At 43.2% G+C, this 144179-nt stretch overlaps 3 protein-coding genes across 3 annotated transcripts; 2 read left to right on the plus strand and 1 right to left on the minus strand.

Annotated features, from left to right (window-relative positions):
* The first annotated feature begins 11559 nt into the window (after positions 1-11559).
* ATG10 (autophagy related 10) lies at positions 11560-71384 on the plus strand. Its single transcript, XM_059492359.1, has 8 exons — positions 11560-11594; positions 13564-13689; positions 17854-17973; positions 48990-49116; positions 55504-55601; positions 69171-69268; positions 69535-69651; positions 70013-71384. Exons 2-8 carry the CDS (start codon positions 13576-13578, stop codon positions 70023-70025), a joined length of 687 nt encoding a protein of 228 aa, XP_059348342.1. The 5' UTR covers positions 11560-11594; positions 13564-13575; the 3' UTR covers positions 70026-71384.
* A 3432-nt stretch (positions 71385-74816) lies between these two features.
* On the minus strand, positions 74817-76571 carry RPS23 (ribosomal protein S23). Its single transcript, XM_059491768.1, has 4 exons — positions 76502-76571; positions 76099-76258; positions 75223-75343; positions 74817-75014 (listed from the first exon to the last, which is right to left on the minus strand). The coding sequence occupies exons 1-4, from the start codon at positions 76503-76505 to the stop codon at positions 74868-74870; spliced, it is 432 nt and encodes a 143-aa protein (XP_059347751.1). The 5' UTR covers positions 76506-76571; the 3' UTR covers positions 74817-74867.
* Positions 76572-90522: 13951 nt separating this feature from the next.
* Positions 90523-109313, plus strand: LOC132086378 (V-type proton ATPase subunit S1-like protein). The gene is made up of 7 exons (XM_059491987.1): positions 90523-90620; positions 97323-97363; positions 98184-98245; positions 100806-101008; positions 104956-105006; positions 105931-106174; positions 109011-109313. The coding sequence occupies exons 1-7, from the start codon at positions 90523-90525 to the stop codon at positions 109311-109313; spliced, it is 1002 nt and encodes a 333-aa protein (XP_059347970.1).
* Positions 109314-144179: the final 34866 nt, after the last annotated feature.

A 144179-nucleotide genomic window follows, 5' to 3' on the forward strand; every position in this document is an offset into this window, starting at 1 on the left:
TCACGCTGACAGAAGATTTAACCTGGCACCGAAGTGCTGAGTAAACAAGCAAACAAACAAAAAAAGAGAGCGCAGAGTGGCCAAGAATGAGGCGTTTCTTCACACTGCCAAGCTTTTCCAGCTCATCCATCCCGTTAGGCAGCAGGGCAGGATTGGAGCAAAGCACATGCAGGACAGAAAAGTCCTGGTTTTGGGGTTGCTTTTGAACATGGGTTTCTCAGAGTGAAATCTGTCTGAGCCAGAACACTCCAGTGTTTCCATTATTTCTTTTTAAAGCTCAAACAATGTCTGAAATACTGGGTAAGGTCTGGCCAGCTGTAAGTGCTGATGCTGTAGACTTGTATTTAAGAGACTGCACACAAACAGCACGGGACAAAAGGACCCACACTTGGAGGATGGATCCATGCTCCAGAGGCAAGGCCAAGTGCCAGCAGAGTTATGAAGTTTATGTTAAGCATTGCAGTGTAACCACATGCCCTGGAATGAATTACTGAGCTTCTTAAATGGTCATGCTAATGTTTTTGCTTATGAGCTCTTACCTGTAGAGGTATGGTCTCATAATTACGGTAATTACAAGGCTTATGAGTCTCATCACTCAAATCACCTTGCTCCCTCAAGACATTCTCAAAATTGCTATCTGTCTGATTCCCACACACCGAAAAGGTAATTTTGGAGTAAAGTTTCCACAATGAAAAAACAGCTCGAATAGTCAGAGGAAAGAAATATTCAGCTCTGTTATTCAAATCCCTTCTCACCTGGAGTTTTCCTTCCTAAGCTTACCAAGCCTCTTGTGAGCAGGGAGGCAGCCAGGGGCTCGTGAGGAGCACAGTTGGTGTGGGGTGCTGCAGAGTGAGAACTTATTAACTGAGAGTTTATTAACTGGTGCCTGAGTTAATGCCCAGCAAGAGATGGGAAGGAAGAAACATTTCTCTGTAGTGCCACTGCTGCTGTTTCCAGCGGCACCAGCCAGAACGCTGAGAGCTGCACTGAGGGCTGCACTGGCAGCGTGCTCAGGATTAAGGTTGCTGAATATTTCTGGGCTTTGGTTTTTCCTTTACAGTTGTAGAATCATGGAATCACAGGTTGGTTTGGGTTAGAGGGACCTTAAGCCCATCCGGTGCCACCCCTGCCATGACAGGGACACCTCCCAGTGTCCAGCCTGGCCTTGGGCACTGCCAGGGATGCAGGGCCAGCCCCAGCTGCTCTGGGCACCCTGTGCCAGGGCCTGCCCACCCTCACAGAACAATTCCTAATTCCCAATTGTTCCCAATATTGGGAACAATTCCTTCCCAATATCCTATCTAACCCTGCCCTCTGGCAGTGGGAAGCCATTCCCCGTGTCCTGTCCTTCCAGGTCCTCACCCAAATTCCTTCTTCAACTCCCTTTTAGGTGCTGATATTAATTTACTGTGCCACTGGTTAGTGGTTCCCACTTGGATGCTGAGTGATTTCCTGTAACTTTTTGGATGCAGCCATCCAGCCAGGTCCTTATCCATCCAAGAGTCCCTCCTTCAAACCTGTCTCTCCAATTCAGTGCCAAAGCCTGAGTCTACACAGAGCTAAGTAGTTCTGCTATGAAGGCAGAAATTATTTAGAATGCAAAAGAAATCTTGTATCCTACAGGGAATAGCTGTATGCTTAATTTTGAAAGTTCAGAATTGCCTTATGGCTAAATATGTGCATGTGTGAAATCTGGAATTTGTGGAGATGGTGCCTGTTAGCCCCCAAATATATAAGAGAAAAACAGGAGAAAATGTGAAAAAGGAATGTTTAGAAATGCACTCTCTTCCACAGTACAGCAAAGAGTTATATATAAAAAAGATATTTTCTTTTGCAAGAATATTGACTACATTTTGTACATAGATGAAATTATTAAAGATATATGAATTCTGCTTTAAGACCCTAATTAATGCCTCTATGGAAGTAAGATGGAGGGGCATCCAGTGAAGAGAGAGAATGCTATAAATAGAAACCCCAACAAGAGGGCTGCTGCTGGAATGTTCATGATACTGTGGAATCCAAACAAGCAGACAGAGTTCAATAAATGAAATGTAGGGTAACAGGAGTCCCACTCTCTGAGTGTTGTACCTCGTTTGTGTCTGACTTTACATCACGTACAGAACAGTTAGAGTTGATGTGATTTGTAGCAACGTGAGATTTATAAATGCCTCCCCTTTAGCCTTTTCTGGATTCAGCTGGAAGGGCTCCCCATCATGTCCTCTGAAAAGGAATACTGGTTGCTGAAGTAACACTGGCTCCTCAGAAGGAACCAAGGGAATTGAGGGCAATGTGGTCACTTTGGACCTTTCATCTCTAATAAATGCAAACCCGGTAAATCTTCAGGTGCTTTTTGATGACACGGTTCTTAAGAAAAGACTCACAATTATAACAAACTTACATTATCCCTGGTAAGCCTTTATCTGATAATATAACCAGTAATAACAAAACAGTATGGACCTAAATCTAGACTTGTTAATGTTGTATTTACTGGTATGGTGAATATGGTTACAGGCTTGAGCCCTTAAAACACCATTTTACAGCTTCCTATTCCCCACCACACTGCCATATCTCCTTCAGACACCAACATTGTGGCACCTCGGAACACGGTTTAGTGGTGAACATGTGGGGCTAGCCTAAAGGTTGTACTTGTTGGTCTTAGAGGCTTGCCCAAACTCAAAGGTTAGGAAAAAAAAATGAAGGAAATGAACATTTCTTGCTAGAAATACCCTCCCTAAGCTCAATTAAAAATGTTTCTTTTCACTTACTTAATATCATGTCTCAAAATCCTTCAGTTACAGTGGTCTGATTATCTCATCATACTGCCTTCCCTTCCCTTTTACTCTGAACAATACTGTACATTTTCATAGTAATTATACTTTGATTTTCTATACACCTGTGCTCTCACTTGAGCATCTGAAAGGGCCTTAAGTACTATTAAATTGATCTTCAAAACACCTCTTCCATTATCCTCCTCATCCTCATTCCTCGGGTAGGTGGAAATAGCAGCAAGGAGCCAGTGACCTGCGAAAGGCAGTGGAGAGAGCAGGGGCAGAGATGGAAGAAGGTGAGAGCCGAAAATGGGTGACACCAGCCTCACCATTATCCCCCAGCAATTTCCCAGCTGATAAAACAGGATAGAGAAGCTGCTCCTCGGCTTCTGGAAACCCACAACGAGCTGTCATCTCCCAAGGTGCTTTTAGCCACCTCAGTGTGTAAACATTTTCCTGGAAAAGGCAAGATAATTTACCAGACAGACAACATTTGTAGGTGTTGTTGCAAACATACACGGATACGTTATTTTTACATGAACGAAATACGCCTATCCCTAAAGCCACGCGGTTTGACTGGGCAGGTGAGGGGACAGGAAAAGTTACCAAGAGTTGGGATAAAAGGGATTAGCTAGAAAATGACCTGGATTTGGGTAGACTGTCAGGAGGGAAGACAAAAGAACCATGGCTGGGAAAGCGATGCTGCTGCTGGGTGGGTCTCCTTTGAAATTGGTGCTCGGGGGCACATTCCACTAGTCTTACACGCAGAGCAGAGCAACCACCTCTATGGCCTCTAAAAATCACGTACAAATGTACACATCGTACACGAGGGACCCACCGTTTAATTTTACATCTTATTTTGGCTTGGTTTCTCGAATTTAGCTGTTTCTGCGGAAATTCCCGCGGAGAGGAATCTGTCTCTTTAGCGTGTTTTAGTCTGAATCTTACAGGACTTACCCGGGTTTGTCATTCCTCAGGTGCGGCAGCCCCAGCTCTAGCCCGGATAATGCAGAGTGATTGTTGGGCTGGATGAATTCTGACTGAAAGCCTCCCTGACTTCTGCAGAGCCTTCAGGTGAGTTTGGCCCGTGGATCCCATTGTTATGGTAAGGAGCTGTCAGTGCCGCGCACGGATCAGGGGAGCTGGCGCTGATGAGCTGCTGAAGCTGAAGCGCGCTATTTCACAGTGTTATTAAATAAATCATTCAAATTTCGGTGACAGACTGCTCTCAGGCTCTTCTCTTCCTGACTTCCCTTGACTCCTGCTGTATTATTTACCCGGTGAAAGTGCTGCACAATGGCTGGGACTGGGGATTGGAAGTGGTTTGGATAACCTCTACCCCCTGCCCTGCCTGGAATCCTCCCGTGCCGTATAACTCTGTTGTAGGTAAATACTTGAGTGAACCCTTGTTCCAGGGTAAATTTGGTCAAGTGGGGCCAGTGCTTTTGGGAATCATGGACTAAAAGTAAAAAATTCTGAGGTAAGTATTGGTGGGGAGGGACAAGAGTATTGAAACTGCAAGAACCTGGTGTCGGAATTCTACTGACATGGTTTGGAGGGTTGGAGCCCAACAAATCCCATTTCTGCACACACTTCTGCAGTGGAAATTGTCAGCAGTTTCAGGGTCAGGAAAGTGTTCCAGCAACACTCAAAGGATCATCTTGCTCGAGATATGCAGTGATTATGCAGCATTCTGCAGGTTTCAAACTTCACCTGAAAAAATGCGCAGATGTTATGGGGAAAAGAACCACCAAACCCAAACAAAACTAGACTTGACGATACCTCTAATTTAACTGCTGTTAAGACTTTTGGAGGTTCTGGTAAATTCCTGGACTCTGTAATTCAAGAAAAGGAAAAAAAATCCTTGGCCTTGTCCAAATAATGATAAACAAAAGCTTGAATGTTATAAATAAACTTATTTAATAGAGTATTTGGTGAAATCTAGCATAGAGGTAATATTTTAGAAGTTAGCATAAATATTTAGATATTTATGCTAACCTCTTCATTTTAGGCAGCAGGTCTTTTCTGTGATGTAAAGAAAATTCTTATCATTAACAAATGGGAGAAAGAGGTATTAAAAATGTATAGTTAGAGGGCATGATCTTCTGTTGGTGAGGACATTAAAGCAGGGATTTTCTCCAGTGCCACAACTGTTATATTAGGAACGCTACAGAGCAGTAAAACGATAAGAATTCCTCGGGGAGGGGAGGCCTGAAGGAGAACTGCATAATCCCTTGTTTCAGGTTACTTTGTTTCTGCACCCGTTTAACTCATATTTTTACAAGTGGCTTTGAAATGTTCACAGAGAGACCATCACCACACTATGCACTTGTGCTTAAGAGATATTTAATAACATTTTTTCCCCAAGTAAACTTCTAAGAAAGCTCCAATCTGCTGTTCATAAACTCACACTGGTGTTACCAGCATGCTCTCTGACAACACAAAGCAATTTAATTTCATTACTGTAGGTCCATATCCATAGCACATTGGATGTTTTCTAAGGTACACAAGCCCAGAGCCACATCATAACCCCTTCACAGCTCCCAAAGAACCACCTCAACCCATAATAATCCCCCCTGTAGCTCCCCAAATCGTCCCAAATCTATATCTGCCCTATAGCCCCCGGGACCCCCAGAGGTGCCCCAAATTCATGATATGCCCTCATAGCCCCACAAGCTCCTCCTGAGCTCCCCAGATCCATGATAACTCCCCAGAACCTCCTCCCAACTCCCCCAGAGCCCCCCAATCCATTTTACCTCCCCAGTAACCCTCTTGTCCCTCTAGAACCCCCACAGCCCCCTATGGCACCCCCAGACCTCTCTAGAGCCCCTCCAAATCTATAACACCCCAGAGCCCCACAACTCCTCTGCACTCCCAAAATCCCCTATAGAACTACCAGAGCCCCCATAACTCCCTGATAGCTCCCCCAGACCCTGCCAGACCACCACAAATCCACGATAAACCCCATTACCCCCTTTGGCCTCCCCAAACCTCCCCCAACACCCCCATAATCCCTCTATATCCCTCTACAGTGCCCCAAATCCATAACATCCCAGAGCACCCCCAGTCCCCGTGTGCCCCCAGACCCCCATAAACCCATGAAATCCCCCTACAGCTACCCCAAAACCACCACAGCTCCCCAGACCTCCCCCAACCCGTGATAATCCTCCCAGCAGCTCTCTTAACATCCCAGACCTTCGTTATACCCATGATATTCCCCTTTAGCCCCCTCAGACACCCCCAAACCTCCCCCCAGGCCCCTTGTACCCCTCCCCAGACCCCCAAACCCACAGATACCGCCCCCACAGTTTTCACCCAGCTGCCATCAGGAGGTATTTCCACAGCGCTGGCTGTGACTCCAGTGTGCCAAAAGCACGCTGCAGTTGTGCTGCTCCACTGCTAGGTAAGGAGCTGGCATTTCCTCCTGGGATCTGAGCAGTCAGAGCAGGATTTCACGGTCTCTAATAAGAGAAATTAGCTGTTACTAAAATAACAGGGAGTGATAACACTCCGTGGGTAACAATCTTACTGGGAAGGGCCTCAGTTGGACTCTGAGATTAAGCTCTGGGGCTTGTCACTTTGCTGTCAGAGGCAAGGGGAAAAACAGGGAAGAAAGGGAAATGAAACTAAATCTAACTCTTGGAACGGTGCCTGTGGTGATCCTCAGAAATCCTGGGGTCAAACGTACAGATCCCATACATCCCTGGCGTGCAGGGTGTTGTGTGCATGCTGTGCTGTGACATCAACGACAAGTGTTAAATCCAACCTGCTGGGACACAACCTGTACTGCATGTACTATACATAAATTCTGTAACAAAAATATACAGAAATACTTTTAAACTTGTGTTACTTCTTGCTTGGCTTCTGGATAACTTCTGTTGTTGAACTACTTTATTTTACAAAAAAAAAAAAAAAAAAAAAAAAAAAAAAAAAAAAAAGAAAAACCCTTTCACCTCTGTAGAATTTCCCTCTCAATCTTCAATTGGATCAGCCTCCTTAGGTAAAAGAATTCTTTAGACCTGTACCAGAAAAGTAATTTGCTCTGGAGCTTATCAATACGTTTAATTTATATTTAATTAAATAAACTATTTCATTAAATGGTGCTATACGTTTAAAATTTATGTTATTTGTATAAAAGTAATCCTAGTTGTGATCTACCTACAAAAATATTTCACACACTGCACTTTGAACTTCTCTCTGACTTTTTAGCTAACTTGACACTGGTATTGTAGTTTGCTGGTTTAATAAAACAAAAGAGAAACATTAACTTGCTTATTTATTAGAATTATATGTATTTACTACAGTTCCAAGTATATCCTCTTACTGTAATTTCTTATAATAATGACCTTTGCTCCAATGCCCATGGATATTTTAATGCTGTTTTGATCAAGAACTTGTGAGCTAATTAGAAAAATATCTTTCTGCATCAAGCAGTCCTTCTCATTAGCTGCAACACCCCCCAAATTAAATTTCCCTGCTCATGAGCAACACTTTTAAGACCTTCAAGTGTTGCTACCTTTTGTATGAATGGTTGTCAGTATTTCCTAGATAGCCTGTCTCAAGCTGAGTTTGATATATATTGGGCTAATAAGAGACAAAAAAATAAAGAAAACATGAAGTGACTCGAAAATACAATACAAATGAAAAATAATCTGAACTCTGAAAGATTTATTCAACTTTTATGTAAAATGAAAAAGGTAGGAAAAATTGCTAAAAACAGAAGGTGGCAACAACTGGTGCATTGTGACTGTACTTCCTTCAGTGCTGATTGGAAACATTTGCCACTGGAGTGGAATGAAAACCTTCATGAAAAATGAATGCTGTTTGTGTACCTCTCAGTTTATTTCCTTTTGAACTTTCAGCGCAGTCACAGGGCCCAAGAGCTCAAACAGTCGAAGGCACAGAATACAAGTTGACAAAATTCATCTCCATTCAGCAGCCCAGTAGTTACCACAGTCTTCACCAGGTCACTTAATTCCTCCTTTTCTGCCAGCAAAAGGAAAAATAACACTACTTGTGTACCTCACAAAAGAAGAGTGGTATTACAGCGATTACTGAAAAATAGAGTTTGTTAACAGTTTTGAAAAAGTAACTGTCCACTTACCAAGTTCTAGCAGGAGACAGGATTTTGACTACTAAGTCGCCTGAAAAAACATAGCAGAAAAATTCAGAATACCTTAAGTCTTATTACATATTAGTACAGAAAATGAAGAAACTTGGTGTTATAGCATGGGTGAAATGGTTTGAGCGTGCTGTCCAAGACATTCTCAGAAGCATTTTGCTTTGGCTACCCCATTATTTCTGATTTTTCCCACCTGGCAATAATCCTTTGTTACAAAACTTTGCAAACACGGGTACTGCCAGGCACTGGCAATAACAAATTGTTATCTCTTTTTGTCCTAGCAACATCACTCAGCATCAGAAATTAGGAGTAATCAAAGAACAAAGTGTAAGAAGGAGCATTAGAATTACTGTGAGGAATTACTTTGTCAGGAGATGGAGCACACTGAGGAAGATTCATGGAATGAAATGTTCATGGTGTTAATTCTGCCAGACTGGGAGCTGTAATGTCACCTTCTCTCCTTTGGAGAGTGGAGTGCTGCATGAACTGCTCGACTGATCAAGGAGTTTGGGCTGGAGCTGCATTTCCTGGCACAAAAGAGCAGGATGAAGAGATGAAAAAGACCTTTCAGAGGTCATTCAGTCTGGCTGATAAAGGATTATTCTCCACAATCTTTATTTAGTTCAGTTCTAAAATTCCCAATCAACTAGGTCCCTACAACCACTATAATTTACTCTGAAAATTTTTTTCATTTTGATATTTGATAAAAATTTGGTATTTGTATCAATGATTTTGCTCATTCATCATCATAATCATCAATGATGATATATGAAAAATACATATATTCTAAATGCATAATAATATATTTCGAAGAAAATTAAATGGTCTAATGACCTTTCAATGCATGTAAAGCAGTGACACAAGGAACAGGGCCGTTAATGCTCTTGCCTGGCAGAGATGAGATGGAAACCTGAGGCACTTTTCAGGCAAAAGGAGGAAGAGAGAGGAGAGACCCCCCCCACTTTGGGACTTGTTGTCCAGTAATTTTGGAGCCGCAGCAGATGCATTTCCCTTGATAAAGAGGCACACACTGAAATCCACTGCAGTGCCCTGGCAACGGGACTGGAGATGACCAAGCTGATACCAGGTGCTGCAAGAACAGAATTTCGCTCTGCTCAGCTTTATTGTGTCAACCATGGCAACTCCTTTGCCAACTTCGGTGCAAAATCAGGACCCTCTCAGCCACTTTTCATATGAGCCATGTCTCAAACCCAACGACTCTTCCCTAAGATAATCCAGAGAGACAGTAACAAAGCTAAAATTAGAAATCAGGAGCTGTAGCTTCCAAGGAAATGCACATTACGTGATGTTTTTTCATTACCACATGCATTTACTGTTAGCAAAAATGGCCTAGAGAGAACACTCTACAGTGAAAAATCCTCCCCTAAAACTCAGGGGTGGGTGACAACATGATGGTTTACTCAACAGATTAAAAAAAAATAAAAACATTTAAAAGAAACAGTAAAGAATCATATAAACAATTCTGATGATTAAATAAGGGCTATAGCATCATAGCCTATAATGGCATCACCCGAACTATGGAGCTGATTTTAAAAATTATGTATGCAGTGAAAATACCGTTCCATGAGGGTACCATAATCTGTTCAAATAATACAATTAATGCAACTAATACACATTATACAAATAATGATTCTCCAGAATAATGAAGTAAAACTTCATTTATATAACCACCTAACGTTGAAAACTGCAAGCTTAAATGGAACATTTCATTGATCACAAGTGGTGAAAATAATCTTTGCACATGAACTCTGGTATTTATTTGAAGGACTTGGCTGCTAATAGGAATTTTAAGAACAAAGAGAGACGCTTTAGTTCAGGAATATGTGAAAAGAAAAGGAAGAAAAAGGAAAAAGGAAAGGAAAAAGGAAAGGAAAAAGGAAAGGAAAAAGGAAAAAGGAAAAGGAAAAGAAAAAGAAAGAGAGAGAAAAAGAAAGAAAAAGAAAAAAGGAAAAGGAAAAGGAAAAGGAAAGGGAAAAGGAAAAGGAAAAAGGAAAAAGCAAAAAGGAAAAGAAAGAAAAAGAAAAAGAAAAATAAAAATAAAAAGAAAAAGAAAAATAAAAAGAAAAAGAAAAAGAAAAAGAAAAAAAGAAAAAGAAAAAACAAAAAAGAAAAGGAAAAAAAAAGACAAAAGCTTTGGCCCTCCTGAGCTCTCCACACCCAGCAAATTACAAGGAAATTTGTAAGTGCACAGTTGGGAAAATGTCACACCACAACCCACCATTTGCATACAGAAGCTTTCCCTAGTAGTGTGGTCTCCAGACTGGCGGGGTAGCTGTGGTTTACTATACACACAGCAATCCTAGAACTGTTAAAACAGCAGGTAAAACAAATATTTTATGTCTATACTCTTGTAGTGCATTCTGTGCACACTACCTTGGACTGCCTAGCTGTGCCAGGCAAGACTTTACCACTGGAAAATATGTTTTAATAGACTCTTTAATTTAAAAATAATTCCAACAGCATTTGCATAGCAGAACGGCTTCAATGCTCCTCCCAAATCCTCAGACCTACAGGCAATTACAGAAACAGCACAGCTGGGAAATGGAAGGAACCCTGGAATACATGCTGGCACCTCCTGGAAATAGCATAGGAATGGCCTAGGAAGTGCTCAGGTGACCCCCCTGCCATGTTAACTCCACACCACCTCCTCCTCAAGGAGTAACATTATATATTTATACAGTGGGGACAAGAAGGTGACTAGGCCTGCTATAGCTGAGATCTTGGTGTTAAAACAACCTGGGCTGGCTGCACGGAGGGCTGGCTGGGCACCCGCACCGCTAACCGGGCTGCAGTCCCCAGCCTCCCTCACGGCCTCCACCCCCCTCAGGCGCCTCCGCCCCGTCCCTCCCTCATGGCTCCCAGCCCCTCATCCCTCAATTCCCGCTGCCCATCCAGCCCTTCATCCCCTCCAGCCCTGCTGCCCCTTGTCTCCGCCACCCTCACCCTACTTGTCCCCTTCTACCCTGCAGCCCCTTCAGCCTTCACCCCCTAGAGCCCCCCATTCCCTCACCCATCTCTTTTCCTTCACTCCTCTCATTCCTTTTATCCCCTCGTATCCCTTTCGTTCTCGGCGTCCCGCCAGTCCATAGTCCCTATCATCCCCCTTGCTCCTTCATTCCCTCATCGCTACCATTCCCCCATTCCCTCATCCTTCACATTCCCTCACTCCTTTATCCCCTCATTCCTTTATCCCCCTCACTCCTTCATTCCCTCATCCCCCCATTCCCTCATCTCTCTCATTCCCTCATCCCTCACATTCTGTCATTCCTTCATTCCACTCCCTCACTCCTTCCTTCCCTTATCACCTCATTCCTTCATCCCTCTCATTCCCTCACTCCTTCCTTCCCTCCTCCCTCTCATTCCCCCATTTCCTCATCCCCCCATTCCCTCATGCCTTCATCCCATTCCCTCACTCCTTTATGCCCCTCAGTCCTTTATTCCTTCACTCACTCATTCCTTCATTCCCTCATCCCCCTCATCCCTTCTCTCTCGCATTCCCGCCCCCACCGACCCGCACGCACGCGCACTCGGCCCCCGCCACCCCCCCGGAGCGGCGGGGCCGCGCATGCGCGGCGGGGGCGGGGCCGGCGCTCGCCGGGAGCGGCGGGAGGAGGAGGAGGAGGAGGAGGAGGAGGAGAAGGAGGAAAAAGAGGAGGAAAAGGAAAAAGGAGGAGGAGCGCACGGTACGTGAGGGGCGGCGAGCGGGGCTGGTCCCTCCCGCTCTCCCCGGCCCTGTCCGCCCGGGGCCGGGAAGACCGTGGAAAGGAGGAAAAGGAAAAAAATCTGTGCGGGTCTCGCCTGGCCTCCAAGCAGCCGGCCTGGCCCGTGTCCGAGCGGGACGGGCCCGTGCGGGTGGCTCGGGGCTCCTTCACGGAGTGTGGAGAAGGGAGCACGGCCAGGGATGCCATCAACGCCCCCCGACATCCGCAGGGGCTGCCAGAGCACGGGCCGGGCTCTGCTCGGTGCTGCCAGTGCCAGCAGCAGCAGCAGCGGCCATCGAAGAAAGGGCAGCGAGGGGCAGGGCAGCGGGAGGGAGAACTTGTGTGCGTGGAGGGACGGCAGAGCCCTGGAACAGCTGCCCAGGGAGGGCCTGGAGTGTCCCTGTGTGGAGCCATCCCAGCCCCAGCCGGGCACCTTCCTGTGCCCCTGCCTGGCCAGGGCTGGGCTGGGAGCTCCAGAGGGACATTCCAGCCTCAGGGATGTGGGATTCGGTGATTCTTCACAGCTGGGATTTTCCAGAAGCACGCATTTTCAACCCTGTGAGGGAGCTGTGTGCTCTGTACGTTTTTCAATGAGGGCGGTTTGCATCCCTTCATCAGGGCTGGGGCACTTGGGGAATTGCAGAAGCACCTGCACAGAGCCTTGGGTTAACTGCTGCTGAGACTAATGTGTTTCAAGTGCTAATAAATAACTTTTGTCGTGGGCAGGCAGGATGATGATGTGGCTCAGGTTCAGATACTGAAAAATAATGAGCATTGTGTGACATGCTGTGTCACTTGTATTCCTTGTTAAGGAGAGGTGTGATCTGGTTGTAGTAGTTACAGGTTTTTGTTGTGACAGCCACTGACGGGACAAGGGGAATGGCTTTAAAATTGGAAAAAAATATGTTTGGAGTAAACAATGGGAAGAAATCCTTCCCTGTGAGGGTGGGCAGGCCCTGGCACAGGGTGCCCAGAGCAGCTGTGGCTGCCCCTGGATCCCTGGCAGTGCCCAAGGCCAGGCTGGACACTGGGGCTGGGAGCAGCTGGGACATTGAAAGGTGTCCCTGCCCATGGAACAAGATGATTTTATGGTTCTTTCCATCCAAACCATTCTGTGATTCAATGGTTTGTGGTGCTGCCTGATGTCCACGAACTCATTAAACCAACTCTGTTTGAGACACATCCTCATTGAAATGGGCAAGGGGGGGGCGGGCAAAAATGACCAAAGAGAAAAATTTCATCTTCAAAACCCTGTGAGGAAACCCTTTGAGGGACAGGGAAGGTTTTGAAGCCACATTTTTGGGCTGCACTGCACTGCTAAGGAAATAGATGTTAAAAAGTGCAGCTCTGGGCTGCCCAGTACAGGGAAGACACCACAATACTGGAACCAGTCCAGCAAAGAGCCCCAGAGATGATCAAGGGTGTTTGGTGAGGCAAGGCTGGGACGAATGAGCCTGGAGAAGAGAAGGGGTCAGTGGGATCTTCTGAATGCCCATAAATACGTGGTGAGAGGGAATAAAGAAGATGGAGCCAGACCTTCTTCAGTCGAGGCAACACAAGAGGCAGCAAGCACAAACTGATAGGTAAATGCTTCGAGGTAAATAGAAGACAAAAATATTCCCTGCTGTGGTAATTGAGCAGTGAAACAGGTTCCCCAGAGAGGCTGTGGCTTCTGCATCCTTGGAGATAACCAAAACCCAGATGGAAACAAACCTGAGCAACCTGCTGCAGCTGACACTGCTGAGACCAGGGGGAATGGACCAAAGGTCTCTTCCAGCCTCAGCTGTTCTGATCCATGATTCCCTGATGGAATTGAAGAAAAGTCTTTGACTTATTTAAAACAATAGTTTTTTTTTTTTTTTTCCCTATGCCTTATTTTGCTATTCAGCTGCTGTAAATTAGTGAAATTTCTTGGTGATCTGCCAGCACTGACCTTTGGTTTGCTCTGCAGGTATCCTGTGGCATGGCAGGTGAGGAAGACTTCTTTTTGGAGGAGAAGAGATTCAGGCAGTTCTGTGAAGAGTTTGTTAAGCATTCACAACAGATAGGAGATGGCTGGGAGTGGAGAACTAGCAAGGTAAAGCAATCAGAGTGTTGGCTTCTAGAGACTCTTGGTGGGCTTTTTGAGCCACCACAACCTGAAACATCCTTTAACTGCACGGGTGTGTTGAGGTGAGGGCTTGGGCCAGTGCAGGTATTGAACAGGGCTGTGGATCTCTGAATCCTGCCCCTTTTTCAGCTCTGGGCAGAACCAGACAATGAATGTGGTGTCGCTGTGAAATTAAGTCCCTCCTACTCTGGGCAACTGTGTGTGGTTTTATATCCAAGGTTCATTTTAACCCTTCAGGCTGAAATAGCATGTGGTCTTTGTTCTAGATCCTTGGCTTAGTGCTTTCATTACAATACCTGTCAGTTGCATACAGCAACCAGAAATACCTGCCAGTATTAATGATCAATTCTCATTATTTGCTGCTTCTCCATAACTTTCAAACCTCTGCAATAATAACTACATATTGTTTCTAGGTCATTAATCAGAATTTTAAATAGCACAGGGCTAAGACTAATCCCAAAGGACCCCATTAGAATCACTTCTTTTATGATGATTTACCCATTTTTTAAGTTACACTTTGAGATCTGTGAATTAATAAATTTTCATCCTATAGCATGTGTAAGATCAGTGTGGAATTGTTTTAATTATTTTAAATTTCCACTTGTGGAATCCACAGATATCTTAGGAAATTCTGAGCATGCATTGTTCCAACTTGTATATTTATCAACCAGACACGTCTTCTGAAATTACACTGACAAATTCTGTTTTCTTTAAGAAGAATGCTTTTGCTATACATATTTTTTCATTTACTGAGTTCTGTATGACTTTTGTTATTTTACTCAGGCTAATGTCAAACTAATATGTGTATAGGTACACAAATTATCCAGTATATGTATTATAGCATATAAATATATATTTATACAGTATATAAAAATTTATTGTTACAGTATATGAAGATGCATTGATACATGCTTGCTTTCTCCAACATGTAGGTTTTCATGTTCTATTATTTGTGTATTCTATCTTTCTGTTGTAGAAAATCTGCTACTCTAGGTTTTGTTTTGTTTTGTTTTTTTAGAGTTTAATGGCTTCAGTGTTTTCCCATGTTTTCAAGAAATTTTTTGGAGAAAAGTCATGCTTTTTCCAATGTATGCCATCATTTTTACATGTGTAGTTGTACATTAATATTTGTAACCCTTCCATCACAGACAATCAGAATTTCAGTAAGAGGGAGAAGAGGGAGGACCTTGGACTTAGATTTGTTCTATTGAGGAGTTTTTATAAGAGTGCAAATATTAGCCAAGTGTTACAATGCACCCTTTCTTACAGAAAACCATTTGAAACTTTAGATTTCAGTTCAAGGCTATATTTGTGAGGATTTATTCAACAAAGAAAGATGCTCTGAGCCTCTACTGGGAATTTAATACATGGGTCAAAGTCTGAACTTTCTGTGAAATAAGAAGCTTTGCTGGAAATAGCAGAATGAGATAGATTTTTGTTCTCATATAAAAAAAAATTCTAAGAGGGTTGTTTTCTTTTTTTCATGGGCCAAGTTGGTGACTCTGTGATTTCAGTGTGTGATAAAAACCTGGCCATGGAGACCATCCATTTACAGTGTGGAGTCTGAGAAGAAAGTTTTTCCTCAACAAGATGTCTCATTGTCTTTTTTGCCCCTTTTTTTTTTTAACCAGTATATGTGTTGTGGGAAGTTTGGGGCACTCTTAATTTTGCTGATGTAATGCACTTGGATCCCATTCCTCATTCCTGACTCACGTGAATAGACCCATTGATAGCAGTGAGACCACACAAGTGAGCCAGGCTGCTAGAGCTGTGTTCCCGTGTTTTCTGTGGAGATTAAATTTAGATGATGAAATACTCATTGTTCTCGTGGAGCTGGCTCTTGGTGCAAAAGCTCACATGGCCCAGGCAGAACCCTGTATTTATAGCTGTAAGTGAAATGTTCCAAATGATGTTATTTTTATAATGTGTTTTCTTGGTTTGGTTTTTTTTTTCCCACTGGAAGAAAGCTGTAAAAAAGCCAAGAGCACCTCTCCTGCAGGAGCTGGTGGAGCTGAGCTTGGGTGCTGCTGTTAAGGATGAATGGTTAAATCTTGCTGTGGAAGTCGAGATTTAGCTGAGGAAAACAAGGCCCTATTTGCTCTCTGCTTTGTGTTTGTTTCATATTTGGTGAGGTTAATCCAGGTAATGATACCAAAAGCTGCATTAGTTCCCTTTGGCTTTTGGTACAGCTGCAGGAGGAAGGGACTCCCTTAGCACATTAGTGGGATCAGGGTTCTGGCTGCAGTCGTAATTTATAGGGGTATAGAAGAGTGCAGAACACCACTGAGTGCAGCAGGAGGGATGCTGCCACAGAGACTGCTGGCTCCAGGTCTCCATCCATCCATCCATCCATCCATCCATCCATCCATCCATCCATCCATCCATCCATCCATCCATCCATCCGTCCATCATCCATCCAGTTTTCTCGTGGCACTCACAGAGTGCAAGGGCTGTGAAGTTTGGCTGCACTCTCCTGGGGGGAAGAAGCGGTTCAGGGAGGAGGAGGAGGCTCAGTGCAGCCCTGCTCTGGCACAGCTCACTGTGCCGTGGGGCATTTCCCCTCCGTGGGTGGCTGCAGCCCTTCCTCTGCTGCTCTTGGTGGGACAAATACCTGTGCAGGGATCTGTCCTCCTGCTGGCACTGGTGGGAAGCTCCACGAGCAGCCGCTTGAGAGGAGCGAGGAGATGCTTGAGAGGGAGTTGAGAGTGAGAGGAGTGGATTTTCCATCACCAGTTTAGGCTTAGCTTTTCTTTCACCATTCTCTGCACACTGGGTTCCTCCCTGCACAGGCTGCACTTGGCTCTGCAGCCAAGGCTTGCAGGAACTTTTGGTGGGTTTGTGCTCTTAATGAGATTTGTTGAGAAAATAAGGCATAAAGTAGAAGAAGTGAGCAATGTAATTGGCTATACTGTTATTCATGCTTAAAAATCAATGGGAAAAGTACACGTAGAGTGCATTACCCTTTTTTTAATGTGTGAAACTTGATCAGAACAAAGTAAACAAGTAGCTCATAATAGGTTTTGGAGGTATGTTTAATCTACAGTGTCTTTGGAAAGAGAGAACTAGTGTGTCAGTATAAAACCTGTGGTGGTTTAAAGGTAAAAATAAATGGCATAAACTGTGTCAGCAATGACAAATTAACCAAAGAGTTAAATCATAGTTAAATTTGCAGTCTTGTCTTAAAATTTAGTGCTATGTTAATTAATTTTGTAGTGAGACTGTTTTGAATAGAATCCTTTTCCATCAGATGTTGTGCATATGCTGTTTGTCTAAAATAAAATGTAATGAAACAGCTAATAAACTCCCAATTTATTTGTTTCCTTTGAGGAGTAAATCCTCAACGTGCAACTACTGTTCTTTGTGTTCTGTACTTGCTTTCTTCCTTTCAGAGTGTACCTATTATTAAGCGTTTTCTCTCCTCTTGTTCCTAATTAGGAAAAATAAAATGTGCAGGTAGACAGGCCAGTAATGCAGGAAAACTCCTAAACCTTTCTTCTGCCACTCTGGGATTGTTCAAGGGCACTTAACAATTGTGGGCTGTGTGGCCTGGAAAGCAAAATGATAAAATGGGAACTGGGAGAAGGCACAGCTTCATCTGTTTTCTCTTACATTTCACCTCAGAGGTGATCAAGAGAGGAAACAAGTTGTGACTCTGCATACATAAATTCTGAAGTGGTTTTGTTTTCTTTTGCTTTCAGAACTTTGTAAAGTTAGAGGGGGAAACAGAGCAAAACCAAACCAGCCTCGCAAGAGTTGGGACGTTAATCCTGGCATGAATGCATTGAAATAGGTCAAAATCGTTAATAGCTCCTCATCTCTTCATCACCTTGGTGCACTGCCTTCCCGTTCCTTGGCACTTATCCTGGTCCCCAGGGTGCAGTTGTCTTATTCCATTAATAGCTGTATTAAACTTTGTTTTTGCTGTTGAGGTCTTTGACTTCCTTCAACACCAAGAGCTGGTGTAAACCATCCGTGAGAAGGTGCTGAGGAGCACTGCAGTCATCAGTGCCTATAAAAAGACTTGGAGCCTGTGCCTAAATACCATGCTCTGTTTATTTTCTGGAACAGTGAAGGCATTTACCATTTTGGTTACAGAAAATGTCTTTTTTCTTTCTCTTTTTCTGAACGCAGGACCTTGGTGATGGTTATCTTAGTAAGACACATTTCCAAGTAAGAAACAGACACATCCCACCAGACCTCAAGGAGAAAAACAATGATAACAATGAACAAATATTATTTGCACATGTAGAAGTAAGTACACATTTTTGAATTTATGTGTTTATAAAATAAGTAATAAAAATAAAAACCACTATGCTAGTAAGTCCTTCCAGCAAGACTTCAGATCTGAAGTAACCAGTGGCTTTTAATTAGTTGTCATACAGTTATAGAAAAACTAATTAATACACCTCATTGAGTATTGGTGATGAAAATTGGGAAGAAATGAAAAAGATTCCAGCATCCTTTGTGTAGGTGTTCTCCTCATAGGATAGTATTTCTTGGCATTTTTATTCAATAACATTAAAGAAACTTTTTTTTGTGTGTGTGTGTTTGGAAAAAGGTTAATCATCAACATTTATTTATCTTAGAGGTAAATGTTAGTTAAAAGAATAAAGGAAACTTTGAGGTTAATACTCGCTTGAAGTGATATTTATTGAATAAGACTTTTATACTCAATGGTTACTTTTCTGCTGTGGAACTGTAGAAAAGTAGTCATTGAGTATAAAAAGTAGCCTCAGACTTAAAGACTGAGCAATTTCTTAGAACTGGTGGGGGGCAATGAGGTGTTCCTGAAGGAGAATAAGTGTCTTTCTTCCAGAAAATGAAAACTCTGGTTGCACTGATCTGAATTATTATTTGCTTGCTTGAGTTTTCATTAGAGCGCCAAATTATTGACTAATCAGGATATAAATGACAGGGATTCCCTCCCTTTTTGTGTTGTTACCATAAAAAAGAAAATAAATCTTGGATTATAATAGACTGAAAGCAATGTATTGTGTATGCTATAAGCTGTTGAATAGGTGGATGTGGTAAACTTTGCAGTTACCTTTTTCTGCAGTTCCTTTCCTTTTTTCATCAGCACTCTGATTGCATTTTTTTTCCCCACTGAGACTCTGGTACATTTAAGACTTTTCTGGTTTGAAATGAGTATTCTTTTGGCCTGGTTTCTGAAGGAAATGGCACTTAAAACAATTGTGCTATTAGACTGTGATACAGTAATTTCTACTGATTTTTGAGCTCACTCACAGATTTCAGCTGCATTTTAAAGAGGGATAGATATCCAAGTCGTTTAACGAATAGCTGAGGCATTTTTCAAGCTTTTCTTTAAATTGTATTCTCGTTTTTGTAGAAAGAAGGTGGGTATCAGTGCTTCAGGGGTTGTTATTTAATTGTCATTAACAACAGTGTTTGTATACTTCAGTCCTGACTTGTAACAACAGATTACTGTTTATATTGAAAATTGCTTTTGATTATTGTGACCTTTTTTTTTCCCCTTAAATAATGAAGCAAGTCTTCGTTATAGAGTGCATTGTAAAAGAACACCTGTAAAAAGCTATTGAGTCCTTTTCTGGTGTCAGTTACAGAAAATATCATAAAGCAAAAGAGACTTCAGAGTCTCTAACACACTGACATGTTAAATACACTGAAATATTATAACAAATAATACACTGAAATAAGATTCCAGGCCAAGTTTTGTGATTTATCAAGATGCTGAAGTGAGCAGTCCTAGAGATATTTGGAAAGATTTCTTTGTTTTGAGCCACAGTAATGTGCCTGTTGGAAGGACCCTCTTGGAGAAGGAGCCTTTGTACCTGTCGTGTAGGAGCAGTAAAGATGAAGCGTGAAACAAGAGGAAGGTCTCAGAAAATTATGGAGGTTATAAGACCATAAGAAAAATAATTTACTTTCTTCTCCAAAATATTCAATGCCTAATAGATATGATGTAAAATTTACATTCTACATTGAGCTGAAGGGTTACCAGACTGTTAAGGTTATTTAATCTATCAAATAGGAAAATGAAATTTGCTTTGGATATGTACAGTAAAGCTGTGTGTTTAACACTAAGAAATATGAAAATGGTGACTGTAGAGAGGTTACATTTACTTAGGCACAGTAGTTCCTGTGTAAGATGCATGTTCTTTTTCACAGATATTGAGTGCTAGAGACCAATTCCACTCTTAATAACAATCTGTTATTTAAATAGGTGTTAGGTTTTGGTTTTTTTTTTTTTTTTTTTTTTTAGTTTTAATATATGTTGTACCCAGGTTTTGGTTTTTTTTTTAGTTTTAATATATGTTGTACCCATAAATCACATGGTGTAATGGAATTACTGCAATCTGTTTGAGTAAGTTATTGAAATACATTCTGATGAAAAGCAAAAGTTGTCATCTTGGTGGAGAATGGAAAGGTTTCTTCTGCCTCTATGCATTCAATATTTACTCTTTTTTTTTAATTAAAAAAATTTATTTTTATATATTTGGAGCTTTAAAAAGCTCTAAATAGGAAATTAAATTTATTTTGTAAAGAAAATCAGCCATTCACTAATAGTTGCATATTTCACAATTTTCACTTCCACAGTTACTGTTATGATTTCTCTATATTGTGTCTCTGTTATTTGTATCTTATTGGAATATTTCCATCTGACTAATCTGATCTCCTCCAAGGTGTGGTAGATACGATGCATGGGCATATAATAATATAATTAACCAGGAACAGTAAGAAAGGAAAAATAAGGAAATTAAGATCTGAGTAATCAACATTCATTGTTAGGAACAATCAGTGTTGACACAAATAAAAAAAGAATGTGCTGTGGAATATGCAAGGGCATAAGAGGCCAGAAGATTTTCCTCCCCTCATCCTGGAAATCCAGTTCAAAGGTTAGAAATAGAACATCTGTTTTGGCTGACAAGGTGAAATTTTGGAGGAAAATCAGAAGACAGGTTTTTGAAGTGAAGTTATGGGAAAGTTATTCATAGTGAGGATTTAACTCCTGTGTAAGGGATTGAACCCAAGACACATCAGGAAGGAGGTGATGTAGAATAAATCATAAATATATCCTGTTGTAGTGGGGTACATTTAGCTGTTAAAACTGCAGGGGGGCAAAATTATCATTGAAACCTAATGATACGATAAAGAAAATACACAAATAGCCTGAAGGAACTTCATTCAAATAGAAAATCAATTATCAGTTATCACAGTTTCAAAAATGTTCTAATCTTATGGGATCTACTGGAAACCTGACCATTTTACTTGGAGTTTGTGTCACTTCATTGATTAGCATGGAGGGTTAATGTTTCCAGCCTTCCATCTCATTGATTGGTGTCTAAATATCAGGAGCCTTCCTGGTGAAGGAGTGATGAATAACTTTGTATTCTGGTCTTTTCCACAGAGCGGTCTGTATTATGTGCTGGTTCCTTTTGTACAAGTTGTGTTTTCATCTGAAAACCAAGAATAAAATTCTATGTGGGTTTCTTTCTGCTTATTTTAGATATCTGCAATATAGAGCTTGTCACTTAAATCTTTGTTTCAGCCTGAGGAGGTAAAAAAGCATTTTTGGGTATAAATCAGTTGACCTAATTTAGGTGTCTCCTCTAAGAGAGGATGAGTCTAAAAGTGAGTGTTTTTCCTCGGGGGTGATCAAGGTTAAGCTACACGGCTGTAGATGCCTGCAAGTTGTCATGTGAGCCCCCTACAACAAAAGGTGGCTCTGGGCTCCTCACAGCACTGGGAATTTGTGCTGGTGACTTCACTGGAGCTGAGATTTCACTCTGATGGTGGAGCTCATACTTAGCTGAGGGTTGTGTTTTGTGAAGTAGCAACTTAAAGACAGTTTAAGGAAGTTTGTCTTTTTGTACTTGGCAGTGTCTCAGTTGTCAAGCTGTTTATCTTAATGAGGTGCCTGGGGATCCTGTGTTAGGCAGACCCTATTTTTCCATTTTTCCTTCCTCCTGGAAAAGGATTCACACTGCTCTTCTGGAATGCCATCCTGTGTTTTTTGTGGTTTTAGTTTAATCGAGATGTTTATTTCAACATTCTGATTGGTAAACAGAAACTACTAATGGCATTGTGACTGATAATAAACTTCAGGCCAAGTTGGTGAAGGATGCTCTTCAGACCAGTGAGATGAGATTCAGTTCCTTGGATATGAGCTGAAGAGTCATAAACCTTTTAGAGTCTCTTCCAAAAGAATAAAAATAGCCTGAGATGCAAAGCAGGGGACAGATAGGAACACATGGGCGCCATTTGAAAATTTTTAAGTTGCCATTTTGTTCTGGTTAAATTTTTATTGAATCAGTCGTTGCCTTCTGAGCTGTTCTGACTTTATGCCAGCTGAGTGTCATCTGTACTTTTCCACAGACAGCATAAATCTTGTGTAACCACCATAAAGTGTTCTGGCTAATTCAACAACAATCTTCAGTATGTATTCTTTCTTGATCCAAATCAAATCTGTCCTCCCAGGACATCTGTCAGGGTCTTTATCAGTGAACATGGGACTGTGTCTTCTTTTCTAGCAAGGACAGAACAGTGACATGCATTATTTTATGAATTGTTGATAAGGTGAAAAATACTGTACAAGATTCAAAGTGAAGGTAGTTCTCCTGCCTCAAAGAGCTTATACTCTAAACGAGTGAAATGGGAAAATCTGGATTCACTTTATGCGTTCCCTTTGTTTGTTATTCAAATAGCCCAAGGGAAGCAATAACTTGGAGTAATAATTCTCAGTGTGTGGTTTGTCTCAGCTCCTCTGGGTAGTGCAGAAGAAGTGAGTCAGCATGGAACCATTCCTGGAGCTGGAGCCACCGCCACTTTATAAAGGAGTGGGCAGGTTGGGAGTGCTGAAGGTCTGTTCATACCTGATACTGCCTTTGGAAAACGAGCACTGAGCCCCAGCAAAAACTGATGAAGTTGTGCATTTGCTGCATTTTGGGCTCCACCTTTACTGGCAGCTGTTCTTGAGTGTTGGTGAGGTTCTGCCTGATGGGGGATGTGGAAATGAGTCTGACATCTTTCTTAAAGGTCCTGATTCCATGATTTGCTGTTCAGCTGTGCTTTTAAAATTGTAGAAAATAGAAAACTACAATTTTTAGCAATTATTGGTAACTTTTTCTCTAAACAAACCCAGTATTTTTACAATTAGGAACAGGTCCTTTTTGTTTTTTCTGTGCAAAAATAAATAAGATTAACACAGTGTAAACATTTGCATAACCACAGTATTTGTTGGATGGTTAAGTGAAAACCCAGCAAACAGTGCTTAAGGAGAAAAATGTAAATACATTTAATAGAATCCAGCATTCACTGCAGGAAATAATGGAAGTACCTTAGTAAAGAGGAAGAAAATCAAGTATTGCACACCCAAACCATCAGTTTGTAGTAAATGTGTCGGGCTCAAGAGCAATGAAGTTTCTTGTGTATCAGCACTGTTTTCAAATGTCACAGAAATGAAACCCAAATGGAGACCTGTAAGAAATAAGTCAAGAAACCACTTATGCAGAAGAGTTCTAAAGTGTGTTACAAAAACACACTGAAGATCCTCGTGATTTTGCTTAAAAATCTATTAATCTGAAAGTGGAATTAGCCTTTATTAAACCACAGGAAAATGTTCCAGTGTGGATTTTATTAACTGTTGTCTGTATGGAAAGGCTTGGCAAAATAAAGGCATTGTTTAGAAATATCAGGGCTTTGATGGAGGCATTGCACCCCTTCCTTGAGCTGGAGAGCCTTCAGAAAAAGCAGAATTCCTCAGACAGAAGCCACCTGAGTCCCAGTCCTGCTTTGGGGCTCCTTCTGTGCTGGGATGCCTGAGTCTTCATGGAGGAAGTTTAAATGCTCCTGTGAAGTTCTGGAGGCACGGGAGGTTTTTGTCTCCCACACACAGACCTTTGTGCATCATTTTCTGCATGTCACGTTGGAATCCTGGCAAATCTCGTTAGCAGTAGTTACATTTAGTTTCCAACAGCTTTGATGACATGCTGTTGGCTTGACTGTCGTTGAGGGTGGTGGGACCCTGATCTGAATTCTCTATCTTGCACATTCTCTGATTGCTGTTCTGTTTTACCCACTAATAACTTTCCACAAATCTTAGGAAATGTATCAAAAGCAAGTATATAAGCTAATTATGATGCTTTTTGGAGAGCTGAAGGAGGACTTTGTATGACCCCCAAAAGTGATTCATTTGCTGTTTAGATGTTAGCATGGAGTGATTTCAGCTTTTTATCTGCCATCTTGGTATTCAGAGCTGTCACTTAATATTAGAAAAAAAATGCTACATCAGACACAGGAAAAGATGCTCTAATTAAGGTTTGGTAACTGAATGTGACAGTTGAGTTGGAGTCAGCCTGGTTGAAGGCATGATGTCATTCCAGCACAATGTCTTTCTTCTGCAGCAAATAAAGCTTCATTTCCTGTGGAACACGCTCTGAGGCTGTGGGGAGCGAAGGGGATTTTCCCAGAATCTGAACTTTGAGAGAGTAGCTATGCCAGAGACAGAACTATTTATCAGCTCACCCTTTTGTCCTGGTGATCCTGTGTTTTAGATATCAAGAAGGGGTATTGTTGTTTTGTTTCCATTTGGTGCATTTTCTCATGATGTGTGGAAAGGTGTTTTGAAAAACCTTTACAGTGCTTTTAGATCAAAATCAGATTAAGGTATTTACACTTTTTAAATTCTTCAAGTTAAAAGTTAATGAAATAGTTCTGGTTTGATTTGATGTCATAAATGTACATTTTGCTGGGGTTTCTTTGTACAGTAATTTATTATTATGAGGTTGTAAAAAATAGTTTTTAAAATTTGTGCCAGAGCAGACTTGAACTGTGGTTGTCTTCACACAGTAAATTAGGTTAATTTACCTTAGAACTGTGTGTAATTTCATATACAGCAGCAGTATCAGAGATATGTAGGCCACACAGTCACTCACCTATGTGGACTGTGTGCCTCCCCTCTCAACTTGCTGGATTAATATGATTTTTTACAAATCTTGGTGACTCTTCCATCAAATGTTTTGATGCTTGGCATGCCTTGATAGCTGGGCAAAACATCAAGAGATCCCAGCTTCTGCAGTTTTATCAGTGGAAAGGCTTGTGAGAAATTAAAATCTGTTTTTCTGTTTCCAATTTAAAAAATATTACTGCTGTGGTCTTAATAGGAGAGACAGTTTTGAAAAAAAGACTTTTTTCCTTTCTTGTACTGTTCACCTCCTCTCTCTCCCTCCTTTTTTCTCTGCAAAAAATGTTCAAAATGCCGTGAATGGGGGAGATACTGAACTGATGGCCATACCAACAGTGCTTAAGTTGGCACATTTGGCCACAGTTTGGCTTCCTTTTATTTAATATATCGAGCTAATACATGTTGTAACACAGTACCACTGTCACCGTTCCTAAGCAGTGCTGTGTGCCTAGGGATAACAGGAATGAAGGCTTTGGTGGGGATCTAAATTCCCCAACTTTTATGCAGTTTTGATATCAAGACACTTTAGGATGCAGTGGAACATGATTCATATTGGTCATAGTTGCTCACAGTTTTTTTAATCACTGAAATACACACATTGCAGAAGGATTTTGCTCCAAGCACATGCATTGGGTTGTGATGTTTAATATCACAGAAAGATTAATGTTAACATTCTTGCATTCCTGAAAGGAAATCTCCAGTACGTTTGTAACAACCTGACCATGCCAGGTGTGGGTAAATTTTGTAGATAAATACGCATTTTCAAATACTTAACGACATTAATTCACGAAGGGGAGGCACGGCACTGTAGTGTTTGTCAATACTGTTTTACCACAATAGAAACAAAATCACAATCTGGTCAATTGTTAGTATTTTACTTTTAATGGTGAACCTCAAAACACTTCATGTTTCCAGTCATGCATATATGCCTGCTTTTGTTTCTCTTAAATTAAAATGTACTGGTTCAATGTTATGCTCTAATTTTCTGGGGATGATGATGCTCGTCTGTATTGGAACAATGTTTTTATTTTGGCCAAGTGCCTGTGTTTTTAGCAGTGTCATATGATTATCTTTCAGTGTGTTTGGATTGCTTGCCTGCAGCACACAGGTCGTGTTGGCTCAGAGTGAACATTGCAGATTTAGGGCCTCAGAGTGGCTTCCTGAGAACCAGGCTAAATGGCCAAACTTCCATATGTTGCTGCTTTGTGGAAAATTCATGGTTTTGTCCTTTTAGCTGTGAGGTCCAACTGTGAGTTTTGTTTCCTTCCCAACACCATCTCACTCTCATTGTCTCTCAACTCTCGAGATACATGAAAAAATGCTTTTCTCCCCTTTGTTACAAAGAATGGTTGCAGTTTTCTGCTCTTGAAAAAGATGCAGTCTCATATTTTCTTTTCCCCCCTGCACGATAAGATTTCTTTACTATACATCTTTTGGTTAGCTTTATTAATTAAGAAGCAGCCACTGCGGGTTTGTGTTAATACTTTAAATAAAGCAATTCAGCTTTTTTCTTGAGGTCAGAATGTGGTGTTTCTTGAGAACATTATGGACTTACATTGTGTAATCAGTGTGTGATTTTGAGGTCGGGTCCTTTCTAGATATAACTAAAGAGCATTGACATTAACTGAAACTTAGGAACTTGTGCAGGAAAATGTGTTCTAGAGTTACAAATTACTTTTCATGAATCATAAAAATATCTTTATTTTTCCCCATATAGACCAACACACAGAGAGAAGACACTTCTTTTTTACCTTGTAGGAGTCAAGACTTAATATATATACTTTAAAAACATGTCTATATATAAAGTGTGTAAATAACATAAGACTTTTTTCGTACTGCACTGGTACTCAACATAATGCTGCCAATGCAGAGTGCTAAAATTTGGTACTAACGTGATTATGAATGCCCCAATTCCAAAATTTCTGTTCTAGTATATGGCAGAAATTAATTTGGTTCTGTCAGCTTCCATGATACAGGTGTTTTCCTAAATGAGCAAGACAATAGATCTTTAATACAGAGCAGGGTTTTTTTTTTTTTTCACTTGAGTTAAGTTTGTTAGTGTTGTGTAATCTTTCTGCCCTGGTTTGCCAGGGACTAGTTCAGGCAGCACTTGGACATACTTGCTGACTTCTTAAATGAGACATTCACTTCTCCTGAGTGCAAGATACTGAGAGCACATCCTGAGCACAGGGGACATTAATGCTTGGCAGTGGAAAATACTCTTCTTGACCTGAATGGATGTAACTGGGAGTATTTTGCTTAATGGGTGGCTTTCTCACGATGATCTGTGGTGGTAGCAATGAAAATGAGTTATTTGTGTTGACTCAAACATCTCTTACCACCATTTTTCTCTGAGTTCTGAGGAAGATATAATGTCGTACACTAAATAAGATTTAAGTTTGCTGTTTGAAGAGGAAAACAATAAAGTGTAAGAACTCACTGAGATCATGAGATAGACATTTTTCTGGGATTAGTGATCAATGAAGTTGTGGAAAGGCAGACGTGTCTGGTTTGGGAGAGAGGAAGCTGAGAGACAAAAGACTTGTGCTGTAGGTCGTACTTTATAACATAAGCTTTGTGTCCATCTAGTGATTTTTGTAATATGATCATTAGTGTTTCCATCTGTATTTTGTGTTTTTCCCTATTTGATAGCTTGCCAATAAAATTTCTTTCCCAGACAGCTGAACCTAGCTTGCAGACTGACAGGGCACAGAAAAACCCCCCACCTTCAAAGGAAAGCACATTAAAAAGCTCAGAAATCACCCGAAAGCGTTAACGGCTCTGTTGGCTGTTACACGATGGGATGCAGGAATTGCAATAATGTTCTCTTCCATCTGGTGCCTGCAAACTTGCTGTTTTCGGAGGCATTCACTGCTGTAGCAAACTGTTCACTTATTCATTCTTGTGTAGTTGCCCGCTATTCTTTGGAAAGGACTTGGGTTGAAAGCGGCTCGGTTCTTTGTTGCAGAAGTGCTCAGTGTCAAACATATTACAAGGAGATGTCAGTCCAAATGCAAATACCATCAGCTCTCAAAGCCTCTCCGCATGTTGTGTATATTTGGAATGTGCTGTGAAGGTGTAGTCCCAGGAGCGAGGATCTTGACTGACAATACTCAAAGGGAAATCATGCAATATCTGTGCCAAAACGTCTATCTCAGGCTGAAATTTCGATTTCCGCTTTAAATTTCCTGGCTTGTGTTAGCTAACGTTACAGCCTTGGTTCTCCTTATTTTCCTGGGATCTTGGGGGTTATTTTCTTTGTTGCATCTGGACTGGTTAATTTTCAGGAAGGTGAGGTAGCAACTGAGTGGAAGGTGTCACTCTGAGAGGGAGGAATGGTGTGAGGAACTAAAGCAAGTGAAAACACGTTTCTTATTGCCAGACTGTGAGATAAAGGAATTCATGTATAATTTCTGAGCACAAACCACTCAGAAATGTCCAACTCTTGGTCATCCCTGAACATCTAAAGCCACTGTGTTCATACAACAGTAGTCTTTGGTGATGTGTTTGTAGCAAGAAGGGTTATCCATCACCTGTCATACCTTATCCTGTCCCAGAATTTAAATTAGTCTCTTCAGTCCTGCAGTGTTGACCAGGTAGATTAATTTATTAATAGTTTTCCTGGAAGTATTACAGGAATTCCCAGCATTCTGCCTATTTCAGTCAAATATTATGTAATGATATACATTTATGTAAATCTTGATGTTGATTTCAGAAATTGTGAGCAGTATTGGGGTATGCTGAGATGACCTTGGAAACATGAATTGCACTATATGTAAATTTTCAGGTGCTGTATGATGTGCCTTTGTCTTTTTCAGCTTTTTTTTTTAAATTTCTGGAAGGGCTTGGTGCTGCCTGTATTGTGTGTGGGGTCTGGCACTGCTGTATTTCCACGTGCTGCCGGTGCAGTTCTCAAACACCAGCCACCAGGTCTGCTCTTGAGGCCCTCAGGGCTTTTAGGATGAAAGCTTAGCTCTCATAGGCAGGTATGTGGGAGCCAGTGGTTGTGCCTGGATTTGACTCAATTCCTTTGGAAATGCTCTGGGGATTAAGATTCTGTTTGTCACCACAGTGTATTACTCTTGAGGTTGTTTTGTGCTTTTGAGTATCTGTCAATTAAGATATTATCTGCTTGAGTTCAGGCAGCAGCCACTGCAGATGTGGATAGCATGGTCATGGTGACCTTCAAAACCAGTTATTTCTTCATCAACTAGCTTGGAACTTTAGCCCTGAATATGATTTAATGATTTAATGATGAATGTGATTTAATGATTTAAGTGTCTAGCTTAAGCAAACTGAATTCCATCTTCCAGCTTTGTTAGTACTTCAGTTAGTGCTTGTGTAACTTTTTTTTCCCCTCCTACATACTCAGTAAAATCCATACTTTGGGATGCTGGTAGGTAATACTGATCTTTTTGGAAGGGAGATGTGTCAGAAGAATTAAATTTTGTTACCTGGGCCATACAATTTCCAGTAGTTGTGGAAGCTGAGCTGACCTGGACCTTGGCAGCACTGAGTCCTTTGCCTCTCTTCAGCAGAAGCTTCTGAGCACAAATGCTTGGGAAAATCAAGCCACGTAGGCACTTAAAGACAGCAAAGCCAATCTGAATGAGAATCTCTGATTTTGATGGTGTTGTCCAAGATTTAGAAGCTAAGGCAAAGTTAAGCTGCACAGGTTTACAAGGAAGAGCACAAGAGCTAGAAAAACTTCCTGTGTGAAATCCTGAAACCTAGCAGGATGCATGGAATATATTTAAACATCTCCTTTGCAGGATTCCTGTCTTTCAGCAGAGTCACAGCGTGTGTTCTAATACATGTAAATGTATATTTAATTAGTCCAGTGTTTAAGATGCTGAAGTGTAGTTAAAAATTGAAGAAAATGTAGAATCAAAATTTTGATCCCATGGTAGAAAAAAACATTATTACCATTGCTATGATTACTACTGTCCATTTAAATACAAATGTAAATGGCAGACTATCTCATAAGTTCATAATTTTAAAATATTTCTAATTACTGCCCACTGTTAGATGCTTAAATTCCATATCCCCCAGTTTCTGTCCTATATTTTAGAAGAATAGAAACACATTTGCTGTGTAAGTTCAGATGTAGTTTTTGTGTAAACCATAACTGCACAAATTTGAATTCTGAGAAAAATGTTAAACATTGGAAAGATGAGACTGCAAAAGGTCTGCTACGCCATGGTTAGCAAGGTATAACGCTTTCCTTTGGATTGTGTTAGAAAACCTGTTTTGATCTGTTTTTCTGTGATGTGTGCTTCACTCTCTGCCCTTGCCCCTTGTCAGAAATTCTTTCTGTGGAGTGATGCTAACCCCATTTGAGCAAAGTAAAGGGTTTTAAAGATAATTAAGCTCCTGCAAGTTTTATGGAGGCAAGTGGCTGAGTGGAGGACAGGCCATGAAAGTTCTGTGCCTGAGGTAATTTACTGTGTGCCAGAGAATCCACAGGACCAAGGCCTTTGTAAATGTCCCAGCTGGGGCAGGAGCCCTCTCCTTCCTTGGGCCTAACACTTGATGCAGATCTGAAGGATAGAAAAATCAGCCACACTAAACATTTCAAAGTAATTCCAGGTAGTTCTGGGCTTACAGTACTTAGCAAGCAACTTGATAAGCAATTTGAAAATATTTTGTCATCTGAATTTGAGGCAATACAAAATAATAAATATGAATTGATTAACGAACTATTCTTGTATAAAAAAAGAGACTGCTTTTTTGCCATTGATTTTCCCCCCCCTCTTTCCTCAAGTGCCTGTGCTTTGGGAAGACAGAGAGTGCATTTGATGGAATGTGAGTAAAGGCACCATTGTATTCCTGGAACAATACGCAAAGTACATGGATATTAAAACATTGCATTCTTTGGGGGAGCCCAGCTTAACTGTAGCTGATACAACATTTGTCCCTGTGAATGGCTGGTTTGAATCCTTCTGAACAGTGAGAATACCGTGGCAAGGTATTTCTTTCTCCACTGCTAACCAGATTTGTGGTATTGGACTTTATTTCCTGTGCCAGGCTTTTTACCTCATCTGCCAGCTCTACTGATTTTCTTTGTCTCTGATGCCACAGTAGGGTCTCATTATAGAATTTTACTTGAAACCCATCTCTAGAAATACCTCTAAAAATAACTAGACTTTAATGTCCTTTTTAAAAAACGTCTTTCTGAAAACTGCTGAGATAATACTGTGACAGAAATCTTGGTGAAAAAGAAGAAGTAGAGAAATAACTTGAGTGGGGTGGTTGGTGATCTTTCTCTGTTAATGCACTTCATTACCTTAAATTGTAATCCCTGTTCTGGTACACTTAGTTTTCTGGAAGGTGTTCTCACACTATTTCAATTAGCTGGTACTTTCAGATTTTGTCCATTTGTATTTTAAACTGTTCCTGAGAATTCCCTATTACCTGGCAGCTCTGGATCACAGGCCTTGTTGCCATGTGTAAACAGCTGTAGCAGGTGTTCCATCATCTCTTTTTTCAGTCATGTCTGGGAATCTTGCTGTGGTGAGCTGTTCTCTTACATATGTGAGGCCCTTCATAAAGGACAGCCCTCCTCAAAGATGTAAAAAATATGTAATTTAAAAGCATTATCAGTTTTCTTTAGTGGTTGAACAACATTTAATGGACATGCATGAGTAATACAACAAAGTGCTGAAGCAAATCAAATCAGAATCAAGTGCTTCAAAGTTTTTAAAATAATAAATATTAAGAACTGAAAACTTGACACTTTGAGTTGAACTTATTAATAATTTGTAGTCATAGAGGGAGGGAGTGAATGGATGAATAGAAAGAAGTGTTTAGAGTAGGAGGGAAGTGAGCTGATGTAATACTTTGGTAAGGAGGGGGATGAGCCCATTCTAGTATCTTACAGACTTTTTTTTTTTTTGGTAGCTTCATAATGCCATAAATGCAATTGCAAATAGTTTAATTTTCAGCAGCAGGAGAGCACAAGGGTGGGTTTTCCCTGCCTTTTTTTTTTTTGTTTATCCCTGTCCATTTTTTGAATTGTATTTTACTTAAATTTTCCGCTACCACTACAAGAAACCTGATACTAAAAAATTTATTTTCTTTGTAGAGTAGATACAGCTGTTTTCAGTTAGTCCTGAAATGAAATATTTGTTCTTAAATAATAAGAAAAATACCAAAAGCTTCTTCAACACTTCTCTCAAAAAATAGCTTAGGGATACTTGTTGTGTGACTATAAGTCAGTTGGAGGGGTTCTACAATTTTTTAGTTTAAAAAAACACTTGAAACAAGTTTTGAGTAGGTCACTAATTGGATTTGAAGTCAGACTTGTAGAATTATTTTTTCGCACTAATGTGTTGCAAGTGGCTTGTTGATAACTATGGCATTATTAAAATCAATTACTATTCTGGTTATTATTTCTAAAAATTGTAAGGGTCTGTGGTATGTAACAGCTCAGAATTGTGTTTCTTAATGAGCAAAACCTGAAGCTCCTTCAGAATTGGTTTTAGCATGTAGTAAGAATTACAGAACATCTGGCCTGAGAAAACAGGCTCAAAAGGACATATCATTAATTGATTCTGTTTGAAATAAATAGATGGACAACTTGAGTGTTTATGTTTCTTAATTTCCAAAGGGCAAATTTTAAATTCTGGAAGAGGTTTAATGGTTTTGACTGAGGCATGCTTCACCTTTCTTCAATGAAATGTGCAGGATAGTCTGAGAAGCAGCCATTGTACCAAGATCATTAGGAAAAAATCCCCAACACTTAGGAATGGCACAAAAATATAGTTTTGGCTTATTTAGAGTCAAGAATTTTCAGAAAGAGAACCTGCTTTACATATGGAAAATAGGTCTGAAAAGATGCTGAGACAAATACCAGAAGGTTGTTTAACTCTGCATATAGCAGTAGTAAAAAAGGAGAAATAAGCCCAGGGAAAATATTGCAGACAAAATTATATTTTACTTTGTTCACCAGGCAAATGGAAATAAATTCCTATTTCCAGTAAAGATCATTTCAGATGAGGCAGGATGTCTGGTGAGGATGGGTCTGATGAGTAACTACTGTAGATAGTAGATGCTTCAATCAAGGGGGAAGCAATTTTTGAAAGGAGATCATGCAGAAGAAAGTAGGAGATAACTTCTACCCTAGAATTTCTATCAGGTGTCAGGAATCTGTTGGGTTTTCGGGTTTTCTCAGTTTCAAAATGCAAAAAGCTATATATTCGTTAGTCTAGCATCAGTGGTATTCAGAGTTTTTGAAGAAATCCCTAAAGGAGATTTAAGTAAAGGTTGAATATGGAAATAGGATGGAAGGCAAGATGTTAAGAAGGAAGTGGATGAATTGAACCATTATCTACGATCTGGCAAAATAACTGAGTGACTGGACAAAGACAATTCAGTGCTCCTCATTATTGTAGAGTTTAGTAAAACTTTTTATCAATGGACCACAGGAAAGCAGAGCTGTGTGATAATACCACAAAAATTCACCCTCGGACAAATCTCATGTTTTAAGTTGCAGTTTCAGGACAGGGAGTTGGAGAGGGTTAATGAAATTTGCTCATGTCAGAATATCTGGAGGCATTGTCAATACAGCAGAAGGTAAGAAATTCCTGTGGAGAGAGCCAGAGGACATCTAGGACTGGCACAACAGAGCCAGGGTGAAATTTAGAGGTGCAAAGTTTAAGGTCACGTACTTGGGGAGCAGGGGTAAGGTAATGCTGCTTCAGAAGCTCGAGGCTCATTAGTTGGAGATGACTGAGGAGGAGAAATAAATGGGTGTTTTAGTTGAGCATAGGGTTACTGTCAGCTGCTCATGGGCATGAAATAAAGACAGGCTTAGGTTCTGTCTGTCTGCTGTTCTCTCTGATGGAATTGGTATTAAACAAGGATGTTGAGGACTTTTGTCTGTCATGTTGTATGTTTAATTACAGCTACTGAAACAACAAATAAAGAGAATTGAAATATAGTGGGGTTTTTATGTTGATTGGAAAAATCAGATTGGGAAAAGAGAAAAGACTAGAAGAATTCTTGCTTAGTGGTAAAAAAAGAAAGCCCGAAAGGAAATATGGTTTATCTGTGTTAATAGTTTGGGCAAAAAAGGTTTGAAATGCCAAAGAATGAAAAAAAGCTCCTTAAACCAAACTATCGTGTTGCCATGAGAATTTACAGTTATAAACTGAACTTGGATAAACATGCAGTAGAATCAGAGATGTGGGATGCTAAAATAGCTTTCCAAAAGAAGCAATAGTATCCTGAAGTCATTTAGTTTGCAGATAAAAGTATATAAATCTAGAAAAAGGCATTCTGTGATGTTTGATACCTGTGGTAACGAGATACTGAACTTCATCACATAAGGAGGTCCCTTAGCCTCCTATTTTATAGATCTTTGCTCATTTGTGTAATCTGTGGCTGCAGTGCAGGATGCACATTTAGAGTTAATGCCTTTGTTTATATGTAAAATCAGATTCTGCAAGGCTGCTTGGAGAGCAAGGAAATCAAAGCAGAGATTGCACAAGAGCGAATATTTTCCCTGTGCGAAACAGGACCCTCATCTTTACATAGCTCTGTGAGAGATTTTCACTTTTGGCCTAGATAAAGGGTCCTGAAAGCCTGGGATCTGATTCTGAGAGTGTGTGATCCTCAAAATCCCTCAGATTTTATTCTTTTTAAAAGCTGTCTCCCGAGTTCTGTTTTCATGTGAAGTTCAGCTAGGAGTTTCTTCTTTTATGTCCTGATGGATTAAAGAAGAGAAATGCTGCAAGGTTAGTCAATTACTTCACCTTTGTCTTGGAGCAGAGAAACACTCTGGTCTTTAAAAATGCGATTATTAATGACACACAATTTTAGATTATTCATACCTTTAGATTTTTACCTTTTCCTTGGTAATCTTGTTTCCAGCTCTGTTACCGATAACATAGTATTTTCCTTTCCTGGGTGGAATTTGCTTTCATTTTTCAGTCATTTGGTGTTAAAAGGACCAGAACTGACAGACTGTCTTCTTCAAGGAGGATGTGTAACAGGAAAGCAGCAGGGATGTAGAACTTGAGATAAGTTTGGGATTTTCTGGAGCACTGGAGGAGTCCTGCCAACTGGAGGGGTCCACATGAGCCCCTGAAGTCCCTCAGGTGGTAGGAAAACACCCTGGCACCATCTGTACAGAGTGCCTTGGTTGTGGTTTATACTGAAAAAAAAAAAAAAGAAGCTAACCCTGATGACAGAATTATAATTTTATGTGATAAAATCTAACATTAATATGCTCTTTTTAGGTTGATTTTGTCTGAGTGACTCAGACAGTTCCCAGTCGTGACTGGCAGCCAGTGGCAATGATATGAACACTGTCATGTTTCCTCATTGAAATGGCAGGGCTCAGAGCAGACAGCATAATTGTTTCTTTTCTGCACAGGTTCAGATGGGATTGCGCTGCTTTTGTTCAAAGGAACAAGTTCATGGGACTAAAGAAGTTATTGTGCAAAATATTGGAGGCAAAAGACTTAGGTGGAGGGAAATGTAAATATAAAATATAATGAGCATTAAGTTGTGCTAAACATTGGCAATCAGATTCTAAACTTACACCTTAAAACCAAATTAAAATCTGTAATAACTTTTTTTCACTTCCCAACATGGCATATGCTTTTTCTTCAGGCTTATCTCCATAACTAAGAATTCAATACTACTATTTTTTTTTCTATTTTAGGTTAGCAAAGTTACATGTTTCTATCTAGCATCTGATTTTTTCCTTTGCCCATTCCAAATTTGGCTTGGTTCTATGTCTACTACTTAATACTTAATTACTTACAACAATTCCTTTAATGCCTGTGTGATTAAGAGATAAATGGAAAAAAAAAAAAGCTATTTTGAAAGCACCTAAAATTAAAGGGATGAAAGACACAGAAGTTCTATTGAACCATGGAGCAAAGCAAATACATCATAGCCCGTCAGCCAGTTCTGAAAAGCTATGTAACCCACTCATCATCCTTCATGATTTTAAGGAAATATATGTATTTTTAGTTTTTGTTGTAAAAATCATATTTCTCCTTTCTTTCCTGTGTTTGTCTTTCCTCCAAAGACTATATAAAGAATTGGTATTTTCTTCCACAGAGGAAAATGTGGGAAAAGAGTATGTTCAGATGTGTTCTAAGTATGCTTTTGGCACCTGTTTCTGTGATTAATGCTTTTTTTAAATTTTCAAAAGTATTAACCCTCCTAGTGTTGAAATTACATTTTCAAGTTAAAGATAAAAACAAATTTTGCATTTACTGTTGCTTTTCTAGAGACCTGTGTTTGCACTGGAAGTTACTTACTGGCATGGTAATATTATTAATTCTACAGACACAGTTACAGTGTTTTCCTGGGTTGTATCTCTAAAAGTTTTATACCACCTGAGGAAATGAATAAATTTTGGTGTTTGCTAATGTGGGTATAATTTCATTCTGTTTGTCAAGGTTGCTGGAAATGGAATTCTTTCTGATGTGAGGGTCTCCATGCTTTGAAAATATGTCTAATAGTTCACAGAACTATTGGCAGTGATTTTGTTTTTAAATAAATGTTTAGCACAGAGAGTTGTTATTCTTCAAAAAGTGATTTGTTAGATTGTTTCAAAGCACAGTTTTTACAGCTGGTAAAGCTGTGAAGGTGCCGGGGTGTGTTCCAAGGCTGTCTGAGGCACGGTGATGTTGTCCTGTAATTAGAGGTACTCCTCACCTGTGGTGGAGCATCCAGCGCGTTTTTTACCATTTTCAATTGTAAAATTAAACTAAAAGGACTTTTAAAATATATAGGTATTTTACTACTGAATGATTACCCATCAATATCTGATTTAAATTTTGGAATGTTTGGATTTGAAAGCAAAGATACCTAAAATATTTGTTGAGTACCTTACTGCCATCACTTGTTTTAAAAGTTGCTGGTGTTCCTAAACAGAATTAATTTTGAAGTTATTTTACTGAAATAGTGAGCTGTGAAGTCACAAATTAGGGGTGGGGTTTTTTTTTGTGTAGGGGTTTTTGTAATGTTTGGAAATACTCAGCATTTTGGCAGTAGGGATCAGGATAACTAAATTATACTCCCTGTTCTGTTGTGATTTTGAAATGTACATTTGATCAAAGCTTTTCACTATTTTGTCTCTGTTTTCACTGAGTAGCTCTTGCTTGTAGGGGGTAGAAGCAAACAGAATGAAATAACTTCGTAAAAGTAATCTTGATGTAGAATATTCAGTGAGCTCTGTATTGTCACTTTGTATTGGAAAACCTTCTTAAAATATTCAATGAAACCATTAAGGCAAGAACTTTACCTTGAATTAACGTTTACTTTCCTTTCAGCTATCCCTGTGTTAAACAGCAAAAAAAAATCTATTTAAGACTTTACCTTTCCTGTTGTGTCTGTGTCTTCTTGGGTTTATTACTGAAAATTTTGCCTAACTTCTTGTAAGGGTGGAGCTACAAGATAAGCAAACATGGTGCAGCTTAAAAGTCATATCACTAAAGACTGTTTTTGAGGACAAAAAACCTCAGGACTGAGCTGTTTGATATTTGTGATACAGATGGTCAACTATCCTTGAAAGTTAGAACAAACTTTGGTCACATCAGAACTGTGTATAATCAGTGTAGTGGTCTGCATTCCTCTGCCATCCTAAAATTGGTTGATAATGAAAACAAGAAAACTGGGGTTAAATTTCTGTCTGGCTTAATGTTACATGGATTTTCTGTGACTGTGAAGTGGCATTATTTTTCTCTTTTTTCAGAGTTATGACTGCAGTTTTAATGAACATTCATTTTTCTTTTGCTAAGTGCTGTGTGGATACTGGACTACAGGTGAAGGTGTCAAGAGAATTTTTGTGTAGAAAATCAATTTTCTACAAACTCATATTTTTTTCAGGAACTTCATTTTCTGGTTAGACAAATGAATTAGTTCATCTAGGATCAGATGAAAATGTGACAAGGTTTTAAACTTTTCTGAAAGTTCTTTTTTTAGCAAGTTTAATAATCTGCTGCATTGCCCAGCAGAGCTGTATTTTTAAAATCTTTTCCCACTAATGCCCTAATGCACACTAGCAGGATTATCAAACTGAATGTCCAGCTGATTCCGAGCGAGCCAGTTCACATTTGTGTGGCACACTTTAATTTGGAAATTCTGACATTTTCTATTTTAATATTTACCATCTCAGACCAGAAGGTTTTTGTCCTGTGAAAAGTGCTCATGTTTAACTTCTGTATTGATTAAAGAAAAAGACAAATGTTAAAATCCCGGGGTTTGTCGCGGGGTGGAAACGGCGGCGTTTGGGCGAATCTCAGCATTTCTGGTTCTGTGCTCTGGGTGTAAATCACGGCCGAGGCAATGAGCGCTGTGCAGAGTGTGTGGGATCCCGGGTGGCAGCAGGGAATGAGGGGCATTCGTCTTGTGATTTGTTGGCCCTGTCAACAGTGGTGTGACAGGGGAGAGCAGGGCTGAGATCAGCTCGTGGGCAAGCTCAGCGTGGCGGGGCTGGTGTTATAAACTCCATTTCCTGCCACGGTTTCCATCTCCTGCTCTATCGACTGTGCTGCCCAGCTTTGTATCATCAGCAGAATTTGTCAACAATCTCCTGCTTTTGTGCGCGGGCTGTGGAGGAATATTGTAACTAAGATTACTTTACAGCCCAGCTGTGGAGGTGCTTTGTTAGTCAACTGTCTCCTGGTCAATAATTCTCTCTTTAGCTTTTCATGTTATTCTCTCCCTTTTCCCACTTTCTTGTGTATTACATTTTGAACATAATCCCCATCTTCTGCACTTTAAAGAACTGCTTCCCATTTGGCCTGATATCAAATATTTTACTGCATCCAGCCAGATTGAATCTCCTGCATTTCCTTGTCCACTAATTCAGTTATCTTATCAGGGGAAGGTATCAGGTTCCTTTGGCTTGCTCTTTCTTTGACAAACCAATGTTAAGTTTTAATCCATTTTCTACATAGCTCTGTATGATGAATTGTTCTTTCCTTCAGAAATTGTTCTAATCCCTTTTGCCATTTGTAAGTACCACTTGAATTTTGGCAGTTCTTACTTTCTTCTTTAAAGTTAAGCTTCAAGAAGTAGGGTTTTTTTGCTTGCCATACCTCTTTTTTCTTCTCTGTAGGGGTTTTCTTTTCATACTCTTGGTATCGTTTGTGAGGTGGTTATTCACTCAGATCTGCAGTGTTACCTATATATAGGTATATACCTATATATATTGTTTTCAGTAGTTCAGGGTGAAAATTTTAGGAAGTTTTTATATCTCTGATTTAAATAAATTTAAGCCTCTTCCAAATTCTAGTCCTTTCCCATTTAATTTTTTCTGCTTTGACTCATGATCTCCCTTATTTCTCAAATATTTTTAAAAATCTAAAATAGATTTAGAAAGCTTATCATGGGCAGTTTCTGAACAGATGCTGACTTCAGGAGGACCCATGAAATGCCTGTTCTGTGGTTCTGTGGTCACCATGACACGCCAGAACATATTTCCCTCTCCACCATACAAAGATCTGTTACAAAATCCTGACTGCCTCTTCTTGAACTTGTAAAATTCCTGTCTGATCCTAGAAAGCAGAGCATGCTCTTGATTTTCCATTCAAGACATTAAAATTTCAATAATCTCTGCCAGTCTGATGGCAGATGAGATTCCCACCTGACTTGGTGTCTTGCAGTTGGTTGTTTTGGAGAGATTGAGGAAGACCCAGCAGTCAGATAAACTTAATATCATGTATGCACCTATCTTCATGTATTTTTACTTGTCTGTAATTGTGATCTTTGAGTCGGATTTATTTTATGTAAGCAGCTATCCTATAATCATCTTAGAACTTTGGTAATCCACATTAAAATATTTTTGTTTGTTAATTCAGGAAATTTAGGTGAAGAAATAATACCAACATTGCATCCAAAACCACTAGAAACATAATTTCCTGCAGTTTGTTTTTGTGGGGTTTTTTTAAACTTTTTTTTATTTATATTTTGCTATTTCTTTATCTGTGCTTTTATTCTGTTTAGGTAACAGGCAGTGTCTTGCACTTTCCTGCTTCAAAGCTCTTAATTGTACCAGGATCCTGTAAATATGAGTGCCCATGGTGGCTTTTTATTGAGAGAGGTCAGTTTTGTGTGAATGCCTATCAGTATTTGGACTCGATGGTTTTAGAGGTCTTTGCCAGCCTAAATGGTTCCATAATTCTACAAAATCCAAAGGCAAAATCCAGAGCTTCTTTCCTCTGGGAAAAAAGTCTGCTGTAAAGAAGAGCTCCACATACCTGCACTCACGCTGTGCATGGGTGTGTAGACGTTTACAAAAACAAGCAAATTGATATAAAAAGGCCTCATTAGCCTTTTTTCTGTAAATTGGGTGGAGTCCCCTGGAATTCAGTTTATGAAAGACCCTGGTAGCTGGTTTCTGCAGTCATTAATTCCTGATCCACTGATGTGTTACTTCCACTCTCAGCTAAGTCAGAAACTCCTCTGTTACCTGAAACATGATGGAGTAGGGACTCCAGCAGTACTGTTTGAAATATCATATGGACACCAAGCCTTTTTTCTAAAAGTATTCATTCAGGGATTGCAGTTGAGATGCAGAAACCTATAAACTGAAGTTAGAAAAAAAATCAATTAACTTGTCTTTGATTTTAGTGCAACACTACCATTTGTAGCCTGTGCTTTATGAATTAAGCCATTGTATGGGATGCTAAAAATATATCAACATATTTTTAATTGCTTTTTCTTCCCCAAATTCCCCTGGTTTTGCACTTGGCTGAAGTTTAATATTTAGGGATGCATGGTCCTCGTTGTCTCCAGTTGATTCCTTTACATTACCAGAGGCAATTTAAGTAGTAAATATCTTGCTGTGGGACCCTGTTTGGGGTACAGGCAGCAGCATGCAGTACAATTAAAGGTTCTTGCAGCAAATGTTTAGGAAAATACTTTCCAAGAGATCTGCACATGATTAGAATTACTGAGTGCTCTCCTCTCTGGCTTCCTGTTTTGGAATTGAATGCCTTCAGGACACTTGGAATATCTCAATTTGGAGAAGCAAGAGGAATTTAACCAAGTCTGTACTTCATTGTCTTAGCTATGATTTCAGTTAGTTGCAAATAGGGATAAATATATGGAATAATCCCTGAGATACCTTAATCAAATGGAAGGAATAAATTATAGAGCAGCTTTTGAGGGAAATGAGAGCAGATAAAATGTCCCAACAGTCAGAGCCACATTCTGGCTCCTTCTCTGCACATGTGTACAATTAGTGGCTCTTTCCTTGCTTCTTGTTTCCCATCCTGTGGGATAATGAGTTTGAACGTTTTTTGGAACAACTTGCTAATTGCTTGAAGTATTTTATGTAGGTTATTTATGAAGTTTGAAGGGAAAATTTGATATGTTTATTGAACAGTTGTATACAGAACAGTTTCTTGAGGTCCTTCCACCTAGTTCTGAGCGATTCAACTACAAGAAAAATTCCTTGAAATGAGATTAATTTATTTAACAATTCAGCCATTATGCTGATTTATTTGGTAAGAATCCATGAGCTTGGCCAAGTGCAGTTATGTACCATTTCTTGGTGTTTTTAACCTTTCTGCCACAGTGGTGTTGTCTGGTCATTGTGCTTGTGGGTGCTGTCCACCCCCTGTTTCCCACCACATACAGCAGTGGAAATATTTGGGTATTCTTAATTCTGTACTGGGCTTTCTTGTCAAATAAAACACAGTTTGAATGGAGACTGTTGGAAGAGTCAGTGTCATTCCAGACAAAAACATTGTCAATAATTCATGCAGATTTTCTACTTGGCTTTAAAGAAGTGTAAAGCAAATTCAAAGTGGTTAAGTTTGCATCAAGACTTATTATGTACCACATTTCTGGAAATTGAAAAGACCATGTAAGACTCCATGGCAGTTTTCCTTTGAGATCAGATTAATAAAGGAAGTATTTCCAGAAGCCACTGTGAATGTCTCCAGTATATACATTTGGTGTGTTTGTGATCAGTGACATTTGATAACTTTGTGTTTGTTACTATTTAGAATATTCTTACAGAATATTGTGTTTGAAAATGAACTTTAGGGCTTTTGACCTGCTCCAGTCTGAGTTCAGAGTTTTGTATTTTCTTTGTAGCAGTGATTACAGAGTTGAAGTTAAATGCATCCTTATTGTATCATTTATGAATACAATAAATAGGTTTTAAGAGTGAGCAAAAGCTGAACATACTTAACTTGGTAAGGTCTGCCCCTCTTCTGTTAAAAAATGTAGTTATTATACTTGGATGTTTCCAAATACAATCACTGGATCTTAAAGTGCTGTCATTTTTTGTCTAAGTGTAGGAACAAATTCAGGTTTTCTTTTGGAGATTTTAGGAGTAACTTCACAACTATTTTTAGTAATTTTGTAATTATTTTTAGTGATAGCTAAAATTTTTGAATTCACGCTATTTTAAATGTGAAATAGATCATTATAATTTATTATTTTCTGTTTTCTTAAAGAGAATAACACATGTGCTTTAGCCCTAACATGTAGGTAATAGGATTGGATCTCTCACTTCCAAATAAGCCAGTTCTAATTAAGCCACATTGTTTATGATTATTGTTTCTAATGGTTGTGCTTATCTAATAGAGTCTATGGCCAAGCTTAGGTTAGCATCTGAAGTAACTTTCAAGATGTATCATTTTGTCAGATATTAACTTAATCAGATGCCATTTCCTTTTTCAAGTGGTCAGCATCCAATTGTTTTATTTCTAGCAGTAAGTCACTGTCCTGGTGTCAGAGCTGCTCCCTTTGAGAGTCCTGGGTGGGCGCAGTGCAGCCATTTCTAATTGCAACCCTTAATTTCAAATGCCTTGTTTTTACAGCGCCAGATTTTGTGATAATTTGAGCATTTCTGTCTGTAACTTTTTCACCAGAATTACTGTTAAACACTGTCTGTCAGTCTTGGCATCGTTTTCATACAGTTTCCCATCTGAGAAATTAATGAGGATTTGAGTTTGTCTTCTAAAAAGTAAAGGTTTGTAGGCATTTGCTGTCAGTCTCCCTGTTGAATTAAGCGTGGCCAAAACTGGGTTGCTGCTGTGATTCACAAAGCAGAAATAATAATCCTTGTTCTAAAAAAATAAAGCTGACCTAAAATACAGCTGAACTGCTACTGTTGTCTTCTAGTGTAGCATTTTTCCCCCTTTTTTTGCCTGTTGTAAAGCACAGAGCCCCGTCCTGGAAGCACTTCAGTTCCGAAGAAGCAATAATCTTGTGGAATAGTACTTAACCTCAGAGCAGCGGCTTACTCCAATTTGTGCAAATGGAAGATAATGACAAAAATGATGGAAAAATCCTTCAAAAGGAGGCTCAGGGGGGACCTTGTGGCTCTGCACAGCTCCTGCCTAGGGAACAGGGACAGGAGCAGAGGGAACAGCCTCAGGCTGGGCCAGGGCGGCTCAGGGTGGGTACAGCAGGAATTTCCCCATGGAAAGGGGGCTCAGGAGCTGCCTTGGCACTGCCCGGGGGGCTTGGAGTGCCCAGCCCTGCAGGTGGCACCTGGAGGTGGCACTCGGAGCTCTGGGCTGGGGACAGGGTGGGGATGGGACACAGCTGGGACTCAGTGTCTGAGATGGATTTTCCACGCCCAGTGATCCTGGGATGCTGTGATTGTTCCTGGGAGGCAGGTGGCAAAGATGAGAGGGGACAGGCACCACCATCTCCCACTCACTGCTCCTTATCCCACCATAGTTCCATGGAAAGAAGACTGCTGTGAATTCCTCAGCCTGAGGAATAACACTGGCATAGAACATTGGTGGGGGCCAGTGGAGGTGGTTCCAGGTGGGGCTGCTCTGATCCCCTGTAAGGTGTGTTCATAGCTTCAGGGAGAGCTGCCCTTCAGGAGTTGTAGTTAGTTTGGGTTGGTCCATCTTCCCTCAGCAGATAAGCTGTGTCCCTCTGTCTCCTTGGATTTCTTTGTCTCATTTCTCAGATTTCTTGTCATTCCCACCAGAAGAGGTTTCCGAACGCACCATGCCTCTGTTCCAGCCTTGTACTCTCTACATGAAAACAAGAGAAAATGTTTCTTCTGTGGGAGGAGAAAAGCCACCAAATTCTACATTTTATATATGACAGGAAGAATGAGGAGTGATTTTGTAACAGCTCCCCACCTTTATATGAAGACAAAATTCACAACTGTTCAGTTTTCACGGTCCGTTGCTTCTTTTGCTTGAAAAGGCTTTCCTTTCACTTGTGATAGTGCTTTTGAAGCAATCAAAAGACAAATCTAATTTCCAGCTGTTAGAAATGATTGTTCATGCATGAGGAACTACTGCAGTGTTATGTGCCATATCTTTTTGGGATGGAAGTCTTGGTTTTGGTATTTTGGTATTCCGTGAATAACAGAAGGCTTGGGGTTGGGGTGGGGTTGAGGGGGGGGAATTTTTGTGGGAAAAAGTTATTTTGAAAATGACTGGATGTCATGGCCAGGGTGCTGAGTTCAGTCAAAAGATTTCCCTTTGGAAAATGATGTATTTCAGGGATCCACTACCTGTTTACCTTGACTCTACTGGTGACATAGTGGCTTTTCAGGGCAGCTGTGTCTTGCAAAAGAAGGCTCCTTGCACACAGTATTTTAGGCATCACCAAATGATTTAAGAGCCACTTTCTTTCTCTGTTATTGAGTATTTAACCAGGTTCTTCACTTGGATGACTAAATTGTAAGAAGTCTTAGACAGTGGGGAGGATTTTCTAGCTGCACACGGAAGATAAATCCATAAGATAACTTCGTTATGCTTCAGACCACTTCTGCTTTCCTTGTGTTTTCCTCATCTGTCACTAGTGATGTCAGCAATAGAAAGCACCTGGAGGTGGTTGGATTCCCCATGTGCCCTTCACTTAAGAGAGCAGTTTATCAATGGTAATAAAAATGGTGCAGCTGGTAGTAAAGGGTTTTGTACAACATCCACATTACACTGAAATTCTTCAGGGAGATACCTGCATTTTTACAGGCTGTGGTAGAGTGGGCTACTTTTGATTAGAGCCTGTGAATTTGAGCACGGTGTGAGCATTTAGTAGGGATGAAAAACAGTGACAGTAAGTAAATGCACTCAGTGTCCCCTCCCCAGGCAGGGTCACCTTGCTGACCACTGTGACCCCACACTGCATGGCCAGTGACTAGTGGTGGCAAAGGCACCACAAGGTCTGGAGGTCTCGTTTGAGTTTAGAATCCTGCACAGGAGGGACCAAAACCTGTAGGAAAATGTCCTGCAGAGACTGGACCTGCAGGGGCAGCAGCAAGAACTGGATCTGGAAGTTTGGATGCTTGGGAGAACAGCCGGGAGGAGAACAGAGATAACATCTCACCACGTGGCCACGCCCTGCTCATCAGCCTGCTTTAATTCTCTCTGATGAACACTGTCCTCCCGTTCAGTTTCCTTGTTCAAATCCCCCTGCTTGCCAGGGGAGGAGTGTTGAAAGAGCTGCTCCTGAAAGTTGTTGTGTTTCGGTGGTGGCTCTGCACCCCTGAAGAGAGAGGAAGAATGATATACTTTCTACTTTAGAGGCTGAAATTAAATTAGATCTGAATGCATTCCAAGCAATGAAGGCAAATTTGCCTATTAATCTGGGTTGCATCTCCTTTTTCCCCTCCTCACTCTCAAAGCAGCATTACCAGTACCTGTGCCTGTGTCACCTCTTCCCAGTCCTGCTGTGTTCCTGCAGGAGCATCTCCCTGGAGCCTGGACAAGGCAGGAGCAATCAGAGGCCACGGCAGCAAGAAAGGAGATGTGGAATGTGGGAACTGGGAAAAGGCAACAGTGTCTGGACGTCCAGGAGAAATGTTTATTTGTGCCACTTCTCCTATCTTTTCCCCCAAAAGGGGGCCTGCTTCGTAATTTCTAAGGGAATTCAGGCCTGAGCAAGAAGGTCTGGCTCAGTGGGCCTCTGAAGGTGAGGTGGAGATAGGAAAATGTTTGGTGTCAGGAGGGAAATCCATTTTTTTAGGTGATTCTGTCACCTTTCCACTTAACCTGTCTGCCTTGCCTTTCCTTCATGGTCTCCCTCCAAAGGCACCTTAACCCACACCTCCCTGCTGCCCTGCTGCCCTAAACTACCCAAAACCACAATTAACTCTCTCCTGCTGTCGAATTAACTTGTTACCCCAGGTTTTAAACTTGCCTACCTCATCAGGAGGAATAGAAATAGTACAAATATGTTATTTTGCCTTCAGAATGACACCTGACAATGTTTGTTACCTATTGATTTAAATAATTTAGCATTTTAAAAGGAACAAATCAATTTAATTTGTTTTGGGGATACTTAAAGGTTGAGGACAATTTTATATCAATTAAAATCAGTGGTAATTCATTTATGATGGAACTAATGTAATTAATTAGATACTTGCTGCTTATCTTCTTTCTAATACATACATTGCTTTTAAACATCTGCTCAATAGTCCATTATGATAGCACAGGAGTGATTTTACCTGAGAGCAATAAAGGAGCAGATGCTTCCTGATGACAGCTTCCCAGTTTATTTAGAAAACAGCCAGTCAGTCCTGGATTCACAGTTTTAACTTGAAGCATGGCAGGCATGCAAGTAAATTTCAAAATCAGAAACAAAAAAATTGAGAAACAAGTTTCTTCATATAATTTTTAATTTCAAATAATTTTTAATAATTTTTGCAGTTTGGTTACAATGCCTTTTTTTGTTAGTGTTGTATATGACATTTTTTAAGGCTGATGTTTGTTTTTTCTTTTGTTTTGTGGTGTCTGTACATGTGAATGTTTTGCAGCAGTTACAAAACCATCCAAATTTAAATTTGATTTCAGTGTTGTCCAGTGCAGCAACTACAATTCAGCATCAGCTCAAAAAGAGTCAGAACAACAATATAAATAGGAAAAAAATGAGAACAGTTATTCAGAGAAAGAGTTAAAATAGGCTGTCATGATATATTTAAAAATAAAGTGTCAGCTTTGTTTTTTAAAAATAAGTTACACCTGTGTTTTGTATTTATGGCTTTATCAGTAGCTGGTTAAAGAGTGAAAATGAGGTCTTGTGGGCTGATATAAAACTGAGGCTCCTTGGTTCTAGTGACCCATTTGTAGATTTTTAGCTGTTTCTAAGATCACCTAAAATGACTGTACTCGTTTTATTCATCTCATCAGCAAAGTTCATCTCATCAGCTACAGAGATACCATCGAAACTTGCAGGCTACAAAATGTACTTTGCCTGCAAAAATACTGTGGGCTGTACTTGCAGAGACTGTAAAGAGCACGATTGCACATCAGTGATGTGTCTTTTCAAATCGGAAAACGTGAAATTGCTGTTTCCTGAGAGGAAGGGGGATTAGAGTAGCCCTGAGAAGGATTCAGCTATTTGCTTTTGTGTGCAGATCTAAAATAGTCACAAATTAATCATTTTACCATTATATACAGAATGCAGTGTATGCAGACAGTCTTTTTTGTAGAACAGTGGTATTTAACACAGGAACAGGTAGGGTTGCCATTTCCAGAAGTATCTTTTAGGGCAGGGTAAGCTGGTGACTAAGCAGGAGGCAAGGCCGTGGTATCTGATGAAACATTAATGCCTGAGAAGCACCATGTAGGCTCAGACTCCTTCTCTTCCCCACCCTGACTGTACCTGGGTTTGGTTTTTTTGTTTCCTTTTCCCACAGGCTGCTGATGGTCTCTTTTGCTATTCTTACTGAAGCATTAATCAATTTTAAAGAAGGGTCAGTGTTATATAGAGAACAATTTTTTTTTAAGCTGTGTTTTACATATAACCACTGGGTATGACTTGCGTGAGGTGGGAAAGAACATCCCTTCTTGGTCTGTCACTCATGAATGTGGGAACTGGGAATGTCATACTGTCTTTGTCTGGCCTGTGGCATCAGGAACAGCAATCAACGCTGTCCTTCTGGCAGGTTGCCTTATTCACATACAGTTTTTAAAACTCGGTTAACCCAGAAGAGCATGTTTTCAAACATTCCCATTTAGTGCTTTAGGCACTTGTTTCCCCATAAGCAAAATCAGCCGTTTCCCTGCAGGCATCTGGGATTTACCAGGGAACCTCTGCTCCGTGGCCATCTGTGATCTTCTCGCTTTGTGTCCAGAAATGTTTGGGCAGTTCCTTGGTGTGCAGCTCCCCAAGATCTGGGCTTTCACTTGTGGACTTGTGCCTCTGCCTCAGCAGCATCTGGGTGCCCGATACATGAAATCTGGGGAAAGTTACATCAGGAAAAAAGCCTGAAAGTATCTTGAGTGTCGTTACTGTTAAAGTTTATCAGTTTTTGTATTTTTTTCATATATCAATTCATCCATTGCTGACTGGATAAAGGATGTGGGATAAAAATGCAAAATATCTTTAAATTTCTGGTGTGTTGTATGAGCATAATGATCAGAGGATGCTGATCATTCTTCTTCTTTTCTGCTCAGTCTTTTTCTGTTTTGCTTGGACAGATACCATTAGCCAATATTCAGGGTTGCTTGGCAATAGCCAAGTCATGAAATGCACACCCAGCCTGTGGGGCATTATTGTTGCTTAGTTCATGCATGTAAATTTGGGGGTTTGAGTACTGAACAAGTCCACACCCAGAATGTCTTCTTGGAAAGTTTGTTCTTATGTTTAATCTTAATGGCATTATTAATTTAATGGTTACATTTTCAGAGACATTGAGTTATGACAGCTTTTAGAAAAGTCCAAACAACTGTGTGCTTAGCACTGTTGGAATATTAATTTGAAATGTTGTGAAATTCGTGCTGCAGCTGTGGTATATCTCAATGCAATTAGTTTCATCTATTTTGATTTGTTTCAAATCTACCATAAACTTTAGTACTTTACAGCTGGAATATACACTAACAGGGGGAAAAAAAACGTTCTCAGTTTTATTATTACATTTTATGTTATTAATATAATTACATTATATGATACATTTTATATTATTAGTAAAAGCAACTCCTGGCAAAAAGCCTTTAAAGAAAGTAGATCAGAGGATTTTTGGTGGATACATTTGATTTGTCTTTTGGCAAGCAAAACCGGATTATTTAAGGATACACTTCTAAAATGGTCTATACTGAATGTAATGAGGACAGGTACAGCTGTAGTCCCCTTATTGCGCCAGTTCCTGTGCCGTGAAGATTTTAGAGAGAGCATCTTAGAATGATCTCAATTCTGGAATGGCTTGCAGAGAGTTTGTGGAAGGGAGTGTGTAAGATGTCTGTAGGTTTCAGACCTCTCTGATTTTCTTGCTGGCGTTGAAAAATTCCCTTGTGGGTTTTCACGAGCAGCGCAGTGGAAGCGGCGGCCGCCGTTATTTCTGTTGCGCGCATTTACTGAGCCCATGACAATTTCCCCGGGCACAGCAGCAGGGGCTGACGTGCTGCTGTGGCCTCGTGTGTCGTTGCAGGAGCCCTCGGATGAGTGCCAGGCCGCCGGCGTGTGCGGCACAGAAGAAGTGGTTCGCTACGAGTACCACGTCCTCTACTCCAGCAGCTACCAGGTGCCTGTGCTGTATTTCAGAGCCTGCTTCTTGGGTAAGGCCAGCACACACCCCACGTGCTGCGTGCACTGGTGTTGGGAGCCTTGTCTTAAGTTGAGGAAGAGATGTAATAAGAAACCAAGAGGTGAGGCTGCTCACCAGAGGGTTTTTCAGTGCTCTGGACTCAGAGCTCCAGGACCGTGGAGGAGATGATATCATCTCAGCCCGAGGGAGGCTGATCTTTGGCTCCTGGCATCTTGCCTGTGGTTGACTGAAACTGCCGGTCATTTTTCTTGTTCTTTTCTTGAAATGACTACAAAAACTTAGTGCTGCAGGTTTAAACTGGGCTGGGCAATCAGTGGACATAACCACAGTGCTTGAGCCACAAGGCTGGGGTCTAAATGTGTCTTTTAAAATGTATGCTGTTTTCTGTTTAAATTTGCTGCTTAGGGGAAAATAAAATAATACCAATAAGGTATTGACTTTTTGTTTTGTATTGAAGCTGGCACTTGAAACAGTCTGATCCTGTCCCCTCCCTGGTATGTTTATCTTGCTACCCACAGCTCTGTGGCTGTAGCCACTGTGATTTCAGCCCCCATCCTGTCAGGGCAGGAAGGAGAGACACTCAGCCTCCCAGGGAGGCCACTGTTGGTGTCACTTCTTTAATCAGCAGGCACAGAGTGATCACGCTGCAGCCCTGGCTGTGCTCTGTGCCCCAAGCCTGTGTACCTGTGCTCCAGGGGCACCTGGCTTGTGCCTGCAGGTGGTGTGGCCAGCAGGACCAGCTTGTGGCACCTGGGGACAATGTTGAGTGATGAGCATGGCTTTGTTGGGTTAAGCCTTGGACTCGACCATTTTAGAGCTCTTTTCCAACCTAAATGATTCTGTGATCAGCATCTTCTGTGTTTTGAATAATATCTTAACTTTATCTAGATAAAGATGTCTGAATGTTGCCAGTGATATCTTTTCCTTTTTAATTAAAAAGTAGCTTTAAGCTGCTTTGAATGTGTTTGGTAGATTTAATCACCCTCTGCCTTATATTGTTTAATGGTTTCTAATTTTGCAGTGTTAGCATTTCGAAAAGCACTTCAGATTCAAAATTGAAGAACAGATTCTCTTCGGCTCCCTGGTGGAAAGATTTTAGTCTGAGGTGCAGTTTCAGGAATGGATAATTTGGGGTAAATTTTCAGAGTGGGACATCGGGAACTGGGGACATTGCTCTGCCTTTACCACCACCAAAACCCCTTTGCACACATCCTATTGCAAATTTATTTCCAGCATTATTACAGGCATTTACAAACGTGCAGTGCTTTTGCCTTTGAACTTATTGTGCAGACAGGAAGATGAAGGTAGTTTTGCTGTGAGAGACGGGTTAGCCTATTTGTGGTCCTGAAAAATGTCATCTGCTTGATTTTTGCTGAATTTATAGTGCAGTGTCTCTACAGAAGAGGACGGAGATGGTGCAGGTAGAGGAAGTAGGACAGTATCTCTACTGTACTGTACTTCCATGTAATTAGTATTCACCATAAGCAGTTAATCACCAGAGAAGAGCTCACAGAGACAAAACAAGTTGTTTAGCTTGTCAGCACCAGGGAATCGGAGGTGTTGAAACATGACTCCTTATAGCTGGAAGTGGATATTACAGGAGCCAGTGGATGATCTAACGCACAGTCATGGTATTATGTGCCAACAGCTCCCCTTGCAGTATAGAACTGTAATTGCTCCTACAAGTACAATTATCCTTTAAAACACTTCTTGGGAACCTTTCACAATGGAAAACAAGGGCTTTTTTTAGATGCTTCCGAAGGTCACCTGGGTTCTCTTCAGCATTTTGCATTCTCTTTTAAATTGTAACAATATCTGACTCTTGAAGGCAGTAGGATACTAAATGCTGGCAGTAAGTGTGTTTCCTACAGTGTTACCAGCTGGTATTCTCTGATTTTAATTATGGGCAGCTTACTTTTGAAAATGAAGGATTCTGTCTTCCCTGCACATTGTTGGTCTGCCTGTGCTGTGCTGTCTGAAGGTCCCAAAGTGGGATTTTTGGAAATGTACAGCTGGCACACAATCACTTGAGATACCTGAGCAGAGTATCCTTTGTCTTGTCCCAAACCTGCTGTGAGGAAAACTCTGGGAAATGCCCTGAGTTTTTTTTCTCTTGAGCTAATAGTCCATGTGATGGGCTCCTCACTTCGTTTGTCAGACAATCAGCAATGCTCACTGCATTGCTCACCAGCGCTAATCAAGGAACAATCTCCCCAAGACTCACCTCAATTTCCCAGTCTGAATTCCTACCATTGTTTGTAGGCTCAGTAAGAGGAAGGGTTCCTCACAAGTCTCCTGTGAGCTGCTCCTGGTTCTCTTGGGATCCTGCCCATACTGATCCCCGTGCTAATTAGAGCTGGCTTCTGTAATCCTTCCAGTGGTTCCACAGCCCTGCCCTGTCTTGCCTTCCCCAGCACAGGGCACAGAGCTGGAATTCAGAGCTCTGCTTCCTCCTTGGCAGTGTCTGCAATGCCCATCACACCTGGGAGACAATGATTGCTCTGTTCAGCCTGGCTGAGGCTTTTGCAGCATTCACCTCCTCCCTTTGTGTAACAGCAGCTGATGCCAGCCTGTCCAAATCTGCGTTCCAGCAGACGCTTTACAAACTTCTCTAGAATGCTGGAATCAATGAAATCCTGCCTTTCTCCTGCTGCATGTGAGTGCAGCTTCCATTTACCTGGTCTCTCAGCCCCTCCTAGGAAAAAGGCTCCCCGTGGAGTTGCTGGGGGGATTTTCCTGTGATCTCCAGCTTGGTTGGCATCCTCAGGAGCTTGTTCCAATGAAGACATCCAGTTCTTACTCCTCTCCGCTAGAACTGATGTTCAGGCATTACAGATCACTTCTTCTGCAGAAGGGAAAAAAAGTTGCATTATATCCTTGCCCTTGCTGTCTAAATTGGATTAAATAACTTATTTTCTTTTAACTCGTCTTTTGACCTTTTTTTGTTGTTTGTGAAATAAAGTTTGCTACGTAAGGTGGTGCAAGGCAAGGTTTGAAATTTTGATTGCAACACAAATAAAACATTTTGAGAGACATCTAAACTTTCTTATAATCTCAGGGGATGGATTTACAGGGAAGATGTTGTTCTGTGCAAGGACAAATACTTCAGTTGAAAATAGTGATTAAGCATGATGAGACTGTCTGGAAAGGTGTTTGGGAACATTATAGGGTACAAGAAGATATTTTTAGGCAGTGTGTATATACATAAGAAACATTTTTCACTGCCTCATGATACTTGCCACGTGGTATTTATTCCTAATTTCAGACCTGCTGAAGTCACAGTCAAGTGTCAGGAGCTCATGGCAGAGGCTAATTTCTCCAAAATCAGCCGTGTGCCTGCCATACCATCCAGAAACGGAGCCCCTCTTTCTTCCCCTGGCTTCTGAGACTACCAAATAGGTAGTTGAAGAAATGCATGAACCCCTGCTGATATCTGATGTCAGCAATTAGCCCTCTTGGAGACAGATGGTGTAGGCAATTATCCTTCCCCTTCAATGCTGGCATCAGCCAGATGGGCTGAGCTAGGTCCAGTAAGCTTTCTTTAATCAGCAGAGTATTTTCCTCTTTTCCTACTCTTTAAGATGTCAAGGAGCTTCAGTCTTTTCCTGAACCATCCCCGTCTGAAGCCAGGCATTCAGAACCCTCTTGCCATACATTAAAAAGCCCACAGTGAGGTATCAGCAGCACAGGTGAGCACAGGCAGGAATCACCCCTTGTGTGTAGGGAAAATAATGGCTTGTCTCACAGTTCTCCTTTTCCTGCAAAGGCAGAGGAAGCAGCAGGAAAGCTGGCTAAACACTGAAAAGAAAGAGCAGGACTAATGGGAGTCAACAAGGACTGCACCCTCACTCCTCTAGAGAAGAGAAAAGGAATGAGGTTTTCAGGCTGACCTGCTCAAAACACTGTCAGCTCAGTGGCAGCTAAATCCCTGCCAATAAAAACCATGCTAATCAGTGGTTAGAGAGAGGGAGCTTCTGAGATAGGGCAACTTCCTCCAACCCTGAAGGCATGACTTTCTGTATTCACAACCACATTGAGCCTGACTGAAGTGCTTTCCAGAATACAGATTTACTTCCTGAGCTCAAAAACATGTAACCACCGTGTCCTTTCTCAGAAACACAGCTGCTCTAAAGACTATATCCTGTAAGAACTGGTTTTATTGTGGCTTTGGACATAACTGAAATTGAATAATTTCTGTGATCATATATTCTCTTCAGCTGTAGGAGTTTTTTTTCCTCATTTGGTAGTGGTTTTTAATATTGTTTCTTTATAAAATACATCAGAATGAAGCCTCAACAATTTGTGCACCATTTCACCCAAAGCCTAAAATAACCTTTAACTGAAAATCTTAGAAATTGTTAAAAGCTTTTAATTGGGAATCTCTGAAATTACTAAAAGCCCTCACTACACATGAAGAAAATAGAATACAGTGACTTGGGAGGCCTGAAAATTTTCTCTGAAAATAAATATGGAATTCTGTCTGCCTAAAGAATTTCTGCTCTTTGCAGAAATTAACATCCAGCTGAGAATGCAGCTCCTGTGTGGTCTGACAGCCTCACCTTGCTGCTGTGAGAGGGCACTCAGTATTCTGCCTTTAACTATTTCTTATTTGTGAGGATGTGATTGAGTTAACCCCAGCTGGGCAGTCAAGATGCTTGTCTCAGAAAACTTTGTTGTAGCCTAAACAGTGTAAATAATAAAACTATCCCAGCTGAACTTGGGGTAAGCCTTGGGACACGCAGCAAGCTGTGTCCTTGCGGCTGGATGGTGACTAAATAAATGCATGGGTGTGTGAATCTGGAGCTTTCACCTTCTTCTCCTGCCCCTTCTCTTGGCTTGGTGCTGCTGTTTCCTTCAGGTTCTGGTTGAACTTCCCAGCTCAGCTCCATCCCAGGGAAGAAAAGAGGCACAGGGAAGGCAAGAGGCTGCTTGGCTCAGCAGGTGCCACAGTGGCCCTTGTTGCCAGCAGCAACAATTACTGCCTGCTCTGTCAGACCAGCTGGATGTTTGAGGTCTCTGTGGTTGTAAGAATGTGTAACAGGGCTGCAAAACATGTGAGAAGGGGGAAGAAGGGGGTAAGAGAGCCCAAAGAATACAGATGTGTGTTTAGAGCACGGCCGGGAGCTTGTGAATAGAATGAATTTGCCATGTGGTAAAGACAAAACTTGTTTTTACCTATAAAATTGTTAATATTTCAGTAAATTCTGATAATTTATAAAAATGGGACTAACAGAGTCAGAGTAATCCGTTGCATGTGTACGTGCATCTGCTCAGCATTATTATAAAAATTCTCAGAGAAAGGTGTACAGAGCATGTCTAGAGTGGCAAATCAGGTGTTGCACTAGAACACGTGTTATTGCAGATTTTACACTTGGGCTTTCTCTGCTGAGAACAAAATTGCAGATATGCATGGCATTTCATATCACCTGCACACAGGTGATCTGAGTGTAAATACACCCTTCTGAAATAAATTTATGCTGTTGTAGCAAATTTCTTTGTGAATGTTAGACTGTCCCCAGGACAACTCTGGTGTCTGTCATCACAAGGCAGTGGATGTGATGGTCTAACAAGTCTTACCTTCATGAAAATAGTGTGGAAAAGCTGATTAATATGCTGTTACCCCCTTAGAGACTTCATTTGCCATGTGATTCTACTATATGGTGCTTCGGGACTTCCTGGGTTTTTTTATATATATGTGCAGAAAATAAAACAGAGGCTGTAGGCAGCTGGTTTGAACTTGTGTCTAAACATGGCATTCAAATATTAATTGTGTGAATAAATCTTTTTCATTTTACAAACATGCAAATGTCAGTAGAATACAACTGATTATCTGAGGATGATGGTTTCTGACACCTGACAAATGCCAAGATAAAGCTACTTATTGAAAGTCTATCAAATACTCTGTTTGCCATAAACAAATATTCATTAAAATAGACATGCTTATTTTCTAAGTGCTTGACACTAATATCTTGGCATAATTCTAGCATCACAGCTAAAAACCTGATGATGTAAAGCTATATAAATGCAGCTCAAGAAAACATTGTGGACACACAAAAATTTTATCTGCAGAATTTTGTTCCTTAGATTTTCTTCACTCTCTCACTATGAGTTGCATATATTGACAGTAGATGATTCTTCATTATGTTATTTTGTGGTTTTAAATCCACCTTACCAAAGCTTTGTTTTACAAAGCCAGTTACACTTCACACCTTACAGTCAGCACAGTGAGTTGTTACTCTCAGGTGACAGAGAAGAAAACCAAACAGGGAATTTAGGGTGGTTCTATGTGCACGTTCAGCCAGGATTTGAACAGATTTCAGTTTTAATTTTGCTGTTCTGTATTAAAGACACAGCATGCACAAGAGCTTTGGCTAAAGGTGGTTGTTTGTTCCTCCAGATGGAAGGCCTTTAACTCTGGATGAAATATGGGGGAGTGTTCATGCATCCTATCAGGCTCGTCTGCAGGAGGGGCCCTGGGACACTATTACACAGCAGGTGAGAATCCTCTGGTCCTTCATGAAGTGGGGGAATGAAATATATGCCTTGATCCTCAGTGGTCTTAATCCTCCCTTGCATAGAAGGGAAAAAAAAAAAAAAAAAAAAAAAAAAAAAAAAGTATATGTCTGTATCATGTCGTGCTGAACCATTTACCAGCAATAGTTTCAGTCCTGGATTTTGAAGGATATATAAGTATTCACCATTTAAGGCTTGCTTTGACGGTATCTCACATTTAAAATACTTCTGCAAAGCCAGTCCTCAAAAATTCAGGCAGTTTCTGAGTAATTGTGAATTTGGGTAAATACAAAAGCAGACTTGTTTATGTAAATAAAACATATCAGTGTAACATTTCTCGGATTGTCTGGTAATCAAATTACCAAAAAAGACCGTGTGTAATTTTCAGTTTTAAATAGACTTGCAATCTTCAGGATTGAACAAGAGAAAATTGGTTTCCTATCCTAAAATAAGCTGGTGCTGTCTAATAGCTCAGAGCTGAGCTGGTTGTTCTGAGGTCTTCCCTTTGCTCCAGGTTTCATGAACAAACCTGACAAAGAATTGAGACTCTCCAGCTGTGAGTTTTTTCCCCATTGGACCAAGATACTAATGTGTCTTTTCTCCCTCCCCTTCCCTTGCTTGATTTTTTTATTTCAGCTGTTTCCAGGCACTCAGGTCTCCTGCCACAGCAGCATGACAAAGATGTGACATCCACCACGTCCTACAGGTGCTCCCTTAACTCAAATAACACAGTTTAATTACAGGATGCCTCTTTGTAGATGATGCTCAGCCATGGGAACACAAGCAGAATTCTTGTTTTTTGCAGCCACATACTATTATTTATCTTATAGCAGCTTCCTGAGAAGCTACCAAGCCATGGGTGTTCTGGTGATTGCTGTGCATGTGTGAATTCCAGTTGTGAGCTGGCAGCTTCCTATACTACACACTTTTCACATGAAGCATTAATTACCTGGTTTGTCTGTGAATGAAGATGAGGAAACTGGGTTTTAATAACTTAATGTAATAATGCAGCACTACTGAGAATAAAGCATAAATGGGATGTTTGGGATGTGTGAAATCAGAGTTGTGGAAGCCAAAAGGAAATTCAGGTCACTCTCACACGGGGATTATTTTTGCTTCTTAAGGGACAGTAAAGTAAAAACTGTCCTGCATCTAATAACTGGAGGTGTGTGAGGGATACTTACACACAAATTCCTGCAGAAACACGAGTTTTGGGTGGCAGAATGTATGGAGTGATGAGTCTGGTTCTGGGACACTCTCCAGAGGTGGTACAGTCAGCTGTGAGTGCACTGACAAACACAGGAGGAACATTTTGGAGAAATTAGCGGAGATAACAGCTGCAAAATGTGACTTTCTGTGAAATAAGGAGATTATGGAAGATAATGAAAACTAGCCTGCAAGCCTCAGATCAAAGCAAGAGTCAGGTCTAGAAGAAAAAAACCTGCTTTTCTCTGTCAAATGAATCAGGGTTCTGAACTGAAATACAGTTTTGTCTTGCCTTGCTGCTTTTCTGCTGACCCATTTTGTTATGTGGGTTAGGCTTTGCCTGCAGGGACACAGATCCTATAATGCAAGTCACTGGGCAAACTCATCAAATCAGGCTTGAGCACTCAGTGCACATGAGTAGCAGAATAAAAAATGGTTTAGGATTTTAATCCAAAAGAGATACAAATTTTAGATGCTACAAGCACTCCACCACTGGGAAGAAAAATTGAGTTTGCCAAGGGTAACATGTATGTTACTTAACTTTTAACTAGAGCTAGCTGATGTGCACTGTGGCAGGCCAGGAAAAGAAAGGCTTACTGACTTTTTGGGACTTTTTTCCCCCATATATTTTATGAAATGAGGGTGTCAGACCTGTGCACATTTCTGATACAACTACATTTTGGTGTATACTCCCTGTGATAGAATACATCTATAATGAAATACATCTCAGGAACTGAGACAAGCTGCAAAGAGTTGAGATATTTGACATGTGCAGATTTTAGGTAATATTTGGACTTTTGTAGTTACTTTTGATAATGGTGGAAAGCTATGCTCATTTCCAGAGAAAGCATCCTGAAATATTTTTTCTGACTAGATTACTGCAAAAAGCAGAAGTCAACTAGTTACCTTCTCATAAATAAATTAACATGATACGGTTGCATAGTATTTTATAATGATAATTGATAAATGGTGATGATTTAATTGCACTTCCTCTAGTAATAATCTTAAAATGCTCAGATGAAGTTCCTGTGATTGGCTTTCTTGTGAGTTAAATCTCCCTGGGGTCTTCAGTCATCCCTTCTCTACATCCGGCGATAACTTGCTTTAGCTGTTTTAAATAATACAAATCAATTAGAACACACAGCTGTTTAACAAAACTTCCAAATGTTGCTACAGGTCTCTGTGGGTATTTCCTGATGACTTATAATGACATCAATTTAGCACACCTGGTAAGATGTGTGTGAGCTGGAAGTGGCTTAATTCTGCAATGACAGGAAAATTAAGGAGTATTTATGGATTACTGTTGCCTTCCAGAAATGTTGCCAACTGTGATTTTCAGCTTCTTTTTAGGAGGATTCAGAAGTGGAATTACAGATACCGCAGCCCCATCTCCTAAATTGTTTACTTGTAACTTCGTGGGTGCTTTTTAGTGTTATTTATGTCTACTAGTAATTTAAATACCATATAAACATATATTATATGTATGATGTATAGTATTTATGTTAGTTATTTATAAGATAGCATACACAAATACATAGTAGCACTGTCTAAACAGCTCAAACTTATTGGGCCCTCTGTGTGTAATGAAGAAAATAAATAGCAGGTGTAATGGGCCAGTTAAGAAGGCAGCAGCCCAAAAGTGCCATGGTCAAATGCTAAATGGTGAGGCAAATTGAGAGAATAAAATTTCACAAGAACAGGAAAGAAGTTAAAAAAAAAAAAAAAAAAAAGAACAGAAAGTGGAAAACAGAAATGAGACAAACGGGGACAAATCTTCCCCAATATGAAGGTGATCATACTTTGTCACATAGTAGTGTGTGGGGTAAGAACCAGGAATTAAAAAAAACCACAACAGATAACTAATACTGAGTTAATTTGTAGAGGCTGCACTGGACCTTATATCATTTTGGAAATCTCAGAAGGTGGGTGGGAGATGTGAAGCAGCAGAGGGAGACTCTGGTTATAGCCACAACCTCTGGCTGTGTGGCCCTGATTGGGTGTTCTCTGTGGAGTTGGAAGTGCAAGACTGAAAAGCTTTTATTGTTAGGATGGATGTGGGATAGGCATTGTCAGGGCAAGAATTTTCACCCTGCTGTGGCTGAGGGCTCCACACCTGTTTGGAAGTGCCTCCATCAAGATCCAGGACACTGGTGTAGCCTTCACATCCAGGTATTTTTTCCACAGAGTGCTGGATTGATGGATACAGTCACCTACTAGGATGTAAAATGAGGCCCACTGATTTCTCAAGCATCTTCTGAAATTTAATTATAGTGGAATAAGGGATTGGAAAAAAAATGGGTGAAGGCACTACTGATTCTTTGCAATTTTTTTGCCCTGATGGATATTTATAAAAGTGCAGACAAAGCAGAAGGACTTTAGCAGGGGGAGAGACAACACTCTGACAGATATGTTTTTAAGACTATGATGAAACTGAGTATTGATGTAATTAATTCTATGAACACAGGTGCCCAAGTTAATTTTTGATTTTTGTTACTTCTGCTAATCCGTGCCTTCCTTTAATGTTTTCCTGTGTGGAAGCAAACTAGCTAGAGAATTTTGTAAGCTGATGAATGAAGCTGATCACAGGCAGTAGCATCACCAACAGCTTTGTTTTTAACAGAGTGATGTTGTCATAAAGGCTGACCTTCCCCTGAGGAAACAAAGTCGTAAACACAATCAAGAATATGTGCTAAGGCTTAATCAATGCTTAGTGGTGATGGAATGTAAAACCAAACATCCAAGGGTAGAAATCGAATTGCATTATTACAGGAGGCTCAGGGGCTGAAAAACTACCCCATAAAACAAGGGCAAAACTTGGTGACTTGAAGGTCCTGCAGAAATAGTCTGAAAAAATTAATCTGTGAGTCAGGATTCCAAAGGGCTCTGGAAGCTGTGGAGCACATGTGTCCATACATGACTCCTTTTTTAACCACCCCTGTTCAGATGCAATTACTTCTGCTACCAAAGTGCTCCCAGGCATGGGAGGGGACACATTTCATGTGTGGCACCTTGGTTCTGGATTTGCCAGCAATAAATCAGCATTTTCCTGGTTTAGCCATTTACTGTTGCTGCAGAGAAAGTAGCTCAGACCACTCTGATACTGGCGAAATCCTACATTTCTGAGTAGTGAGTGGTCAGGAATTTTGCGTCTGTTTTTTCTCAACCATTCATTTCTCAGTTTCATCTAAATGAGGTGGTTTTCTTCTGTCATTTGATACTTAGCAGGTAGTTTTAGTATGTCCTTTTTGTCATATCAATAATATTCAACCAAACCTAAACTACAGAAATCACAGCACAGAACTGCACCTATTCTGAGTTAATCCAGAGTCTTTTTCAGCCAGGAGTTAGGAATCTGGAGGATACATTCTTTATAGTACCTCAATAATCCTGTCCATTACATCACTTAATTTATAGCAGTGTTAACAGGAAAATCAATAAACATTATTTCTAAAATGTCAGGGATGTTAATAGTGTGATTTAAAAGAGGAGAAAGATTCAAAACTCTGAACAGAACACATTGATACAGTGTTGTAGAGGCACATCTTGCTGAAAATGTGATAGGGAGGATTTAAATCATTACGGCTCAGTCATTTTGAAAAATGTGGTAAGGTATCTATTCTTAGACACACAAATCTTTCTTGCCATATTGTGGGATTTTGCTAAGTGGGGGTGGCTGTATACAGTATTTCTTAACAGAAGGTTGCTAGGATCGCTCCTAACGAATTTGAGTTGCATCAACAGTTGCTATGGATCCCCTGCTAATATTTTTGGAAAATTATTAGTACAACTTCCTGAGAAAAGGGAGTCCTACCAGTACAGACTGGAAAGCTATTTGACAGGGGAAGATACAAAGATGGAAAAGCTGGGTCGGTATTTATTTCCCACTAAAATCTTCTACAATGTGTTGAACTCCTGGGGTTTAAACCAAGCTATAGTATTGTACAGGCTACCAAGGAGGTTTTATTTTAAAACTGATTATTAATTGAGCCACTGGTTATTAATGTTTAGCTGCACTACAGTTGAATCATGCTTTTCCCCATAAGACTTCATGGACAATAATCTAGTCCAACTAATTTAATAGAGGGAGAAGACCAAATAATGAACTAATACTAAATGTAAATACAGAAGTTTAATGGATAAAAAGCTGACAGAGGTGCAGCTGGTGGCATCTGTCACAACTTGTGAGAGGCATTTGACAGTGTCTGACATGACATCCTTGTCTCTGAGTTGGATAGCCATGGGTTTGGTGGATGAACCCCTGGGTGAGTGAGAGATGGGGCTGAGTGGTCACACTTGGGCAGTTGGGGTCAGCGAGTCCATGTCCAGGTGGAGACCAGGGACGAGTGGTGGCACCATGGGGTCAGCAGGGCCCAGGGTAGGGTATTCCCCTGCACCAGCGCAGGCTGGGCCGAGCAGAGGGAGCAGCCCTGGAGGAGCCCTGGGGGTGCTGTGGGGCTGGGCTGGGACCCCAAAGCCAGGGCTGGGACCCCAGAGCCCCGTGCTGAGCCCGGAGCCCAGAGCCCCGAGCCCAGAGCCCCGAGCCCAGAGCCCCGAGCCCGGAGCCCAGAGCCCAGAGCCCAGAGCCCCGAGCCCCGAGCCCAAAGCCCAGAGCCCAGAGCCCCGAGCCCAGAGCCCCGAGCCCAGAGCCCCGAGCCCGGAGCCCAGAGCCCAGAGCCCAGAGCCCAGAGCCCCGAGCCCAGAGCCCTGAGCCCCGAGCCCCGAGCCCAGAGCCCGGAGCCCCGAGCCCAGAGCCCCGTGCCCGGAGCCCAGAGCCCCGAGCCCCGAGCCGGGCCCAGAGCCCAGAGCCCAGAGCCCAGAGCCCAGAGCCCGGAGCCCCGTGCCCGGCCCAGCCCAGCGGGGGCAGCAGGGCAGGGGCCATTCTGCCCCTCTGCCCCTCAGGCAGAGCCCACCTGCAGAGCTGCCCCAGCCCCGGCCCAGCCCAGCAAGGAGCTGCAGCTGCTGCAGCCGGGCCAGAGGAGGCTCCGGCACGGGCACGGGGATGGAGCGGCTCCGCCGGCACCAAAGGCTGCCACGGCTGCCGTCGCTCACCCGGGCACCAGAAGCTTTGGCCCGAGCTCGGGGCGGCCTCGCGGGGCCCGAAGGGGCCGCGGCAAAGATGGACACGGACGATTGCCGAGGGCCGCGGGGACGGCGGCCGGGGAACGGCTCCCGGTGCCGGAGGGCAGGGCCGGCCGGGATCTTGGCAATGAGGAATTGTTCCCTGGCAGGGTGGGCAGGCCCCGGCACAGGGTGCCGAGAGCAGCTGGGGCTGCCCCTGCATCACCGGCACTGCCCGAGGCCAGGCTTGGAGCAGCCTGGGGCAGTGGAAGGCGTCCCTGACATGGCAGGGGTGGCACTGGATGGGCTCTGAGTTCCTTCCAACACAAACCATTCCAGTATTCTATAATAATTTACATGAAGAGATGAAAGCAGTATGGAGTTCCCTGCCAGTTTCTTGGGCATAATTCAGGACACACTTTCAAGTCTCAGTACTATTGTTACTTGAGTTACTCTGAAATGAAAATTCAGTAATATTTTCCATGCAGATTCGTAATTAATCGAACAAATTACAGTGTAATAGTATTGATTCTCTTGATTATTTTTTACTTCTTTGGAAAAACGTGTTTCAGTGCTGTGCATTGCATTTAAAGATAATTTATCTAGCAATGGTTCTGCTTCCAGAGGGCTTTCCAAGCAGGGATTTTTGGAGTAAGTGGTAAGAACACCTTCCCTGCCTGGTCTGGCATTTCTCCTTGTAAGCTGAGGTGGATTCTGAGCTGCCTTCTCCCCACTTGACTGCTGGCTGTTCACTTCTGGAATGAATCTGCGTACTGAACATTCCCCCCTTATGGAAAAATCCTAAATTACACACCACCATTGACTGCACAGTATGAAAGAAGTGAGGATCATATGTGGCACACTCAGATCCATTTGAAAGGCCACTGGAGTTGCCACAGGGCATTGTAAACTATATATTTTTTTACTTTATTAATGCAAAAAAGCTTTTTAAGTGCCGCTGAAATGGGAGTTAGGTATCTGTGCTAACAGGAAGCAGTTTGTACCTAAGCACCTGCGCTCTGGAGTGGTGGCAGCAGATGGTGTCAGCAGTTCAAAAGCATTTAGACAAATTCATGAGGCCACTTGTCCATAAATGGATGCAAAATTACCTGGCAGGAGTGAGTCCTGCAGTGCCTGGGGTGCAGATCTGCTGGAGCAATGCAGGGGGAGTGAACCACAGAGGGAGCCCAGGCTTGTGCTGTCCCAGGAAACACTGCTGCGGCATCCTCTGGAATCTCTGGGGTTATGGGATGAACCCTTTCAGGCCACTTTTGTCAAATGCCAACATGGGTTTGGGGTTTTTTGGGTTTTTTTCCCCCTTATAAATTTTTTTGTGGGTTTTCTTGGGTTTTTTTTTTCCCCCTTATAATTTTTTAATCAGGGTAGGAAATCTGTCTCCAGTGTCTTTTCCATACTTCCACAGCTTGTTGGATCGCTCAGTTTTGCACCTTAGATGAATCTCATAACTTAAGAACAGATTTTAAATAGTAATTAATTAAGACTATATGCTACATAACTAAAATGGTGACAACTGAATTAATCTACTTTTGGCAAGCATGGAAGAAGAATCATCTGTTTATTTTCTTAGGAAAATGGCTGAGATGCCATTTCTTGACAATGTAGCTATGGACCTGCCAATTTTTAAGTATAAAGTTTTCTTGAAAAATCCTAAATGCATAAGTTACGTGCTTGTGAGAAGCTTTAAAGCCTTAAATGAAGCTTGTTAAGCTTTAGAAACATGCCTGAGTGTCACCTACTGCTTTGATTCCTCCTGTTCTTGAAATTAATAATTCAAACCTTATTATACGTATATAAAATAAGTAATTATGGACCAGCATTGTTGGCTATTCTTGATTAGTGTTTTGCTTGCCCTGCATTACCTCTCCTGCCTTTCAGGCATCTTCTGTTAGCTATTTAATAAATTAATTAAAATAAAAACTAATTACATTTAATAAAATAATAAAGTTATAAAATTAAAAAAATAATCACCACCTCTTCAAAACTGTAAATACTCCCAAATCAGGCAGAATTGGGGCATAAAATATGAATTACAGAGTCACAGAGTGGTTTGGTTTGGAAGGCACCTTTGCTGGGATCCATGATGGATTTGAAGCAGCAGATGCAAAGTGGTAGGCGTGGTTCATCTCAGAGAAATTCTGGCTGTGTTCAGTGTCCTTGTATTTCTGTGTTGCAGGATCTGCCAAAGCATCTCTGCTTTCCTCAGGGAAACGTAGCCATTTAATTGCCTTTTCAGCTTGGACTTGGTATTTGATGAAAGAAGGACAGGATCCAGCTAGATTGGCTGCGTGGTGTTGGAAGTGGTGAAGGTGTGAATAAAAAATCATCACTGAGCTTGGTTGTGGGTCTTTGGGAACACACAGGAACGGGGACATTAAATCATGGGGCAGCTGCAGCTGCTGCCTGCAGAGAGCTGGGGTGTAAATCAAACCAGCCTCCCCCACAAAGACAGGCTCAGTGACCACAGAAATCTCCTTCTCGGGGCTGGTTTGCACTTCTCTGTGTTGTCAGGGTCCCTTCACGCTTGCCCCTGATCGATGCTGGTGCAGATCTGCTTTGATTTTCTGAGCAAAGCAGGAGAGCAGTGCCAGTGGCACTTGCCAGGTCATTCCTCAGCAGTGGCAGAGGCAGGACAGGTTGTTCCACCTCCAGCTCCTGGGTTTGGTGGGGTTTCTGTGTTTTGTTTCGTTGCAAAGCTGGGGAAACTTGCCTCAGTTATGCCTGCAGGATGAGTTGACTTCTGGTTGAGAGTTGAAGTCAGTGACCATAAATATATTTTATCTGTCCCAGGTCACAGAATCCCAGACTTGGTTTGGGTTGGGAGGGACCTGAAAGTTCATCCTATTCCACCCCTGCCATGGGGAGAGACACTTCCCACTGTCCCAGGCTCCTCCAAGCCCTGTCCAGCCAACTTCCAGGCATGCAGGGGCAGCTCCAGCTGCCCTGGGCACCCTGTGCCAGGGCCTGCCCACTCTGCCAGGGAACAATTCCTTCCCAAAATCCAGCATAACCCTCAGTCAGTAGGATGGAGAAGCCCTGTGCAAATATTCTGCTACCAACAGCTTTATTAGTGTGATTTACACCTTCTGTCAGGATTGTAAAACTTCCCTGTGTCATTACAGTTCCTTAACGTGGTGCTTGCAGCATAGTGATTCCATGGTAATAGATTTTCCATTGTAGTAATTCCATTATTAGAGGAAAATCCCTTTGACCTCAAATTGCACAGGTTTGAAGTTCCATGTGTGCAGTTGCTGTTCTGCCTGTGGGACTCAGGGTCAGTCTGAAGAGAGAAATCTTCCTGCCCTCTTTCTGAATGTGTGGGCTTGGGTTATATTAACAAGTAAGTTACTATTGATGTGTATGAAAATAAGGAATAAAAAAGAAGATAGACCATGAATTCAAGAACATAAATTACTTATATAATCTTGAGTGAAGAATTTTTACTTAAACTCAGCTGTTTGTTTCAGTAAATGTGGTCAGGAATTGGAAGAAAGGGAAAAAGTTATACCCTCTTTATTAATTGCATCACTGTTTCCTTTTCCTAAATGGAAGAGATTATGGGGGGCATGTTTTATTAATTCTGCCTTCTTTTTCTGACCTGGAAACTGCTGTGAAAATGTCTGGAATAAATTGGCACTGGCTGTGGTGTTTGCTGGTAGGATCCTGCATGAACTTTTTGACACCCCTGTGTGAATTTATTTTTGCAAAGCAACATCATGCAAACCAGGTTGGGGAAGAGGCAGTTTCAGGCACAAATCCCCTGAACTATCATCAGTGGAGAGACCATAAATGTTGTGATGGATGCTTGAAGGCAGTTTAATGTAGCACTGGAGAAAATAGAAGCCATTACCCCTGGAAGAGCTCCAGTTATGACAGAGAAAATAAATGGTGCTGTTACAAGAGATGTACTGACAACAAAATTCCTGCTGGCTGGGGAGGAGAGCAGAGCACGGTACAGAAACCTACAGACAATTACCCCTTATCTGAAGTAATGTTTATTTTTGGTTTAAATCCGACATGGAGACTGCTTGATAAAATGACTTAATCCAATCTGACGGAGGTTTAGTCTTAATTATACTTGTGCTTGGGAACTGCCCGGTCTTTGCCACTGCTCAGATCAGTGCTGAGACATTTCCCTGCACAGAGCCTAGGCTGGCATTCCTGAGCAAAGCAGGGTCAGGACAAGGGGGAACAGCTTCCCACTGCCAGAGGGCAGGGCTGGGTTATTGGGAATTGGGAATTGTTCCCTGGCAGGGTGGGCAGGCCCTGGGATGGGATTGCCAGAGCAGCTGGGGCTGCCCCTGCATCCCTGGCAGTGCCCGAGGCCAGGCTGGGCACTGGGACAGGGGAAGGTGTCCCTGCCATGGCACGGCTGGGATGGGATGAGATTTAAGGCCCCTCCCTATGGTGGCGTTCACAGGGGTCCCAGGATGAGGGAAGAGATGAGAATCTTGACTCTGTGTTTCAGAAGGATGATTTATTATTTTATGATATATATTATATTAAAAGAAAATGATATACTAAAACTATACTGAGAGAATAGAAGAAAGGGATTTCATCAGAAGCCTAGCAAAGAAAGAAAAGGAATGATAATAAAATCTTGTGACTGACCAGAGTCCCAACACAGCTGGACTGTGATTGGTCATCAAGTAAAAACAACTCACATGGACCAATCAAAGATGCACCTGTTGCATTCCACAGCAGCAGATAATTATTGTTTTTCTTTTCCTCTGAGGCTTCTCAGTCCTCAGGAGAAAAATCCTGTCAAAAGGATGTTTCATAAAATATGTCTGTGACACCTCCCAACCCAAACCGTTCCAGAACTCTGTTATTAATTTTCAGTCTATCCCATGGAACATTTTGTGTCTTGCATCCATCTCTATCTCCCAGATTTTTTTAATGGGAGAGGCTGAGGCAGCAGCTACAGCAGCAGGCACAGAACATCCTCACACATCTTTCCTGCATCACCTAGGAGAGAGGTCTTTCCACAGAAAATAAATGAAGCCACATTTTGAGCTTCCCAATTCAGCAGAGCTGGTGCCTGGCTGTGAAAGTATTCCTTCCCCATCCCAGCTGGGTCAGACTCAGAGGGATATGCAGATGTGTGATGGATTCCAGCATGTGGTGCTGAACAGGCACTGCTGTAAATCAGCCTCATAGCTGGATAGATCCAAAATCATAGACAGATCCAAGGAAATAATGCTGTTGATTTCAAATAAACTGTGTGTCAGAGTATTACTGCCCAGAAGAGTTGTGGGCAACCTGCAAATGGGTTCTTGCAGTGCTTGTGGGAATTGACTTGAAACTCTCACACTGACTGACTGGAAAAAGATTAATTGTAAACAAGAAATGGATGATTGTTACATATTGTTTGTACTGTTTTGATGTTTTTTCTTCATGAAGTCCCAGTAGGACTGTGTATTTTTGGTGTAGCTGGCACAGAACCAGCCTCGATGAAGGGTGGAATTGCTGCCCTCATATTTTCCTCAGGTTTATATTTCAGTGCATGTGGAGTGTCGTTGTTCTGCCAGGTGAGTGCAGCAAGCAGTGAGCTAATGCTAATGAAGCTGATGCAGCACAAACTTAGATTTGTTTTCACCCTTCTGACGGTGTTTGAGAAGGACTTGGGGTTCATCCCACCACAGGCACCTCACCCTCTCCCAGGGCAGGCTGGGGGCCTGGCACTGAGAGGCTCTGTAGCCCATTACCAGTGCTGAAATCACGCAGGGCTTTGATAACCCCGGCATTTTTATTGGCAGCTTCCCCAGGCTGCCTGCTCAGAGCTGCTGTGTCAGTGGTTTCACCTTGAGTGCACAGCAGAGCCTCGCAGGATGATGCCATTGTCTGCAGGATTGGGGAGGGAGCATTGACTGAATCAGAGCTGATGCTCCCACAGTGTTTTCCCTGATGCTACACAAGCTTCTCATACCACCTCAGCCTTCTCCCTTTATAAATAAAGGCTGCTCCTTAATGGCTCTTGGCTCAGGATTTCTTTTTCCTTGTACTTCTGTGATTTTCCTGGGAGTGTGTGTCACATTCCTGTCTTGAGTAGCATGAAATTCCTGCGTTTGGGAATGTTTTCAGTGTCACTCTTGTCATGCAAGAAGAGGAAGGGCTAAAAGAAGAAAGATGTAGAATGTAAAGGTAATAAACTGTTTGAAAAGGTCACGTCTGGCCTGCATGTGTCACTCACTGGTGGTTTGCTGTAGCAAGGAGTGCAGGGCAAAATCAAAAACTGGGGGTCAGGACGGTTGAGAGTAACTTTAGGCTGAATATTCAGCTTGGGGAATTATCTTCATGCCTTTTTAAGGGAGCTGAGTCACTTAAACCCAGGTTACTTCTCTCTTCTTTCTGAGAGTTTGTGAAGCTTGCTGAATTTTTTTGCACAATTTACGGTTTTTACTTTGTGTAATAGCTTTGTAAATATTATTAGCTATATACTTTTTTTGCTGTCTTTAAGGTGTACCATTTGTACAATCCATGTATTTTCTGGGATTATTTGGAGGCCTAAGTTAATTTGAGCAGAATATGAAAAGGGGGTTTTAATTCAAAATATTACTCTTTCTCAAAGAAAAACTGCATCAATTCACTTTTGATAACAGCAGATGGTAGCATTCTTATGCAAGTTATCTGTTTGCAGTGTGAAACAAAGCTTTCTGAACACCCTTTTTTTGTATATTCTGAAGTTTCTGGGAGTTCTTTAAAATTCTCTTAGACATAAAGGGCTTGATGCTCATGAGAACATTTTCAGCACCAAGTGGAAGTTGAAGCCACCTTGAGGGCACTTCCTTCTCCTTCTTGCTGTCTCTCCAAGCAGAACCATGTGTGTTTCCCAGCACCAGCCTGAGAAGATGCCAGGGCTCAGGGTGGTTGCAGACCTTTTTTTCCTGAGGGAAATGGGTTTTCTGTATTGCATTTGCACAGACTGTGGTTTGTACAATAGCTTTGCCTCTCTGCAGCCAGTTAATGCTGATACAGTAACTTGAGTTACTTCTGCAAACCATTATGTTTTAACTAAAATAGTGGCCTAGCCTGGTTGCTGATCTTATTTCCCTTTCAACAGAGGAGAATGTATATTATTGATGTGGAATATATACAGTGTATTTTAATTTGTCATGACTGTGCTAGGAAGAGCAGTGTGAGCTGAGATTCTGAAGTGAGAGAAGTTGCATCAGGGGCTGGTTGCACCCTGCCTGGTCTTTTCCAGATGCACGTGATGAGTTTTGTGTTTTTCCCTTCCATGACAAAGCAAATTCTGTTCCCTCTTAGGAGCACCCCATCCTCGGGCAGCCTTTCTTTGTGCTGCACCCCTGTCGAACCAATGAATTCATCTCTGCTGTGCTGAGAGGCTCACGGGAGCAGCACAGGTGAGGGGCTCTGCTGGGCTTTCTGCAATGCAGGTAAGGTCAGTCAGCTGCAGGGTGGAAATGGACAAAGCTACTTCCTTAGTGCCAGCAGAATAAGATTTCTGTGTTGTCACTTCAGGCCTGAAAGTTAAAATACATTTGTGATAGGAAAAGTGAAGGAACAGCCCCATCTGATTTGTGACTGTTTAGTCTGTCTGTAGTTCAGAAAAAGCTGGGATAATATAATTATGGTGCTTTTTGTGGTTTTTTTTTTTTTTTGCCCCTAGACACACAAATTACATCACGCTGTGGCTCAGTACTGTAGGCCCAGTTGTGGGCCTGAATCTGCCTTTGAGTTACGCAAAAGTGGCACCTCAGCAGCAGAGCACAGCTGTGGCTGAAAGGTAAGAGAAAAGGAAATCATCCTTTCCTCTCCCACCCTCCTGTTCCAAAGGTTAGATGGATAAATGGCAGAACCATCTCCTCCTCCTTTGAAGCTCTTGCTTAATTTGGGACTCACCTTTCAGTGTTTTGCTTACCTGCCTGCGTTGTTGCCTCACTTGATTTGCAGTGAAAATTTGAGAGGTGCTTAGCCTATTGCTGACACCCTTCATGAGTCCAGAGTGTCCCTGAGCTCCTGGAGTCTCTCTCAGGTGTGGAGAAGTGTTTCATATTGGTTCCCCCAGCACAGGATTGGGCTCTGGCATAACTGCTGCAAGGATTTTGAATTAACTCCTTTTTCTGTGTTTGCTCTCCCCTCTCCAGGGCCCTGAGCTGAAGGACTGGGAGTGGTTAGGCTGTGATAAAGCTGCTGCAGACCTCCCTGGGGGTGAAATGGAAGGGTCCTCCCTGGCTGCTCAGCCATGCCAGAGTGGAAATGGTTGCTCATGGCTGTTTTTGTGGCCAGAGCTCACCACTAAGGATGTGGGAATTGGCTGCAGCTGTGGGAGCACCTCCCCAGCAGCACCCAGACCTGAGCTCCCTTGAAGTCACCCATGTCCTGCTGAGGCTGCACACAGATGCACAAGCCGGAGCCAGAGCTGCTGGATCCACTGAACTTACCTCTAGAAAATCTGCACCATCTGTGGGGCGGAAAAAGCAATATAGAAAAATGCTTGCGGGACGTGGTGTGAGCGTGTGGAGCCAGGCTATGGGCTGGGACTGGGAGGCACCTTCTCCAGCCCGTGTTCCCCAGCACACAGAACGCCCTCATCCCGGGAATGTCCCCACACGTCACACCTCAGGGAGCAAAGGGGGTCAGGGCTGTCACACACAGAGCCCTTGGAGCCTGCACGGAGTGAGCAGGCCCAGCTCTGCAGCTCAGGAGCCTGGAGCAGCCCTGTGGGAGCAGCTGGCTCTGCCCTGCTCTGCTGCTGCCGCGGAAGCTCTCCGTGGCCCTGGGAGCTGCTGCTGTTCCCGAGCAGTGTTCCTCCTTGCAGCTGTGGTGGTTCACAGGTTTGCTCCCTGCCCTGACAGCTGTTGGGCTTTGGGAGTTGCCTGGTGGTGCTGCCACGGGGAGCCAGATGATGAGGAGCTCCCTGACCACCCGTCCTGCCTTCTCTCCCACTGCCATTTTGTTTGCAGTGTCAAACAGAGTCTGAGCAGCTGATGCTGGAGCACAGATTCCACCCTGCACATTCAGCAATTGTCACTTGCACGCAGAGTCTAGGGCGTGCCACGTCAGAGCTGGGATTTCACATTTCCAGATTCTCTTTTTTCAAATTATGTTTATAATTTCCATTACTTGCCATTGGTGGACAGGGAATACAGAGTGCAGTCCTTCAAATTCCATGGGCGCAGAATTTGTTTGCCAGATATTTGGAATTAATAATGAAAGCACATAGTTTATTTTGTTCTGTGTCATATCAACCTGAAAAGCCATTTTCCCCATGTAAGATTTACAAAATATGGCCTGCAGCTACATTGATTTTTTTTTAACACTTTTGGTAACACATGCTTGATAATTGCATCCACAGCCCATTTTTAAATCCAAGTGAGACTTAGGAGGAAGAGCCAACAAAAAGAGGTAACAGCAGGTTTAAGAGCTGTTAAATGTTCACCCCTCCTCTGTCATCTTCACTTGTGATACCCTGGAACAGTAGAAGCACTCAGCCTTGAAAATGTGGAATTTATATGTAAAGGAAAATAAATATTTGTATTTTACACTGAACAAGTCTCAACACCTATTGCTTTCTACCCTAATTCACCATTTGAATGATGAAGAAAGGATTATTTGACCAGGGCATTACACTGGGCTCAAACTACGAGGTGACAAGTGCTGTGTCTCATCAGTGTCAATGTTTCCCTGAAATTTGCCTGGAAAACTAAAATTCAGCTCAGTTAGTAGAAATACACAGAGGTTAGACAGAGAAACAAATACAGGCTAACATAAATATTTGGGACCAAGGAGATTAAAAATCCCATTTGGATATCTCCTTTTTAATGCCTGGGGTGAGAGGTGAGCAACCAATTTCCTGTTTACATTTATGCCTTAATGACTTAGGATATCTTAACTGAATTTTTATGCCTGAAAATTATATATATATATATATTTTTTTTTTTAATCAAGCGAATTGTGGCACTGCTTTGTGATTATGTTTTATGTCATGATTCATTATTTAGTTAAACTATTGAAGATCCTTAGACTGCGCTTGGGTTTTGTCTACATTGTCTGAACTCTTGCATCCTACCAAGGAGAAAATTTCCAGCTTAGATTTGTAAATTTGCTCAGTTGTTCATCTTTGCTGAACTGGGAAGACACGTCAAGGGAGGTTCTTCACTTCTGGGGACTTCTGTAAGAGAGAACAGTCTCATACCTGCCTGGGTTGCCAGAATCATCAAGAGGAATTAATTTCATGTGTTCACCTAGGCCAAAAAATGTGTTTTTCTGGGGAGTGCAGTTGGTAGCCACATACATAATCCCTCATTTATGTCAGCGTGACCAGGTAAGAATTTAACCCCCTGCCAGGAGATTTGAGGTTGCCTGGCTTTGCTCACTAACAGGAACATTCCTTTCCAGGCAGGAAATGTGGAGCTACTTAATTACAGCTAAATACAGCTAAGTAATCAGTATCAATTCTTGCTGCAACTCCATGAATTTCAGCGAAACTTTCTCAAAAACTTCCCCCCCCCCCCCTTTGCTATGATGATGGTTTCATGAGTCTGTTTGGACATCTGTATTTATATTGCACACGTATAATAAATTCAGTGCCAGCACAAAGGAAGGACGATTGCTCTTCCCTCTGAATGGTGAAGTTACAATTATTTCCTCAAAAATACTCTCTTGTAGAGAACAGCGTGTGTATGGGTATTTATACCTATTTTTAGCAACATGTGGGCTTTTAAAAAGTCTTTCAAGGAATTCAGTGCATTTTTTAGGAATAAATTCTTACCACCTAGAATAAAAAAAAAAAAAAGCCTGAAGCTGAGAGCTGCAAAAGTAACCCTGTATTGAGTGCCCAGGATTAGGGAGGTGTCACACAGGTTTTATCTCTTGGATTTCAGGAAAATCTTAAAAACCCTGCACCGCTGAGGAAGCTTTCAGTTCCCCACTTGAGAGGTTGCTGCAGCTGTCACCTCCCGAAGACAAATTCACCTTAAGGCAGAGGGGATTTCACTGCTGTGTTTGAACAGAGAATGGATTTACGGAGCACCCTCTTAACACCTTCCTCAAGTGTTACAAAACAGCACCTCCTGTACCAGCGGTATTGTTCAGTCAGGTGTTGCTGGTGTCAGATGGCTGGCCAGCTGCTTTAATAAGTGAAAATATTAATTAGTTTTGGTGATGAGGTGGAAAACGTGGCCAGCTGTGGATTCTCCTCTGCCTGGGAGGATGTTGGGTTATGTAACACGTATTTTTTAGGCTCTAAACCCCTCTAGCAGTGATTTGGTGACGTTTTGCTGAGCTCATCTTTCTGTGAGTTCTTCCTGCAGGGTCCAGGTAACACAAACTATTCCTGGGCACAGGCACAACCTCAGAATCACAGGATGGCTGGAGTGGGAAGGGACTCGGAGCCCATCCAGTGTCACCCCTGCCATGGCAGGGTCACCTCCCACTGTCCCAGTGTCCAGCCTGGCCTCGGGCAGTGCCGGGGATGCAGGGGCAGCCCCAGCTGCTCTGGGCACCCTGTGCCGGGGCCTGCCCACCCTGCCAGGGAACAATTCCTCATTGCCAAGATCCCGGCCGGCCCTGCCCTCCGGCACCGGGAGCCGTTCCCCGGCCGCCGTCCCCGCGGCCCTCGGCAATCGTCCGTGTCCATCTTTGCCGCGGCCCCTTCGGGCCCCGCGAGGCCGCCCCGAGCTCGGGCCAAAGCTTCTGGTGCCCGGGTGAGCGACGGCAGCCGTGGCAGCCTTTGGTGCCGGCGGAGCCGCTCCATCCCCGTGCCCGTGCCGGAGCCTCCTCTGGCCCGGCTGCAGCAGCTGCAGCTCCTTGCTGGGCTGGGCCGGGGCTGGGGCAGCTCTGCAGGTGGGCTCTGCCTGAGGGGCAGAGGGGCAGAATGGCCCCTGCCCTGCTGCCCCCGCTGGGCTGGGCCGGGCACGGGGCTCTGGGCTCTGGGTTCGGCACGGGGCTCTGGGCTCTGGGCTCCCAGCTGTGCCCCACAGGGCTGCTCAGCCCAGCCCGGATCTGCTCTCCAGCCTCTCCACAGCCCCCGTTTGCCGGAATTTCCCCGTTTCCTTTGTCACAGCCCACTCAAGTTCTTGTCTCGAGCGTTTCCGTTTCAGCTGTCCCCTCCCCGCTCCTGTCGCGACACCTGGTGGCGCCACGGCCTCACGACAGCGCCCGATGAATATTCCCCCTCTGCAATCCGGAGATCCAGAACCGCCATGGGGACGGTCCCCTTCCCTTCTGCCTCCCTCCACGAGCTGGACTACCCAAACCTCTGGGGAATTCTGAACGTATTTTAGATTTCTCCTCCATTTTAATATAAATTGCTGAGTTCTCACATGAATTCCTATATAAATAAATGAATTATTTGAATCAGAGCCTTTCCATCAGCACACAGTTGTAACAAGGGAATTGTTCAGTCTGACTTCAAGTATTTTGAGGTTTGACTGCATTAAGGAACTGCTGAATTATGCATTTATCTGGCTAAGCAGGTAAAAATTCAGACATAAAAGAGCACAGTGCTGCTATACTACAACAGGTGTCTTCAAATTGGACAGACTTGCCCCAAAATAAGCACAGTTAATTTGAGTTAATTTGTACTCAAGAGGTGAAACTCTGGGTTGGGTCCATGGTTCAATCACCCCTTGAGGGCCCAAACCCAGTGAGTTCTGTGCCTGTGCTCACACCTGAGGCTGCAAGTGCTGCCACAGACACCATTCCCAGCACTCCAGTAATGATTTTTCACGTGAGAAAGGTTTTTTTTTCACAATTATGCATTAAAATTCCTGCAGTTTGTGATGCCCTGAGGGGTATTTTGATTCCTGATTAGTATCCCCAAAAGAACATTAGGATTTGGGCTTTTTCTTTGGCCAGATCTAGGCAGAAATTAAATTTCTTAAATGAAAGATTTCCGTGCCTGCCCCATCTCCTGCATCAACCCCCGAATAAGAAGCAGAGAACTCCTTTAAAACCTTAATAAGATTTTATTTGTGTTCCTGTCAGCCCGGTGAGCGTTTACGACCTGGGTCTCTCCTTCTTGCCCTTGTAGAGGGCCAGCAGGGACACGTTGGCCACCTTGACCACCTTGAAGCGCACGCCGGGGATGTCGCCCACGGCGTGGCCCTTGCGCCCGAAGCCGGCCACCAGCACCTCGTCGTTCTCCTGGGACAGGACAGGGACAGAACGGGACAGTGAGCGCCAGAGCCAGCCCCACGCGCCCCTGAGGGAGCTGCACCTGCCCCAGCACCGCCTGCAACGCTCAGGGTGCCAACCAAACCCACCAAACCATCGCCAGACTGAATCGGTGCTAGGGCAATGAATCTGATTTTCACGCTTCTCCTCGCAAGGTTTTAGGGCGCTGGGCAATTACCTCGATGAAGTTCAGGCAGCCATCGTTGGGGACAAAAGCTGTGATTTTTTTGCCGTTCTTAATGAGCTGGACCCTGACACATTTCCTGATGGCAGAGTTGGGCTGCTTGGCCTCGACCCCCCTGCAAAGGAAACCAGCCAGCAAGGAAATCAGTGTGGGGGACCACGAGGGGCATTAATTAAATCAACCTTTCTACCTCGTGTTCACTGTAAATTGTACTCAACACCTGTGAGATAGTTTAGAAGTACTGAGTTAGTAATTAATATATATTAATCTAGATTTAAGCCTGAATCCATAAAATACCACTTCCTATGCCAAACAGAAACTGAGATAATCTCCAGATTAATTCGATAAAATTAAAAAAAAAAAACAGAAAGAGAAATCCCAGAACTGAAACCAAAAAACACTGCCTCAAAACCAGAGCTGTGGCAGCAGCATCCTAATGAAATTTGTAAATTCTTTAAAAGTAGCAAAAGAAGGAGGAAGTAGGTAGGATCTATGATACATGAACATTATTTCCTTTCCATTTGTGCCAAAAAATCCTGATTATCAACTATGCAAAAAAAAAAAATTCCGATTTTGAACTACAATTCCCTTTTAACTTTTTAAATAGATTTATTTTCTTTAAGTCTTGCCACAAATCTTGGTTTTCCCTAATTTTTGCTAAAACCCCACACGTTTCCCATTCTGCTGTAAGCTGTGTCAACCCCTCCCATTCTTTTTAAAAAAACGAATTCTGACCCAAGATCTTTATTCCCCCCCCCCCCTCCACCCTTTTTGGAAAAAAAACCCCGAATCTCCGTTTTTCCCCATCCTTCGCGTGAGCAGCATCCCAGGGGCTCTGGGCCGCCCATTCCATGTGGGAGGATCACCCACACTTTCTCCAGGACGATGCCCTTGGCGTGGGAAGCGCCCCCGAAGGGATTGGCCTTCAGCGCCGTGCCCAGGTGCGCCTTCTTGTACTGCTTGTCGTGCCACTTCTGGTCCCGGCGGTGGCTGCGCAGCTTCCGAGCGGTGCGGAGGCCTCGGCACTTCCCTGCAGGGCGAGACGGGGCCGACGTGAGGCGGGGAGGGAGCCATGAGGGGAAGGCGGCCTGAGGCCTATGGCGGGCATGCGGCGGGTAATGGCGGACGCGGCCTCACGGCCCGCGGCGCTGCCCGCAGCGCACACGGCCGGCTGCGGAGGGGCGCGCAGCGCCTGCCGAGCACCGCGGGGGATCCCGCAGCCCCGCTCCCAGCCCCGCTCCCGGCCCCGGCTCCACAGCAGAGCGGTTCTCACCCATCTTCTCCGCGCGGCTGCCGAGCGAGAAAAGAGGGAGGAGGTTCCGCGCCCGCCGCCTATAGCCGCGCCCGGCAGGACCCGCGCGGGCTGCCCGCGCCGCGCCTGACACAAATACCCACCGGCGCCGCGAGGGGCGGCCCGCAGGGAGCCGAGAGGCCGCGGGTTCGAGTCCCGCCAGGGCTGTGCAGTGAGGACCCCTCCCTCTGGGGAGTGCGGGTTCGAGTCCTGGTGCGGCCAGTTCCTTCAGGCCTCGCAGAAAATCGGGAAAGAAAATTGTGTAACCAGAGCTAGACACGGAAAATCAGTGTGGATTTATTACCGTACTGCCTGCGTGAGGGGTGTCTCTCATCCCGTTACTCACACCGAGGTGCTCGCTTTTGTAGATCATATACAGTTTGTTACACAATGTGATTTTTCATTCCAAAGGGTTTACACCCGTTTCTAAAAAGCTTTCTACACATGCCAATCAATGTCACAGCCGTTAATGCACACGCACACGTCTGCTCCAGCTCTTTTCACCCTCACCTGGCCACAGAGCTGAGGCGATATGAAAAATGCCAATCACTTGTTTTTTAAATTTTTAGAAGTTTAATAGTAATAAAATGGTTATAAAAATAGCAATACAATTATAATAATCATAATTTGGAGAATTAGGATTAGGACAATACGAGACAATAGAAACAAAGAGTTACGGATGTCCGGATATCTTTTTCTGGGCAAAATAAGCGCAAAAAAGGATCCCCGTTAACAGAGGATTAACTCTTAAAAATAATAACCTGTTTTATATTCATACACTTCATCCATGATGCAAAAATCCCATTCAAACTCAGGATTCTGTCTGGCCAGTGCCAGGTTGTACCTCTGAATCCTGACAGCATCTTCAGGACTGAGCAAGGCAGGAATAAGTTCGTTTCTCCTGACAATGGAGCAATAAATTCCCTTTCTATGAAAGATTCAGGTGTCCTGCCATCTCACTGCGAGTCCTTTCTTTAGAAAAAAAAGTATCTTACACAGCACAGTTTCTATTTTAACATTTTTTATAACTTAAAAATATATTTAACACACTACTCAAGAGAATTAATACAGCACAACTTCCTAACATAACACAGATAATATTAATTTTAATGATTTCCAAAAGCCTATCATAAAATGCACATTTTTCACAGGTGATGTCCGGCCTGGCCCTGCCTGCTTACCTTTGCTGCCAAACCCAAGTGCCCAACCTACTCAGAGGAGCTCCTGGTTACTACTGGTGTGCAGAACTGCCCATAAAAGCTCACCTGATTGTTATCACTGACAGGTAAAACCGCAGGGTTTGGGGTTTTTTTTGGTTTTTTTTTTTTTTTTTTTTTTTTTTTTTTGGTGTTTTTTTTTTTTTTTTTGCATGGGCCTTGTTTCCACAGAGGCCTTTGGGCGTCCCTGGAATGGAGGGCTGGAGTCCCAGAGGTCCTGGGTTCGAGTCCCATATAGGGTCTGGGCTGGGCAGGGACTGTCCCCAGGGCCTGGTGAGGTTTGAAGCAGGATTTCTGCCTGGAATGAGCCTGTGCTGAGCTGGGATCCCGCTTTTCCCCCAGGGGGGAAGCAACAGGCTGAGAGAAGATGGCACAAAGTTTGTGAAAAATGCGTGTTTTATGATCGGCTTTTGGCAAATATTAAAATGTATTGAATAAATATTCAACACATTTATTGAAGGTTATATGTGTTATGGTAGAAAGTTATGCTGGAATAATTCTCTTAAGTAGTGTGTTAAATATAGTTTTAGGTTATAACAAAATGTTAAAATAGAAACTATACTATAAGATACTTTTTTAAAAGAAAGGACTCACAGTGAGATGGCAGCCACAGGACACCTGAATCTTTCAGAGAAAGGGAATTTATTGCTCCATTTTCAGAAGAAATGACCTTTTCCTGCCTTGCTCAGCCCTGGAGACACCATCAGGATTCAGAGGTAGAAGCTGACACTGCCCAGACAGAATCCTGTGTTTGAATGGGATTTATGCATCATGGATGAGGTGTATGAATATGCAACAGGCTGTTGCTTTTAAGGGTTAATCCTCTGTTAACGTGGGTCCTTTTTTGGGCTTATTTTGCCCAGAAAGAGGTACCTGAACTGTCCGTAATTCTTTCTTTTTATCGTCTCGTATTGTCCTAATCCAAATTGTCAAATTTTTATTACACTAATTATATTACTATTTTTATAACCATTGTATTACTATTACACTTTTTCAATTTTAAAAACAAGTGATTGGTTTTTCTCACACAGAGGTTTCGGGTTCAAGTCCTGCCGAGGGTCTGGGCTGGGCAGGGACTGTCCCCAGGGCTTGGGGGGCTTAAACAGGATTTCTGCCTGGAATGAGCCTGTGCTGAGCTGGGATTCTGCTCTTCCCCCAGGGAGGAAGCAGCAGGGTGAGAGAAAATGGGATAAAGTTGCAGGAGAAGTTCAGGTTGGATACTGGGAGAATTCCTTCCTGGAAAGGGCTGTCCAGCCTGGACAGGGTAGGGTCCCTGTGCAAACCCAGGGTACCACAGGGAATATTTCTGTGTCTGCTCTGGGGTGCCCTGACCCCCAGGGCAGCACTGACTCTGACCCTCATCCATGCAGAAAGTTTCCCAGACTTCAAGATGGACTGGAACCCACAAAAGTGGGAAATAGATTATAGAGAGCAGTGTGGGTGTGTCTCTGGGTGAGAAATTGAGGGTTTGGGGTTTTTAGTGTGTTGTGGATGGCAGCAAGGTGCAGGGCACAGGGTGTCATCCTGGGTTTCTTCTTCATGCTGCTTCTTCCTTCTTCTCCATGGGTTTGGGTGGCATTTTGTAATTGGGCAGAAAATCTGCATTGTGGGCTCTGTGGGATCAGTTATTGGTTTAAAAGGGAAAATAATCCAGGTGTCAGCTCTTAATTGAATGGTTTAGTCTTAAAAGACCTTGGAACAAGAGATTGTTGGCCATTTTGTGGAGCTTTTCCAGTGTGCTGAGTGTGGACAGCATGCAAAACTCTAGGTAAGATAAAAAGAAACAAGAACCTAAAGATCAAAAAAATCCAGTGTTTCTCTCTTTCCTGACACAAAGCCACCCCTTGGAGGGCCCAGCCTGAGTCCCAGAAGTCGGGGAATCAGCAACAGGTACCCCAACAGGTCCCCATCGCTGGGGGGATTCAAAAGCAGGGTTGGGGACATGGGCGGGGTGGCCTTTGCCATGCTGGGACATGGTTGGTCTGATGGTTTCATGGGTCTTTTCCACCCTCACGGGGTCTGTGAGCACAAAGCAAAGCACAAATATATTGACAGTTGTTCTATTCCAACTACTACAAACACACATGCCTTCAGTTAAAACAATACTTACTCATTTAAAATACGATACCTGCTTGTAAGCCTTAAAACACAATGCACAGAGCTGCATTATTAAGCTTAAAACTTCCTAATGTCTCACTAAATACACTTTTCTACAACTTAAAGACTTATTCTAAACAAGCGTTAATACACAAACCATTGTTCTATTTGTCTTTACTTTTCTACTTTTTACATAATTTTCTGCTAACCTGTCTCATAACTACTACTGAACTCCAATCACAGTTCTGCTGTCTCTAAAGCCTACCTTTTGCAGCTTCCCCAAAACCCTCTAGTTTTATGGATTCCCACAGGAGATGGTTGGGCTGACTGGTTTCATGGGTCTTTCCCAGCCTCACTGGCTCTGTGGTTCTTGCTTGCAGCTTTTCATGGAGTCCTGGAGTGGTTTGGGTTGGGAGGGACCCTAAATCCCATCCAGTGCCAGCCCTTGTGGGGGTTTCAGTTGTGGGTTTCTCTAGGTCTGAAGGCACTTGAGACAGTAATTCATGTTCAGACTCAGGTGTTTATTATTTCTTATCAGTACAACAGTCTCACTGCTCTGAGTTCTGCAGCTTTTCATTGGAAGGCACAAAATGGCCAACAATCTCTTGTTCCAAGGTCTTTTAAGACTAAACCATGCAATTAAGAACTGACACCTGGATTATTTTCCCTTTTAAACCAATAACTGATCCCACAGAGCCCACAATGCAGATTTTCTGCCCAATTACAAAATGCCACCCAAACCCATGGAGAAGAAGGAAGAAGCAGCATGAAGAAGAAACCCAGGACGACACCCTGTGCCCTCCACCTTGCTTCCATCCACAACACACTAAAAACCCCAAACCCTCAATTTCTCACCCAGAGACACACCCACACTGCTCTCTATAATCTATTTCTCACTTTTGTGGGTTCCAGTCCATCTTGAAGTCTGGGAAACTTTCTGCATGGATGAGGGTCAGAGTCAGTGCTGCCCTGGGGGTCAGGGCACCCCAGAGCAGGCAGAGATATAATTACATATAAATAAAAGGAAATATTCCCTGTGGTGCCATGGGTTTCCACAAGCCCTGCCATGGCCAGGGACACTTTCCACCATCCCAGGCCCCATCTCACCTAGCCTTGGGCACTTCCAGGGATCCAGAGGCATTGTGATTTTTTAATTTCTGCACTGCTCCTGAGCAGATCTGCACAGAGTGAAGTCCTGTAGCAGAAACAAGCTCATATTTCTGATTTCTGAAAGCTGCTTCAGTCCACGCTGCCAAGCTGCATCCATCCAAATCATGAACGTTCCCTTCCCCTTTTGGGAATGACTCTGAAGAGGCAGTAATCAGATATAAACACATCATTTTTAACACAGCCTTTGCTCGTGGCTGAAGTGGAAAATACTTTTGTATTTATGTGTTTGTGTTTACACAGTCCTGGTTTTACATTCAATCTTTATATAATAACTAATAAAAAAATTCTAAATATTATAAAAAGCCAACCTCCCCCTGCAGAAGAAACTCCAAGCAATCCCAAACAGAACCATAAACCCCATCAACACTTTGAGAACAAAACATTACTGTTATAAAAGACAGCTCTTGAAGATGCAGTTCCAGGGTTGGAATGCAGTTGTAGTTTGGTAATTTCAAAACCATTTTGTCTTTGTGAAAATGCTGCAGCTTTGCTTTACAAAGCTAGGAATACTTAAAAGCTGACTAGGAAGACAATTGGTGAATATAACATAAGTATACCATGATAAACTGCTATTTTTTTGACAAATATTCATTAAAAGGTGAAGATCTGGGAAAGAGATGGTTTGCCATGGAGCTGCTATGGGGTTTGCTCTTTCCTTTTAAACTACACCAGAACTTTGGGACAGTTCTGTTAAGACAAATTTTCTTTGTTTCATCACTTTCTTCAAAATTACAGTTTTTTTTTTTTTTTGGTGGGTTTTTTGGTTTGTTTGTTTGTTTGTTTGTTTGTATGTTTTTTAAATCCAATATGTCATGTTTTAACCCCAGACTGCAGCTAAACACCACACAGCCTCTCCCTCATTCCTGGAAGGGAATTGTTCCAAAAAATGGGCTCAGATAAGAACAGGTTACTAACTGAAGTAAACAACAGTTAAGAGCACATGTCTGATTTGAGACAACAAATAAGAATAAAGTCAATATTCAGGCTGATGGGTGAGAGGTGTGCAGGCACAGGTGGCCTCACGGTGTGTCCCTGGAGGCACACGGGGTGGGAACAAGATGACCATTAGTGTCCAGCCCGAATTATTCTGGTTTTCTGGGACCCACAGAGAGTCTGAGACTCTTTCCTTTTCTCGGATCTCCCCTCGTTGGCAAGCCCTCAGGGCAGCTTTGGAGAGAGCTGCCAGATAAGCGCTGCTAAAATTAAATGTCTCGGTTGGCCAAGCAGACAAATCCACCCAAAATCCCACCACTTATCCCGAAACTGCAGCTCTAATCTGATCTCTGGTGCCTGGCATCCCGTGGTGCTGCACAGCTGGGTTGTGACACACACTGGGGTTTTTGTGTTTTTTTTTTGTGGGGGACAAAAAAAGGTAATCCCGGAATCCCAGACTATTTTGGGTTGGATAGAATCTTAAATCCCACCCCCTGCCATGGCAGGGACATGTGCTTATTAATTTTTGTGCTGTTGTGAGGTCCCCAGGATGAGGTGAGGGATGAGAATTGACTCCATGTTCTCAGAAGGCTGATATATAATATAATATAATATAATATAATATAATATAATATAATATAATATAATATAATATAATATAATATAATATAATAATTGTATATATGTATTATATTTATATATAAAAATAAATATATGTAATATAAATTCTATATAATATATAGAATATATAATATATATAAATTATAGATCGATTAGATATATTTATAGATTAATAAATTGTATAATATATAATCATATATAAACGTATGTATTTCTATAATAGAATAGTATATAATATAATAGTATATAATATAATAGTATATAATAGAATAGTATAGTGTAGTACAGTATAGTGTATTATATTATAATATATTATATTTTAATATAATATACAATAATATAATATAATAATTATTCTATTCTATTCTATTCTATTCTATTCTATTCTATTCTATTCTATTCTAAAACTATGCTAAAGAAAGAGAAAGGAGACATCAGAAGGCTAGACAAGAATGAATAATAAAAACCTGTGACAGACTCAGAGAGTCTTACACAGCTGGACTGGGATTGGTCATTAATTAAAAACAATTCAAATGAAACCCACCAAGGATGGACCTGTTGGTAAACAACCTCCAAACCACATTCCAAACAATCAGATAATTATTGTTTACGTTACTTCTCTGAGGATTCTCAGCTTCTCAGGAGACAAATCCTGGCAAAGGGATTGTTTAGAAAAATATCAGGGTGACAGGGACACCTTCCAGTCTGCTCCCAGCCCCAATGTCCAGCCTGGCCCTGGCCATGGCCAGGGATCCAGGGGATCTCTGCCAGGGATGCAGAAAAGAGTTGTGAAAGGATTAATTTTTGCATCCTACCCCAAAAGGGTGCTTTTTGGCCTGGTTAGTTTCCCAGAGGGAGGATGGTGCTGGAACTGAGACAAGATTTTTGTGAATTTTAAGGCCAGTTTTCTCTCCTTGCTTCCTTGCGTTGTCAGTGCACTGTGAATCAGAGCAGCGATGATCTGTTAGATTAAAAAGGAGATGTTTGAAGTGGCTGACACCTCACACTTTGGTTAATTTGGGAAGCTTTGTGGTGACCTGAAATGGCACTGGGAGGTAACTGCAAGCAGCTGGAAATGATTTCTGCTGTGTGTGTGTGTGCCTGAGGAGATGCAGCCGCAGGGATGAATTATCCATCTTTGTGCCATGCCAACGCAGCCTGTGCACAACTCCTGCAGCACAGCTGTCACCCCGGGCTCTCCATGGGTGTCCATCTGGTCACTCTGTGTGACAGGGGTGGCTGGACAGCGGTGACACACCGGGGGTGGCCCTGTCACTGTCTGACTGCTTCACAGCCCTGACAGAGAGCTGTGAGCCTTGCACTGACTTCAACTGAATGTAATCACACTTCCTGCGAGGCAGATTTAAAAAAAAAAAACAAAAAAAAAACCCACAAAAAATAATTGTTTAAAGCACAGTAAGAGCCGCAGTGCCTCCTTTAGAAGGAGGAGGGAATGTCTGGGCTTGGTGGGAGATGGGGAGCAGACAAGTGGCACCTTGCTGATCCTCGGAGGGGGAGTTCTGCATCAGGAGTAACCACAACCAGCGCCACATCTCCAAATTGGGGGGGGGGGGAAGGATGACAAACAGCAGTTTTCTTGGAATGCTGGAAGCTTCTGAGCCCAGCACTGACCATTTTCAGCCCAGCACAGCCCATCTTGCAGGCTGCAAACAGCAGGACGAGGGGGAGCAGCCTTGGGCTGAGCCTGGGTGGGCACAGCAGGAATTTCCCCATGGAAAGGGGGCTCAGGGATTGGAACTGCCCAGGGGGCGTTTGGAGTGCCCAGCCCTGCAGGTGGCACCTGGAGGTGGCACTCGGAGCTCTGGGCTGGGGACAAGGTGGGGATGGGGCAGAGCTGGGACTCAAGCATCTGAGAGGGATTTTCCACCCTCTGTGATCCTGGGATTCTGGGATTCTGCTGACTTCCCACTGACTTTGCCCTACAGGTGGTTCATTTGTGGCCACAAAAAGTTCAAGGATGAAGCTTTTCCTGGTTGATTTCTGTGGGAATCCACAAAATCAGAGGGTTTTGGGAAAGCTGCAAAAGGCCCCAGAGACAGCAGAACTGTGATGGGAGCCAAGCAGCAGCCATGAGATTGGGCAGCAGAAAACTTATTTAAACTGTAGAAAAGCAAGGGCAAATAGAGCAATGGTCTGTGCATTAATGCTTGTCTAGAATAACTCCCTAAGCTGCAGAAAAGTTTATCTAGCAAGATATTAGGAAGGTTGAAGCTTAATAATGGAGCTCTGTGCATTGTGTTTTAAGGCTTATAGGTATTTCAACAAAAACCAGGCAAAAGTGCGACAGCAATTCAGAAAAGGAATCACAAGAGCTCCCCCAACCACGCCCTTGTCAGGACTGCTGTGTGCAAAGCTCTATTCAGAATTTGTTACAAACCCCAGTAACCCAGAGATGCTGATTTTGTCATCATTCTTCACCAGAACGAGGATCTAATTTATTTTCAGGTACCAAGTGTATTTCATTATGCTTGAACTTCATAACAAAAGCAGCATTAAAAAAGAAAATATTGATTTGTTGTTACTATCAGCAAGAGTCAAGGGGTGAGAAAAGGCTTTTACTCTTGCTCTGTGCTTCACAAATACTCCAGTTGATTGCTGATTATTGATTTATTATCACTACCCTGAGCATTAATATATAACAAGAGTCACTTGTTATTTATTAACTGATTTATTCTGGTTTAACCAATGCTGGCAGTTTGTTGTTAGGTGTTTCTCTGCAATCCCCCCATTTTTTCTGAGCCAATTTGAAATATTTTTTCTGGTGTGAAATGGTGGTCCAAGAAAGCAGGTATTGGTAAATTGATAAATGGAAACACAGTGGGTGGAAATGCAGCTAAAGGTGCATTCAGATCTTCATCTGGGGTGAACCTGTGTTGAATTTACCCGTGGCCAGCCGTGTATTGTTTATGCCACTTTCTTTCACTTTCTCTGCCCTGAAAGAACACTTTTTTTTTTTTTCTCCTTTTGGCCCCTGCTGGTTTGTATTTCAGAGTTTTTATTTCTTAGCATTTACTCCCAAGTGGATGAGGAATGCCTGGGGAGTGGATGCATGTGGATCAGACCTCCAGGCACCACCAGAAAGCCTCTCTGTGCCTTTCCCCCCATTTATTTAGGAGCCAGCAGTGCTGAGGCATTGGACAGTGACATTGGTGACCTCACAGTGCTTAGAAATGTATGTGACGCTTCTGTCCATTCCCTGGGCTGCTTAAATTTTTTAAAATGAGCCCTGTGTCCATTCTGGTTTAATTGCTGTAATTTCGGCATCATGCATTGCTGGTGCTTCTCAGAAAATTTAGGGCTATCTTCAAGTGGTGTTTGATAAATCCTACATTCCCTCATCTCATTTTTCAATCTGGGATTGTCACATAAGCATCTTTACTCCTCCTTAAATTGGATAGAAGCCGCTCAACTGAGGACAAGCTGTTGGGGGATTTCTCAGATACCCTCTGCATCCCAGAAGGAGAAATGAATTAAGATGGCAAATCCTTTTTAATGATTACAATGCTAAAGCCCCAGTCATTCTCCAATATCTGAAATGCCACTGGCAGGAGCTCCTAATCAGCCAAGTGAAGCTTCCCTGGTGGTGCCATCAGCAGGTACAGGGCAGGGCTGGGTGTCTGATGTCTGCAGGTTGGTCTATGGCTGTGTCCTGCCTGATATTTGAGGATTTTTGTTGGGAAGGATGGAAGTTTGACAAGAAAGTCTCACAGATATGTGTGCCTAGCAGAAAGATTTTTAAATGTAGAGTCTGATGAAGAATAGAGATGGAAGCCAGTTTTGATATGGAATAAAAGAATTGCTGAGCCAGTCTCACTGGATAACCAAGGAGGCAAAGGGTGTGTTAGTTAGAAGGGGGTTTATGGCTTAGAGCAAAGGATAAACCCACCCCAAACAAGAAGATGTTTTCACCAAGCAGAAAGAGAGCACAGGCAAACAAGGCAGCAAATGTGGCAAGTGGAAAAAAGGTCTCAGAATTTCCCACTGCAAGAGAACTGAAAAACAACTTCCAGCTTAAACTGTAATGTACTGACTTTGGTGATTGGAGAACAGCAACAAGAATATGGTAATTACAGGAGTTATGATGGGCTACAGATAATAGTTAAGGTATAGATTGGTTCTACTGTACTAAGATGCTCAGCAAAGAAAAGTACATAATGCATTGTAACCAAAAGAAAAGTACATAATGCATTTGTAACCAAAAGTATAGAATGCACTGTAACCACAAGAAAAGTCTATAATGCACTGTAACCAAACCCAAAGGGTGTCCAGGCTGCCTGCAGCTGGAGCTGACAGCTGTGGGCACAGCTCTGTCACCCACAGCCCTGGGCTGCTGTGACACCTTGGATGCAATAAACTGCATTTTGGAGAGTCCCTGCAGTCCCACACCCCTCATTCAGCTCTTACGGATTTGGGAACTAGATGACCTCTAAGGTCCCTTCCAGCCCAAGCCATTCTTAGGGGTACCAGTGTGTGTGACCCACAAATCTCTGGAGGATGACCCAGACAGAGCCAACCCCCTGCAGTCACAGGGATGTGTGGGGGCTTTGGTGTTTTGATCTGTCAGGAGCCAGGACATCCCTCTGTCTGTCCCGAGCAGCCCAGACCCTGCCAGAGACCCTGGCACTCACAGAGCCCAAAATGCCTCTCTGGGTTTGATTATGACCCATGGAGCAAATTACCAACCTCAGATGAAGATCTGCAAGCCACGAAAGTTTAAGAAGAATGACAGTGAATTTATCACAGGGTGGAAAAGCAGATTTTTGGGGTTTTTAGAATGGGGTTCAGGGGGCAAGATGGAGGGATCTGGGCATGTCCAGCCTTTCTCCTTCTTCTTCTTGGCCTCCATCTTCTGGGTGATGTTGGCACTTTGGGATTGGTTTAGAGTAGAAGCTCACTGTCTAACACAGGTGATGGGTATTGGGCAGTAACTGTAAATATTGTACATGTGGTTTTTAGTATAAAAAGATAACACTGCCCTGGGGCAGGCAGAGTGCCTCTGACTGTCCTGCTGGATGGACCTGGGCAGGGCAGGAGAAAGAATTTTATGGACAAGGAACAACAAACAACCTTGAGACTGAGAAATGAAGAGCTCTGACTCCTTCTTTGAGGACTGGGCTGGGAAAAAGAGACTTTCTAACACATCTCAGGGTCACTGTGAGCAGCCAGAGACCCCGACATTGATCTGAAACACCAAACTGCAATTCGGTGGGCACTTCACAGCTGTGGCCTGGCCTAGAGCTTCCCACTGCCCGAGGGCAGGGCTGGCTGGGATCTTGGCAATGAGGAATTGTGCCCTGGCAGGGTGGGCAGGCCCCGGCACAGGGTGCCCAGAGCAGCTGGGGCTGCCCCTGCATCCCCGGCACTGCCCGAGGCCAGGCTGGACACTGGGACAGTGGGAGGGGTCCCTGCCATGGCACTGGGTGATTTTTAAGATCCTTCCCAAGCCAAACCACTCAGTAATTTTAGAATTCAAAGCACCAAAACAATTGGTCCAGGGAGCTGGACATGCATGAAATTAATTAGTGCTGAAGAAAGGAAACTGCTTCCAAATATTTGGGCTCCACAGCTTGCAGTGCCTTGCTTTCACATCAGTTAGGTGGAGATATTTAACATAACATCTATAACTTAACATTAACATCTATCTCATCCCTATTATCTTTAGGTGACATAAGATATTATAAGACTTAAGAATACAGGCAATTCTTTCTGTGAACAGGAGAAATTCCAGAGTTGCTCGTAAACATCACCCTCGCCTCCCTTTAAGGTTAGGGTTAATTGCAGATGGGAAGTGACTCTCAGTGTGATTTTGGAGCCCGTCTGATCCTGTTCCCTCTTCCCCCTGAGCAAGCAGCTCTCTCTCTCACCCGGGGGCAATTTCCCCAGACTGAGTGATGATTGCTTCAGGAGATACCTGGGAGGTGCAGGGGCACACAGGGGGCAATGTCAGCACAGCGGGAGCGGGGATGGAGCGGGGATAAAACGGGGATGGGTAAAGGAAGGAGAGGGGATGGAGTGGGGATGGAGAGGGGTATGGAGCCAGGGATGGAATGGGCATGGAGCCAGGAATGGAGCGGGAGTGGAGCAGAGATGAGGCCAAGAATGGAACCGAGGATGGAGCAGGGATTGAGCAGGGATGGAGCGGTGATGGAGTGGGGATTGAGCCAGGGGTGGAGAGGTGGATGGAGCAAGGATGGAGCCGGGGATGAGGTAGGGATGGAGCTAGGATGCGGCCGAGGATGGAACTGGGGATGGAGCAGGGATGGAGCAGGGATGGGAGCAGGGATGGAGCCAGGGATGGAGTGGGCATGGATTGGGTATGGTGTGGAGATGGAATGAAGATGGAGTGGGAATGGTGCCGGGGATGGAGCCGTGACGGAGCTGGGATGGAGCGGGGATGTTTTTGGGAATGGAGCAGGGCGATGGAGTGGGAATTGAGAGGGGATGGTGCCGGGATGGAGCAAGGGTGAGGCAGGAGATGGAGCCCGGGATGGAAGCGGGGACGGAGTGAGGTATGGAGCCGGGGATGGAGCCGGGATTGGAGCTGGGATGGGGCAGGGATTGGAGCTGGAATGGAGCCGGGATTGGAGCCGGGAATGGAGCCGGGGATGGAGCCGGGATGGGGCCGGGGATGGAGCCGGGATTGGAGCCGTGATGGAGCCGGGGATGGAGCCGGGATGGAGCCGGGATTGGAGCCGGGATGGAGCCGGGATGGAGCCGGGATTGGAGCCGGGATGGAGCCGGGGATGGAGCCGGGATGGAGCCGGGATTGGAGCCGAGATGGGGCCGGGATGGAGCCGGGGATGGAGCCGGCGATGGAGCCGGCGATGGAGGCGGGATGGAGGCGGGATGGAGACGGGATTGGAGCCGTGATGGAGCCGGGATGGAGCCGGGATGGAGAGGGGATGGAGGCGGGATGGAGCCGGGGATGGAGCCGGGATGGAGCCGGGATGGAGCCGGGATGTCACGGGGATGTCACCGGGATGGAGCCGGGATGGAGGCGGGATGGAGCCGGGATGCCGCGGGGATGGAGCCGGGATGGAGCCGGGGATGGAGCCGGGATGGAGGCGGGGATGGAGGCGGGGATGGAGGCGGGGATGGAGCCGGGGATGGAGGCGGGATGGAGCCGGGATGCCGCGGGGATGGAGCCGGGATGGAGCCGGGATGGAGCCGGGATGGAGCCGGGGATGGAGCCGGGATGGAGCCGGGATGGAGCCGGGATGCCGCGGGGATGGAGCCGGGGATGGAAGCTGGGTGGAGCCGGGATGGAGCCGGGGATGGAGCCGGGATGGAGAGGGGATGGAGCCGGGATGCCGCGGGGATGGAGCCGGGATGGAGCCGGGATGGAGCCGGGGATGGAGCCGGGGATGGAGCCGGGATGGAGCCGGGATGCCGCGGCGATGGAGCCGGGATGGAGCCGGGGTTGGAGCCGGGATGGAGCCGGGATGGAGCCGGGGATGGAGCCGGGGATGGAGCCGGGATGGAGCCGGGATGGAGCCGGGATGGAGCCGGGGATGGAGCCGGGGATGGAGCCGGGATGGAGCCGGGGATGGAGCCGGGATGCCGCGGGGATGGAGCCGGAGATGGAGCCGGGATGGAGGCGGGATGGAGCCGGGATGCCGCGGGGATGGAGCCGGGGATGGAGACGGGGATGGAGCCGGGGATGGAGCCGGGGATGGAGGCGGGATGGAGCCGGGATAGAGCCGGGATGGAGCCGGGATGGAGCCGGGGATGGAGCCGGGATGCCGCGGGGATGGAGCCGGGGATGGAGCCGGGGATGGAGGCGGGATGGAGCCGGGATGGAGCCGGGATGGAGCCGGGATGGAGCCGGGATGCCGCGGGGATGGAGATGCAGCAGCGGCCCCGCCCGCAGCCGCCGCCCCCGCGCTGTCCCGCCCCCGGAGCCGGCGCTGCTGTGCCGGGCGGGCAGCGGCTCCCGGCCGCCCCATGGACCGGATCGCTGCCCTGCGGCTCCTGCAGCTCCTGCTGGTCCTGGCCAGCACCGCGCTCGGCCGCTCCGAGGAGCGAAACCCCGCCGCGAACAGGTCGGTACCCGGGGCGCAGGGTTTGAACAATTCTGCCCTTCGTTGACAACGCCAGGACGTGGCTCTGCTTTCCCCTCCAGGTTTGAAAACACCCCGGGCTATTGCAGAGTGTTATTATTTCTAATTTAAAAATACATTTTATTATAAATAAATATATATCATAAACATATATATTATAAACATATATTATAATTACATATATATAAATTAATAATATATATTTTATTAAAATATCAATTCTTTTTAAGCAGGCGATGTGTTGGAGATGTAACTTTGCAACGATTTTGTGAACGTTGTTTAAAATCGGGCGTTTTCTGTGCATCCGCCCTAAGTTTAATTTATGTTTTATTGACTCCCGCACTGATATTCCCTGGGAAAAGGGAGTTATAAATAGCATGACAGCAAGGGTGTGAAAACTACTCCAAGAAGCACAGGCACGGAAATATTCTGCTTGCGTGGAATATCTGAAGTGTGAATGCAATATTGCAAGTGAGTATTAAACTTAAGAAATTACTGGAGGTTTGGGTTTATTATTAGTGGTGCTGTTTCACTCTCTGACGAAACACAAACAGTGAGCCGAGATCATAGCACGGGGAAGAGGGGACTTTGTGGAGCCAAGCACTGAGAAAGTGAGAGCAGCCCGAGCTGTGTGAGCTGAATGATGCCCAAAGCCACCAAATAAAAGAGACAAAAACACAGAGCTAACATGCTGGTGAGGGTCGCAGCTGCCAGTGAAATCTGTGCAAAATTTGAGGCAGGAAGGACATGTGGTGATTTGCCTAAGCTTGTATTAGGAGATCTGGTAGCCAGTTACCGATAAATGCTACAATATGTTTTCATTAAATAGCCTGCTTGCTGCTCTGCTCTGCCAGCTCTCCTATTTCTTGCTGCTCTTCTTAAATAATTTCACTTCTTTGTCTTTGAATCAGACCAAAATCCAACAGATAACGAGCAGTGGAGCATTTCCTGAACTGTATTGCAATAAATATTAACAGATGAAGTCATGATCCTGATGCCAGTGAATCAAATGGGAATTTTGCCTCATTGGGAGTGGGATTGTGTCTGCACAGTGTAAATTTGCTGGAAGTTTTCTAAGCTCAGTTTCTCTTGTTGTGTTAAAAATGGAGGCTTGATGTGATCTATCAAGCTTCCATCTATCTATCTATCTATCTATCTATCTATCTATCTATCTATCTATCATCTATCTATCTAACCATCTTGCTCTGATCCAGACCTTGTTGGACACCCATTAAATTGCAAATCAGCCCCAGTAATCAGTGCTTTATGAAACATTTATGGAAATCTGCCTCCCTGTGCCAAATGTGTCAAATCATTAAAAAAAAACCAGAGGAGTTGTGGTGTTTGTAGATATTTCTTATTGATGGAACTTACAGAGAGGCATTTAAAAGCCAGTGATGTTTTTGGTCAGGATGTTTCTTAGAAGGAGACAGCTCTTTCCTTGAATCTGGTCTCTCCAAACTTACACATTTATGGCATTAATAACTTCACTGCAATTCCTTATGTTGAGTGTCCTTAGGACCACAAACAGTGCATTGCCCCCAGGTGCTCCTCACCTTTCATAATTTAATTTTCAGTGCGTTTGAGAGGTCACATGTGATTTTTATTAATTAGCTGTAACCAGTTCAGCAGCCAGTGAGGAATTCTGCAGCTGGAGATTGCCAGTCTTAGGGAGATGGCCCTGAAGTAATGGAAACACGGAAAATTTGAAATTTCTGTAATTTGCAACACAGCACATTTCTGTAGATGCAGAGTGCATTTTCCCGTTAGGTGTAGTTTATCAGAACTGAGTGCCAGGATTATCCATGTGGTTATTTGAGTGGAGGAAATGCTGTTTAGTCCTCAAGACCTGCAGTTTTGCAGACAAACAATCCGGACTTAGTTATCTTATGTAGATGGATAATGTCATCTGATAAGAGGAAATTTGCACTTCTTTGTACTTATAATCCCATTTAATTGGGTTTTACATAGTGACTAGTCATTCCAGTGCTTTGTATTAGGGCTAATCCGATTTCATGTGGGCTCCTAACATGCTGGGTGTGGTAAATTCAAGGTACAGCACACGTACCTTGCAGGGTACACCTGGGAGCACCTGGGAGAGCTGTTTACCAGTGGGCAAGGGAAAATGTGGCTCATCAAAACATGCTCCACTTGTGATCAAGTGAATCTGAAATTTCATAGCAAGAGAGGCTGATGAAAGGGTCTATAACCCAAAGTGCTGGAAATTATTTGCTGTGGAGAATGCTCTAGTGCTGGCTAGTTTATTTTCTCTTACACACGTAATTACCGTTTTTATAATCAAAAGGGAATTGATATTTTTTTAGTGTGTAGCTATTTTCTCGTTTCTCACTTTCAATGCTTTTATTTCCACGGGGACACCGTCCAGCTGAGGGCCGCAGGGCTCTGCTGCCTGCGGATTCCCCTTTTTGGGGGATGGCCTTTTTGGGTGGAAAAGCTGCTGTTTTGGCATCCCCAAAACCAGGAAGGGATTGTCCCTGTGTGCCAGCCTGGCTGTGCCATGGGGAGTGATGGATTTCCCTTCCTGACGGCCCTGCTTGCTTCCTGCAGGACTGCTAATTAACAGAGTAATTAGCAGGAGGCACCTCCCTCACTGTGCCTGGCGTGGGGCTGTCAGGAAAATTAACCCACAAACAGCAGAGGTTTATGTCCAAAAAGGAGACACAGGAGTCCTTTGACTTTATTCCAATAAAGGCAGAGGCCATGGGGCATCCCCTGGGGTCTCTCACATTTTTGGAGGACTCAGCCTCCTTTGTATCCCAATTTCCCAGCCACATTTCCCTTCTCTCTTTCCCCATTTCTGAGGCACTTGAGAGGTTCAGACTTCCCAGAACACCTGATCCCAAAGATTTCCCTCTCATGCACAACCCTCCCTTTTCATTTTTAATTCTTATGTAATTCAGGGGTTTTCCTTCCCCACTGTTTCTTTCATCTTTCAATGTCCAATTTAATTTCTCAGCCAACCTAAAGTTTATTTGTAAAGGCAAATCTCTTTTTCCATTCATCCATCAGTGGGATTCTCCCCATGGTTTCTCTTCTCTCTCAGTGCTGGTTTTATCCACCAGCAGACCCACAGCTTGTCTGTGAAGACAAATCCAGCATTCCTCTCAGGGCTGAGCATGTTCACAGGTCTGTGGTGGCTCCTGGGTCACTCTCTGCTCTGCATTCCCCATGCAAACATGAATATTTCACCAGCTGTGCACATTCATCTCTGTTGGAGTGCCTTCATGCTGAAAGCAGAGATGTGACATCTCTCCCACAGCGGCTGTGGAGGAGCCAGGATTCCTTTTTCTTAATGGACAGTCACAAAAAACAGAATTAACCTTTCCTCCTCCATAAACAGCATGGAAACCTGTCAGGGAATGGAAGGAATTGCAGAGTTTTACAACATTCTTCTTCCAACACCAATGTTGTAGTCCAGGTGGTGATTTCCAAGCTGGAGTAAATCCAAATAGTGTTTAATTTAATTATGGAGAGGAGCTACAAGTATAGCTAAGCATAACTATATATATATATATATATATATATATATATATATATAGTTACCGTATATGTGTATATATATATAAAAACATGTATATATATATGGCTCACCCTGGAGACCCAAGCTCTGACTGACTTTGCCATCCCAACAATTCACCCGTGGTGAAGTTTGCACATAAACACTGAAAACTGCTCTAATTCCTAATATTTCGGTGTAAATGTTTCCACTTTTTTTTTTTTTTCCTGCTGTGGTGGTTTGGAAAAATGGTAATAAAGGGGGTGAGGGAGGAAGATGGAAGTGTGTTTCCATTTGGAAGGTGAGGCAGGACACCAAGGGCAGTGTGTGCAGGATCTGTGGGCTCGTGCTCACCTGGATGTCACAGACATCTTTAATGGAAAATCCTTTCCTTGGGATTTTTCCTGCTGAGAAGCTGAGAGGCCTCAGGAACAAAATGTAAACATTGATTATCTGCTGCTGTGGAATGCAACAGGTGCATCTGTGATTGGTCTCATGTGGTTGTTTCTAATTAATGGCCAATCACAGTGAGCTGGCTCAGACAGAGAGCTGAGACACAAACCTTTGTGATCTTTCTTTCCTATTCTATTCTTAGCCAGCCTTCTGATGAAATCCTTTCTTCTGTTCTTTTAGTATAGTTGTAATGTAATATCTATCATAAAATAATAAATCAGCCTTCTGCAACATGGAGTCAGATCCTCATCTCTTCCCGCATCCTCAGACCCTGTGAACACGGTCACAGCTGGGAAAGTGGGAATTCTGCTGATGGAAGCCTTGGGGAAGGGGACAGAGGCATCACAGGAGCAAATCCATCCCCTGAAGGGGGATGGAGTCCCAGGGAGGATGCTGGAATGCTGAAAGTGTTCAGGGACTCATGGAGAGGACTCTGGCCCTGAGGCAGTCCCTGGTGTCTTGGGCTCTGAACTTTGGGTGTTTGCTGGGGTTTGTGAATCCACTGGGCTTGAGTCTCTGGCTGGGAAAAGCTGATTTATCATTGGCTGGGGTCTCTGCACAAACCACAAACGGGACAGGACTGTTGGGAACTGCCTTGAGCTGTTTGATTTTCCAGCATCACTCTCAGCCCATGGCTACGGCAATGGAAGGTGCCAGCAGCTCACATCCCAGGCAGCAGACACAGAACTCAATGTCACAACTCACTTTATGAGTTTTGTGACCAACCACACAAAGCAAAAGCACACTGACAGTATTTATATCTGTACAGTGTATATTCTATATTGACAGTAGTTCTGTCCAACCACTACGAGCACAGGTACCTTTGGTTAAACAGTGCTGGCTTATTTCAAATGCAATACCTGCTTGTGAGCCTTCAAACACAATGCACACAGCTCCATTATTAAGCTTCAACCTTCCTAATATCTTGCTAGATAAACTTTTCTGCAGCTTAGGGAGTTATTCTAGACAAGCATTAATGCACAGACCATTGCTCTATTTTCCCTTGCTTTTCTACAGTTTAAATAATTTTTCTGCTGCCCAATCTCATGGCTGCTGCTTGGCTCCCATCACAGTTCTGCTGTCTCTGGGGCCTTTTGCAGCTTTCCCAAAGCCCTCTGATTTTGTGGATTCCCATATTGATTCTGCTGACACCAGCTGAGGACTTAGGCCTCAGAAGAAAATCAAATGCTGTAAAATGCACGAGCCTGGTGGTTGTCACTTGAGATGTGCCTCACCTGAGTCCAGCCTTGCAGTGACTCCTGTGGGATTTGTTATTGCCTGGAACTGTGAGAGCCTGAATGGGGGATGTGGGACTGCAGGGGCTCTCCAAAATGCAGTTTATTGTATACAAAATGCAGTTTATTGCATCCAAGGTGTCACAGCAGCCCAGGGCTGTGGGTGACAGAGCTGTGCCCACAGCTGTCAGCTCCAGCTGCAGGCAGCCTGGACACCCTTTTGGTTTGGTTACAGTGCATTATAGACTTTTCTTTTGGTTACAGTGCATTCTATACTTTTCTTTTGGTTACAATGCATTATATACTTTGCTGAGCATCTTAACACAGCAGAATCAATCCATACCTTAACTATTATCTGTAGCCCATCATAACTCCTGTAATTACCATATTCTTGTTGCTGTTCTCCAATCACCAAAGTCAGTACATTACAGTTTAAGCTGGAAGTTGTTTTTCAGTTCTCTTGCAGTGGGAAATTCTGGGACCTTTTTTCCACTTGCCACATTTGCTGCCTTGTTTGCCTGTGCTCTCTTTCTGCTTGGTGAAAACATCTTCTTGTTTGGGGTGGGTTTATCCTTTGCTCTAAGCCATAAACCCCCTTCTAACTAACACACCCTTTGCCTCCTTGGTTATCCAGTGAGACTGGCTCAGCAATTCTTTTATTCCATATCAAAACTGGCTTCCATCTCTATTCTTCATCAGACTCTACATTTAAAAATCTTTCTGCCAGGCACACATATCTGTGAGACTTTCTTGTCAAACTTCCATCCTTCCCAACACACCCCAAAACTGACATCCCATGGGATGAGATGTCACCATTAGGTTGGATGTGATACACACACATGATCAGGGTCCAAGAAGAAAAAAGTTTTTTTATTCTGCGTGTTCTCCAGCTTATATACTCTTAACAAAGCGTGATCTTAAGTCATTAACTACATCACAATAACTGCTTATATTCAATGGTGCAAAGCAATTAACGTCAGTATAATTGGCAAAAATTACAGAAATTTAATAAGGTAATACAAAATAATGCAAAAATAAATACAGAAATTTAATAACATATACACATGTACTTATGCACGCAGTCAGCTTACAAAAATTGTCATGTATCTTTTCTAATCTGTTTCCATGCTGACGGCCTTGTCTTCTTCCTTGCTATGGATACACTCAAAAATCATCAGTTGTTATTTCTGCTATTAACTCGGCTTTGTCCAGCCCCTCCATAGGGGGACAGTGTGGTGAGGACATGGGAGTGCCTGTCAGGGCTGGTCCAGCTGAATGACTCCTGAAAATGGGACATTTTTAGCCAGGCTGCAGCAGCTTTGGGACATTTTGCCCTGTTCCTGTGGCCTCCACCAGCCAAGGACCCAAGCTGCCTTTGGAATGTTCTGTGGAGTGAAGCAGCCACAGATTTCCCCATAAACTCGCTGCAGACTTTGGATTCAGATGCTGCATCATAAATGTTTTTCTGCTCTCTCCTAGTTCACATGAGTTTTCAGATCAAGATTCTCTCCAGAGAGCTGGTAAGGCTTTTGTGGGGCTGAATCCCCACAAAATTCTGGTTCTGTTATGGTAGATTTTATCCCTAGATGTCGGAGACTCTTCTGTCACGTGTTTTGTTGAAGCATAACCCTCTTTAAAAATACCCTTTAAAGGATTTGCCTGTTAAAATAACAATTCACTGTCCAACTCTGAGATGCAGCGAGAACGTGGAAGGAAAAATCTTTCACCATTTTTTTTTAACCAAATGAAAACAGAGTTAAGTGCTTGAAGGATGGGGCTGTGAGAGTGCCCATGAAATGACCTGTGCTTGTGAAACTTCACCCTCCTGGCAAGGAGGAGTTGGGATGTCAGGGAATTTGTCACAGCTCCCTGTCCCTGGCAGTGCAGGGAGAAAGTTCCCAGCACAATTATCACACTTTTGCCAGGCTGTTCATCACCTTTTGATGAATTTGCTGCACAGAGGAAAAAAAGCAGCTTTTAATGCTTTTGAGATGAATAAAGACAGATTTAGACTGAATCCTGTAATTTTGGGGCACTGGAGTTCCTCCCGGTGAGGGTGGCAAGGTGTCCAGTGAAAACAAGAGGAACTTTGGTGAACAAGAAAGGTAAATTAGAAAATACATGTAGTGAAGGCAGTCTTTGCTGCCAGTCAAGTATTTTCCATGGCAAAAGCAGTAATTCTGACATACACATTTTGTGCAGGGATAATTATTGTTTGCATAGGAACGTGGAAAATTTTGTAGATGTGTGTTTTTTATAAATGTGTGTTTTTATAGATGTGTGTTTTTATAAATGTGTTTATAAAATGCTAATAATGAAATAACACTCCTCCTTCTGCAGGTCAGCATTACAATGGTCGTGTGAAGCCAAAGTTTAATCTCAATCAAGAGGCAATTGCACAGGTAATGCCTGGAGGGCTGGATCTGTGAAGTCTTTTCACAGCACATTTAGGTCTTCCAATTTAACTATAATTCTGAATTAAATGGGATTTACTGTGTTCACAAGAAACACCCAACAGAACCGTGTAAAACATTGTGGTACAGTTCTGTCTCACCACTTCCACAAATACTCTCTGCTTTTCTGCAGTGACACCTCGGGTGCTGTTGCTGGTGCTGGCTGGCCATGTTTTGGGACAAATTCCTTAAATCCACCTTCTGTGCAATGGGATTTCTTGTTCTCATTTCAGCCAGTGCTGAAGGAACAGCTGGAGCAAAACTTGAGATTTTTAGTGGGAGTTTTTACCTGAGACCAGGCTGTAGGTCTTGTCAAAAACTGAGCATAAAAGGGTTCCTTACCAAAAGTGATGCATTCCAATGTTGGGGACATGTTGAATAAATCTCTCTCATGTGGGCTTCTGAGGAGACAGCCCTGCTATTTATATAAACACACTCATAGCCACTCAGCACATTTCCTGGCCATCATCATGCTTTGCTTTCAGCTTGTTGCTGTCAGTGCTTGTTAATTTTAATCCTGAAACATCCTTGTGCCATATGTAAGGTCCAGTATCAAAAGGGATCTTTCAGGGTCTGAGCTGAGAGTTATGATTTGCTGATCTAAACAGCACACACGCAAAAACATCTCCCTTTAAGCCAAGACAAAACTTTGGGGCTTAACTGTGTCCCTTCTGGAGCCTGGTGAGATGCTGTTTATGACTGGGACTCAGGAAACCTTTTCTGTTTTAATGTGAACTTGCAGTCATACGAAATGGTAAAAATGCACATTGTGTGTGTTATCTTATTTGGATAGGACAGAGGTGGTCACTGGAAATCTGGGGGTGAAATTTGAGAATGGCTTTTATTTTTTGCAGTTCTTTCTCAACCCTGAGTCAAATTGTCTTGCCTCACAGCCAAATTGTCTTTTTGAAAATTGAAATTTGGCTATGAAATTAGGCTCCCAAGGGTTGGCAGTTTTATGGTGTGTGCAGAGGACACGGAAGCTGCAGTCCCTGGGTTTCAGTCCTGATTTTGTAAAGGCAGAGATCCCTGCCTGATCCATCCCATTTGCAGCAGGTGTTTCCCTGTTTTCAAGCCACGGTGAGCCAAGCTGCCTGCAGGTAGGTTAAATTCAGATATTTCTCTCACCTGGGCAGCTGCTCAGAGTGCTTCCAGCATGGTGGGCTGTGTCCTTGGCACGGCCTGGGTCCTTTCCAGTGGGCTGAAGCAATTCTTAGAGGTGCTGTAGAGAATCTGCACCTTCTGGGCTGGGGCTGGGTGCTCTGTGAGGTGCCATCCCCATGGTGGGAAGGGGAAACAGCCAGTGCCTCTGCTTCCTCAGGGCTGGCTCCGATTTCTGGTGACTCATTGTGAAAAATGCCAATCACTTTTATTTAAAAGTTTAAACATTTAATAGTAATAAAATGGTTCTAAATACAGTAATAAAATTAGAGTAATAATGTTTTGGACTATTAGGACAATACGAGATAATAAAAACAAAGAGTTACGGATGGTCTGGGTACCTTTTCTGGGCAAAATAAGCCTGAAAAAGGACCCACGTGAACAAAGGATTAACCCTTAAAAGCAACAGCCTGTTGCATATTCATACACCTCATCCATGATGCATAAATCCCATTCAAACACAGGATTCTATCTGGGCAGTGTCAGCTTCTTCCTCTGAATCCTGACAGCATCTTCAGGGTTGAGTGAGGCAGGAAGAAAGTAATTTCTTTTGATAATGGAGCAATAAATTCTGTTTCTCTGAAAGATTCAGGTGTCCTCTGGCTGCTATCTCACTGCGAGTTCTTTCTTTAAAAAAGTATCCTACATAGCATAATTTCTATTTTAACATTTTGTTATAACCCCAAACTATATTTAACACACTACTTAAGAGAATTAATACCAAAATAACACATACAATATTCATTTTAATATTTGCCAAAAGCCAATCACAGACCACAAACGGGACAGGGCTGTTGGGAACTGCCTTGAGCTGTTTGATTTTCCAGCATCACTCTCAGCCCATGGCTACGGCAATGGAAGGTGCCAGCAGCTCACATCCCAGGCAGCAGACACAGAACTCAATGTCACAACTCACTTTATGAGTTTTGTGACCAATCACACAAAGCAAAAGCACACTGACAGTATTTATATCTGTACAGTGTATATTCTATATTGACAGTAGTTCTGTCCAACCACTACGAGCACAGGTACCTTTGGTTAAACAGTGCTGGCTTATTTCAAATGCAATACCTGCTTGTGAGCCTTCAAACACAACGCACACAGCTCCATTATTAAGCTTCAACCTTCCTAATATCTTGCTAGATGAACTTTTCTGCAGCTTAGGGAGTTATTCTAGACAAGCATTAATGCACAGACCATTGCTCTATTTGCCCTTGCTTTTCTACAGTTTAAATAATTTTTCTGCTGCCCAATCTCATGGCTGCTGCTTGGCTCCCATCACAGTTCTGCTGTCTCTGGGGCCTTTTGCAGCTTTCCCAAAACCCTCTGATTTTGTGGATTCCCACAGCAAGGAGCACCCTGGAGCCACCCTGGGCTCCCCCACAGGCCCCTGAACGTCACCATCAACGGCACCCCCTGCATCCTGTTCTGGGCCAGGAGGATCCTGATCAGGATGGAGAACCACACCCAGCTGGATCTGACAGACAGGACCTTTGGAGCCCACGCCACCGTGGATGTTGGGGACTCAAACTGCAGCGAGGACAGCGCCATGTAAGGGGAATTCTGCTCTGCTGGGGGAGCTGGGGGCAGGCAGCTACTCTGGGCAGTGAATATGGGAGTGGAGCCTTAAGTTTTAGTTGTTATATTTTTCAAATCCTGTGCTGCTTTAGGGTATAACTCTAAGCTCCATATAGAGTGTTAGTTGCTGTCTTCACGTTTTGGTCAGACAACACAATCCCTTTGAAACTGAAGTGTGACTGTGTTCACAGGCATCCCAGGATGAGAGAAGAGAGGAGGATCTGACACCATGTTTCAAAAGGCTTGATTTATTATTTTATGATATATATTACATTAAAACTATACTAAAAGAATAGAAGAAAGGATTTCATCAGAAGGCTGGCTAAGAATAGAATAGCAAAGAATGATAATAAAGGTTTGTGGCTTGGACTCTCTGTCCGAGCCAGCTGACTGTGATTGGCCATTAATTATAAACATCCAACATGGGCCAATCACAGATGCACCTGTTGCATTCCACAGCAGCTAATAATTGCTTACATTTCGTTGTTGAGGCCTCTGAGGAAAAATCCTAAGGAAAGGATTTTCCATAAAAGTTGTCTGGAACACTCAAGGACACCTGTCTTGGTGTGAACAGACAGGTGTCTGTTAAGGAAGGCAGGAGCCTCCCCTGAAATGGAAAATGTAAACCCCCTCACCTCGAATTTCTATAAATTTTAAATTAAGGGGCTCTCAGGCAAAAATATGAGAGCAGGAATAACAGTACTTTAATAGGGAAGGAAAAGAAAAAGATAAAATGAACAATGCAGTACACTAGAACAACACTGCCAGAGTCAGAACCCAACCTGACACCCTGTGGCTCAGGGTGTTGGTGGCAGTCCCATTGGAAATGTGGCTGAGCCCTCCTGCAGTGCCAGGGGTGGTTCTGCTGGAGCAGGGGGATCTGGAGAGAAGGATGTATTCTTCCTCTGAAGATCCAGTGGGAGGAGAGACAGCTGCTGTTCCTCTGGAGAATCCCGTGCAGAAAGCCGTGCTGGTGTCTCAAAAACCTCTGGATTATATCTGGGTAGCAATGCTTGGCTCCTCCCTCTGGATTATATCTGGGCAGCAATGCTTGGCTCCTCCCCCTGGATTATATCTGGGTTGCAATGCTTGGCCCCTCCCTCTGGATTATATCTGGGTTGCAATGCTTGGCCCCTCCCTCTGGATTATATCTGGGCAGCAATGCTTGGCCCCTCCCTCTGGATTATATCTGGGCAGCAATGCTTGGCTCCTCCCCCTGGATTATATCTGGGTAGCAATGCTTGGCTCCTCCCTCTGGGCGGAGCATCTCCCAATGGGATGCTGTAGTTCTTATCAGCCATGCAGGGACATTCAATAGTCGGTTATCAGCAGGTGTCTCCCCAGATGTGGAAGAGATAAGGAAGGCTGCCTACTGAACATAAGACAGCTGCCATACAGATGGTAAATAGAACAAAATTTGCTTGGTAGTCCAGGACAACACCCTAAAGCCTCAGGCCCTGAAAGTATAAACAAAAGTGAATTTCGGGAGAGCAAACTGGGGGCAAATGACTTCATTACCTGAAGATGGAATTGAAGAATTAACCCCTGAAATGCAAATGGTCCAAACTTATAACTGTATGAAAAATTCATGATCATTGTCCATCCAGGGTGTAGCCTCTGGGAGGCTTTTGACTGCCCAAGATGCACCTATTGAAGACCTTTAATAAATACCCACTTTATTCTCTTGATCTTGTCCAGCTCCTGTTCTAGGCAGCCACTCCAGGGCATCAAGAGGCCCAGGTTTTTCTGATGATATCCTGCCACTGTGGGCAGCAAGGATTGTGTGGTTTAAGCCCAGCCTGTTGTGGGCCCTCAATATTCAGTTTTTGCAGTGCTGCAGCCCCTCCTGGGGCAGCCAGGTCTGCTCTCAGTGCCCATGGGGCTGGAGCTGTTGGTCTGATCCACCTCCAGCTGTTTTACACAGCTGCTCGTGGGGTTGGAGAGGGGATCCTGTGCTGAATGTGGGGCATAGGTGCTGTGTATAACTAATTATCCCTTCAAGGGGTGTGTGCCAGTGATGAGTTTTTGGGAGTATGTAAAAATAGGGGCAGACAGAATGAAGGCTATTAAAAGTGGTTATATTTATTGAAGGGACTTCATGTGCATTTTGGGCAGACACAGCCCCTCAGGGGCTACACCCAAAATGGACCATGAGATTTTCACACTTTTATAAGTTTGGTCCATTTGCATATTGGAGGTTAATCTAACAATTCCAGCTTCAGCTAATGAAGTAATTTACCCCAAATTTGCCCACCCAACTCACTTTTGTTTGCATTTCTGGGCCCTGAGGCAGTGAGGTTGCCAGGCCTGGAGAGGAATTGTTGTGTCTGCCCAAAATGGGACAGCAGCAGCTGACACTGAATGTGGAGTTTGGAGTTACACACTAAAGAACTGCAGGATCGCAAATACATGAAAATTATAAAAGCTAAAATCCCAAGACATCACCAGCAGTGCTGCACAAAGTTCTTTTTCAATTTCACTTTTAACTTTCTGGTAACCTCTTTGTCTGTGGTTACCAAAAATGTCTGTGCACCTTGTGCTGTACAATCACAAAGTAGGTTTTACCTCTTTGTGATTTTACAGCACAAGGTGCACAGACATTTTGGTGAGGTTAACAGAAAGCTAAAAGTGAAATTGAGAAAGAACCCAGCATCACAATGCTCAGCAAGGCAGTTTGAATATCACATCATCAGCACAGGAACTTATCCAGCACTCTTTTGACAGGGAGAGGTAGAGAATGGAATGAACTTATGTTAAAGATAAAAAAAAAGTGATAACAAACATTCCCCCCCCTCCTCTGGCCTACAATTTGAAAATAATCTTAGTCTGATTAGTAAATATTTTAACAGAAATAAAGACTTTATTTTCTAACAGAAAATAAACTAAGGCAAAATTAAGGGTTTCAGAACACAGGGAATGGTATCAGATATAATAATCCAAGCTGCATTTTTGTTTTATTTTTAGTTGAATGGCACATGTACCTGTGTCTAATCCTCAACTATCTCTGACTTACATTTATAATAAAACAAGGGATGGTCTGGATTCAGTGCCCTGTTTTAGGGGACCTGTGTAACCCAAGAAGTCTAGATCCCCTAGGAAATTGTGGGGCTGTTTTTTACTTTTTTTTTAAAAAAAATTTTAATTTTTAAATATTTTTGTTGGATTTTTGTTTGTTTTGTTTTGTTTTTGTTCTCTCAATTAATCTTCAACTTTAATTTTTGAGGCCTTCCAGAATCTGTGCGCTTTCACTATGTTTTCTTTCTGTCTTACTTGAACAACGAGAATCTCCATGCAGGTTTTAAGAGGCAAAATATTACTTTTAAGCAAGAAGAATTTATTCAACCTAATCATGTATTGCATTAATTAACCTGGGAGGGCCTTTACCTTATTGAACTTCAGGTGCCCAAGGCGGTGCAGAGCTGCCTCACAGCCGGGGCATTTTGTGAGGAAGGAAATCTGAGCTCTCACCTCTGCTTCCTTTCATGTTCTGTTATTTAAAAGGATGGGGACAAGGTGTCTGTTTGCACTTTCCAATGACAGGCAGGGGTGATGCTTGACTGAGATGTGGTGGCTGGGGGAGGAGAGCAGATCCACTGAGCCTAATGGTCAGCTAGGGTGGGAAGCAGTGGGATTGAGTTTTGTTGGAACTTAAACATGGACTTCTATTCTTTCTTGGTGGTCTGGGCCTCATTCCAATCAGCAGGTGAATGAGTACATTTCGTTAGAGGAAGATTTAATCCTTTCAGGTTTTTTTTTTTTTTTTGTTTTTTTTTTTTTTTTTGTTTTTTTTCCCACTGACTTTAAGGGTAGACTGAGCAAAAAATTCCATGTATAACTGAGCTTAATCTTTTGTGGTGCTTTTTTCTCTGAAGGTCTCTTAATCTTTTTCCTAGCCTGATGTTACTTGCTTTTTGACCTAGGCTTTCCCTGAAGTTTGGTGACATTGGCAATCTAAAGGGACTTGTTATCAGGTAAGTTTATATAATAAAATCCTTACCAGATAATAACATAACACAAATACATTGTTGTGCAATTGTGTGGGGAATGAAACAGAGTGTGTTTAAGCAAAAATAATGTGAGAGAAACTTGTATAACTGAAACACCTGCATTCAGCATGTCTGTCACCTGACTTGTTTTATTAGGCTTTTTTTTTTCCTACATTAGGTTTTCTACTAGTGGAAAAGTTTGGGTCATCTCTTTTGTGCAGAATCTTCCTGTGTTTGAGATTTTAGCTGAACTTTGATAGTTCACTATGGTCTGGGTATCACACCACTTCATGTTTGCTTCTAGGTGATAGAACTGCATTTCAAGAGAATTGACTTTCCATACACTTGGTGGTGGGGGGTACAATCCCAGTGTCACATTCATATTTTTCCAAGTATTTAGCCAAAATCCCATCATGTTCTTCTTGCTTTGTGGGAGAAACCAAACTCCTTGAGCTGCTCCAGGGAACAACCTCAAAGCACAGAATCCCAGGATATTTGGGGCTGGAACCCAGGGTATTTGGGGGTATTTGGGGCTGGAAACCAGGGTATTTTGGGTATTTGGGGCTGGAACCCAGGGTAATTTGGGGACATTTGGGGCTGAAGGGACCTCTGGAGATGATCTGGTACAATTCCCTGCCCAGGCAGGGTCCCCTGGAACGGTGGCAGAGAAGCTGAGGCTGGGATGTCTCCAGACACTCCAGGCCCTTCCTGGGCAGCTGTTCCAGGGCTCTGCCACCCTCTCCCTTTCCAGGCTCCAAGGAAGGAGCAAGACCTCACATAATTCCAATAATTCTGATACAAACTGATCACGCCGATGACTCTGACGCAGTTGCTCACCGCGCGAATTTAGTGTCGGCAACGCTCTGACTGATTTTCTCCTTTCTCCCCGCTCCAACACGGCCTCCCCAGGCTCCTGTTGACGACCAGCTACTACCAGCTGTCGGTGCAGAGCTGGTTCAGCCTGCAGAGGCTGCAGCTGCTGTACAACCACTCGGTGCAGGCGACGTTCAATGCCTTGGGGATCCGCGCGCCCGCCGCGCACTCGTTCCGCTGCCAGCGCGTCAGCAGCCTGCAGAGACACGATGCTCTGCTGGTGCCCGGCTCCGAGCACGACCTCTCACACCTCTGGGAGATCACCTTCATCGACTTCCAGGTGATGCCATTGTCTTCGTTTGGAAAGGCAGGAGTCTGCTAAGGAAGGCAGGAGTCTCCCCTGAAATGGAGAATGTAAACCCTCCCCACCCCTCCCAATTGCTATAAATTTTAAATTAAGGGGCTCTAAGGCAAAAAAATGGGAGAAGGAAATAACTGTTCTTTAATAGGGAAGAAAAAAAAATAAAAGGATAAAATGAACAATGCAGTGCACTAGAACAACACTGCCAGAGTCAGAACCCAACCTGACACCCTGTGGCTCAGGGTGTTGGTGGCAGTCCCATTGGAAATGTGGCTCAGCCCTCCTGCAGTGCCAGGGGTGGTTCTGCTGGAGCAGGGGGATCTGTAGAGAAGGATGTATTCTTCCTCTGAAGATCCAGTGGGAGGAGAGACAGCTGCTGTTCCTCTGGGGAATCCTGTGCAGAAAGCCGTGCTGGTGTCTCAAAAACCTCTGGATTATATCTGGGCAGCAATGCTTGGCTCCTCCCTCTGGATTATATCTGGGCAGCAATGCTTGGCTCCTCCCTCTGGATTATATCTGGGTAGCAATGCTTGGCTCCTCCCTCTGGATTATATCTGGGCATCAATGCTTGGCCCCTCCCCCTGGATTATATCTGGGCAGCAATGCTTGGCTCCTCCCCCTGGATTATATCTGGGCAGCAATGCTTGGCTCCTCCCTCTGGATTATATCTGGGCAGCAATGCTTGGCCCCTCCCTCTGGATTATATCTGGGTAGCAATGCTTGGCTCCTCCCTCTGGGCAGAGCATCTCACAATGGGTTATAGTTAATATAGTTCTTATCAGCCATGCAGGGACATTCAATAGTCGGTTATCAGCAATGTCCCCTTCCGAGGGAGATGTGAATGTGGTCACTCAAAGAGAGAGATAAGGCAAACTGCCCACTTGACAAAGGTGATCTGCCATACAGTTGGTAATTTAAAACGTCTCGCATTGCAGTCTTCAACGGCCATGGATTTCAGACAGGTGGATGCCATGGATGGGTTGAGGGGAGGTTTTGGACTTCTCGGGAAAGGCTATCACCTTCCATGCGTAGTTTACACACTTGTGCCTCACCTTGTGATGTTTTTTGGGCTACCTAAAAAGAGAGGCCAGACAAAATTAAGAAAATAAAAAGTGGTTATATTTATTGAAGGGTCTTCAGGTACATTTTGGGCAGACAGAACCCTCCCTCAGGGGCTACACCCGCAAATGGATCCTGTGGCCTCCATTTGTGTCCCCACGGCCTCTGGACACAGGCCCGGCTCAGCTCCAGGGCCTGGCCTGACAGGCCTGTATCAGACCCACAAAATATTTTTACCTTTTATGCCTTTTTGGGGCTACCTAAAACCAGAGACCAGACAGAATTAAAGGAATAAAAAGCTGCTATATTTATTGAAGGGACTTCATGTACATTTTGGGCAGGCAAACCCTCCCTCAGGGGCTACACCCAAAAATGGACCATGGGTCACAGGTTTTCAAACTTTTATGTTTGGTCCATTTGCATATTTGGGCTAATCTAACGATTCAAACTTCAGCTAATGGAGTCATTTACCCCAAGTTTGCCCATCCAACTCACTTTTGTTTGCATTTCTGGGCCCTGAGGCAGTGAGGTGCCCTTTCTGCCAGGCCTGGAGAGGAATTGTTGTGTCTGCCCAAAATGGGACAGCAGCAGCTGACCCTGAATGTGGAGTTTGGAGTTACACACTAAAGAACTGCAGGATAGCAAATACATGAAAATTATAAAAGCTAAAATCCCAAGGCATCACATGGAGCACAAAAAGGAAACTAAGACTTTTCCTGTCCAAGGAAATTAAAGGCTGTTTTTTTGTAGTCTTTCTGCTTGTGTTCCCTCTAGTGGTGAGTGAATTTGATTTCTTGTTATTACATCGTTTTGAGCTGAGCTCTCACACTCAGCTTCAATAACAGCACCACACGCCCAGGCACGGGATTCATCTCACTTCACTTTTGGTGCCTATAGGAATTTTAACCTTGTGCCCTGATTATAGTCACCCCAGCCTGCCTCTAAAGCCACTGGATAATTCCCCTGACCCATCTTAAGCCCTTATTTTAGGATGAGATTAATAATCTTCTGAAAGCGCCAATTCTTCTGCGATTGACAATGAGGGAGCCTAAGATGGCAGGACTAGAGTGCCTTTATATACCTGAGTCAGGGGGCACGAGGAGCTGAAAAAGGAATGGAAAAACCTTTTGTCACTGTGTGAAAAATGTCCATGGACTGATTTAGTGAAGCAGAGTGCTAAAATCCATATTAGAACTGAAGCCAGGTTTTATTCACCTGTTGGTGTTTTCCATAGCTGGGTGCAGCTCCCTGTAGTTTCTGTAGTTTTGCTGCCACGTGCCACCCATGTGGGACTGGTGAGAAAATCTTGTCGTAGGGCATAGGAAAATAATTTGAGAATATTTCCTGGTTTGTCATGTCGGATTTTGTGCAAAAAGTCTGAAGCAAAAACTCTGGGGACTCTCAGCAAATGATGCTGGAGATGCACAGTTAATATGAAAGGTAGCATGCCTGCAGCTAAATATTGCTGAGACACCAAGAGTGAGTCTTGGTGGAAGGTTCTGTTTGAAACACAGCTGCAAATCCTTTGGGCAGCAGAGTGGAGGGGATTAGAAGAGCTGGCAGTTTGAGGAGACTGACCTGGATAAACTCTGAGCATTAGCTCCAGCTACCAGTGGGAGACACAAATTTGTGCAGGTCTCAAGTCAGAAATCCTCACTGCCATCAGGAGCAAATTAACGAAACACAAGGTAATGAAAAACAAATTAATGAAACACCTGTACTTTATTTAACATGTTCCCTCTTGTCCTCTCTGTAGATTCAAGGTTTTAACATCCAAGAAGGACATTTTGCCTACGCCAGGGACTGTGCATCCTTCTTCTCCCCAGCAATCCTGATGGGCTTGGTGATGTCCCTGATCCTGCTGCTGGTCCTGGCCTATGCTCTGCACATGCTCATCCACCTGAAATCCCTGGACAGGCACTACGAGTGCAAAGCTCCTCCTGCCTATTTTGCACAGATGAAGGACAGTGACATGGGAGATGAGAAGGAGCCCCTGAGAAACAGTGGAAATGAGCCCTATGAACTCAGGAACCAGCAGTTTGGTAAAATCTACATTTAGCAGTGTCTCAGTGAAACAAGAGGTGTTTTCTTCTGCTGGCACTGTTGTATGTAGTCTGTGCAGATTTTTCTACCACCTGATGAAAAGAAAAGTAGGTAACAGATTGTTTTAGCCAGTTATTCACTGGTAATCATCTCGAAGATGCCTTGGGAATGAAGGTGAGAACAAAAATAATCCATTGTGAGTTAGAGATATTCGTGTTGTGGGACTTTATTCCTGTAGCAAAAAGCCAAAATAGAGGCTTCATCCAGCTTACCAAGTCCTGAAGAGAGAATCTGTACTGGACACTTTGAAATGAAATAAAGGTTAAAAAAACCCCTCAAACCAGACTCTTTGCATATTCTTTCAGAAGGCAAAATTTTCCTTCATTCTATATTTACTCTGTGTCCTGACAAAAGAGCACCAGTTTCTTTCTCAGGATGTGTTTTCTTTTTATTTCCCAAGTCACACCCCCTCCTTTTTGCCCCCATAAACTCCTTTTCCTGCTCTGGAATCTTCAGGACCACTTGAGGTGTGTTTCTATCCACTGCACAGATTAAATGGTGGCTGCAGGGCAGCAGCATCCTGGTGCTTTCCTGTGTTTAAGCTGGAGGTTTATCCCAGGATCTGATGGGAAAACACCAGACATCTGCTCACAGAGGCTTTACCCCGTGGCTCAGCTCTGTGCCAGGAGATGGATTAGGAGCATTATGTGCTGTAATTCCAGGTAAATTTATTTTCTAGCAAATCCCATCAGTCTCCCTCGGGACTTCTACCTGAATGGAGAATGACAGATGGAAAATAGAAATAACAAGTGAATATAAACAAACAAATGTAAACAAACAATATAAATAAACAGAGAGGTGGAAGGTGCCAGCAAGCAGTGAAAAGGATACTGTGCTATGATTTTCACTGCTGCTTCTGAGAGTTTAGGATACTGCCACCCCACTCATCCTTTCCTCTGTTAGGGGCAAAGTTTGGGAATTCCAAATTAGCCATAATTTGGCCCTGATTTCTTGCAAGTCACAGCACTGTTCTCATCGCTGCCGTGCTTTTATGTTACAAATAATGGGAACTACAGCATGATGGAAAATCAATCAAAACCACATTTGCAAGCAAAGGGCTTTTTAAATTTTAGATTACAGGATTAATTTGTTGTTTGAAGCCTTTGCAAATGGTGCTGCAGAGGTCATTAAACGCCCTGAGAGATGTCCACATGTATTCTGTTTATTAGTACAGGTGACACACAGACTAGATGTGGAGCCCTCAGAGATTACTTCATCTAGGAAGGCACTTCAGAGGGAAAAAAAAAAAATCTTTGACACATAACCAGGTGTAATAGACAAGTTTTGAGGACTTGCCAAGGCTGCCTGTGGCCAGCTGCTGCCAAACTTTTATCTTTTCCATGAAGAGAGCAAGCAAAAGCAGGAATGTCTGAGTGGGGCTGGCAGGAGAAGGTGAAAATTAAACCCTGCCCAGGTTGGTCCCCTGTGAAAAATGCCAATCACTTGTTTTTAAAAAATTGAAAAATTTTATAGTAATAAAATGGTTATGCAAGTAGTAATACAATAAGGGTAATGATGTTTTGGACAATTTGAATTAGGACAATATGAGACAATAGAAACAAAGAGTTACTGATGGTCTGGGTGCCTCTTTCTGGGCTAAATAAGCCCAAAAAAGGACCCACGTGAACAAAGGATTAACCCTCAAAAGCAACAGCCTGTTGCATATTCACACACCTCATCCATGATGCATAAATCCCATTCAAACACAGGATTCTGTCTGGGCAGTGTCAGCTGCTTCCTCTGAATCCTGATGATGTCTCCAGGACTGAGCAAGGCAGGAAAAGTTCATTTCTCCTGATAATGGAGCAATAAATTCTCTTTCTCTGAAAGATTCAGGTGTCCTGTGGCTGCTGTCTCACTGTGAGTCCTTAGGAAAAAAGTACCTTACATAGCACAGTTTCTATTTTAACCTTATCTTATACTTGACACACTACTTAAGAGAATTAATACAGCATCACTTTCTAATGCAACACACATAATATTCATTTTAATATTTGTGAAAAGCCAATCACAAAATACTCATTTTCCACATTCCCTGTCCTGCACACAGAGCTGGCTAATGCTGGGCACCACGGTGCCAGGGTGCCAGGGCCACACAGGAGATGTTCCTCGTGCTTTGGAGAGCTGGGCTGTTGTCCTGGATTGCCAAGCAAATTGTGTTCTGTTTGCCATCTGTATGGCAGTTGTCCCCTGTTCAGTGGGCAGTTTTCCTTATCTCTTCTACATCTGGGGAGACACCTGCTGATAACAGTTATTGAATGTCACTGCATGGCTGATAAGAACTACAGCATCCCATTGGGAGATGCTCCGCCCAGAGGGAGGAGCCGAGCATTGCTACCCAGATATAATCCAGAGGGAGGAGCCAAGCATTGCTGCCCAGATATAATCCAGAGGGAGGAGCCAAGCATTGCAACCCAGATATAATCCAGAGGGAGGAGCCAAGCATTGCTGCCCAGATATAATCCAGAGGGAGGAGCCAAGCATTGCTACCCAGATATAATCCAGGGGGAGGAGCCAAGCATTGCTGCCCAGATATAATCCAGGGGGAGGAGCCAAGCATTGCTGCCCAGATATAATCCAGAGGGAGGAGCCAAGCATTGCTACCCAGATATAATCCAGAGGGAGGAGCCAAGCATTGCTACCCAGATATAATCCAGAGGTTTTTGAGACACCAGCACGGCTTTCTCCACGGGATTCCCCAGAGGAACAGCAGCTGTCTCTCCTCCCACTGGATCTTCAGAGGAAGAATACATCCTTCTCTACAGATCCCCCTGCTCCAGCAGAACCACCCCTGGCACTGCAGGAGGGCTCAGCCACATTTCCAATGGGACTGCCACCAACACCCTGAGCCACAGGGTGTCAGGTTGGGTTCTGACTCTGGCAGTGTTGTTCTAGTGTACTGCATTGTTCATTTTATCCTTTCAATTTTTTTCCCTAGTAAAGACCTGTTATTCCTATTCCTATGTTTTTTGCCTTAGAGCCCCTTAATTTAAAATTTATAGCAATTCAGGGGGAGGGTTTACATTCTCCATTTCAGGGGAGGCTCCTGCCTTCCTTAGCAGACTCCTGCCTTTCCAAACCAAGCCAGCTGTCCTGCCTGGGGCTGGGGAAATAGAACCTGGCACTGTTCAGAGGCAGCCTGACAAATTCACAGAATCACAGAATCACAGAAGTTCAAGACTGGAAGAGACCTATAAGATCATCAAGTCCAGCCGATGTTCTAACTGTTCAGCTAGATCATGGCAGCAAGTGCCACATCCAGTCTTTTTTTGAATTCTTCAAGGGATGATGACTCCACCACCTCACTGGGTAAATGATTCCAGTATCTGACCACTCTTACTGTGAAATATTTGCTTCTTAATTCTAACTTACATCTCGCTTGACACAACTTGAGACTGTGTCCTCTTGTTCTATCTGTTATCGCCTGGAGAAAGAGACCGACCCCCAGCTCACCACAGCCACCCTTCAGGAAGTTGTAGAGAGCGATGAGGTCGCCCCTTAGTCTCCTTTTCTCCAGGCTGAACAACCCCAGCTCCCTCAGTCGCTCTTCGTATGGCTTGTGTTCCAAGCCCCTTATTAGTCTCGTTGCCCTCCTCTGGACACGCTCAAGTAACTTGATGTCCCTCCTAAAGTGAGGGGCCCAGAACTGGATGCAATACTCCAAGTGAGGCCTCACCAGTGCTGAGTACAGGGGAAGAATGACCTCTCTGCTCCTGCTGGCCACTCCATTTCTGATACTGGCCAGGATGGCATTGGCCCTCTTGGCTACCTGGGCACACTGCTGGCTCATATTCAATCGACTGTCAACCAGCACCCCCAGGTCCCTTTCCACCTGGGCACTATCCAGCCATTCCGTCCCCAGCTTATATCGATGCAGGGGGTTATTGTGGCTGAAGTGCAGTACTCGGCACTTGGACTTATTGAAGTTCATCCCGTTTGATTCTGCCCATGCATCTAACCTTTCCAAATCTCTCTGGAGAGCCCTACACCCCTCAAGCAGATCTACACTCTTTCCCAATTTAGTGTCATCAGCGAATTTACTAATAAAAGACTCTAAGCCCTCATCCATATCATCAATAAAAATGTTGAACAAAACTGGCCCCAGCACAGACCCCTGAGGGACACCACTGGTGACTGGTCCCCAGCTGGATGTAGCACCATTCACCAGCACTCTCTGGGCCCGGCCATCCAGCCAGTTCTGAACCCAGCAAAGAGTATTCCTGTCCAAGCCACGGCCAGCGAGTTTGTCCAGGAGTATGCTATGGGAAACAGTGTCAAAGGCCTTGCTGAAATCCAGAAAAACAACATCTACAGCCTTCCCTGCATCCAATAGCCGGGTTACCTGATCATAAAAGGTGATCAGGTTAGTCAGACATGATCTACCCCTCCTAAATCTGTGCTGGCTGGGTCTGATACCCTGGCCGTCCTGAAAATTTTGCATGATGGCACGTAATATAAACTGTTCCATTATTTTGCCAGGTACTGAGGTCAGGCTGACTGGTCTATAATTACCAGGATCCTCCTTTGCACCTTTTTTGTGAATGGGTATCACATTGGCCAGCTTCCAGTCATCCGGAACCTCACCAGTAAGCCATGACTGTTGGTAAATGATAGAGAGTGGCTTTGCAAACTCATTTGCCAGCTCTCTCATTACCCTAGGGTGGATCCCATCTGGTCCCATAGATTTATGAATATCCAAGGATTTCAATAGTTCTATAACAGCCTCCTCTTGGATAATGTGGGGGCCATTCTGTTCCCTAAAACCAACGACCAGCCTAGACGGACGGGAGTCTTGAGGGCAAGTCATCTTCCCATTAAAAACCGAGGCAAAATAGGCATTGAACACTTCTGCCTTCTCCTCGTCTGCAAATACTAACTTCCCACCTTTGTCCAGTAAGGAACAAAGGCTGGTCCTACCTTTCTTCCTACTATTAATATATTTATAAAAACATTTTTTATTATCCTTAACAACAGTCGCTATCCTGAGTTCAAACTGAGCTTTGGCCTCCCTAATTTTTTCCTGCATACTCTAGCAGCCCTCTTGAATACTTCCTTGGAGACCTGACCCTTTTTCCAACTCTGATATGTCCTCTTTTTATTCCTAAGCTCCTCCAAGATCTCCTTTCCCAGCCAGGCTGGACGTTTGCCCCGTTGACTGATCTTTCGGGATACAGGAATGGTTTGTTCCTGCGCCCTCAAGATCTCTGCCTTGAAGTATGCCCACCCTTCCTGAACTCCTTTATTTTTAAGGGCAGCTTCCCAAGGAACACTCTGAATTAATCTCTTAAACAGGCCAAAGTCCGCCCTCCGGAAATCCAATGTACAAGTTATACTGGTGCTCTTCCTAATATCGCCAAGTATTGAAAACTCTATTAATTCATGGTCACTCTGCCCAAACGACCTCCAACCCTCACATCTCCCACCAGCCCATCCCTATTTGTAAATAACAGATCTAATGTAGTCCCTTCCCTGGTGGGTTCATCTACCAGCTGTAACAAAAAGTTATCTTCCATAGATTCTAAGAATTTTCTGGATTGCCTCTTTACTGCTGTATTAAGTTCCCAGCAGATATCTGGTAGATTAAAATCACCAACAAGAACAAGGGTTGATGATCTAGAAACATTACACAACTGCTTATAGAATAAATCATCTACTTCTTCTTCTTGATTGGGTGGACGATAACAGACTCCCAATATGATGTCTGCGTTGTTGGCCTTCCCCTTGATTCTTATCCATAAACATTCAACACCTTCTTCCTTTGTTTCAATTTCAATGGCATCGAAGGTTTGCTTAACATAAAGAGCTACGCCACCTCCTCTTCTTCCTTTTCTATCTCTCCTGAAGAGTCTGTATCCAACCAATGTAGTACTCCAGTTATGTGAGTCATCCCACCACGTTTCCGTGATGGCAACTACATCATAGCTCTGCAGTTGTACCATGGCCTCCAGCTCTTCTTGTTTATTGCCCAAACTGCGTGCATTGGTATACATGCACCTCATCTGGGCAACTGAGTTCACCCCTATCTTACGCTTACAATTCTTGGGCCTGTTTCCAGATAGCTCAGCTGGTTCCCCTTCCCCCTTCAAGCTTAGTTTAAAGCTCGCTCAATGAGGTCTGCCAGTTCATGAGCTAAAATCCTTTTGCCCTTAACTGAGAGGTGTACCCCATCCGATTCCAGCAGAGAAGATGCTGTAAAAGTTTCGCCATGATCATAAAATCCAAACTTATGTCGATGACACCAACCCTTAAGCCACTTGTTGATGATACGGATTCTTCTGTTTCTTTCATCATTTTCCTCCGCCACCAGAGGGACTGAGCACATCACTACCTGTGCTCCTGCCTTGCCAATTACCTGACCCAGTACCTTAAAGTCCTTCCTGATTGCCTTAATGCTCCTCTTCTCGATCTCATCACTGCCAGCCTGAAGTATCAGCAGTGGATAATAATCAGAGGGCTGAATCAATGTAGGAAGTCTCTCTTCACTGTGAGTCCCTGGTGTGAGGTCCTCACCCTGCTGAGCTGCCCTTCCCAACCCTGAGGTTCTTGAGGCACAGGGCAGCCTCTTCCTCCCACAGGGGTCATTTCTCCTCCTGACTGGTGTCTGATGGTGCTGCCAGGATAAATCTGACCTGATAATTAATTAATTAATGCATGGCTTAACTGGGCAAATCAACACCTTTCTTGTGAGAGGTTCTACAGGAGTGAGATGGGGAATGAGGGAATTTCCCTGTGGTCCTGTCCCTCATTCCTCATCCCCTTTTCCAGCCCAGCTGTGCTCCCTTTGCTTTTCCCTGGTTTTCAGGGTGGATGTCTGCTGGCTGAGTGCTCGAGATGCTCAGCACTGCAAATCTCCAGCATGAGCCAGGACAGATTTTTGGGTGCAGATTTTCAGGGTTTGTGTGTGTGTGTCCCTCCCAGCCCCTCCTCAACAAGAGACAATAATTAGTACCTGATAACTTAAAAGGAAAACCTCTGAGGTTAAAAAAAACCCAACTAAAAAAATCAAACCAAACCAACTCAACCAATCAAACAACAACAACAACAAGAAAAAAAAAAAAACCACCAAAAAAAACCCCCCACAAAAAACCAAAAAACCAAAAAAAACCCCCACAAAAACAACCCAAAACCAAACAAAAACAAAAACCCCAAAAAATCCAAGGATAAAAAAATTCTTTCAGTTTATCAGCTTTTCTAAACCATGACTGGGATGTTCTGGGGAAAGGAATACACATAATATTCTCCTCTGCCCCTGTGGCATCACAGTTCTACTCAAATGACAGAAGGATTTAGAAAGGATAAATACACTAATTGAATTAGACAGGAAATAGACTGCTGGTCACAGGACTGGAAGGATGAGCCTTTATATATATATTTTTTTGTAAAGAATTAATGATGCTTTGGTGGAAAATACACCAAAAAATCATCTTAGTTGTAGTTTGTGTCTCCTGGTGCCGCGTGTAAAAGCAAGCACCTATGGCTGAAAAACACAAAATTGTGCATTCTTATATTTCCAGTAAATGTGAGCCAAAAGATCCTTATCAAAGGCACGTTTTGGAACAACAGAGACATTCCACCGCCTTGGTCCTTGAACAGGAAAATTCAAGCTAAAATTATTTGTGTGCTACAGAAATAAGATGCAGTGGCACTAACAGACTGGTTTATAAAATACAAGGTTTTTCCACATGCACAATTCCGTTTCTGCATGAGAACACCTCAGGCTTTCCAATGTGTATGTGTTCACTCACACAAATACCTTACAGCATCTTTTTAAAACCAGTTCAATGTTCCAAATTCAGGGTCCCATCCACTCCCATTCAGAGCTGAAAGGAAAAGTCTCACTTCCTTTAACTCAAACAGGATAAATTTCACAGACTGTGATAAAGCTGAATTGAACAAATGAAAGCATTTGTTCTTCATACATTTCATGTGCAGTAGTTAAAATGTTGTGTAATTGCCCCTCACCCCAATATTTGGCGATTTCACATCGGCAGGAAACTCGATTTTCTGGCAGCACATTAAGCACTGTTGCTCGAGCTGAAGTGGTGGAGTTTTGGCTTAGCATTAATTAAAAATGCACAAGGAATAATCAGAGCCATTGTCTCTGTAAAGGCAGGGAGACAAACCATGAACCACCAGCTGGCAAGCAGCACTGAGCTCCAGGGAGCCAGGAGAAATAGATTTATTTCTTCCTTCAATGTTTTCAAATGGTGGCATTTCACTCTCATCCTTGAAACACTGATTCTTGTCACAGGAGCTTTGGTATTTCTGCTGTTTTCCTTTTAAATCAAGGGTTTCCAAAAAAGCTGGGTGCCACCTCTCATTTCAGAAACTTTCCCCAGGAGCTCAGGGGGCATTTTCAGGGTGGGTCTGTTCTTCACCATTACTGAACACCCTCTGAGGTGTCCTCCACCTCCAGGGAGCCTTGTGACACGGCATTTAACTGGTGGGTGACGGGCCTGAAATCTGATTTAATGGTTCCCACGTCACCCCTTAATTTGTTCACTGTAACAATACAGTAAATCAATACAAAATTTGATGTTATAGGGCAAAACCTGTAGGAAATCAGAAGAAATTGCCCAATTTTTTTAATATATATATATATATATATATATATATATATATATGTATTTGCACCTTTTTTTCCCCTTCAAGCTGATAACTTATCATAAATCAGAAAGTGCAACTTGTTTCTTCTGAGTCAGTAGTGTAAAATTTGCTCATGACTCACATTATTATTATGATTTATTATTATAAATATACATAATTATAATTTATTACTATAAAGAGTTTCAGTTCCTATAAATTTTGGAACAGCCTTCCTGAACATTTTGCAGCTCTGTCCAAGTGCTTTTTCTGGGAGAGTTTCTTGGTTCTGGTGCATCAGCATGCTCTGTGTTATCTGCCTCAATATCTGAACTGGTAATTGCAAATAATTGAAGGTTTGTGATATAACTGCTTGGGAATATGGAGGAATTTTCACTTGGGATGGAAGCCGGAAAAGGAGGTTTCCCAGCTGAATGAAGCAACGCTTTTTTGTTTGGCCCCATGATGTCCCTTACACCACTGAGCTGCCTCTCAGGTGTCCTGGAGCCATTTCTACATGTCTGCAGTGGAGAGAATTCATTATCATTAAAAAAACCCCCAGAAAACAAGCAAAAAAAACCCCAAACCATAAGCATCCAAAACCAAACCAAAACAAAACAAAAAAACCCAAAAAAACAACCAACCAACCAACCAACCAACAAAACCAAACAAAAGAAACCCAAAACCAAAAAACCACAAACCCATAAAATAACACCAAACCAAAACCACACACACTAAAAACCAAATGTGAGTTTTTTCAGCTCCTGTTTCCCATTGTTTTCTTCAAGCTAAAGCCGGTCTTTCCAGTGAAAAGGAATTTTCAGCATTTTGTCTTACCAACAATGAGCAGGTTTTTCACTCCCAGCTGCAGCTTTCTGTCACAAAATATCAATCAAGGCTCTTCAAGAGACTGAAAAGCTCTGTTCCAGTTGTTCCATAACTGCACAGATGTGAAGCCTTGAGAGAAAGGGACATTTTTAACTTCGCCTCTTGAAAAAACCCCACATTCAACCACTCTGCAAACACAGCCTGTGAAACGGAGAGTGGGGTCGTGACAAATCCTGCCCCTGATCAGCAAAATTAACTTGGTGGAAATCCCTAAACCTGCTCCCAAATAAGCTCATCCTCAGCATTAATGTTCTTCCTTTTCAGATCTGTTCAAATTGGCTCGAGGTGCGGCACAAGGGAAAAAAAAAACATCTTAAAATCCCTTTTGTGTCAGGGCTGTTGCAGAATTTCACCTGGGGATTTTTAAGGGTTGAAATGGTTTGCACAAACACAGTTACAGTGAAAGTCATGGTCTGCCAAGGTCCCCAGGGTAGGCCATGGAGCCCCTGGAATTTTGCAAAATTCTGGAATTTTGCAAATATCTCTGCAGGGAAAATAAAAAAAGGTGCAGAATTACACATATAATCTTGCTGCAGGCTTGGGAAAATTAATGGGTCAGCAGCAGAGGGGAAATGACAGTGTAAACCTCTCCAAAGGCAGATTCTCCATGTCATTAAAGTGATCAAGAAATCTCCAGTTCTCCTGAAAATCTGCTTAGTGAATTACATAAATCCCTGGTGGCAATTTGTGTGGAAGTAGCCGGAGCATCGTTCTCCAATGTTGCCTGAATCTGTTTGGTTCTGTTCCTCTGAAGACATTTCTAGGCCGCAATATTTTACAACATTTTCTTTTTGTTCTCCTTTGTTCTACAGAACAAATTTTAGGGGGAACTCTCACTTTATGCGCAAGACGTGCAGGATCTAGTCTTGACACTGGGACCTCACAAATTTCTCTTCTATCCTTCCAAACTGTGAAGTTGCAGAGGTTTGTTGGGTTAATAGAGGTTTGTTGGGTTTTTCTTGGTGGTCCTTTAAGAGGCCTGAATTATTCTAATAATGCCTGAATTATCCTGACTTAGTAAAATCTCATTGTTCCCCAGGACCCACGGGGAGAAATGCCTGGGAATTTTGAAGGAAATGCAGGTAATAATTGAAAGATGAAAATTATGGAGAATGAACCCCCCCATAAACAGAACATACCCAGAGCTTTGCTGGGTTGTGATTAACTCCTTGTTCTGCTGAATGAGTTATGTATTTATTTACTTCGTTGAAACAAAGGAGAAATGTTTATAATTTTTGTTGTCATTCAACTCATCCACAAATGCCATTCTGTCTTTCTATAAGTAGATATATAGATGTATTTCTATATCTATATGCACATATCTTTCTATATGTAGATATATGCTATTCTGTCTATCTCTATATAGATATAAAATGCAGTTTATTCTGTTAATCTTTGAGTGTAAATGTGTGTTTTTTTTTTTTATTGCAGGTTTACAAAACCCAGTAGAACCAACTCCAAATGCCATTGAGCCCTAGGAAATTTTGTGCTAGAAGTGTTTGGCTCATATTCTCTCCCACGGTAAAAATTTTTTTGAGGAGATGTCAAATGCTGATATATTAAGGACAGCACCAGCTGTTGCTTGACAAGCCTAAGTCACAGTTCAGGGCTCATTTGAGCAGCAAAATTTCACTGTATCATTGTCTTTATCAAAATTGGAGAAAAGGATGCTCATCTCCTCAGCTGGTGCGCAAACCATTTGAGATGCTGTTTGCGCTGCTTTGCCTAATTTATCCCAACCACTTCTGGCCACTTTTAAAACACAGGAATCTGACCGAAATACTGGGGAAGCCAGTGGGGATCTCTCCAGTGGGCTTTGGGGCTGGCATGGAGGGGTCACAGCAGAGTGTGGGGGACAGTGGGGACACCAGGTGGGAGCTGTGGTGACCCCAGCACAGGTGTGCCACCTTCCAGGGGTCCCCCCAGCAGGAACAGGAGCCCCTGGCCCTGAGTTTGCTGGGAAAGCTTCATTTCTGTTCCCTCTGCCCATCTCAGCCCTGTGATGTCCCCTCCTGGCTGTCACCCAGGAAGATTGGCACCTGCCCTGATCCTGGAGCATCCCTGCCCGTGGCCTTGTCCCCTGTGCTGCCACACAGGGCTGGTGACACCCTTCCCTCTGCTGGCTTCCGCTTCTGCCCTTGCCACGCCACTCCTTGATGCCTAGGCTTCCAGCTTTTGTATTTTTCAGGTTCTGTGCTCCTTTAGTGTGTAATTCTGAGATTCATATTGGGGGGTGGTGAGCTCTGTGCACAGAGCAGGGAGACAAAACAATTCCTGCTCTAGCTGGGGAACAAATGACCCAAATCTCAGCCCAAGAGCACAAACACCGTGGGCTGGAGAGGGAAAAACAAGCAGGATGGGACTGCAGGGCTAAAGCTGGACTTGGACAATGAACTCCATTAAAAAAAATTAGCAAAAAAGAAGTGTAAGACCCTGTGACCTGTTGTCCATTTTTTTGTAGCCATTTTGGGTTGTGCATCCCAAGGTGCATCCATTGAGGCCTCTCAAAAAAACCCTCCTTTATTCCTCAGCTCTGTCTGGTCTCTGTTCCAGCTCAGCCTTCACAAGGCTGCCTGGCCTCCTCCGTGGCTGCTCACCAGTTACACACCCGTTACACACCCGTTACACACCAGCATCAGCTGTGGGGCACTGCCTCACAGCACAGCAAGGGATTCTCCCTCCTCTTCCTCCTGCTCTTCCCTCCCCTTCTCTTCCACCTGAGTGGAATGGGGGATTTGTCTTTCCAAACAAGCTGTGGGTCTGCTGGCACTGAGAGGAAAGAAACAATGGGAAGGATTCCACTGATTGACGAATGGAAAAAGAGATTTGCCTTTACAAATAAACTTTAGGTTGGCTGAGAAATGAAATTGGACATTGAAAGATGAAAGAAACAATGGGGAAGGAAAACCCCTGAATTACATAAGAATTAAAAATTAAAAGGGAGGGTTGTGCATTAGAGGGAAATCTTTGGGATCAGGTGTTCTGGGAAGTCTGAACCTCTCAAGTGCCTCAGAAATGGGGAAAGAGAGAAGGGAAATGTGGCTGGGAAACTGGGATACAAAGGAGGCTGAGTCCTCCAAAAATGTGAGAGACCCCAGGGGATGCCCCATGGCCTCTGCCTTTATTGGAATAAAGTCAAAGGACTCCTGTGTCTCCTTTTTGGACATAAACCTCTGCTGCTTGTCGGTTAATTTTCCTAACACTCCCAACCTCCCCTGAACCCTGAGTGGATTTATCCTTGACAAGCCTCCCCTCCTGCAGGTTTATTTATTTATTCCTTGGGGTCTGAGCTTTGCCTGCTGTCAGATGTGATTTCCCCTGGTGCTGCTGCGAGGCACAGGGGCAGCCACCAGCCCCAGGCTCTTCTCCCTCTTCCAGGAGAGGCTCAGGTCATGGCTGTGATGAGCGTTGCCAGTCTGGGGAAGGCAGTACATTTAATAAAGGAATGCAGATGTTTGGGGAGCAGGCAGCTCTACTACAGCCCCAGCCTGATCACAATTAAAGGCGTGGGAAATGGGTTTATTTTCCTCCTCACATCCTCGTGGCAGATGATTGTGTCTCACTTTAAAGGAGGCTGTTGTGTGGCAGAAAGGGTCTGGAGTGTGGCGGTGGAAACTGCCAAGCACATGAGGAGAACTTTAAATTCATCAGGAATATTTATCATGGGAATTTGAACAGGAGGAGGAAACACCAGAGCACCAAGAATTTTATTCAGAGATGCCAGAACAGCCAAACAAGCTTTTTAAAATTTTTTAAAAAAAAAATTATTTTCTCAGATAAACCCTTTAAGGAGATGGGGTCCCTCTGCAGGGTTGTGTCTCTGGATTTATTTGTGCCTTGCACAGGTGTACTTCAGGGGTGCAGAGGGATGGGGCTCCTCTGCCTGGCCTCACCTGCAGGAACTGGTGTTGCTGATGATGAGAGGGACAGGGACACTGTGAGATGGTCAAAAGAATTCAAATTTATTGTGGGCAACCCATGTTTATGTACTATTTGAGGAAGGCTACTAATATTTTACTGCAATAATTGGTCTAATCATCACATTAAAAAACTTATGTATTTTACAACACCTCTTGCTTGCAGAAGTCTTGATGTAATTTTCTTTTCTGATTTAATTCCTGATTTAAGTCCTGATTTAACCTTCAGCTACGTCTTGGTTTAATCCTCCAAGTTCTGTTTCCTCTTGCCAAGGCATCCTGTTTATCAAATCTCTTGTGCTAATGAGGTCCAAGGTCCATCATCTGTCTTGTGTGTCCCAAATAACTGGGAAATGGGATTCTCCAGCTGCAGAAACTGGAACACTCCAGCTGCAGAAACTGGGACATTCCAGCTGCAGGAACTGGGATTCTCCAGCTGCAGGAACTGGGACCCTCCAGCTGCAGGAACTGGGATTCTCCAGCTGCAGGAATGGGACACTCCAGCTGCAGGAACTGGGATCCTCCAGCTGTTGGAATTGGATTCTCCAGCGACAGGAACTGGGATTCTCCAGCCGTTGGAATTGGGATTCTCCAGCTGCTGAAACTGGGACCCTCCAGCTGCAGGAACTGGGATTCTCCAGTTGCAGGAACTGGGATCCTCCAGCTGCAGGAACTGGGATCCTCCAGCTGCAGGAACTGGGGCCATCCAGCTGCTGGAACTGGGATTCTCCAGCTGTTGGAACTGGGATTCTCCAGCTGCTGGAATTGGACCCCCCAGCTGTTGGAACTGGGATTCTCCAGCTGCAGGAACTGGGATTCTCCAGCTGTTGGAACTGGGATCCTCCAGCTGCAGGAACTGGGACCCTCCAGCTGCAGAAACTGGGATTCTCCAGCTGCAGGAACTGGGATCCTCCAGCTGCAGAAACTGAGATTCTCCAGCTGCAGAAACTGAGATTCTCCAGCTGCAGGAACTGGGATTCTCCAGCTGTTGCAATTGGGATTCTCCAGCTGTTGGAACTGGGATTCTCCAGCTGCAGGGACTGGGACCCTCCAGCTGCCCTGGGGTTCAGCCCCTCGTGGATGTGCCCATGCTGTGCTCATGTGCAGCACAAGGACAAGGTGTTCTCCTCCTCCTTTCCCTGGTGGGAGCTGTCTCTGTGGGCTGGTGGAGCAGAAGAGGGGATCTGTGGCTCTGCAGGTGGGGATGCACCATTTCTCTGAAGTTGGAAAAGCCTTCCCAGGCCATGGAGTCCCAGCTGTGCCCCATCCCTGCCTTGTCCCCAGCCCAGAGCTCTGAGTGCCACCTCCAGGAATTGCTGGGACACCCCAGGGATGGGCACTCCAGCCCTGGAAAAAAAGCCCTCTGAGTTGTTGAGTTTGTGAGGTCTCTATGACAAGGTGAAGAGATGAGAATCTGACTCCTTGTTCTCAGAAGGCTGATTTATTATTGTATGTTATTATATTATACAAAAGAATACTATTCTAAAACTACACTAAAGAAAGAGAAGGATACGGACAGAAGGCTTAACAAAAATTAATAAAAACTGAATAATTAAAAAAAACCAACTGGTGATTAATAAAAATCACCTTGTAGCTGACTCCTCATCAGTCACAGCTGATGGTGATTGGTCATTAAGTCAAAACAATTCACATGAAACCAATCAAACATGCACCTATTGGTAAACAATATCCAAGTCACATTCCAAAGCAGCAAACACAGGAGAAGCAATCAGATAATTATTATTTTAATTTTTCTCTGAGGCTTCTCAGCTTCCCAAGGAGAAGAAATCCTGGCGAAGGGATTTTTCAGGAAATGTGACAGTGGCAGTGAGCAGCTGTCTCAGAGCCTGACCCACCACCCCTGCAAACCCACACTCCTGCACCTTCCCCTGCTCTCAGATCCTGCAAACACACCCTGCCCCAGTGCCCAGCCTGCTGCAGGGACACCTTCCCTGGGCTTTGCTAAGGACCCAGAAACATTTAGGATCTGCCAAATCACATTCCTCCAGGGCACAACACGGGAAAAACCATTATTTGTTAACAGAGCTGGATTCACAAATCCTGCTCTGAATCCCTGCAGGATTCCTTTCCCAGCAGATTGATGACATATCAAAGGCAGCTCCTGCCAAGCCAGGCTCCTGACACCCTGCCTGCGGTGCCAGAGCTGCTGAGTGGCTCAGGATTGCTCAGCTCTGGGCCAGGACGGATGACTCTGTGTCACCTGCACGTGGGGACAGGGGCAGCCAGGTGTCCTCCAGGATGTGGGGACGGGAGGGATGTCCTGGTGTGAAAAGACAGGTGACTGCTGAGGAAGGCAGGAGCCTCCCGTGAAATGGAAAATGCAAAACCCCACCCCTTGTGGGAGCCCAGGGAATTCCTCTGACTGCCCTGGAGAACCTGAGACCCTGGCAAGGACCCCTGAGACCTTGGCACAGAGCCCAAGATCCCTGGTCCTTTGATTTAGCCCTTGGAAAAAAACAATTACCAAGTTTATATGAAGGATTCCAAGCCACGAAAGTTAGAGTGATAGTGAATTTATCACTAAAAATAGATTTTTTTGGTTTTTTAGAATGGGAGGTCGGGGGCAAGATGGAGGGATCTGGGCATGTCCAGCCTTTCACCTTCTTCTTCTTGGTCTCCATCTTCTGGGTGATGTTGGCACTTTGGGATTGGTTTAGAGTAGAAACTCCCTGTCTAACGCAGGTGACGGGTATTGGGAAGTAACTGTAAATACCGTGCATGTAGTTTGTAGTATAAAAAGATAACACTGCCCTGGGGCAGGCAGAGTGCCTCTGACTGTCCTGCTGGATGGACCTGGGCAGGGCAGGAGAAAGAATGTTATAGGTAAGGAACAACAAACAACCTTGAGACCAGAAAATGAAGAGCTTTGACTGCTACTTCAACAGCCAGGCTGGGAAAAAGAGACTTTCTAACACATCTCAGGGTCACTCTGACCAGCTAGAGACCCCGAGATCCTCCCTCTGAATTATTGTAATTTTGAAATTAATGGGCTCTCAGGCAAAGGTACGGGAGTAGGAAAAAGAGTTGTTTACTGGGAAAAGTAACAATAAATTAAAAAATAGTGCCGTATACACAAGCCACAGCCAGAGTGATCACAGTCCCTGCCCCTGAGTGCCAGGGCGGTGCCCCAGCCCCATGCCACGGGGGCTCAGCCCTCCTGCAGTGCCAGCTGTGGCTCTGCTGCAGCAGGGATCCTGCACCAGGGGGGAGTTTTCCTCTGCAGCTCCAGGGCTGCTGCAGATGGGCCTGGGCTCCCTCTGGCCGTGCAGGGCAGCACAAAGCTGCTCCTCTGGCAGGGCAGGGGGCAGAGGCTGCTGGGCTGTCCCAAAGCTCAGATTGGATCCAGGCAGGAATGCTTGGCTCCTCCCCTGGGCGGGGCATCTCCCCATGGGATGCTGGGATTGGATCAGCCCTGCAGGGACACTCCCTGGCCACGGACAGAAGGTGATTAATGATGAATGGGCCGTGGACAGAAGGTGATTAATGATGAATGGGCCGTGGACAGAAGGTGATTAATGATGAATGGGCCATGGACAGAAGGTGATTAATGATGAATGGGCCATGGACAGCAGAGAGCTCCTGGAGGGAGGATTGGCTGTGGGAGAGATAAAGAGAACTGCCCCATGGACAGCAGAGAACTGCCCCAGCTCTGGCAGGTGGGAATGGAACACACACCCCCAGCTAAATCTTGAATTTCCAACCCAAGACAAGGGAAAAGAGAGACAGGATGGGAAAACACACCTTGGGAGTGGCAAATCCAGACCGTTTATCCAGAGGGTGATCAGAAGGATCCCAGGAGATGTGGCTGCATTTTCCATCATGGAGCAGGGTGAAGGAGCCTCCCTCCTAGAGGTCTGTGCCTGGCACTGACCCTGGTTTGCTCTGAGGGATGTTTTATGGAGAATTTTGCAAATTGCAGCTCTGATTCCACTCCTGGTGGCTGAGAGGCAGGCAGTGTGTTCAGCAGGAGATGGATTATGCCTATATATAAATATATAAATATTTTATATAACCATATAAAATATTTATATATCTATATTAATATTTTTATGATTTATACATATATATTCATATTTATTAAATATCTATTTATGTATATTTATATATTTATATTATATATGTAAATATAAAACATTTATATATTTCTATTTATGCATTATATTATAAGCTATATTTATTTATATATTTACTATATTATTATTTCTAAATAAATATTTTTGTTATTTAATAAATAATTTCATATTAATTAAAATTATATAATTTTATTTTGCAGCTGGAAATATTATTTTGCAGTGGACTAGCCTTGCCCTTGCTGATACAAGGGGCTGGAATTCAGAATTTACTGCATCTGCCATATTTTGCATAAATTTCCCTCTCTGTGTCTTACATTCCCCTGTGAGTTTTTCCAGGACTCCAGAGAATATTGAGGAGAGAAAGGCTGGTTAAAGTTTCCCTGGCTGACCCTGCACCCACCACGAGCTCTGAGAACCCAAAAATTAAGCAGGTGTCCCCCCAAAGGGTGCACTGATGGCAGCATCCCTTGTCAAAATGTCGTATAAATTTCTTTATCGTTGTGAAACACTGTGGAGTACAGAAATTCCACACAAGATTTATGGAAAATTGAGTGCACAGAAGCTCCTTCCAGAGGGTGGGAGCAGAGAAATTTTGTGCTAGCTTTGTCCACATCAGGAAACCAAGAATTCTGGCAAACTGCAGGCATGTGCCGGATAAACCTCTAGACTTTATTTTGGTCCAGAGACAAAATGGAACAAAAAATTAATAAAATCTGATTTATTAATAAAATTAATAAAATCTGATCTAATGATAAAAATTAAAAATGAAAATATTTAATTTTAATATTTATTGTATTACATTTATTTAATTTTAATATTTAATTTCTAAATTATTAAACAATTTTTATTTTTGCCTCTTCAGGCAGCTGAGAGCTCTCATGCCACCTCCACATCAAAGCAAAAAAAAAACCTGTTGGTTCTTTGGCAAACTGGAGCTCCTGTTGGAAGCGCCTACTTGAAATTAAAGCACCGCAGCACCGGTGCTAAAAGAGCAGTAACACTGAAAGGCAACAGCTTCATCTGCTGTTTCTTCTCTTTCTGCCTCCCTCTTAGGTACAAATCAATGTTTCTTAAATTTCTCAAGAGGTCACTAATTAACACCTCACTGCCCAGATGATTTTGGTGCTTGCTGATCTCAGGGCAAACCTAGACATCAGAAAATGGATTTTTCTTGTTAATTAGTGGATTTTCTTGAATCTAAAGTAGCCAGTGTTAGGTCTCCAGGGACAAGCTTGTTTGCATGGGCTTAGTAAAACCAAAGTAACTGCATTTCTGCAGTTTTCTGAACAAAAGAAGTTTTGCTTTAGAGCATTTAATTTTTAGTTATATTAATTTATATGAATATATATAAATATATGAAATATTTATAAATATATAATATATATGAATATATAAAATCTAAGTTATATTATATAAAAATTAAATAAAAAATAAATTATATGTAAAATTTATATAATTACATATGAAAATATAAAAATTATATGACATATAATATATAAATATATACAATAATTATAAATATATACTATAAGTAATTTATCTATAAAATTATACTTAATTGAGATTATTAAGAATTATAAAAATTATCTATAATTTATATAATTATACATAAATAAATATAAATATATAAAATATTTATAAATATAAATAAATATATATGAACATATAAGAATTATATTTATTTTTAGTTATATTATTTTCAGTTCCATTGATTTTTACCTGGGTAACTTTGCCTTTATCTAAATAAAACTGGTTTAAATAGTGATGTGCCAGGGTTGTGGAGCCTCACTCTTAGGTTTGGAGGTGAGCAGGTTCAGCTGCAGATGTAAAGATGTGAGGTCAAACTTTGTGTCAAGGCCATTTCCAGTTCATTCAACCTTCTCCATGCCACAAGCTGCACAGGCTTTTGTATTTTTACTGTGGATTCAGGGAGAATTTTGCTCTTCAAGGCAGCTTCTGTTTGGACTAGATCAAACAGAAAGTTGGAACAGACTTTTTTTTTAACCAATTCCAAGGTCTAAGCAGCTGAATCTTCTTGAATTAGACAAAAAGTACCAACAGCTGCACTGTTGGGTCATCTTAAACCACTAATTCTCAGATAATTCATATTACTTATTTTTAAAATTAATTTTTAACCAAAGGTACCTGTGCTCGTAGTGGTTGGACAGAACTACTGTCAATATAGAGTATACACTGTACAGATATAAATACTGTCAGTGTGCTTTTGCTTTGTGTGGTTGGTCACAAAACTCATAAAGTGAGTTGTGACATTGAGTTCTGTGTCTGCTGCCTGGGATGTGAGCTGCTGGCACCTTCCATTGCCGTAGCCATGGGCTGAGAGTGATGCTGGAAAATCAAACAGCTCAAGGCAGTTCCCAACAGCCCTGTCCTGTTTGGGATTTGTACAGAGACCCCAGCCAGTGATAAAAAAGAATGAACAAGAAACTCATCCAAAAATGTTTATTTCCATGAATTCCTTACCCTGATTATGAATAGAAAAATTTTTTGAGGTATCTTTTTTGAGCTAAATCAATGGAAATGGTCAAATAAACAAGTGCCCTCAGAAGCAGACTGCTGGCTTGGCAGAAGGTCCCAGAATGGTTCTCCCTGTGTCCTGTCCCTTTTTCCTGTGCCTGGAGCACAGTGAGAGCTCAGGGGCTGCTCAGGGGAGTGGGTTTGGCTCCCTGCAGTGAAAACTGGGTTTGGGAGAAGCAGACACCTTCCAGCCATGGGATAGGGCCTCAGGTGGGGATGGTGGTAACACAGAATCCCCACAAAATCCCCACAAAATCCCCCCAGAATCACAGAATTTGGGATAAGAAGGGCCCATAAAGATTTTCCTATTCTTCATTCAGCATCAGGAGTCTTTATGCCTTAATTAGTCAGTTATGTCCTGTTCTTGCCTCCTTGTTTGTTCCTGCCCCAGTCTTTCTGCCATCTGCCAGTAATGTTTTTAAATATTTACCCTGGATCATTCACAAAATGTTGTATGGTATAGACTCTATAAGTAACTTCTATAATTTGCAGTAAAAGCCCATCTTGTTTTTTGGTTTCCTGTTTATAGTTACACTTAAAAATCTGCCATTTAATGAATTCCATGTGTGGGTTCTTTTCTTTTCTTTTCTTTTCTTTTCTTTTCTTTTCTTTTCTTTTCTTTTCTTTTCTTTTCTTTTCTTTTCTTTTCTTTTCTTTTCTTTTCTTTTCTTTTCTTTTCTTTTCTTTTCTTTTCTTTTCTTTTCTTTTCTTTTCTTTTTCTTTTCTGTGCTCTATGTCATGTAAAAGTGTTTGTATATCATTTGTGTAATCTAATATCATTATTAGATTGACTGAAATGTTTTGCATCATTATTTGACACTTCAAATTTTCTCTTGACCCAAAGATTTTGTGAGCTTATGATTAATTCCACAAAGAGCAAATTTTAAAATTCCAAAATGAATAATTAAGTTTTTTCAGACTGGAACATTGAAAGTTTGTGTCAAGCAATACTCTGGTAGCAAAATGCCATTTAAATGAACTTAAGGATTTCCTAAATCATAAAGACACTTGTAGTACTGTATTCAATAAGCTGAGATAAAAAATAATTATTTTTATTTTGCTTTTTAAGGAAAATGCTATTTCATACACTTTCACCTTGAAGAATTTGCTTCTCATCCTTCCCAGTTTTATATGGGATGTAAGGCTGATGATTGATATGTAGGAGCTTGGAGAACTGTGATAAAAAAATGTCCCATATTACCAGTCAGGCAAAACCACCACTACAGATTTAGCCTGAACAAATCCTGAATAAATGAAAGATTTAGAAATAACATGACATGGTTAATGGAAGTCAACGAGGTAAAAAAAAAAAAAATAAACAGAAGATATGGTGGACTACCCTGTCAAGGCTAGATCATTATCATGGTCTAATTAAGAATAAGTTGTCAAATGCTTATTTAAAAGTCAATAATTTCTGCCTTTCGCTGCCTCTGCCAGTTCTAGTGTGTGAGCCATCAGAATTTAAGTGGAATGGAATGGAATATGATAGAAATAAAATATAGAATGGAATGGAATGGAATGGAATGGAATAGAATAGAATAGAATAGAATAGAATAGAATAGAATAGAATAGAATAGAATAGAATAGAATAGAATAGAATAGAATAGAATATCTTGAGCTGGAAGGGACCCAAGGGTCACCCAGTGCCACCCGTGCCCTGCCCAGAGCCCACCCTGGGCATCCCTGGAGCACTGTCCAAGCTCTGCTGGAGCTCTGGCAGCCCCGGGGCCGTGCCCATTCCCTGGGGAGCCTGGGCAGTGCCAGCAGTTACCCTCTGGGGGAGCAGAACCTTTCCTGATCTCCATCCCAAACTCCCCTGGCCCAGCCCCAGCCGTGCCCTGCTCCTCTCCCTGTCCCAGAGCAGAGATGGGAGCTGTCCCTGTGCTGCCCTTGGGAGGAGGCTGTACAGCCCCATGAGCTCTTTTGTTGCCTTGCCAGGGCTGTTATTTATCCTGAGATCTGTTCTTCCTGCCCCGGGTTTACCCACGGGTGTATTTTTAGAGATCAATCCCGCTCCCTCACTTTGATATGCTAAGCAAGCCTTTCCCATATCCTCCCCAGTTGTCCAAGCCAGCTATCCAGCCAGCTCCACTTCCATTCCCAGCTCCTCTTGGAGCACAGCTGGCTCAGCAGCAAAGGCTGTTCCAGATGAGGGCTCATCCCTGTTTAATGAAAGAGCATTAATGGCTTACCTGCCTCCTGGACGCCTCCCCCGCTAAGCCAGGGGATGCATTTCCCTGCCTTTGATGGTGGGGAGGGTCTGCTGTGCTCATCAGGGCAACAGGCACATTTTGGGATGCCTGAACAAGTGACCCCCAGCTGGTGTTTGCCCTGCTCCAGCCAGGCATCCCCGCTGTGGCTGCACAGCTTTGTTGAGATGTTTTATTGGTGCGCAATGTGCAAATCAGTTGTGGCATTCTGGAGCCGCTTGGTGCCTCCTTGTCACACACACATTTTCTGAAAAATCCTTTTGGCAGGATCTTTCTCCAGAGAAGCTGGGAAGCTTCACCTTCTCCATGTTTTGCTGCTCTGGAATGTGATTTGGAGAATTGTTTACCCAGCATGTGAATTGTTTTTACTTGATGACCAATGACAGCCACCTGTGTCAAGGCTGTGAGCAGTCACAAGATTTTATTTATCATTCCATTCCTTTCTATTCCTTGCTAGCCTCCTTTCTTCTATTATTTTAGTATAGTTTTAATATTTTCATTTTATTTTAATATGATATATATGTAATAAAATAATAAATCAGCCTTCTGAAACATGGAATCAAGATTCTCATCTCTTCCCTCGTCCTGGCACCCCTGCGAACACCACCACAAGGGTGTACAGATGAGGTTGCCCAAATAATTGTTGGAGGGGTTGTGAAAAATGCCAATCACTTGTTTTTAAAATTTTGAAAGTTTAATAGTAATAAAATGGTTACAAAAATAGCAATATAATTAGAGTAATAATAATTTGGACAATTTGGATTAGGACAATACGAGACAATAAAAACAAAGAGTTACAGACGGTCTGGGTGCCTCTTTCTGGGCAGCATGAGCCCGAAAAAGGCCCCACGTTAACAGAGGATTAACCCTTAAAAGCAGCAGCCTGTTGCATATTCATGCACCTCATCCATGATGCATAAATCCCATTCAAACACAGGATTCTCTCTGGGCAGTGTCAGCTTCTTCCTCTGAATCATGATGTTGTCTTCAGGGCTGAGCGAGGCGGGAAGTTTGTTTTTTTGGATAATGGAGCAATAAATTCCCTTTCTCGGAAAGATTCAGGTGTCCTGTGGCTGCCATCTCGCTGTGAGTCCTTTCTTTAAAAAAGTGTCCTACATAGCACAGTTTCTATTTTAACCTTATCTTATAACCTAAAACTGTATTTAACACACTACTTAAGAGAATTAATACAGCATAACTTTCTAATATAACACATATAATATTCATTCTAATATTTGCAAAAAGCCAATCATAAAATATACATTTTTCACAGGCAGTGTAGTTCAAGTCCTGTGGGAAGTGGAGAAATTTTTCCAGTGCCTGGGTCTGGATGAGAATTCTCCTTTGACAGAAATTGGGTGCTGTAGAAGGATTTGAAGTTTCAAGCACTGGGAGCTGTGAGGCACTCAGAGGTGAGGGGATGAAGTGGAGAACTCGAACTGAGGACATTCTGGAGATTTAACCCCAGTTTAAATCTCTGCTGCCCAGTGCAGAGCTCCCATCCCTGCAAAAGGTGAGTACTTGCAAGGAAAGAGTTGAGATCTCCCTGGGCAAATGCTCCCTTTGTGAAGAAACACAGGGAAAGCAGAGGTTAAGGAGGAATTTAAAGGAGCCTGCAATAATTTTAAGTCCAAACGAATGTACAGTGTCAGTATTGATTAAACTAGGGCGGTGTTAGACTTGGCAGAAATAAAGCCTCTTTGCTTAAACTACAGAAACCAAAGGAACCATGAGAAAAAAAATGAGTGGGACAAGTTCAAGGGCAGAACTTTATGCGGTGAATTTAAGAGTTAAATAGATGTGGCCACAGGTGGGAGAATTTTGTGTCAGAGTGCAGGGGAGGTGACAAAGCACAGCCCAGTGACCAAGGCAGGAGGAGGATGAGGATGCAGAGGATGAATGTTGCCATGTTTGAACAACACACAGGCACTGAAATCTGAATGGAGAGGGATTATTCTTTGCACTGGAAAGATTGTCACTCTAATTTTTCTCTAGAAGAGTCCTTTTTTCCTTTTCCTTTTCCTTTTCCTTTTCCTTTTCCTTTTCCTTTTCCTTTTCCTTTTCCTTTTCCTTTTCCTTTTCCTTTTCCTTTTCCTTTTCCTTTTCCTTTCCCTTTCCCTTTTCCTTTTCCTTTTCCTTTTCCTTTTCCTGTTCCTTTTCCTTCTCCTTTCCTTCTCCTTTTCTCCTTTTCTCCTTTCCCCCTTTTCCCTTTCTCCTTTCTCCTTTGCCCTTTCCCCTTTTCCCCTTTTCCTCTTTTCCTCTTCCTCTTTTCCTCATGGACATCCACGCCCAATGAAATTTCAGGAATTTCAAAGGGACGAGTGTAATTTCATAGAAACAGAAACATAAACTCAGAGCTTAAGTCACTATATTGCACGACCAGCTGCACCAATTTCATAATCTGGTTGCCCCTTTGCATCAGTGAGTTCCACCAGCAGATTCAAAGCGCGAGGGCTCCATGAGAGGAGAATATTTGGCTGAAGTAGACATAATTCAACACGCAAACTCGGTATCATATTTTTCACTTCGCTCTGGAATACCCTGAATGCTTTACCTGGTTCCAGTCATAGGTGTGGTTTGCTTTCTTGTTTTTGTCTGTGTTATTTGCGCAACTGGTGAAGGAAAACTTTGGGCAGATTCATCAGCAGATTCACCTTTTTCTTTTTGTTCACTAGTGACAGCGCTGCATTGAGAAAAACATAAATATTTCCCAGTTCTGGGTTCTAGTCTTACCACGTTGACAGAAGTATTTGCTTGATTTTATGTTCTGCTAGAGAGAAAGAAGCTATTGTTATATGCATATAGGGAAGCAAAAAAAAAAAAAAAAAAAAGGTGTTGTTAAAATTAGTATTTTTCTCAGACTAAGAATTCTGGATTGTATTTATTCAACAACAACCACAGCAACACCACAAAATGAAGCAAACAGCCCCAAAGCAAAAAACCAAACAAAACCCCTTCAAAAAGCCAATTCACTCCCCACCCATCGAACAAAAAAACCAAAACCAAAACAAAAAAACAAACCCCCAAAAAAAACCAAATGACAAAAATCAACCAAAAAAGCCAGAAAGGATTCTAGGTAAAGCCTGCATGAAAATCACTTTTGATGAAGTATAAGATCTGACAAGTGAACCAGGTCAAGCAGCACACATTATCTCTTCTGAGTTCTTCTGAGTCATGCTTTTAATTTAATGCTAGCTCTATTTAAAGCTCACTTTTTTGATCTTTATTTTTCTTTTCTTTTTTTTAAATTTAGGAGTGTCTGATGAGCATTGGAAAAGCAGTAAATTGATTTGCAATAAAAATACTCAACAGAACACAAGATCCCCTTCATTTTCTCACACTTACAAAAGTTCCCCTTTTTGATATATGTAATTGCAGATGTATAATCTGATTGTATATTTTATAATAAAAGGAGCAAGAAGGTGGGGAAATTATTGATGATTTCACACATTTGTTACCATGAAGGAGGGGACAGGTGCTGACCCTCTGCTTCCACTGGTGATTTCATGAAGCAGAAATGGTGGTGGGTTAAAAACCAGTATGATTTTTGGGTTTAAATCTGCACTTAGTTGAACTCCACTCAAGTTAAAGGAAGGTTTGTGTTCCAAGCATTGTGCTGGGCAGGAATTTTCACCCAAGTGAAGGCAACACATTTTTATAAACCAATTATTTGGTTTATATGTACACCCACATTGCTAATGCCACCCTTCTCTCCATTCTGGGTAATTCTGTCCTTCTTAAAAAGGCCTTTGAGTGTTTGATTCAGGGAAACTCAGTGAAAACAAGGCTGGTCACTGGCTCAGGACCAAAATCCTGGCACTTTCAGCTCAGCCCCTGGTGCAGCCCCTCTCTGGCTGCACGGGCAAGTGAAAAGGACCGTGATCAGAAAGCTGTAAACCATTCTTGCTGTCTTAACTTTGGCATGGGATGGCTGAAGGGTTTGTGATTTTTACAATGAGACCTTCATCTCAGGCTGGTTAAAAGCTGGGGAGCAGGGGGGGGAAAGAGGAGGAGAGGAAATTGTGGTTCCAAGTTCACCTGCGAGCGCGACCCCGGCGCTGTCTGCATCCGGGTTCTAATTAGACAATATTCCTGGTCTAGACTGCAGCCCTGATTAAAACCAGACCTGACGCTCTCGTTTGAAGGAAAATTGAGTTAGCCTTTATTAACTTGCAGTTATTAACTCCACGAGGTACAAAGGAATCATTCAGCTGGAGCTATTTTTGGGTTCTGAGCCATAAACTCTTTCCAAGACCAAGCTGTACGTGGCACAGCGTGGCCAGCGTGGCTGTTTCCTCAGCATTTCATTAGGAGCCTGCCCCCAGACAGAAATGGCTGTGGCCACCTAGGACTCGCCACAAGAAGGTTTTTTCTCCAGCCACGGAAGCTCAGCATAGTTTGGGGGGTTGCTCACTGCCCATGGTGGCCATTGGGGATGTGCTTGGGCCACTATTGCTGCTGGGGGTCTTTGTACAAATCCCAAACAGGACAGGACTGCTGGGAACATGCCTTGAGCTGTTTGATTTTCCAGCATCACTCTCGTTACATGGTGGTGACAATGGGAAGATGCCAGCAGCTCACATCCCAGAACTTAATGTTACAACTTACTTTTAAAGTTTTTTGACGGATCACACAAAGCAGAAGCACATTGACAGTAGTTCCATCCAACCACTACAAGCATTGTTTAACTAAAGGTTATTTCAAATACAATACCTGCTTGTGAGCCTTCAAACACAATGCACACAGCTCCATTAGTAAGCTTCAACCTTCCTAATATCTTGCTAGATAAACTTTTCTGCAGCTTAGGGAGTTATTCTAGACAAGCATTAATACACAGACCATTGTTCTATTTGCCCTTGCTTTTCTACAGTTTAAATAATTTTTCTGCTGCCCAATCTCATGGCTGCTGCTTGGCTCCCATCACAGTTCTGCTGTCTCTGAGGCCTTTTGCAGCTTTCCCAAACCCTCTGATTTTGTGGATTCCCACAGGCCACCAGGCTGAAGGACTGCTCATGACAGTGGCACAGTCACCTCCTCTTCTTCTTACCCCCAAATGGTGCTTCTGGTTGGTCCTGGAAAGAAAAAAGTTTTAAAAATTAGTGAGTAGATTGTGGATCAGATCAGAGCCTGGGTGAAGATCAAGCAACCGTTTCTAACCTTCTGGTCAAAAAAATTTATCAGCAGACCCATACTGTTAAAGAAAAGCCACCAAATATTAGAGGATGTTTAAGGGTGATGAGAGGCACCTTTGAGGAGGAGGGCCCAGGTGATAACTGCAAATTCAGCTAATGTATAGTTGGAAAATTGTGACTGTTAGGAAAGTTAATCCACAAACAGCAGAGGTTTATGTCCAAAAAGGAGACACAGCAGTCCTTTGACTTTATTCCAATAAAGGAAGAGGCCATTGGGCATCCCCTGGGGTCTCTCACATTTTTGGAGGACTCAGCCTCCTTTGTATCCCAATTTCCCAGCCACATTTCCCTTCTCTCTTTCCCCATTTCTGAGGCACTTGAGAGGTTCAGACTTCCCAGAACACCTGATGCTAAAGATTTCTCTCTAATGCACAACCCTGCCTTTTAATTTTTGATTCTTATGGAATTTAGGGGCTTTTCTTCCCCACTGTTTCTTTCACCTTTCAATGTCCAATTTCATTTATCAGCAAACCTAAAGTTTATTTGTAAAAGCCAATATCTTTTTCCATTCATCAATCAGTGGAATCCTCCCCATTGTTTCTTTTCTCTCCCAGTGCTGGTTTTATCCACCAGCGGACCCACAGCTTGTTTGGAAAGACAAATCCACCGTTCCTCTCATGACCATTCTAAACATTTGTATTTCAAAAAGTTGGTAAGCACATTCCCACAGCAGAACTCCACAAGCCTCATGGATCCTAAATCACAACTATTCCCATTTTTTTCCCACCAAAGAGCTTAGGGACCTGAGCTGAAGTGCATCCAGCATCTGCTGGTGCTTTGGGAGGTTCGCTCCTCAGCCTGTTGTGGGGTTATCCATTGGCAGATGAACTCCAGGCCCTTCTCCAGAAAACACTGAGCTTACAGCTGTGTGCAGAACTGAGGGAAGGTTTATTTAATCAACTTTGTTGTAAGAGTTTTAAAATTTTTTTTATTCGTGCAGCAGAAGATGTCTTTACATCTGGAGGGGGAAATCCTCTCCCCAGGCTGCTTTCTCCACCGGGTTTTGCCCTTTAATTTAGTGCCTGCTAACAAGAGGAAATCTGTATGTCAAGGACCAAGCACTGGATATCTCTTTTTGCATTTGATTTAGAAGTCTGAGGGTTTTCCTGTCCTCTGGGCAGCTGAAGTTCATGGCGTCCATTTGAATTTGTAGCTTGCTCAGGATCTGACATCCCATGGGACCAGAGCTGCAGAATTCCATGAGGACATTCCTCTTTTGTCAGGTGAGGCTCAGGTTCAGCATGAGAGGTTCAGAGTAGATATTGGGAATTTGGTTTTTAGTGAAAGAGTGATCAGGCATTGGAATCAGGTGCTTGGGGAGGTGGTGGGGTGTCGGAACCCAGGACATGGCTCTGGCTGCCCTCAGAGCCTGTCAGGGCCTCAGAGGCCTGGGCATGGAGTCAGACACCCGTGCCTTCGATTGTAACCCATGGAGCAACAATTACCAACTTTGTGTGAAGATTTACAAGCCACAGAGGTTTGAGTAGAATGTTAGTGACTTTGTCACAGGGTGAAAATGGAGAATTTTGGGGTTTTTAGAATGAGGGTTCGGTAGGCAAGATGGAGGAATCTGGGCCTGTCCTATGCTTCCTCCTGTTTCTTCAGGGCCTCCATCTTCTGCTGGGATGGTGGCACTTTTGGATTGGTTTAAGGTAGAAATTCACTGTCTAACATTGGTGATAGGTATTGGGAAGTTATGGTAAATAAAGTACACGTAGTTTTTAGTATAAAAAGATAACACTGCCCTGAGGGCGGTGAGTGTGCCACAATCCAACCTGCCAGACAGACCTGGGCAGGTTAGAGAAAGAATGTTATAAACAAGATACAATAAACAACCTTGGAAAGCAGAACTGACGCATCTCGGCTTCTTCTTCGGTCGCTGGGCAGGGAAAAAGAGACTTTCTGACACCTGGGGGTCATCTCAACACCAGAGACCCGAGAGTGGGGTCATTATCTACAGATGTGGCACTTGGGGTTTTGGGGTGGTTATGGTGGTCCTGGGCTGACAGGGGGATTGGGTGGTCCTGAAAGTCTCTTCCAGCCTTGATGATTCTGTGACTCTGTAAATATGGGGACATGTGTTTACAAAGAAAAACTAAACCCCATCTATTTCTTGTGCTTTCTTTCTTTCTTTTTTTTTTTTTTTGTTTGTTTGTGTGGTTTTTTTTTTCTAATTAATTCCTCTCACAGCTTTTTGTCCCATCTCAAAAACATCCTGAAATACGAGGAATTTAAATTTTCTAAAATTTGAATGATTTCAATTTCCAAATCAAGCGGGAGTTGCTTTCTTTTGCGAAGAGGAATAGACAGGGAAGAAATTCAAAATGATTATATATATTATATAATTATTATATAATTATATATATTATAAAATATAAATTTTTATATTAAAATATATATGTTATATAATGATATTATAGAATATTATATAATTATTCACTACACAAATGAGATTTTCCCTGGAAAATACCTGCAGAGTCACTGTGCTTTGGACAGATTTTGTCTCAGGGGTCAGAGTCTCATTTGAGCCTGGGATACCAAGAACAGCTGGTGGGAGATTGCAGCAGGCTGCTTTTGTTTTTAAAGCACATAAATGACCACACAGATGTAATAAATTGCACATAACCTTTATACTCCTGAAAAAAAAATTATTTTTTCCTGTGAAAATTGATGGCATTGCCCAGTAGCAGCCTGTGCTAATGGAAAACACTCGAAATCCATCAATATTGTTTAACCTGAGACATTTGTGTGGCAGAGTGTCAACACCTGCCTGGAGCCCCATTCTTCAGGGTGATTTTGGTGATGAGGAGAAGATGCTCAGGTGAAATTCCTGTCAGGCTGAATCAGCACAGGGAAAGGGCTCTTGGCTCCTCTGGGTTCAGAGTGGCCTGAAAAATAAAAGAGGGAAAAGACCTCTCCTCTGCTGTGGCACTGATAAATCTTCTGCTGGGCATTTCACCTGGCCCCTCACAGTTAAGATCTGGCTATTAAAATTATTAGAGAGATGCCTCTGCCCCAATTAAGGTGCAAACGAGACCATATGTTGAAGTCAATAATATGGATTATTATTTAGCAGTAAATGTGAAGGTGAGAGGGAGATAAGAAAAAGGGGAGGGGAGGGGGTGGAAGAGAAGGAAAATGACAGAGAAACAGACCAAGCAGAAAAAATATCACCACTGTGTAGATTCTGATGAAGTCCTGTTGATTCAATTCCTCTAGTGCTCCTGGTGGCTGCAGACTGCATCCCTTGAGAGGTGGAGGGGAGAATCCAGGGAGCACAAGCTCTGCTCAAATAAATTAAAGAAAACCCAATAAAAAATTTCAAAAAATAAAATAAAATAAAATAAAATATTTAAAAATTAAATAAAATAAAAAATTCTCCCAGAAGCTCTGCTCAAATAAATAAAAAACCAATAAAAAACAATAAAAAAATTTAAAAAAAATACACAATAATAAAAAAATTCAAAAAATAAAATAAACTACAATGCAATACAATACAATACAATACAATAAAATAAAATAATTCTCCCAGAAGCTCTGCTCAAATAAATAAAAAAAACAATAAAAAACAATTTAAAAATTTTAAAAAAATACACAATAATAAAAAAAATAAATAAAACACCACCACAAACCTGAGTTTGTGTTCATCCAGGTTTGGGGGGGAACACCCAGGGATCCCCACAGGCCGGGGAGTTTCACACTAGGCACTGGAGTATCGTTGGCCATGGGACACCTGGGTGATGGATGGAGGATGAGGGATGTTCCCTGAGTCCTTGGCAGCTTCTGAGGGGTTGCAGGTGTCCCCCAGGTCAGGCTCAGGTGTACCTGAGCCCATCATGGCCCATCAGAGGTGAGGCCCTTCATCCTACCCGTGCTTCAGAGCAGAGATTCTGCAGTCAGACTGTAAGGGAGGGCTCTGCCATGATAAAATCAGCCCACCTTGAGTCTTACCAGCCTCTTCCCTTACCTGGGAACCCAGTTTGCAGCCCAGGTGCAGCACCCGGGAGCTGCTCTGTGCATCACCAGCACAGCAGAGATTGTTTGAGCCTAGTGCGGGCTTGCCCAGCCCTGGGTCCAGTGCTAGAGTCATTAATCTGAGTCCAAACTTGCCCTTTCACTTCCACACAGGTTGTCTCAGTTATTTTTTTCCCCATGGTTCCACCACTCCAACTTGCCACCTGTCCCCTGAGACACCCCTAAGTTTAGGGGCCCTTTCATTCTGCAGAAAATGCGACACAATCCCAGAGCCCAAACTGCTGCAGGCTCCCAGAGCTCAGCACCCTCCTGTGCCCTCACACAGGGCCAGAGACCCTGAAGAAACACCAAACACCTTGGTTCAGACACTGCTCCTGGTCCCTGTCATTTGGGAGGTGATGTGTGGGAATCCTTAGGATCAGAGGGTGTCAACCTCTGCCACATTTTCTGAAAAATCCCTTTGCCCAGGATTTTTCTCCTGGGAAGCTGAGAAGCTTCAAAGAAAAAGGAAAACAATAGTATGTAATTTGCTTCTCCTGTGTTTTGCTGCTTTGGAACGTGGTTTGAAGATTATTTGCCCGCAGGTGATTGTTTAATTTGTTTCATGTGAATTGTTTTTAGTTAATGACCAACCAAAGTAAAGCTGTGCTGTATTGACTGTCAAGTCATGAGATTAATTTAGTATCTTTGTAGCCTTCTGTCTGTATCCTTTGTGTATTCTTTAGAGCAGCTTAGTATAGCATAATATAATATAATATGATATAATATAATATGATATAATATAATATAATATAATATAATATAATATAATATAATATAATATAATATAATATAATATAATATAATATAATATAATATAATATAATATAATATAATATAATATAATATAATATAATATAATATAATATAATATAATATAATATAATATAAATTAGCCTTCTGGAGTCAGATTCATCATTCCTCCTTCATCCTGGGGACCCCAAAAATTCGACAGGAGGGTTTTGGGAAAGCTACAAAAGGCAGAACCCAAAAAAAACCCAAGGCAAAACCAAAAACCACGGTGTGGAGCTGGTGATGCAGTCCTCACACTGTCCCTCCGTGCAGCAGCAGAGCAGGAAAGAATTGATGATGAAAGCTGAAAGTGTAATAATAATGGAGCTTGGTTGTCACGTATGGAGCAGGAGACAAACACAGACTAATGAGAAACAGAGTGGCCTGAGAAGGAGGCAGGAACAATGCCTGTACTATGGGGGGAAACATGAGAAAGGCAAATAAACTGCCAGCTGCAGGAGTTTATTGCCAGGGGGAAAAAAAAAAAAAAAACCCAAACCAAACCATTTTGCAAACAATGACAGAAAAAGACTGGAAGTATGTGCCAAGTGGAGAGCGACAGTGACATCTCCTTGGACAACAAGGATTTCACTGCTTCCCACTGGGCTGGGGCTGCAGGAGCAAAGCCAAGAGCTGGATTTTGCCCAGCTAGAGGCTTGCATGGAGGTAGGCTCAGGCAGGCAAGCTCCACACCTGGCTGGCAGTTTAATGGGGTTCAAAAGCAGAATTATTCTGGGTAAGCTCCCTAAGGTGCAGGTGCACAGGACAGAGGGGAGTGATCAGAGTAATTTCAGGTGAGTGGCAGCTGAAGAGGTTGATAACGTGAGTATCAAGAGCCAGTGATGGTCACAGTGTGCAGCTCCTGTGCTTTGACAGACAAAAATCTTGGTGCACTTTTTCCATGTGAAAAAAGTTCAGAGCTCTAGCTCTGAGCACTTTGCAATATGAAGGGTGATAATAAAACTGAGTTTTATCATGTCTTTATCGATAAAAGCTCCATCAATTCCTTATTGCTTTCCATAATCTTAGCATATTTTCCCAGTTTCCTTGCATATGTGCTTTTCATTTCCCTGAAAACCATCTCCTGAGCTGAATTCCTCCCCATGGCACAGGCATGACCCAGTGCGTGCTGCTCCCTTCTCCCTCCCTCTGTGCCTCCCTGATTTCTGCTCCGAGCTGCACTTTTGGCTTCTGACTTGTCAAATGCATTTCTTAGGCATCTTTCTTTGCCCAAAAGCCTCTTCCAGGAGGGTGCAGTGTCCCAGAGGTGTTTGTGACCTTCAAGGACGCTGATCTCAGCTGCTCTGGTCACTCTCTGCTCTCATCCTGATTTTTTCTCACCGTTGTCCACCCAACCTGCTCTCCCTGTAAATACCCTCAGGCAGGAAACCCATTAGCAGATGGACTCCCTGACCCCCTCCAGAAAGCACTGAAGTTACATCTGTGTGTAGTGTGCACGAGGGAGGGAAGGTTTATTTATCCTGCTTTGTTGTAAGATTTGTTTTTTACTTTTTTTCCCCCCCTCCCTTTTTTTTTCCCCTGCGGCGGAAGATTTCTTTACCCCTGGAGGGAGAAATCATCTCCCCATGCTGCTTTCTCCACCTGGTTACTGCCTTTTAATTTAGTACCTGCTAACAGGAGGGAATCTGTATTTCCAGCACCAAGCACTGACAGAGAATGGCTCTTCAGGCCTCCAGCTGGAGTGAGATCTCACACCGAGGAGGGGGAGACACATCCTTTGTTTGGGGAAAAAAAGGGAAAAAACCAGGCCCCTGAGGGAGCTCTTTTCCATCCAGCTGGTGGAAACAAGGTGCAGGCCAGGTGTGGGGCTGGTCAGGAGCCAGGCAGATGCAGAAGGGCAAAAATTGGAATTATCCCACCAAAATGTGTGGGGCAGAGCAGCCAGAGCAGTGAGGGTGGGAAAGCCAGGGACAGAGGCGGCACAGCCAGCCAAAGCCATGTTTTCAAACCCGGTTTCCATATGGGAAAGGGTAAGAAGCAATCCTCAGGAAGGGTCCTAGCTGTAAAAAGTGCTGGAGTTCTGAATGGAAAAGTCTCATCTCTCCTGCTGTTCAGACACAATGGGGGGAAGGGAAATGGAGAAAAATAGGAGTGCATCGGGCAAGTATCTGATTTCTTCATCAATTACTTCCTCTAATGGGAACAGCATGCCTGGCCCTGAGTTCTGGCTGGCTGCTGGAAGGGTGACAGAGCTGTGGGGTCACCCCACAGAGCTAGCCTCCCCCTGCTGCTGCTGCTGCTGCTGCACAGGGATGCTCTCCTCATGCTCATCCACAGAAAAGACAGAAATTAACTTTTTAACACTCTCTCCCCATTGCTGGACCAGACCAAGTTGCTCCCCTGGCTGCTGTGGTTTCCCCCTCACTGTCAGAGCGCTGACCTGGTTCCTCACTGCTCCCACACCAGGGTGGTGTGCGTAAAACCTGGTGGAATTACAGCTTTTAACAAGTGGTATTTTTATTATAATGCCCCCCTCTCCTTTTCCATGGTACTGTAGGGACTGTGAAGTACCAAGCACGTCGCCTTTTCAAAAGTTTTGCTTTTCAAAGCAGAAAACTTACAACTTAAACTGCGAT

The sequence above is a fragment of the Ammospiza nelsoni genome, chromosome Z (genome assembly GCF_027579445.1).
Source record: "Ammospiza nelsoni isolate bAmmNel1 chromosome Z, bAmmNel1.pri, whole genome shotgun sequence".
Taxonomy (NCBI): domain Eukaryota; kingdom Metazoa; phylum Chordata; class Aves; order Passeriformes; family Passerellidae; genus Ammospiza; species Ammospiza nelsoni.

What these genes read in the sequence shown, in the direction of transcription:
- RPS23 (XM_059491768.1), bottom strand. An exon ending in GGCATCGTCCTGGAGAAAGT is followed by an intron (nt 75,344 to 76,098) that starts GTGGGTGATCCT and finishes TTTCCTTTGCAG; the next exon opens with GGGGGTCGAGGCCAAGCAGC. An exon ending in GCTGCCTGAACTTCATCGAG is followed by an intron (nt 75,015 to 75,222) that starts GTAATTGCCCAG and finishes GTCCTGTCCCAG; the next exon opens with GAGAACGACGAGGTGCTGGT.
- ATG10 (XM_059492359.1), top strand. Translation starts at nt 13,576, where the DNA reads ATGGCAGGTGAGGAAGACTTCTTTTTGGAGGAGAAGAGATTCAGGCAG. An exon ending in TATTATTTGCACATGTAGAA is followed by an intron (nt 17,974 to 48,989) that starts GTAAGTACACAT and finishes GTGTCGTTGCAG; the next exon opens with GAGCCCTCGGATGAGTGCCA. An exon ending in TTTCAGAGCCTGCTTCTTGG is followed by an intron (nt 49,117 to 55,503) that starts GTAAGGCCAGCA and finishes TTGTTCCTCCAG; the next exon opens with ATGGAAGGCCTTTAACTCTG.
- LOC132086378 (XM_059491987.1), top strand. Translation starts at nt 90,523, where the DNA reads ATGGACCGGATCGCTGCCCTGCGGCTCCTGCAGCTCCTGCTGGTCCTG. An exon ending in AGATTCTCTCCAGAGAGCTG is followed by an intron (nt 97,364 to 98,183) that starts GTAAGGCTTTTG and finishes CTCCTTCTGCAG; the next exon opens with GTCAGCATTACAATGGTCGT. An exon ending in TCACCTTCATCGACTTCCAG is followed by an intron (nt 106,175 to 109,010) that starts GTGATGCCATTG and finishes TCCTCTCTGTAG; the next exon opens with ATTCAAGGTTTTAACATCCA.